The 143,106-nt window shown below is 42.7% G+C and overlaps 36 non-coding genes across 36 annotated transcripts; all 36 read right to left on the bottom strand.

Moving 5' to 3' along the window:
* Nucleotides 1-1,180: 1,180 nt before the first annotated feature.
* Nucleotides 1,181-1,262, bottom strand: TRNAS-AGA (transfer RNA serine (anticodon AGA)). Its single transcript has one exon. It is a non-coding gene; the product is annotated as a tRNA-Ser (tRNA).
* A 2,860-nt stretch (nt 1,263-4,122) lies between these two features.
* Nucleotides 4,123-4,204, bottom strand: TRNAS-AGA (transfer RNA serine (anticodon AGA)). Its single transcript has one exon. It is a non-coding gene; the product is annotated as a tRNA-Ser (tRNA).
* Nucleotides 4,205-5,708: 1,504 nt separating this feature from the next.
* Nucleotides 5,709-5,780, bottom strand: TRNAH-GUG (transfer RNA histidin (anticodon GUG)). The gene has a single exon. It is a non-coding gene; the product is annotated as a tRNA-His (tRNA).
* Nucleotides 5,781-7,068: 1,288 nt separating this feature from the next.
* TRNAS-AGA (transfer RNA serine (anticodon AGA)) lies at nt 7,069-7,150 on the bottom strand. The gene has a single exon. It is a non-coding gene; the product is annotated as a tRNA-Ser (tRNA).
* A 1,499-nt stretch (nt 7,151-8,649) lies between these two features.
* TRNAH-GUG (transfer RNA histidin (anticodon GUG)) lies at nt 8,650-8,721 on the bottom strand. Its single transcript has one exon. It is a non-coding gene; the product is annotated as a tRNA-His (tRNA).
* A 2,759-nt stretch (nt 8,722-11,480) lies between these two features.
* Nucleotides 11,481-11,552, bottom strand: TRNAH-GUG (transfer RNA histidin (anticodon GUG)). Its single transcript has one exon. It is a non-coding gene; the product is annotated as a tRNA-His (tRNA).
* A 4,231-nt stretch (nt 11,553-15,783) lies between these two features.
* On the bottom strand, nt 15,784-15,865 carry TRNAS-AGA (transfer RNA serine (anticodon AGA)). The gene has a single exon. It is a non-coding gene; the product is annotated as a tRNA-Ser (tRNA).
* A 5,802-nt stretch (nt 15,866-21,667) lies between these two features.
* On the bottom strand, nt 21,668-21,749 carry TRNAS-AGA (transfer RNA serine (anticodon AGA)). Its single transcript has one exon. It is a non-coding gene; the product is annotated as a tRNA-Ser (tRNA).
* A 9,324-nt stretch (nt 21,750-31,073) lies between these two features.
* On the bottom strand, nt 31,074-31,155 carry TRNAS-AGA (transfer RNA serine (anticodon AGA)). Its single transcript has one exon. It is a non-coding gene; the product is annotated as a tRNA-Ser (tRNA).
* A 2,860-nt stretch (nt 31,156-34,015) lies between these two features.
* On the bottom strand, nt 34,016-34,097 carry TRNAS-AGA (transfer RNA serine (anticodon AGA)). Its single transcript has one exon. It is a non-coding gene; the product is annotated as a tRNA-Ser (tRNA).
* A 1,499-nt stretch (nt 34,098-35,596) lies between these two features.
* Nucleotides 35,597-35,668, bottom strand: TRNAH-GUG (transfer RNA histidin (anticodon GUG)). The gene has a single exon. It is a non-coding gene; the product is annotated as a tRNA-His (tRNA).
* A 1,288-nt stretch (nt 35,669-36,956) lies between these two features.
* TRNAS-AGA (transfer RNA serine (anticodon AGA)) lies at nt 36,957-37,038 on the bottom strand. The gene has a single exon. It is a non-coding gene; the product is annotated as a tRNA-Ser (tRNA).
* A 2,861-nt stretch (nt 37,039-39,899) lies between these two features.
* Nucleotides 39,900-39,981, bottom strand: TRNAF-AAA (transfer RNA phenylalanine (anticodon AAA)). Its single transcript has one exon. It is a non-coding gene; the product is annotated as a tRNA-Phe (tRNA).
* Nucleotides 39,982-41,479: 1,498 nt separating this feature from the next.
* TRNAH-GUG (transfer RNA histidin (anticodon GUG)) lies at nt 41,480-41,551 on the bottom strand. The gene has a single exon. It is a non-coding gene; the product is annotated as a tRNA-His (tRNA).
* Nucleotides 41,552-42,839: 1,288 nt separating this feature from the next.
* On the bottom strand, nt 42,840-42,921 carry TRNAS-AGA (transfer RNA serine (anticodon AGA)). Its single transcript has one exon. It is a non-coding gene; the product is annotated as a tRNA-Ser (tRNA).
* Nucleotides 42,922-44,420: 1,499 nt separating this feature from the next.
* TRNAH-GUG (transfer RNA histidin (anticodon GUG)) lies at nt 44,421-44,492 on the bottom strand. The gene has a single exon. It is a non-coding gene; the product is annotated as a tRNA-His (tRNA).
* Nucleotides 44,493-47,363: 2,871 nt separating this feature from the next.
* Nucleotides 47,364-47,435, bottom strand: TRNAH-GUG (transfer RNA histidin (anticodon GUG)). Its single transcript has one exon. It is a non-coding gene; the product is annotated as a tRNA-His (tRNA).
* Nucleotides 47,436-54,592: 7,157 nt separating this feature from the next.
* Nucleotides 54,593-54,674, bottom strand: TRNAF-AAA (transfer RNA phenylalanine (anticodon AAA)). The gene has a single exon. It is a non-coding gene; the product is annotated as a tRNA-Phe (tRNA).
* A 1,499-nt stretch (nt 54,675-56,173) lies between these two features.
* Nucleotides 56,174-56,245, bottom strand: TRNAH-GUG (transfer RNA histidin (anticodon GUG)). Its single transcript has one exon. It is a non-coding gene; the product is annotated as a tRNA-His (tRNA).
* A 23,903-nt stretch (nt 56,246-80,148) lies between these two features.
* Nucleotides 80,149-80,231, bottom strand: TRNAY-AUA (transfer RNA tyrosine (anticodon AUA)). The gene has a single exon. It is a non-coding gene; the product is annotated as a tRNA-Tyr (tRNA).
* A 13,263-nt stretch (nt 80,232-93,494) lies between these two features.
* On the bottom strand, nt 93,495-93,566 carry TRNAH-GUG (transfer RNA histidin (anticodon GUG)). Its single transcript has one exon. It is a non-coding gene; the product is annotated as a tRNA-His (tRNA).
* Nucleotides 93,567-94,846: 1,280 nt separating this feature from the next.
* TRNAS-AGA (transfer RNA serine (anticodon AGA)) lies at nt 94,847-94,928 on the bottom strand. Its single transcript has one exon. It is a non-coding gene; the product is annotated as a tRNA-Ser (tRNA).
* A 4,440-nt stretch (nt 94,929-99,368) lies between these two features.
* TRNAH-GUG (transfer RNA histidin (anticodon GUG)) lies at nt 99,369-99,440 on the bottom strand. The gene has a single exon. It is a non-coding gene; the product is annotated as a tRNA-His (tRNA).
* A 4,228-nt stretch (nt 99,441-103,668) lies between these two features.
* Nucleotides 103,669-103,750, bottom strand: TRNAS-AGA (transfer RNA serine (anticodon AGA)). The gene has a single exon. It is a non-coding gene; the product is annotated as a tRNA-Ser (tRNA).
* A 1,499-nt stretch (nt 103,751-105,249) lies between these two features.
* On the bottom strand, nt 105,250-105,321 carry TRNAH-GUG (transfer RNA histidin (anticodon GUG)). Its single transcript has one exon. It is a non-coding gene; the product is annotated as a tRNA-His (tRNA).
* Nucleotides 105,322-106,609: 1,288 nt separating this feature from the next.
* On the bottom strand, nt 106,610-106,691 carry TRNAS-AGA (transfer RNA serine (anticodon AGA)). The gene has a single exon. It is a non-coding gene; the product is annotated as a tRNA-Ser (tRNA).
* A 5,802-nt stretch (nt 106,692-112,493) lies between these two features.
* On the bottom strand, nt 112,494-112,575 carry TRNAS-AGA (transfer RNA serine (anticodon AGA)). Its single transcript has one exon. It is a non-coding gene; the product is annotated as a tRNA-Ser (tRNA).
* Nucleotides 112,576-114,074: 1,499 nt separating this feature from the next.
* On the bottom strand, nt 114,075-114,146 carry TRNAH-GUG (transfer RNA histidin (anticodon GUG)). Its single transcript has one exon. It is a non-coding gene; the product is annotated as a tRNA-His (tRNA).
* A 2,870-nt stretch (nt 114,147-117,016) lies between these two features.
* TRNAH-GUG (transfer RNA histidin (anticodon GUG)) lies at nt 117,017-117,088 on the bottom strand. The gene has a single exon. It is a non-coding gene; the product is annotated as a tRNA-His (tRNA).
* Nucleotides 117,089-121,316: 4,228 nt separating this feature from the next.
* Nucleotides 121,317-121,398, bottom strand: TRNAS-AGA (transfer RNA serine (anticodon AGA)). The gene has a single exon. It is a non-coding gene; the product is annotated as a tRNA-Ser (tRNA).
* A 1,499-nt stretch (nt 121,399-122,897) lies between these two features.
* Nucleotides 122,898-122,969, bottom strand: TRNAH-GUG (transfer RNA histidin (anticodon GUG)). The gene has a single exon. It is a non-coding gene; the product is annotated as a tRNA-His (tRNA).
* A 1,288-nt stretch (nt 122,970-124,257) lies between these two features.
* On the bottom strand, nt 124,258-124,339 carry TRNAS-AGA (transfer RNA serine (anticodon AGA)). Its single transcript has one exon. It is a non-coding gene; the product is annotated as a tRNA-Ser (tRNA).
* Nucleotides 124,340-130,141: 5,802 nt separating this feature from the next.
* Nucleotides 130,142-130,223, bottom strand: TRNAS-AGA (transfer RNA serine (anticodon AGA)). Its single transcript has one exon. It is a non-coding gene; the product is annotated as a tRNA-Ser (tRNA).
* Nucleotides 130,224-131,722: 1,499 nt separating this feature from the next.
* Nucleotides 131,723-131,794, bottom strand: TRNAH-GUG (transfer RNA histidin (anticodon GUG)). The gene has a single exon. It is a non-coding gene; the product is annotated as a tRNA-His (tRNA).
* Nucleotides 131,795-137,608: 5,814 nt separating this feature from the next.
* Nucleotides 137,609-137,680, bottom strand: TRNAH-GUG (transfer RNA histidin (anticodon GUG)). Its single transcript has one exon. It is a non-coding gene; the product is annotated as a tRNA-His (tRNA).
* Nucleotides 137,681-138,968: 1,288 nt separating this feature from the next.
* Nucleotides 138,969-139,050, bottom strand: TRNAS-AGA (transfer RNA serine (anticodon AGA)). Its single transcript has one exon. It is a non-coding gene; the product is annotated as a tRNA-Ser (tRNA).
* Nucleotides 139,051-143,106: the final 4,056 nt, after the last annotated feature.

Here is a 143,106-nt window from a genome sequence, read left to right as displayed (position 1 = left end):
TACAAAGGCTTTATCTCATCAGTGGTTGATAGGCTGAAACCGTTTCCTGGCCGCCTGCTTGTGAACTGGCAGGAGTCAAAGATCACACATACACTGGTTGGCCTGTGATGGGACACCAATGCAGAGAAACACACCTGGTGCAGATATTCTATTCTGTTTATTAGACCTGCATCTCCCCTGTACCTCCTCAAGCCATCTGTATGTGAAGCAAGAAAGAGTTAAGGAACGGTCCATCTACACTTTTATTGGGAGGATGCTGCCGTGAGCTCCTCCCAGCTAATCACACAAACAGACAGTAAAGCAAGATAACTACACAGTTAGGGGGGACTGCATGGTTAGGTTTTTGAGAAATTATTGAAACTGACCTCAGTGACCCATAATGAGAGCTGTGGCTAATGACTGCATGCCTAATTATGATGAAGCAAGCACCATGGCTCGTAGGGGCCCCACAACACACTTTTCTTAGCTCATTGAATTAAAGTATAAACTTCTGCCATGTGTGAGTGGTAAAGGCTTGTTAATTTTGTTGCTTTTCAAATTCACGTCTGACAACAAGACGAAGGAACATTGGGGCATCAGACGCTTTGGAAAGTAGCCACCAACCGCAGAGAAAGAGAGAAAGAGGGAAAAGACAGTATGAGGTGTGGAGAAAACAGCAGCAGGTACAAGGAGCTCAAATGAGATTAATGGCGCCTAAATAGAGCACGTAAAGGAACAGTTACAAATCTAAGAAAAGGGAAAGAAAAGACTAGGAAAAAACACAGAAAGAGCTTGTAGATGAAATTATCTTCCAGGAACAGCAGGTTAAGAGAAATTACACAGGGAGCAGTTAAGCTTGTAACACGGGGGAGAATAGAAAAGAAAATGCAGTTTTATGAAGTGGGTTTGCCTAATCCAGCTAGCACTTTTATTTTATTTCTCTATTTGCTTCTTTTATTGGTAAAGTAAGTTTCAAGTGCATGCACAGGTATGACCGAGAGAGCCAGGGTATAATAATTTGAAGCGTTTGCACCAGCGCTAATGAAGGACGAGATTATAGCAAAGATATGAAAGGGGGAGCGATAATAAATATGTGATATGGCAATAGTGACACCAAAATAAGCCACCTATTTATAAAACTGACATGGAAGAAATACTAAAGGTTAACTTCTGAAATTGTAGCCGATGTTAAAAAGTTTCTCGTTGTCGACAGGATTCGAACCTGTGCGGGGAGACCCCAATGGATTTCTAGTCCATCGCCTTAACCACTCGGCCACAACAACTGACTGTAAGGCGTGTGCACATAATCTGTATGCAAGTTTTCAAGGTGTCCCACAGCAAATTCCTGATATTCTGCAATGCACTTTTTAAAAATAATGTTTTTTTCAGCAGGCACATTCTCTCCTGAAAACAAAAATTGCATGTGTATATCTCTAGTTTGGAATACCATAGGCTTGCATGCATACTCTCATGGGTCACTCAAGTTTTTTGGACCCTATTGCACTCTGTTTTCGTGCTGCTTTTAGTATATGGCCCATATTACAGAAGTCTACCATCTTTGAGTATTTGAGGCTCCTTTGTAAGTGCTTTATATTTTTTCCTTGAAGAGCTATATAATAAAGGGGTCCGGGAAAGATTGCATTTATGGAAGATAAAAGAAGGCCCACTTGTCTCACCAAATGCTGTAGAGAAACCTGATGTTTTACTCATGTTATCCTTAGTTCGTTTTTGTTAGACCTTGCATTCTTAAGGTGGTCCCAACCCCACCTTATTGCTTTTCACCTCTGCATTTTGCTGTATCTTTTTGTTGGCCTTAGGACTCTGATCACTTTATCGCTACTAATCAGTGCTGAAGTGCACGTGCTTCTTCCCTAATCATGTGTATAATTGGAGTATACCTGACTGACAGATTTAATTTACTTGAAAGCCCCTTGTAAAGTGGTATACCATATACCCAGGGACTGATTGTGCCGCCCAAAGAAATAGCATTTCAAACCTGTCTCAAGCCTGCTACTGCAGTGCCTGTGCTGCAGTGTACTGCCACTTTGACTTGGCATTTAAAACTACTTGCCAAGCCTTAAACTCCAATTTTATTACATATCAGTAACCCCTAAGGTAGGCCCTAGGTAGTCCTAGGGGCATCATGCTATGTAAGTAAAAGGTAAGACATGTACTGTGGTAGTTTGTATGTCCTAGTAGTATCAAACAGTCTATTACATTTTTCACTACTGTGAGGTCTGCCCCTCTCATAGGTTAGCATTGGGTATTCCCTTATACTTTTTGGGGGGTAATTCCATATCAGAGAGGAGAAGCTTTATTTATTTATTGATAAATCCTATCTACTGGTGAGGTTGGATTTAATCTTACTATTGTATAAATGCCATTTTTAGAGAGTGAGCATTTCTCTGCACTTACTGCTCTATTTGCATGAAAACCTGTCTTCAATTGACGTCTGGATTGGGCTGCGAGACAGCTACATTTGTGCATTCCCTGTAGACAGCCACAACACAGGTCACTCAACTGCAACTGCATTCATCTGCATTCTGATTGGCCTGGGGGAGAGCTCCGCTCCCCTTACCGCAAATATGTTCAAGAACGATAATTTATATCAGTAAGTACAGTATACCTACATCTTATAATCATGTGTGTTTAAATAATTTGTCGTTAGATCGTTTAAATATTGAAAAGGATCTGTTTTTAATAGACATTTTACAAAAACAACTGGTACATTTGGGAATTCTGTAAAGGAAAAACCCAACTGCTGTGACATTGCCAACCACAATGCCGTGACTCGGATTCGAACCGAGGTTGCTGCGGCCACAATGCAGAGTACTAACCACTATACGATCACGGCGAACTACTTGGGCTCAATAACGTACAGTGACATGAAGAAATTATCATTTGGAACACTCAGGGCTACTCCTGTGATAGGCTGAATGTGTTCATTGCTTCCTCATTCCTTATACAAAGGCTTTATCTCCTCAGTGGTTGATAGGCTGAAACCGTTTCCTGGCCGCCTGCTTGTGAACTGGCAGGAGTCAAAGATCACACATACACTGGTGGGCCTGTGATGGGACACCAATGCAGAGAAACACACCTGGCGCAGATATTCTATTCTGTTTATTAGACCTGCATCTCATCTGTACCTCCTCAAGCCATCTGTATGTGAAGCAAGAAAGAGTTAAGGAACGGTCCATCTACACTTTTATTGGGAGGATGCTGCCGTGAGCTCCTCCCAGCTAATCACACAAACAGCAGTAAAGCAAGATAACTACACAGTTAGGGGGGACCGCATGGTTAGGCTTTTGAGGAATTATTGAAACTGACCTCAGTGACCCATAATCAGAGCTGTGGCTAATGACTGCATGCCTAATTATGATGAAGCAAGCACCATGGCTCGTAGGGGCCCCACAACACACTTTTCTTAGCTCTTTGAATTAAAGTATAAACTTCTGCCATGTGTGAGTGGTAAAGGCTTGTTAATTTTGTTGCTTTTCAAATTCACGTCTGACAACAAGACGAAGGAACATTGGGGCATCAGACGCTTTGGAAAGTAGCCACCAACCGCAGAGAAAGAGAGAAAGAGGGAAAAGACAGTATGAGGTGTGGAGAAAACAGCAGCAGGTACAAGGAGCTCAAATGAGATTAATGGCGCCTAAATAGAGCACGTAAAGGAACAGTTACAAATCTAAGAAAAGGGAAAGAAAAGACTAGGAAAAAACACAGAAAGAGCTTGTAGATGAAATTCTCTTCCAGGAACAGCAGGTTAAGAGAAATTACACAGGGAGCAGTTAAGCTTGTAACACGGGGGAGAATAGAAAAGAAAATGCAGTTTTATGAAGTGTGTTTGCCTAATCCAGCTAGCACTTTTATTTTATTTCTCTATTTGCTTCTTTTATTGGTAAAGTAAGTTTCAAGTGCATGCACAGGTATGACCGAGAGAGCCAGGGTATAATAATTTGAAGCGTTTGCACCAGCGCTAATGAAGGACGAGAGTTATAGCAAAGATATGAAAGGGGGAGCGATAATAAATATGTGATATGGCAATAGTGACACCAAAATAAGCCACCTATTTATAAAACTGACATGGAAGAAATACTAAAGGTTAACTTCTGAAATTGTAGCCGATGTTAAAAAGATTCTCGTTGTCGGCAGGATTCGAACCTGCGCGGGGAGACCCCAATGGATTTCTAGTCCATCGCCTTAACCACTCGGCCACAACAACTGACTGTAAGGCATGTGCACATAATCTGTATGCAAGTTTTCAAGGTGTCCCACAGCAAATTCCTGATATTCTGCAATGCACTTTTTAAAAATAATGTTTTTTTCAGCAGGCACATTCTCTCCTGAAAACAAAAATTGCATGCGTATATCTCTAGTTTGGAATACCATAGGCTTGCATGCATACTCTCGTGGGCCACTCAAGATTTTTTGGACCCTATTGCACTCTGTTTTCGTGCTGCTTTTAGTATATGGCCCATATTACAGAAGTCTACCATCTTTGAGTATTTGAGGCTCCTTTGTAAGTGCTTTATATTTTTTCCTTGAAGAGCTATATAATAAAGGGGTCCGGGAAAGATTGCATTTATGGAAGATAAAAGAAGCCCCACTTGTCTCACCAAATGCTGTAGAGAAACCTGATGTTTTACTTATGTTATCCTTAGTTCGTTTTTGTTAGACCTTGCATTCTTAAGGTGGTCCCAACCCCACCTTATTGCTTTTCACCTCCGCATTTTGCTGTATCTTTTTGTTGGCCTTAGGACTCTGATCACTTTATCGCTACTAATCAGTGCTGAAGCGCACGTGCTTCTTCCCTAATCATGTGTATAATTGGAGTATACCTGACTGACAGATTTAATTTACTTGAAAGCCCCTTGTAAAGTGGTATACCATATACCCAGGGACTGATTGTGCCGCCCAAAGAAATAGCATTTCAAACCTGTCTCAAGCCTGCTACTGCAGTGCCTGTGCTGCAGTGTACTGCCACTTCGACTTGGCATTTAAAACTACTTGCCAAGCCTTAAACTTCAATTTTATTACATATCAGTAACCCCTAAGGTAGGCCCTAGGTAGTCCTAGGGGCATCATGCTATGTAAGTAAAAGGTAAGACATGTACTGTGGTAGTTTGTATGTCCTAGTAGTATCAAACAGTCTATTACATTTTTCACTACTGTGAGGTCTGCCCCTCTCATAGGTTAGCATTGGGTATTGCCTTATACTTTTTGGGGGGTAATTCCATATCAGAGAGGAGAAGCTTTATTTATTTATTTATTGATAAATCCTATCTACTGGTGAGGTTGGATTTAATCTTACTATTGTATAAATGCCATTTTTAGAGAGTGAGCATTTCTCTGCACTTACTGCTCTATTTGCATTGAAACCTGTCTTCAATTGACGTCTGGATTGGGCTGCGAGACAGCTACATATGTGCATTCCCTGTAGACAGCCACAAAACAGGTCACTCAACTGCAACTGCATTCATCTGCATTCTGATTTGCCTGGGGGAGAGCTCCGCTCCCCTTACCGCAAATATGTTCAAGAACGATAATTTATGTCATTAAGTACAGTATACCTACATCTTATAATCATGTGTGTTTAAAGAATTTGTCGTTAGATCGTTTAAATATTGAAAAGGATCTGTTTTTAATAGACATTTTACAAAAACATCTGGTACATTTGGGAATTCTGTAAAGGAAAAACCCAACTGCCGTGACATTGCCAACCACAATGCCGTGACTCGGATTTGAACCGAGGTTGCTGCGGCCACAACGCAGAGTACTAACCACTATACGATCACGGCGAGCTACTTGGGCTCAATAACGTACAGTGACATGAAGAAATTATAATTCGGAACACTCAGGGCTACTCCTGTGATAGGCTGAATGTGTTCATTGCTTCCTCATTCCTTATACAAAGGCTTTATCTCATCAGTGGTTGATAGGCTGAAACCGTTTCCTGGCCGCCTGCTTGTGAACTGGCAGGAGTCAAAGATCACACATACACTGGTGGGCCTGTGATGGGACACCAATGCAGAGGAACACACCTGGTGCAGATATTCTATTCTGTTTATTAGACCTGCATCTCCCCTGTACCTCCTCAAGCCATCTGTATGTGAAGCAAGAAATAGTTAAGGAACGGTCCATCTACACTTTTATTGGGAGGATGCTGCCGTGAGTTCCTCCCAGCTAATCACACAAACAGCAGTAAAGCAAGATAACTACACAGTTAGGGGGGACTGCATGGTTAGGTTTTTGAGGAATTATCGAAACTGACCTCAGTGACCCATAATGAGAGCTGTGGCTAATGACTGCATGCCTAATTATGATGAAGCAATCACCATGGCTCGTAGGGGCCCCACAACACACTTTTCTTAGCTCATTGAATTAAAGTATAAACTTCTGCCATGTGTGAGTGGTAAAGGCTTGTTAATTTTGTTGCTTTTCAAATTCACGTCTGACAACAAGACGAAGGAACATTGGGGCATCAGACGCTTTGGAAAGTAGCCACCAACCGCAGAGAAAGAGAGAAAGAGGGAAAAGACAGTATGAGGTGTGGAGAAAACAGCAGCAGGTACAAGGAGCTCAAATGAGATTAATGGCGCCTAAATAGAGCACGTAAAGGAACAGTTACAAATCTAAGAAAAGGGAAAGAAAAGACTAGGAAAAAACACAGAAAGAGCTTGTAGATGAAATTATCTTCCAGGAACAGCAGGTTAAGAGAAATTACACAGGGAGCAGTTAAGCTTGTAACACGGGGGAGAATAGAAAAGAAAATGCAGTTTTATGAAGTGTGTTTGCCTAATCCAGCTAGCACTTTTATTTTATTTCTCTATTTGCTTCTTTTATTGGTAAAGTAAGTTTCAAGTGCATGCACAGGTATGACCGAGAGAGCCAGGGTATAATAATTTGAAGCGTTTGCACCAGCGCTAATGAAGGACGAGATTATAGCAAAGATATGAAAGGGGGAGCGATAATAAATATGTGATATGGCAATAGTGACACCAAAATAAGCCACCTATTTATAAAACTGACATGGAAGAAATACTAAAGGTTAACTTCTGAAATTGTAGCCGATGTTAAAAAGATTCTCGTTGTCGACAGGATTCGAACCTGTGCGGGAAGACCCCAATGGATTTCTAGTCCATCGCCTTAACCACTCGGCCACAACAACTGACTGTAAGGCGTGTGCACATAATCTGTATGCAAGTTTTTAAGGTGTCCCACAGCAAATTCCTGATATTCTGCAATGCACTTTTTAAAAATAATGTTTTTTTCAGCAGGCACATTCTCTCCTGAAAACAAAAATTGCATGTGTATATCTCTAGTTTAGAATACCATAGGCTTGCATGCATACTCTCATGGGTCACTCAAGTTTTTTGGACCCTATTGCACTCTGTTTTCGTGCTGCTTTTAGTATATGGCCCATATTACAGAAGTCTACCGTCTTTGAGTATTTGAGGCTCCTTTGTAAGTGCTTTATATTTTTTCCTTGAAGAGCTATATAATAAAGGGGTCCGGGAAAGATTGCATTTATGGAAGATAAAAGAAGGCCCACTTGTCTCACCAAATGCTGTAGAGAAACCTGATGTTTTACTCATGTTATCCTTAGTTCGTTTTTGTTAGACCTTGCATTCTTAAGGTGGTCCCAACCCCACCTTATTGCTTTTCACCTCCGCATTTTGCTGTATCTTTTTGTTGGCCTTAGGACTCTGATCACTTTATCGCTATTAATCAGTGCTGAAGGGCACGTGCTTCTTCCCTAATCATGTGTATAATTGGAGTATACCTGACTGACAGATTTAATTTACTTGAAAGCCCCTTGTAAAGTGGTATACCATATACCCAGGGACTGATTGTGCCGCCCAAAGAAATAGCATTTCAAACCTGTCTCAAGCCTGCTACTGCAGTGCCTGTGCTGCAGTGTACTGCCACTTCGACTTGGCATTTAAAACTACTTGCCAAGCCTTAAACTCCAATTTTATTACATATCAGTAACCCCTAAGGTAGGCCCTAAGTAGTCCTAGGGGCATCATGCTATGCAAGTAAAAGGTAAGACATGCACTGTGGTAGTTTGTATGTCCTAGTAGTATCAAACAGTCTATTACATTTTTCACTACTGTGAGGTCTGCCCCTCTCATAGGTTAGCATTGGGTATTCCCTTATACTTTTTGGGGGGTAATTCCATATCAGAGAGGAGAAGCTTTATTTATTTATTGATAAATCCTATCTACTGGTGAGGTTGGATTTAATCTTACTATTGTATAAATGCCATTTTTAGAGAGTGAGCATTTCTCTGCACTTACTGCTCAATTTGCATGAAAACCTGTCTTCAATTGACGTCTGGATTGGGCTGCGATACAGCTACATATGTGCATTCCCTGTAGACAGCCACAACACAGGTCACTGAACTGCAACTGCATTCATCTGCATTCTGATTGGCCTGGGGGAGAGCTCCGCTCCCCTTACCGCAAATATGTTCAAGAACGATAATTTATGTCAGTAAGTACAGTATACCTACATCTTATAATCATGTGTGTTTAAATAATTTGTCGTTAGATCGTTTAAATATTGAAAAGGATCTGTTTTTAATAGACATTTTACAAAAACAACTGGTACATTTGGGAATTCTGTAAAGGAAAATCCCAACTGTCGTGACATTGCCAACCACAATGCCGTGACTCGGATTCGAACCGAGGTTGCTGCGGCCACAACGCAGAGTACTAACCACTATACGATCACGGCGAGCTACTTGGGCTCAATAACGTACAGTGACATGAAGAAATTATAATTCGGAACACTCAGGGCTACTCCTGTGATAGGCTGAATGTGTTCATTGCTTCCTCATTCCTTATACAAAGGCTTTATCTCCTCAGTGGTTGATAGGCTGAAACCGTTTCCTGGCCGCCTGCTTGTGAACTGGCAGGAGTCAAAGATCACACATACACTGGTGGGCCTGTGATGGGACACCAATGCAGAGAAACACACCTGGCGCAGATATTCTATTCTGTTTATTAGACCTGCATCTCCCCTGTACCTCCTCAAGCCATCTGTATGTGAAGCAAGAAAGAGTTAAGGAACGGTCCATCTACACTTTTATTGGGAGGATGCTGCCGTGAGCTCCTCCCAGCTAATCACACAAACAGCAGTAAAGCAAGATAACTACACAGTTAGGGGGGACTACATGGTTAGGTTTTTGAGGAATTATTGAAACTGACCTCAGTGACCCATAATCGGAGCTGTGGCTAATGACTGCATGCCTAATTATGATGAAGCAAGCACCATGGCTCGTAGGGGCCCCACAACACACTTTTCTTAGCTCATTGAATTAAAGTATAAACTTCTGCCATGTGTGAGTGGTAAAGGCTTGTTAATTTTGTTGCTTTTCAAATTCACGTCTGACAACAAGACGAAGGAACATTGGGGCATCAGACGCTTTGGAAAGTAGCCACCAACCGCAGAGAAAGAGAGAAAGAGGGAAAAGACAGTATGAGGTGTGGAGAAAACAGCAGCAGGTACAAGGAGCTCAAATGAGATTAATGGCGCCTAAATAGAGCACGTAAAGGAACAGTTACAAATCTAAGAAAAGGAAAAGAAAAGACTAGGAAAAAACACAGAAAGAGCTTGTAGATGAAATTCTCTTCCAGGAACAGCAGGTTAAGAGAAATTACACAGGGAGCAGTTAAGCTTGTAACACGGGGGAGAATAGAAAAGAAAATGCAGTTTTATGAAGTGTGTTTGCCTAATCCAGCTAGCACTTTTATTTTATTTCTCTATTTGCTACTTTTATTGGTAAAGTAAGTTTCAAGTGCATGCACAGGTATGACCGAGAGAGCCAGGGTATAATAATTTGAAGCGTTTGCACCAGCGCTAATGAAGGACGAGAGTTATAGCAAAGATATGAAAGGGGGAGCGATAATAAATATGTGATATGGCAATAGTGACACCAAAATAAGCCACCTATTTATAAAACTGACATGGAAGAAATACTAAAGGTTAACTTCTGAAATTGTAGGCGATGTTAAAAAGATTCTCATTGTCGGCAGGATTCAAACCTGCACGGGGAGACCCCAATGGATTTCTAGTCCATCGCCTTACCCACTCGACCACAACAACTGACTGTAAGTCTTGTGCACATAATCTGTATGCAAGTTTGCAAGGTGTCCCACAGCAAATTCCTGATATTCTGCAATGCACTTTTTAAAAATAATGTTTTTTTCAGCAGGCACATTCTCTCCTAAAAACAAAAATTGCATGCGTATATCTCTAGTTTGGAATACCATAGGCTTGCATGCATACTCTCATGGGTCACTCAAGTTTTTTGGACCCTATTGCACTCTGTTTTCGTGCTGCTTTTAGTATATGGCCCATATTACAGAAGTCTACCATCTTTGAGTATTTGAGGCTCCTTTGTAAGTGCTTTGTATTTGTATGTTTTCCTTAGTTCGTTTTTGTTAGACCTTGCATTCTTAAGGTGGTCCCAAAACTACCTTATTGCTTTTCACCTCCGCATTTTGCTGTATCTTTTTGTTGGCCTTAGGACTCTGATCACTTTATCGCTACTAATCAGTGCTGAAGTGCACGTGCTTCTTCCCTAATCATGTGTATAATTGGAGTATACCTGACTGACAGATTTAATTTACTTGAAAGCCCCTTGTAAAGTGGTATACCATATACCCAGGGACTGATTGTGCCGCCCAAAGAAATAGCATTTCAAACCTGTCTCAAGCCTGCTACTGCAGTGCCTGTACTGCAGTGTACTGCCACTTCGACTTGGCATTTAAAACTACTTGCCAAGCCTTAAACTCCAATTTTATTACATATCAGTAACCCCTAAAGTAGGCCCTAAGTAGTCCTAGGGGCATCATGCTATGTAAGTAAAAGGTAAGACATGTACTGTGGTAGGTTGTATGTCCTAGTAGTATCAAACAGTCTATTACATTTTTCACTACTGTGAGGTCTGCCCCTCTCATAGTTTAGCATTGGGTATTCCCTTATACTTTTTGGGGGGTAATTCCATATCAGAGAGGAGAAGCTTTATTTATTTACTGATAAATCCTATCTACTGGTGAGGTTGGATTTAATCTTACTATTGTATAAATGCCATTTTTAGAGAGTGAGCATTTCTCTGAACTTACTGCTCTATTTGCATGAAACCCTGTCTTCAATTGACGTCTGGATTGGGCTGCGAGACAGCTACATATGTGCATTCCCTGTAGACAGCCTCAACACAGGTCACTCAACTGCAACTGCATTCATCTGCATTCTGATTGGCCTGGGGGAGAGCTCCGCTCCCCTTACCGCAAATATGTTCAAGAACGATAATTTATGTCAGTAAGTACAGTATACCTACATCTTATAATCATGTGTGTTTAAATAATTTGTCGTTAGATCGTTTAAAGATTGAAATGGATCTGTTTTAATAGACATTTTACAAAAACAACTGGTACATTTGGGAATTCTGTAAAGGAAAAACCCAACTGCCGTGACAATGCCAACCACAATGCCGTGACTCGGATTCGAACCGAGGTTGCTGCAGCCACAACGCAGAGTACTAACCACTATACGATCACGGCAAGCTACTTGGGCTCAATAACGTACAGTGACATGAAGAAATTATAATTCGGAACACTCAGGGCTACTCCTGTGATAGGCTGAATGTGTTCATTGCTTCCTCATTCCTTATACAAAGGCTTTATCTCCTCAGTGGTTGATAGGCTGAAACCGTTTCCGGGCCGCCTGCTTGTGAACTGGCAGGAGTCAAAGATCACACATACACTGGTGGGCCTGTGATGGGACACCAATGCAGAGAAACACACCTGGCGCAGATATTCTATTCTGTTTATTAGACCTGCATCTCCCCTGTACCTCCTCAAGCCATCTGTATGTGAAGCAAGAAAGAGTTAAGGAACGGTCCATCTACACTTTCATTGGGAGGATGCTGCCGTGAGCTCCTCCCAGCTAATCACACAAACAGCAGTAAAGCAAGATAACTACACAGTTAGGGGGGACTGCATGGTTAGGTTTTTGAGGAATTATTGAAACTGACCTCAGTGACCCATAATCAGAGCTGTGGCTAATGACTGAATGCCTAATTATGATGAAGCAAGCACCATGGCTCGTAGGGGCCCCACAACACACTTTTCTTAGCTCATTGAATTAAAGTATAAACTTCTGCCATGTGTGAGTGGTAAAGGCTTGTTAATTTTGTTGCTTTTCAAATTCACGTCTGACAACAAGACGAAGGAACATTGGGGCATCAGACGCTTTGGAAAGTAGCCACCAACCGCAGAGAAAGAGAGAAAGAGGGAAAAGACAGTATGAGGTGTGGAGAAAACAGCAGCAGGTACAAGGAGCTCAAATGAGATTAATGGCGCCTAAATAGAGCATGTAAAGGAACAGTTACAAATCTAAGAAAAGGGAAAGAAAAGACTAGGAAAAAACACAGAAAGAGCTTGTAGATGAAATTCTCTTCCAGGAACAGCAGGTTAAGAGAAATTACACAGGGAGCAGTTAAGCTTGTAACACGGGGGAGAATAGAAAAGAAAATGCAGTTTTATGAAGTGTGTTTGCCTAATCCAGCTAGCACTTTTATTTTATTTCTCTATTTGCTTCTTTTATTGGTAAAGTAAGTTTCAAGTGCATGCACAGGTATGACCGAGAGAGCCAGGGTATAATAATTTGAAGCGTTTGCACCAGCGCTAAAGAAGGACGAGAGTTATAGTAAAGATATGAAAGGGGGAGCGATAATAAATATGTGATATGGCAATAGTGACACCAAAATAAGCCACCTATTTATAAAACTGACATGGAAGAAATACTAAAGGTTAACTTCTGATATTGTAGCCGATGTTAAAAAGATTTGCGTTGTCCGCAGGAGTCGAACCTGAGCAGGGAGACCCCAATGGATTTCTAGTCCATCGCCTTAACCACTCGGCCACAACAACTGACTGTAAGGCGTGTGCACATAATCTGTATGCAAGTTTTCACGGTGTCCCACAGCAAATTCCTGATATTCTGCAATGCACTTTTTAAAAATAATGTTTTTTTCAGCAGGCACATTCTCTCCTAAAAACAAAAATTGCATTGGTATATCTCTAGTTTGGAATACCATAGGCTTGCATGCATACTCTCATGGGTCACTCAAGTTTTTTGGACCCTATTGCACTCTGTTTTCGTGCTGCTTTTAGTATATGGCCCATATTACAGAAGTCAACCATCTTTGAGTATTTGAGGCTCCTTTGTAAGTGCTTTATATTTTTTCCTTGAAGAGCTATATAATAAAGGGGTCCGGGAGAGATTGCATTTATGGAAGATAAAAGAAGGCCCACTTGTCTCACCAAATGCTGTAGAGAAACCTGATGTTTTACTCATGTTATCCTTAGTTCGTTTTTGTTAGACCTTGCATTCTTAAGGTGGTCCCAACCCCACCTTATTGCTTTTCACCTCCGCATTTTGCTGTATCTTTTTGTTGGCCTTAGGACTCTGATCACTTTATCGCTACTAATCAGTGCTGAAGTGCACGTGCTTCTTCCCTAATCATGTGTATAATTGGAGTATACCTGACTGACAGATTTAATTTACTTGAAAGCCCCTTGTAAAGTGGTATACCATATACCCAGGGGCTGATTGTGCCGCCCAAAGAAATAGCATTTCAAACCTGTCTCAAGCCTGCTACTGCAGTGCCTGTGCTGCAGTGTACTGCCACTTCGACTTGACATTTAAAACTACTTGCCAAGCCTTAAACTCCAATTTTATTACATATCAGTAACCCCTAAGGTAGGCCCTAGGTAGTCCTAGGGGCATCATGCTATGTAAGTAAAAGGTAAGACATGTACTGTGGTAGTTTGTATGTCCTAGTAGTATCAAACAGTCTATTACATTTTTCACTACTGTGAGGTCTGCCCCTCTCATAGGTTAGCATTGTGTATTCCCTTATACTTTTTGGGGGGTAATTCCATATCAGAGAGGAGAAGCGTTATTTATTTATTGATAAATCCTATCTACTGGTGAGGTTGGATTTAATCTTACTATTGTATAAATGCCATTTTTAGAGAGTGAGCATTTCTCTGCACTTACTGCTCTATTTGCATGAAAACCTGTCTTCAATTGACGTCTTGATTGGGCTGCGAGACAGCTACATATGTGCATTCCCAGTAGACAGCCACAACACAGGTCACTCAACTGCAACTGCATTCATCTGCATTCTGATTGGCCTGGGGGAGAGCTCCGCTCCCCTTACCGCAAATATGTTCAAGAACGATAATTTATGTCAGTAAGTACAGTATACCTACATCTTATAATCATGTGTGTTTAAATAATTTGTCGTTAGATCGTTTAAATATTGAAAAGGATCTGTTTTTAATAGACATTTTACAAAAACAACTGGTACATTTGGGAATTCTGTAAAGGAAAAACCCAACTGCCGTGACATTGCCAACCACAATGCCGTGACTCGGATTCAAACCGAGGTTGCTGCGGCCACAACGCAGAGTACTAACCACTAAACGATCACGGCGAGCTACTTGGGCTCAATAACGTACAGTGACATGAAGAAATTATAATTCAGAACACTCAGGGCTACTCCTGTGATAGGCTGAATGTGTTCATTGCTTCCTCATTCCTTATACAAAGGCTTTATCTCCTCAGTGGTTGATAGGCTGAAATCGTTTTCTGGCCGCCTGCTTGTGAACTGGCAGGAGTCAAAGATCACACATACACTGGTGGGCCTGTGATGGGACACCAATGCAGAGAAACACACCTGGTGCAGATATTCTATTCTGTTTATTAGACCTGCATCTCCCCTGTACCTCCTCAAGCCATCTGTATGTGAAGCAAGAAAGAGTTAAGGAACGGTCCATCTACACTTTTATTGGGAGGATGCTGCCGTGAGCTCCACTCAGCTAATCACACAAACAGCAGTAAAGCAAGATAACTACACAGTTAGGGGGGACTGCATGGTTAGGTTTTTGAGGAATTATTGAAACTGACCTCAGTGACCCATAATCAGAGCTGTGGCTAATGACTGCATGCCTAATTATGATGAAGCAAGCACCATGGCTCGTAGGGGCCCCACAACACACTTTTCTTTGCTCATTGAATTAAAGTATAAACTTCTGCCATGTGTGAGTGGTAAAGGCTTGTTAATTTTGTTGCTTTTCAAATTCACGTCTGACAACAAGACGAAGGAACATTGGGGCATCAGACGCTTTGGAAAGTAGCCACCAACCGCAGAGAAAGAGAGAAAGAGGGAAAAGACTGTATGAGGTGTGGAGAAAACAGCAGCAGGTACAAGGAGCTCAAATGAGATTAATGGCGCCTAAATAGAGCACGTAAAGGAACAGTTACAAATCTAAGAAAAGGGAAAGAAAAGACTAGGAAAAAACACAGAAAGAGCTTGTAGATTAAATTCTCTTCCAGGAACAGCAGGTTAAGAGAAATTACACAGGGAGCAGTTAAGCTTGTAACACGGGGGAGAATAGAAAAGAAAATGCAGTTTTATGAAGTGTGTTTGCCTAATCCAGCTAGCACTTTTATTTTATTTCTCTATTTGCTTCTTTTATTGGTAAAGTAAGTTTCAAGTGCATGCACAGGTATGACCGAGAGAGCCAGGGTATAATAATTCGAAGCGTTTGCACCAGCGCTAATGAAGGACGAGAGTTATAGCAAAGATATGAAAGGGGGAGCGATAATAAATATGTGATATGGCAATAGTGACACCAAAATAAGCCACCTATTTGTAAAACTGACATGGAAGAAATGCTAAAGGTTAACTTCTGAAATTGTAGCCGATGTTAAAAAGGTTCTCGTTGTCGGCAGGATTCGAACCTGCGCGGGGAGACCCCAATGGATTTCTAGTCCATCGCCTTAACCACTCGGCCACAACAACTGATTATAAGGCGTGTGTACATAATCTGTATGCAAGTTTTCAAGGTGTCCCACAGCAAATTCCTGATATTCTGCAATGCACTTTTTAAAAATAATGTTTTTTTCAGCAGGCACATTCTCTCCTAAAAACAAAAATTGCATGCGTATATCTCTAGTTTGGAATACCATAGGCTTGCATGCATACTCTCATGGGTCACTCAAGTTTTTTGGACCCTATTGCACTCTGTTTTCGTGCTGCTTTTAGTATATGGCCCATATTACAGAAGACTACCATCTTTGAGTATTTGAGGCTCCTTTGTAAGTGCTTTATATTTTTTCCTTGAAGAGCTATATAATAAAGGGGTCTGGGAAAGATTGCATTTATGGAAGATAAAAGAAGGCCCACTTGTCTCACCAAATGCTGTAGAGAAACCTGATGTTTTACTGATGTTATCCTTTGTTCGTTTTTGTTAGACCTTGCATTCTTAAGGTGGTCCCAACCCCACCTTATTGCTTTTCACCTCCGCATTTTGCTGTATCTTTTTGTTGGCCTTAGGACTCTGATCACTTTATCGCTACTAATCAGTGCTGAAGTGCACGTGCTTCTTCCCTAATCATGTGTATAATTGGAGTACACCTGACTGACAGATTTAATTTACTTGAAAGCCCCTTGTAAAGTGGTATACCATATACCCAGGGACTGATTGTGCCGCCCAAAGAAATAGCATTTCAAACCTGTCTCAAGCCTGCTACTGCAGTGCCTGTGCTGCAGTGTACTGCCACTTCGACTTGGCATTTAAAACTACTTGCCAAGCCTTAAACTCCAATTTTATTACATATCAGTAACCCCTAAGGTAGGCCCTAAGTAGTCCTAGGGGCATCATGCTATGTAAGTAAAAGGTAAGACATGTACTGTGGTAGTTTGTATGTCCTAGTAGTATCAAACAGTCTATTACATTTTTCACTACTGTGAGGTCTGCCCCTCTCATAGGTTAGCATTGTGTATTCCCTTATACTTTTTGGGGGGTAATTCCATATCAGAGAGGAGAAGCGTTATTTATTTATTGATAAATCCTATCTACTGGTGAGGTTGGATTTAATCTTACTATTGTATAAATGCCATTTTTAGAGAGTGAGCATTTCTCTGCACTTACTGCTCTATTTGCATGAAAACCTGTCTTCAATTGACGTCTTGATTGGGCTGCGAGACAGCTACATATGTGCATTCCCAGTAGACAGCCACAACACAGGTCACTCAACTGCAACTGCATTCATCTGCATTCTGATTGGCCTGGGGGAGAGCTCCGCTCCCCTTACCGCAAATATGTTCAAGAACGATAATTTATGTCAGTAAGTACAGTATACCTACATCTTATAATCATGTGTGTTTAAATAATTTGTCGTTAGATCGTTTAAATATTGAAAAGGATCTGTTTTTAATAGACATTTTACAAAAACAACTGGTACATTTGGGAATTCTGTAAAGGAAAAACCCAACTGCCGTGACATTGCCAACCACAATGCCGTGACTCAGATTCAAACCGAGGTTGCTGCGGCCACAACGCAGAGTACTAACCACTAAACGATCACGGCGAGCTACTTGGGCTCAATAACGTACAGTGACATGAAGAAATTATAATTCAGAACACTCAGGGCTACTCCTGTGATAGGCTGAATGTGTTCATTGCTTCCTCATTCCTTATACAAAGGCTTTATCTCCTCAGTGGTTGATAGGCTGAAACCGTTTCCTGGCCACCTGCTTGTGAACTGGCAGGAGTCAAAGATCACACATACACTGGTGGGCCTGTGATGGGACACCAATGCAGAGAAACACACCTGGCGCAGATATTCTATTCTGATTATTAGACCTGCATCATAGCCTGTACCTCCTCAAGCCATCTTTATGTGAAGCAAGAAAGAGTTAAGGAACGGTCCATCTACACTTTTATTGGGAGGATGCTGCCGTGAGCTCCTCCCAGCTAATCACACAAACAGCAGTAAAGCAAGATAACTACACAGTTAGGGGGGACTGCATGGTTAGGTTTTTGAGGAATTATTGAAACTGACCTCAGTGACCCATAACCAGAGCTGTGGCTAATAACTGCATGCCTAATTATGATGAAGCAAGCACCATGGCTCGTAGGGGCCCCACAACACACTTTTCTTAGCTCATTGAATTAAAGTATAAACTTCTGCCATGTGTGAGTGGTAAAGGCTTGTTAATTTTGTTGCTTTTCAAATTCACGTCTGATAACAAGACGAAGGAACATTGGGGCATCAGACGCTTTGGAAAGTAGCCACCAACCACAGAGAAAGAGAGAAAGAGGGAAAAGGCAGTATGAGGTGTGGAGAAAACAGCAGCAGGTACAAGGAGCTCAAATGAGATGAATGGCGCCCAAATAGAGCACGTAAAGGAACAGTTACAAATCTAAGAAAAGGGAAAGAAAAGACTAGGAAAAAACACAGAAAGAGCTTGTAGATGAAATTCTCTTCCAGGAACAGCAGGTTAAGAGAAATTACACTGGGAGCAGTTAAGCTTGTAACACGGGGGAGAATAGAAAATAAAATGCAGTTTTATGAAGTGTGTTTGCCTAATCCAGCTAGCACTTTTATTTTATTTCTCTATTTGCTTCTTTTATTGGTAAAGTAAGATTCAAGTGCATGCACAGGTATGACCGAGAGAGCCAGGGTATAATAATTTGAAGCGTTTGCACCAGCGCTAATGAAGGACGAGAGTTATAGCAAAGATATGAAAGGGGGAGCGATAATAAATATGTGATATGGCAATAGTGACACCAAAATAAGCCACCTATTTATAAAACTGACATGGAAGAAATACTAAAGGTTAACTTCTGAAATTGTAGCCGATGTTAAAAAGATTATCGTTGTCGGCAGGATTTGAAACTGCACGGGGAGACCCCAATGGATTTCTAGTCCATCGCCTTAACCACTCGGCCACAACAACTGACTGTAAGGCATGTGCACATAATCTGTATGCAAGTTTTCAAGGTGTCCCACAGCAAATTCCTGATATTCTGCAATGCACTTTTTAAAAATAATGTTTTTTTCAGCAGGCACATTCTCTCCTAAAAACAATAATTGCATGCGTATATCTCTAGTTTGGAATACCATAGGCTTTTATGCATACTCTCATGGGTCACTCAAGTTTTTTGAACCCTATTGCACTCTGTTTTCGTGCTGCTTTTAGTATATGGCCCATATTACAGAAGTCTACCATCTTTGAGTATTTGAGGCTCCTTTGTAAGTGCTTTATATTTTTTCCTTGAAGAGCTATATAATAAAGGGGTCCGGGAAAGATTGCATTTATGGAAGATAAAAGAAGGCCCGCTTGTCTCACCAAATGCTGTAGAGAAACCTGATGTTTTACTCATGTTATCCTTAGTTCGTTTTTGTTCGACCTTGCATTCTTAAGGTGGTCCCAACCCCACCTTATTGCTTTTCACATCCGCATTTTGCTGTATCTTTTTGTTGGCCTTAGGACTCTGATCACTTTATCGCTACTAATCAGTGCTGAAGTGCACGTGCTTTTTCACTAATCATGTGTATAATTGGAGTATAACTGACTGACAGATTTAATTTACTTGAAAGCCCCTTGTAAAGTGGTATACCATATACCCAGGGACTGATTGTGCCGCCCAAAGAAATAGCATTTCAAACCTGTCTCAAGCCTGCTACTGCAGTGCCTGTGCTGCAGTGTACTGCCACATCGACTTGGCATTTAAAACTACTTGTCAAGCCTTAAATTCCAATTTTATTACATATCAGTAACCCCTAAGGTAGGCCCTAGGTAGTCCTAGGGGCATCATGCTATGAAAGTAAAAGGTAAGACATGTACTGTGGTAGTTTGTATGTCCTAGTAGTATCAAACAGTCTATGACATTTTTCATTACTGTGAGGTCTGCCCCTCTCATAGGTTAGCATTGGGTATTCCCTTATACTTTTTGGGGGGTAATTCCATATCAGAGAGGAGAAGCTTTATTTATTTATTGATAAATCCTATCTACTGGTGAGGTTGGATTTAATCTTACTATTGTAAAAATGCCATTTTTAGAGAGTGAGCATTTCTCTGCACTTACTGCTCTATTTGCATGAAAAACTGTCTTCAATTGACGTCTGGATTGGGCTGCGAGACAGCTACATATGTGCATTCCCTGTAGACAGCCACAACACAGGTCACTCAACTGCAACTGCATTCATCTGCATTCTGATTGGCCTGGGGGAGAGCTCCGCTCCCCTTACCGCAAATATGTTCAAGAACGATAATTTATGTCAGTAAGTACAGTATACCTACATCTTATAATCATGTGTGTTTAAATAATTTGTCGTTAGATCGTTTAAATATTGAAAAGGATCTGTTTTTAATAGACATTTTACAAAAACAACTGGTACATTTGGGAATTCTGTATAGGAAAAACCCAACTGCCGTGACATTGCCAACCACAATGCCTTGACTCGGATTCGAAGCGAGGTTGCTGCGGCCACAACGCAGAGTAATAACCACTATACGATCACGGCGAGCTAATTGGGCTCAATAACTTACAGTGACATGAAGAAATTATAATACGGAACACTCAGGGCTACTCCTGTGATAGGCTGAATGTGTTCATGGCTTCCTCATTCCTTATACAAAGGCTTTATCTCCTCAGTGGTTGATAGGCTGAAACCGTTTCCTGGCCGCCTGCTTGTGAACTGGCAGGAGTCAAAGATCACACATACACTGGTGGGCCTGTGATGGGACACCAATGCAGAGAAACACACCTGGCGCAGATATTATATTCTGTTTATTAGACCTGCATCTCCCCTGTACCTCCTCAAGCCATCTGTATGTGAAGCAAGAAAGAGTTAAGGAACGGTCCATCTACACTTTTATTGGGAGGATGCTGCCGTGAGCTCCTCCCAGCTAATCACACAAACAGCAGTAAAGCAAGATAACTACACAGTTAGGGGGGACTGCATGGTTAGGTTTTTGGGGAATTATTGAAACTGACCTCAGTGACCCATAATCAGAGCTGTGGCTAATGACTGCATGCCTAATTATGATGAAGCAAGCACCATGGCTCGTAGGGGCCCCACAACACACTTTTCTTAGCTCATTGAATTAAAGTATAAACTTCTGCCATGTGTGAGTGGTAAAGGCTTGTTAATTTTGTTGCTTTTTAAATTCACGTCTGACAACAAGACGAAGGAACATTGGGGCATCAGACGCTTTGGAAAGTTGCCACCAACCGCAGGGAAAGAGCGAAAGAGGGAAAAGACAGTATGAGGTGTGGAGAAAACAGCAGCAGGTACAAGGAGCTCAAATGAGATTAATGGCGCCTAAATAGAGCACGTAAAGGAACAGTTACAAATCTAAGAAAAGGGAAAGAAAAGACTAGGAAAAAACACAGAAAGAGCTTGTAGATGAAATTCTCTTCCAGGAACAGCAGGTTAAGAGAAATTACACAGGGAGCAGTTAAGCTTGTAACACGGGGGAGAATAGAAAAGAAAATGCAGTTTTATGAAGTGTGTTTGCCTAATCCAGCTAGCACTTTTATTTTATTTCTCTATTTGCTTCTTTTATTGGTAAAGTAAGTTTCAAGTGCATGCACAGGTATGACCGAGAGAGCCAGGGTATAATAATTTGAAGCGTTTGCACCAGCGCTAATGAAGGACGAGAGTTATAGCAAAGATATGAAAGGGGGAGCGATAATAAATATGTGATATGGCAATAGTGACACCAAAATAAGCCACCTATTTATAAAACTGAAATGGAGAAATACTAAAGGTTAACTTCTGAAATTGTAGCCGATGTTAAAAAGACTCTCGTTGTCGGCAGGATTTGAACCTGCGCGGGGAGGCCCCAATGGATTTCTAGTCCATCGCCTTAACCACTCGGCCACAACAACTGACTGTGAGGTTAGCATTGGGTATTCCCTTATATTTTTTGGGGGGTAATTCCATATCAGAGAGGAGAAGCTTTATTTATTTATTGATAAATCCTATCTACTGGTGAGGTTGGATTTAATTTTACTATTGTATAAATGCCATTTTTAGAGAGTGAGCATTTCTCTGCACTTACTGCTTGTTAGACGGGGACCTGGAGGGTCGGCCGAGGACAGGGGGAGAGGCCTCCGGTGAGGGCCGTCTCCAGCGATCGTACAGACAAGTAATTCCCCCCCCCCACAGATGGACACCACACAAAGATTAGGTCAACACTCTTTATATGCGATTCTTGAAGCAAGGATATCAGCGATACAGTGAGATCGGGACACGAGGGTCCTCTCAATTCTAGTCTCTGGAAGGGGAAGGGTAGCGGGACAGTCTTGGTACCGGTCTGGTACGGGTTGGCAAGATGGGTAGCTCACAATCCTCGAGCTCGGAGTTCTGGAAGGTCGGGCCGCGGCAGCGCCAGCAGGCTAGGATGATAAGTCTCACTTGAGAAGGGCCGCGGCAGCGCCAGCCGGCAAAGGCGATGGTTCACACAAGGATGGGCCGCGGCAGCGCCAGCAGGTCCCGACGAAGGTGTAGGTTGCAGAGGGCCGCGGCGACGCCAACAGGCAGGAGCGATGGTTCACGAGGATGGGCCGCGGCAGCGCCAGCGGGTCCCGACGAAGGTGTAGGTTGCAGAGGGCCGCGGCAGCGCCAGCAGGCCGGAGCGATGGTTCACGAGGATGGGCCGCGGCAGCGCCAGCAGGTCCCGACGAAGGTGCAGGTTGCAGAGGGCCGCAGCAGCGCCAGCAGGCAGGAACGATGATTCACAAGGCAGGGCTGCGGCAGCGCCAGCAGTCCGTCAAGGATGAGTTCTTCTAGGTGTCTCTCGACTCCAGGATACAACTGCCTTCCTGCTCTGGAGCTGCCCCAGTTATAGGTCTGACGCCCCTTGATGTCCGGACCCTCGCACTCGGAGGTCGGGAGGTCCGGGATGAGGGAGTCCAGACACCCAGCGGGGGGGTGGAGCCAGCGCCCGGGGAGGCTGGGGGTGATCGGCACCTGGCAGGGGAGAGCCATCGACACTCTCTTCTCCCATTGACCTGCCAAGTGGTCTCTTCACCTCCTGGGTGGATGGTGGTGCCTCGATGTTGGGGCCTGGCCAGGCCCAGGGCTGAGGTCAAGCTGAGGCCATGCGGCCTCGTGGTGCAGTGTCCAAGATGGCGGCTGGGCCGGGGCAATGCTGCTGATGACGGCCCGTCCCGGCCGATGTCGGGGTGTTCGGGGGGGCAGGCGTCCCGTTGGAGTCGGCTGTGGGTTGCTTCTGTGGATTGCCGGGTGGTTCTTCTGGTGGCACCGGTATAGCCGGTGCTCGGGCCTTATCATGCGGTGGAGGGAGCGGCCCCTTCACGAGGCCTGTCCAACATGCGTCCCCCCCAGCTGAAGGCAGGGAGAGTCACCCATCTTCCTGGGTACTCTCCTCGCCGAGGAGGAAGAAGCGTGACAGGCCGTCTGCGTTGGCGTGGTCCTGGCCTGGGCGATGCTCCACAGAGAAGTCCATCCCCTGCAAGGAGATGGACCATCGTAACAGTTTTGGGTCCTCCCCCCGCATCTGCATCAGCCATTGCAGGGGTCGGTGGTCTGTCTGTACCCTGAAGTGGGTACCGAAGAGGTAGGGCCGGAGTTTCTTGAGGGCCCATACCACTGCGAAGGCCTCCCGCTCGATGGTGCTCCAGCGCTGCTCACAAGGCAGCAGGCGTCGGCTGATGAAGGCCACTGGCTGGTCGACTCCCTCGGCGTTGAGTTGAGAGAGTACTGCCCCAATGCCATGATCTGAGGCATCCGTCTGGACGATGAACTCCCAGCTGTAGTCGGGGGCCTGGAGCACAGGAGCGGTGCACATGGCGGCCTTCAACTTCTCGAAGGCCGCTTGACAGTCCGGAGTCCAGTTGACGGTTTTGGGGTTCTTCTTGGATGTGAGTTCTGTGAGGGGCCCCACAATGCTGCCATAATCCTTTACAAACCGCCGGTAGTATCCGGTGAGCCCTAGGAAGGCTCGGACCTCGGGTTGGTTGACAGGGGGTTGCCAGGACTGGATGGCAGCGATCTTGAGCTGAAGGGGGGCCACCAGACCGCTCCCTACTTGGTGTCCGAGATAGGTCACGGACCCTTGGCCAATCTGACATTTGCTGGCCTTGATGGTGAGACTGGCCTGCTGGAGGGCGTGCAGGACTTCTCGGAGGTGGTGGAGGTGGTCCGCCCAGTGACGACTGTATACAGCGATATCGTCCAGGTAGGCAGCGCTGAATTCTTCGAGGCCCGCCAACACCTGGTTCACGAGTCGTTGGAAGGTAGCTGGAGCGTTTTTCATGCCGAATGGCATCACTTTGAAATGGTAGTGGCCATCCGGGGTAGAGAAGGCGGATCGTTCTTGGACTCTGGGGGTAAGGCCGATCTGCCAGTAGCCTGCTGTCAGATCAAAGATGCTCAGATAGCGGGCAGCCCGCATGCGGTCAATGCGGTCAACCAGTTCATCTGCCCGGGGGATGGGGTGAGCGTCGGTTCGGGTGACAGCGTTCAGGCCCCGATAGTCTACACAGAATCGGAGCTCGGGGGCGACGCCCGGGGCGGCAGCCTTGGGGACCAGTACGACTGGGCTGGCCCAGGGGCTGTCAGATGGCTCGATCACTCCTAGGGCCAGCATTTTAGAGACTTCGTCCTGGATGCAGGTGCGCACCCGATCCGGTACTCGGTACGCCCTGTGTCGAATAGGTGGACTATCCCCAGTGTTCACGTCGTGAAGGCACCAGGGGGTGACCCCTGGGGTGAGGGAGAACAGGTTCGCCAATTGCAGCAGGAGAGCCCGACAGTCTTGGCGTTGTTCCGGGGTCAAGGCGTCGGAGAGTCTGACCCCTTCCACTGAGCCATTTTTTTCACGGGTCCCCAGTAGGTCAGGGAGGGGCTCGGAGTCTTCTTCCGTCCCGCTATCTGATGCCATCAGTAGGCTGAGCTCCGAGCATACGAAGTGGGGTTTGAGTCTGTTGGCGTGGAGGACCCGGAGGGGGTTCTGGGGGGACTCCATGTCTATTAGGTAGGTGACAGGGCCCTTGCACTCGATCACCTTGAAGGGTCCTGTCCATTTGTCCTGCAGGGCACAAGGTTCGACTGGAGACATCACCCATACTTGCTGGCCGGGCTCAAACTCAATGGAGGAGGCATGTTGATCGTACCATTTCTTCATGTCCTCCTGACTGGCCTCAAGATTGGCTTTGGCGAGTTCCCTGAATCGCCGGGTCTGGTTGCGGAGGGTCAGGAGATACTTATATACATCCGGAGTGGTCTTCTGGGGGGCCATCTCCCATCCTTCCTTGACCAGGCTGAGGGGGCCCCGGACAGGGTGTCCGTACAGGAGCTCGAAGGGGCTGAAGCCGAGGGATTTCTGAGGAACTTCTCGGTAGGCGAAGAGGAGGCACGGGAGCAGCACGTCCCATTGGCGACGTAGGGGTTCTTCCAGGCCCATGATCATTTCCTTGAGAGTGCGGTTAAACCGCTCGACCAGTCCGTTTCCTTGCAGGTGATAGGGGGTCGTGAACCGGTAGGTAACCCCGCACTGCTGCCAGAGAGACTTCATGTACTTTGAGATAAAGTTTGTGCCCCTGTCGCTGACGACTTCCCGGGGGAAGCCCACTCGAGAGAAGATCCCCATTAGGGCTCGGCCTACCATGGGTGCTATCACGGTCCGAAGAGGAATGGCTCGGGATAGCGGGTGGCGTGGTCCACCAGGACCAGGATGAACCGGTGCCCCTGTGCTGTTCGGGGGTCCAGGGGCCCCACAATGTCTATTCCCACCCGTTCGAACGGGGTGGTGACGATGGGAAATGGTTGCAAGGGTGCTTTGATTTTTCGGCCGCTCTTCCCGCTGGCCTGGCAGGTGGGGCAGGCCCGGCAGTGGTTGGAGACATCATTTCGCATTTTGGGCCAGTAAAAGTGTGTTACCAGGCGATTGTATGTTTTGTCTTGTCCCAGGTGTCCAGCAAGGGGGACATCGTGCGCTAAGTTCAACAGGAAGTCCCTGAAGCGGAGGGGCACCACCAGCACCCGGCTGGCCCCCAGCTCAGCAATTCTTTGCTCGCTGTAGAGCAGGTCATTGTCCCAATAGATCCAGTGTGCCCCTGCGGTGTCTCCTGCGCTCTGGGCGAGGGCTTGCTGTTGGAGTCCCTCTAGGGAGGGACAGGTCTCCTGTTCTTGCCGGAATTGTTCCTGGGTGGGTCCACCCTCTTGATGCCACTGGGCCAGTTCTGGAAGGTCCTGGAGCTGAGCGGGCCCTTCTTCGTTTTGCTCTGGGGGATTGGTACCTAGGGCGTCTCCCTCCGGGACGATCGGGGGAGGAGGTTCTGGCCATTCGGGTTCTTCGGGACTGGGGATGGCGCGGGCGGTCATGGACCGGGTCGTTATGCAGGCCCATTCAGGGAGGCCCAACATCCCCAGGTGCTCTCTTCTTTCAACGGCTGCCCAGGGGGAACTTTCGAGGTCGTTTCCCAGGAGGCAGTCCACTGGGGCATCATCGCGGACAGTCACCTTCAGCATACCGGACACTCCTCCCCACTCGAAGGGGACGCAGGCCATCCGACACAGGCTCTCTGAATTGTCGGCTGATCGGACGGGGCAAAGAACGTTTGGCAAGATCTGCTCTGGGGTTACCAGATGACAGCGGACTGCCGTCACACTGGCCCCGGTGTCGCGCAGGGCTTTGGCCTTGCGCCCATTTATGTTCACCCCCTGGCTGTATTTTCTCGTGTTGGCGGGTAGGGGAGCCCGCGGGATCATGTCTCTTTCCCCTAGGCAAACCAGGGACATGGCGGCGGGTTCCCACTCGGGCTGTTCCTGTTCGTATTCTTCATAATCTTCGGGGGCTTGCTCTTCTCCCAGGGCGGCAGCAGCGACCTGGCGGGGTATAGGACTCTGGTTCTTCGGGCAGTTAGGGTCATTGGCATAGTGGCCGGTCCGCTGGCACCGGTGGCAAGTAACGTTGGCTCGGAACCCTGAACGCAACGGGGGGTTTCCCCTACCGGCCGGGGGCGGGGTGTTGCAGGTGGGAGCCGCCGGGACGGCGTCTCTGCCCCGACCCTGGCCTCCTCCTCCTCGGGGGAGATGGGGACCTTGGTTGGTTCGGTTTGGCTCACTGGCCCGGCTTCGGGCAACTCGAGTGCTTTCCCATCAGTCAGCTTCGGCGGCGAGTTGCCGAGGTTCAGTCAGTTTACTGTCGAGGAGGTGCTGCCTGAGCTCGACGAAGCAATTGTTGGAGAGGTGCTCCCACACAATGAGGTTAAAGAGTTGTTCGCAGGTGGTTACTTGGCTGCCCTTGATCCACCCCTCGAATGCTCTGCTGAAAAAGTTCACGTACTCTACCCAAGTTGTACCCGGGATCCGTTTGCAGTCGCGGAACCGCTGGCGGTACATCTCGGGCGTGAGTCCATATCGAGTGAGGAGGGCGGCCTTCATTTGGTCGTAGGAGGTCATCTGATGGTCCGGGAGTTGCAGCAGGGCGTCGCGCCCTTCGTTGACGAACCTCCCCCATAACCCGGCTCCCCAGTCACTTCGAGAAATCCGGTGGGAGGTCATGGCTATCTCGTAGGCTTTGAACCACTGCTGGATATCGTCGTTCCGATAATATTCTCTGACGACATCCTTGGGGATGTGGACTTTCGGGTCTGTAGTGCCAGGAGTGTTCGGGCGCTCGGGCACCCCGAGATCTTTATTTTGTTTCCGAAGCTCTATTTCTGCGAGATTGCGCTCATGTTCGTATGCCAGTTTTTTCTCTTCTAATTCCCTCTGCCTTTGTTTCTCTTCCCGCTCCTCTCGGAGCCGCAAGTGTTCCAATGTTATCTTTTGTTCCGCCAATTTCAGTTCTCAGTCCAACCGAAGCCGTGCCAGCTCTAATTCATGGAGTCTGCTTTTCTCTCGTTCTCGGATCTCCTCCAGGGAGAGACCCGATCTCCTTCCTTCTGTCGGAGGGGTGTTCGTTTCCGGCGCCTCGAGGTTTTCGTTTTGGGGTACGGCCATACCCGTCTCTGCCCAAGATTCCAGGGCGTGTTTGAAGTCCTCTTTCGTGCTCAGTCCTGTGGTAGCAATATCTAGTTCTATGCAAAATTGCTTTAGCTCTCTGTGGTTGTACTCTTCTAGTTTCTCCATCTGGAATTTCTCTGTGGATCCGCTCTCTTTTGTTGTCATTGTGGTTGAGTCGTGGGGTGAGTTACTCTCTGTACGATTACGCGTTGGTTCGGATCGCGCCGCTGGCCACCAATGTTAGACGGGGACCTGGAGGGTCGGCCGAGGACAGGGGGAGAGGCCTCCGGTGAGGGCCGTCTCCAGCGATCGTACAGACAAGTAACTTCCTCCCCCACAGATGGACACCACACAAGGATGAGGTCAACACTCTTTATATACGACTCTTGAAGGAAGGATATCAGCGATACAGTGAGATCGGGACACGAGGGTCCTCTCAATTCTAGTCTCTGGAAGGGGAAGGGTAGCAGGACAGTCTTGGTACCGGTCTGGTACGGGTTGGCAAGATGGGTAGCTCACAATCCTCGAGCTCGGAGTTCTGGAAGGTCGGGCCGCGGCAGCGCCAGCAGGCTAGGATGATAAGTCTCACTTGAGAAGGGCCGCGGCAGCGCCAGCCGGCAAAGGCGATGGTTCACACAAGGATGGGCCACGGCAGCGCCAGCAGGTCCCGACGAAGGTGTAGGTTGCAGAGGGCCGCGGCGACGCCAGCAGGCAGGAGCGATGGTTCACGAGGATGGGCCGCGGCAGCGCCAGCAGGTCCCGACGAAGGTGTAGGTTGCAGAGGGCCGCGGCAGCGCCAGCAGGCAAGAGTGATGGTTCACGAGGATGGGCCGCGGCAGCGCCAGCAGGTCCCGACGAAGGTGCAGGTTGCAGAGGGCCGTGGCAGCGCCAGCAGGCAGGAACGATGATTCACAAGGCAGGGCTGCGGCAGCGCCAGCAGTCCGTCAAGGATGAGTTCTTCTAGGTGTCTCTCGACTCCAGGATACAACTACCTTCCTGCTCTGGAGCTGCCCCAGTTATAGGTCTGGCGCCCTTTGATGTCCGGACCCTCGCACTTGGAGGTCGGGAGGTCCGGGATGAGGGAGTCCAGACACCCAGCGGGGGGGTGGAGCCAGCACCCGGGGAGGCTGGGGGTGATCGGCACCTGGCGGGGGAGAGCCATCGACACTCTCTTCTCCCATTGACCTGCCAAGTGATCTCTTCACCTCCTGGGTGGGTGGTGGTGCCTCGATGTCGGGGCCTGGCCAGGCCCAGGGCTGAGGTCGAGCTGAGGCCACGCGGCCTCGTGGTGCAGTGTCCAAGATGGCGGCTGGGCCGGGGCAATGCTGCTGACGACGGCCCGGGCCGGCCGATGTCGGGGTGTTCGGGGGGGCAGGCGTCCCGTTGGAGCGGGCTGTGGGTTGCTTCTGTGGATTGCCGGGGTGGTTCTTCTGGTGGCACCGGTAGAGCCGGTGCGCGGGCCTTATCATGCGGGGGAGGGAGAGGCCCCTTCACGAGGCCTGTCCAACACTGCTCTATTTGCATGAAAACCTGTCTTCAATTGACGTCTGGAATGGGCTGCGAGACAGCTACATATGTGCATTCCCTGTAGAAAGCCACAACACAGGTCACTCAACTGCAACTGCATTCATCTGCATTCTGATTGGCATGGGGGAGAGCTCCGCTCCCCCACCGCAAATATGTTCAAGAACGATAATTTATGTCAGTAAGTACAGTATACCTACATCTTATAATCATGTGTGTTTAAATAATTTGTCGTTCGATCATTTAAATATTTAAAAAGATCTGTTTTTAATAGACATTTTACAAAAACAACTGGTACATTTGGGAATTCTGTAAAGGAAAAACCCAACTGCCGTGACACTGCCAACCACAATGCTGTGACTCGGATTCAAAACCAAGGTTGCTGCGGCCACAACGCAGAGTACAAACCACTATACGATCACGGCGAGCTACTTGGGCTCAATAACGTACAGTGACATGGAGAAATTATAATTCTGAACACTCAAAGCTACTCCTGTGATAGGCTGAATGTGTTCATTGCTTTCTCGTTCCTTATACAAAGGCTTTATCTCCTCAGTGGTTGATAGGCTGAAACCGTTTCCTGGCCGCCTGCTTGTGAACCGCCAGGAGTCAAAGATCACACATACACTTGTGGGCCTGTGATGGGACACCAATGCAGAGAAACACACCTGGTGCAGATATTCTATTCTGTCTATTAGACCTGCATCTCCCCAGTACCTCCTCAAGCCATCTGTATGTGAAGCAAGAAAGAGTTAAGGAGCGGTCCATCTACACTTTTATTGGGAGGATGCTGCCGTGAGCTCCTCCCAGCTAATCACACAAACAGCAGTAAAGCAAGATAACTACACAGTTAGGGGGGACTGCATGGTTAGGTTTTTGAGGAATTATTGAAACTGACCTCAGTGACCCATAATCAGAGCTGTGGCTAATGACTGCATGCCTAATTATGATGAAGCAAGCACCATGGCTCGTAGGGGCCCCACAACACACTTTTCTTAGCTCATTGAATTAAAGTATAAACTTCTGCCATGTGTGAGTGGTAAAGGCTTTTTAATTTTGTTGCTTTTCAAATTCACTTCTGACAACAAGACGAAGGAACATTGGGGCATCAGATGCATTGGAAAGTAGCCACCAACCGCAGAGAAAGAGAGAAAGAGGGAAAAGACAGTATGAGGTGTGGAGAAAACAGCAGCAGATACAAGGAGCTCAAATGAGATTAATGGCGCATAAATAGAGCACGTAAAGGAACAGTACAAATCTAAGAAAAGGGAAAAAAAGACTAGGAAAAAACACAGAAAGAGCTTGTAGATGAAATTCTCTTCCAGGGACAGCAGGTTAAGAGAAATTACACAGGGAGCAGTTAAGCTTGTAACACGGGGGAGAATAGAAAAGAAAATGCAGTTTTATGAAGTGTGTTTGCCTAATCCAGCTAGCACTTTTATTTTATTTCTCTATTTGCTTCTTTTATTGGTAAAGTAAGTTTCAAGTGCATGCACAGGTATGACCGAGAGAGCCAGGGTATAATAATTTGAAGCGTTTGCACCAGCGCTAATGAAGGACGAGAGTTATAGCAAAGATATGAAAGGGGGAGCGATAATAAATATGTGATATGGCAATAGTGACACCAAAATAAGCCACCTATTTATAAAACTGACATGGAAGAAATACTAAAGGTTATCTTCTGAAATTGTAGCCGATGTTAAAAAGATTCTCGTTGTTGGCAGGACTCGAACCTGCGCGGGGAGACCCCAATGGATTTCTAGTCCATCGCCTTAACCACTCGGCCACAACAACTGACTGTAAGGTGTGTGCACATAATCTGTATGCAAGTTTTCAAGGTGTCCCACAGCAAATTCCTGATATTCTGCAATGCACCTTTTAAAAATAATGTATTTTTCAGCAGGCACGTTCTCTCCTAAAAACAAAAATTGCATGCGTATATCTCTAGTTTGGAATACCATAGGCTTGCATGCATACTCCCATGGGTCACTCAAGATTTTTGGACCCTATTGCCCTCTGTTTTCGTGCTGCTTTTAGTATATGGCCAATATTACAGAAGTCTACCGTCTTTGAGTATTTGAGGCTCCTTTGTAAGTGCTTTATATTTTTTCCTTGAAGAGCTATATAATAAAGGGGTCCGGGAAAGATTGCATTTATGGAAGATAAAAGAAGGCCCACTTGTCTCACCAAATGCTGTAGAGAAACCTGATGTTTTACTCATGTTATCCTTAGTTCGTTTTTGTTAGACCTTGCATTCTTAAGGTGGTCCCAACCCCACCTTATTGCTTTTCACCTCCGCATTTTGCTGTATCTTTTTGATGGCCTTAGGACTCTGATCACTTTATCGCTACTAATCGATGCTGAAGTGCACGTGCTTCTTCCCTAATCATGTGTATAATTGGAGTATACCTGACTGACAGATTTAATTTACTTGAAAGCCCCTTGTAGAGTGGTATACCATATACCCAGGGACTGATTGTGCCACCCAAAGAAATAGCATTTCAAACCTGTCTCAAGCCTGCTACAGCAGTGCCTGTGCTGCAGTGTACTGCCACTTCGACTTGGCATTTAAAACTACTTGCCAAGCCTTAAACTCCAATTTTATTACATATCAGTAACCCCTAAGGTAGGCCCTAGGTAGTCCTAGGGGCATCATGCTATGTAAGTAAAAGGTAAGACATGTACTGTGGTAGTTTGTATGTCCTAGTAGTATCAAACAGTCTATTACATTTTTCACTACTGTGAGGTCTGCCCCTCTCATAGGTTAGCATTGGGTATTCCCTTATACTTTTTGGGGGGTAATTCCATATCAGAGAGGAGAAGCTTTATTTATGTATTGATAAATCCTATCTACTGGTGAGGTTGGATTTAATCTTACTATTGTATAAATGCCATTTTTAGAGAGTGAGCATTTCTCTGCACTTACTGCTCAATTTGCATGAAAACCTGTCTTCAATTGACGTCTGGATTGGGCTGCGAGACAGCTACATATGTGCATTCCCTGTAGACAGCCACAACACAGGTCACTCAACTGCAACTGCATTCATCTGCATTCTGATTGGCCTGGGGGAGAGCCCCGCTCCCCTTACCGCAAATATGTTCAAGAACGATAATTTATGTCAGTAAGTACAGTATACCTACATCTTATAATCATGTGTGTTTAAATAATTTGTCGTTAGATCGTTTAAATATTGAAAAGGATCTGTATTTAATAGACATTTTACAAAAACAACTGGTACATTTGGGAATTCTGTAAAGGAAAAACCCAACTGCCGTGACATTGCCAACCACAATGCCGTGACTCGGATTAAAACCGAGGTTGCTGCGGCCACAACGCAGAGTACTAACCACTATACGATTACGGCGAGCTACTTGGGCTCAATAACGTACAGTGACATGAAGAAATTATAATTTGGAACACTCAGGGCTACTCCTGTGATAGGCTGAATGTGTTAATTGCTTCCTCATTCCTTATACAAAGGCTTTATCTCCTCAGTGGTTGATAGGCTGAAACCGTTTCCTGGCCGCCTGCTTGTGAACTGGCAGGAGTCAAAGATCACACATACACTGGTGGGCCTGTCATGGGACACCAATGCAGAGAAACACACCTGGCGCAGATATCCTATTCTGTTTATTAGACCTGCATCTCCCCTGTACCTCCTCAAGCAATCTGTATGTGAAGCAAGAAAGAGTTAAGGAACGGTCCATCTACACTTTTATTGGGAGGATGCTGCCGTGAGCTCCTCCCAGCTAATCACAGAAACAGCAGTAAAGCAAAATAACTACACAGTTAGGGGGGACTGCATGGTTAGGTTTTTGAGGAATTATTGAAACTGACCTCAGTGACCCATAATCAGAGCTGTGGCTAATGACTGCATGCCTAATTATGATGAAGCGAGCACCATGGCTCGTAGGGGCCCCGCAACACACTTTTCTTAGCTCATTGAATTAAAGTATAAACTCCGGCCATGTGTGAGTGGTAAAGGCTTGTTAATTTTGTTGCTTTTCAAATTCACGTCTGACAACAAGACGAAGGAACATTGGGGCATCAGACGCTTTGGAAAGTAGCCACCAACCGCAGAGAAAGAGAGAAAGAGGGAAAAGACAGTATGAGGTGTGGAGAAAACAGCAGCCGGTACAAGGAGCGCAAATGAGATTAATGGCACCTAAATAGAGCACGTAAAGGAACAGTTACAAATCTAAGAAAAGGGAAAGAAAAGACTAGGAAAAAATACAGAAAGAGCTTGTAGATGAAATTCTCTTCCAGGAACAGCAGGTTAAGAGAAATTACACATGGAGCAGTTAAGCTTGTAACACGGGGGAGAATAGAAAAGAAAATGCAGTTTTATGAAGTGCGTTTGCCTAATCCAGCTAGCACTTTTATTTTATTTCTCTATTTGCTTCTTTTATTGGTAAAGTAAGTTTCAAGTGCATGCACAGGTATGTCCGAGAGAGCCAGGGTATAATAATTTGAAGCGTTTGCACCAGCGCTAATGAAGGACGAGAGTTATAGCAAAGATATGAAAGGGGGAGCGATAATAAATATGTGATATGGCAATAGTGACACCAAAATAAGCCACCTATTTATACAACTGACATGGAAGAAATACTAAAAGTTATCTTCTGAAATTGTATCCGATGTTAAAAAGATTCTCGTTGTCGGCAGGATTTGAACCTGCGCGGGGAGACCCCAATGGATTTCTAGTCCATCACCTTAACCACTCGGCCACAACAACTAACTGTAAGGCTTGTGCACATAATCTGTATGCAAGTTTTCAAGGTGTCCCACAGCAAATTCCTGATATTCTGCAATGAGCTTTTTAAAAATAATGTATTTTTCAGCAGGCACATTCTCTCCTAAAAACAAAAATTGCATGCGTATATCTCTAGTTTGGAATACCATAGGCTTGCATGCATACTCCCATGGGTCACTCAAGTTTTTTGGACCCTATTGCACTCTGTTTTCGTGCTGCTTTTAGTATATGGCCCATATTACAGAAGTCTACCATCTTTGAGTATTCGAGGCTCCTTTGTAAGTGCTTTATATTTTTTCCTTGAAGAGCTATAAAATAAAGGGGTCCGGGAAAGATTGCATTTATGGAAGATAAAAGATGGCCCACTTGTCTCACCAAATGCTGTAGAGAAACCTGATGTTTTACTCATGTTATCCTTAGTTCGTTTTTGTTAGACCTTGCATTCTTAAGGTGGTCCCAACCCCACCTCATTGCTTTTCACCTCCGCATTTTGCTGTATCTTTTTGTTGGCCTTAGGACTCTGATCACTTTATCGCTACTAATCAGTGCTGAAGTGCACGTGCTTCTTCCTTAATCATGTGTATAATTGGAATATACCTGACTGACAGATTTAATTTACTTGAAAGCCCCTTGTAAAGTGGTATACCATATACCCAGGGACTGATTGTGCCGCCCAAAGAAATAGCATTTCAAACCTGTCTCAAGCCTGCTACTGCAGTGCCTGTGCTGCAGTGTACTGCCACTTCGACTTGGCATTTAAAACTACTTGTCAAGCCTTAAACTCCAATTTTATTACATATCAGTAACCCCTAAGGTAGGTCCTAAGTAGTCCTAGGGGCATCATGCTATGTAAGTAAAAGGTAAGACATGTACTGTGGTAGTTTGTATGTCCTAGTAGTATCAAACAGTCTATTACATTTTTCACTACTGTGAGGTCTGCCCCTCTCATTGGTTAGCATTGGGTATTCCCTTATACTTTTTGGGGGGTAATTCCATATCAGAGAGGAGAAGCTTTATTTATTCATTGATAAATCCTATCTACTGGTGAGGTTGGATTTAATCTTACTATTGTATAAATGCCATTTTTAGAGAGTGAGCATTTCTCTGCACTTACTGCTCTATTTGCATGAAAACCTGTCTTCAATTGACGTCTGGATTGGGCTGCGAGACAGCTACATATGTGCATTCCCTGTAGACAGCCACAACACAGGTCACTCAACTGCAACTGCATTCATCTGCATTCTGATTTGCCTGGGGGAGAGCTCCGCTCCCCTTACTGCAAATATGTTCAAGAACGATAATTTATGTCAGTAAGTACAGTATACCTACATCTTATAATCATGTGTGTTTAAATAATTTGTCGTTAGATCGTTTAAATATTGAAAAGGATCTGTTTTTAATAGACATTTTACAAAAACAACTGGTACATTTGGGAATTCTGTAAAGGAAAAGCCCAACTGCCGTGACATTGCCAACCACAATGCCGTGACTCGGTTTCGAACCAAGGTTGCTGCGGCCACAACGCAGAGTACTAACCACTATACGATCACGGCGAGCTACTTGGGCTCAATAACGTACAGTGACATGAAGAAATTATAATTCAGAACACTCAGGGCTACTCCTGTGATAGGCTGAATGGGTTCATTGCTTCCTCATTCCTTATACAAAGGCTTTATCTCCTCAGTGGTTGATAGGCTGAAACCGTTTCCTGACCGCCTGCTTGTGAACTGGCAGGAGTCAAAGATCACACATACACTGGTGGGCCTGTGATGGGACACCAATGCAGAGAAACACACCTGGCGCAGATATTCTATTCTGTTTATTAGACCTGCATCTCCCCTGTACCTCCCCAAGCCATCTGTATGTGAAGCAAGAAAGAGTTAAGGAACGGTCCATCTACACTTTTATTGGGAGGATGCTGCCGTGAGCTCCTCCCAGCTAATCACACAAACAGCAGTAAAGCAAGATAACTACACAGTTAGGGGGGACTGCATGGTTAGGTTTCTGAGGAATTATTGAAACTGACCTCAGTGACCCATAATCAGAGCTGTGGCTAATGACAGCATGCCTAATCATGATGAAGCAAGCACCATGGCTCGTAGGGGCCCCGCAACACACTTTTCTTAGCTCATTGAATTAAAGTATAAACTCCTGCCATGTGTGAGTGGTAAAGGCTTGTTAATTTTGTTGCTTTTCAAATTCACGTCTGACAACAAGACAAAGGAACATTGGGGCATCAGACGCTTTGGAAATTATTCACCAACCGCAGAGAAAGAGAGAAAGAGGGAAAGGACAGTATGAGGTGTGGAGAAAACAGCAGCAGGTACAAGGAGCTCAAATGAGATTAATGGCGCATAAATAGAGCACGTAAAGGAACAGTTCAAATCTAAGAAAAGGGAAAGAAAAGACTAGGAAAAAACACAGAAAGAGCTTGTAGATGAAATTCTCTTCCAGGGACAGCAGGTTAAGAGAAATTACACAGGGAGCAGTTAAGCTTGTAACACGGGGGAGAATAGAAAAGAAAATGCAGTTTTATGAAGTGTGTTTGCCTAATCCAGCTAGCACTTTTATTTTATTTCTCTATTTGCTTCTTTTATTGGTAAAGTAAGTTTCAAGTGCATGCACAGGTATGACCGAGAGAGCCAGGGTATAATAATTTGAAGCGTTTGCACCAGCGCTAATGAAGGACGAGAGTTATAGCAAAGATATGAAAGGGGGAGCGATAATAAATATGTGATATGGCAATAGTGACACCAAAATAAGCCACCTATTTATAAAACTGACATGGAAGAAATACTAAAGGTTAACTTCTGAAATTGTAGCCGATGTTAAAAAGATTCTCGTTGTCGGCAGGATTCGAACCTGCGCGGGGAGACCCCAATGGATTTCTAGTCCATCGCCTTAACCACTCGGCCACAACAACTGACTGTAAGGTGTGTGCACATAATCTGTATGCAAGTTTTCAAGGTGTCCGACAGCACATTCCTGATATTCTGCAATGCACTTTTTAAAAATAATGTTTTTTTCATTAGGCACATTTTCTCCTAAAAACAAAAATTGCATGCGTATATCTCTAGTTTGGAATACCAAAGTCTTGCATGCATACTCTCATGGGTCACTCAAGTTTTTTGGACCCTATTGCACTCTGTTTTCGTGCTGCTTTTAGTATATGGCCCATATTACAGAAGTCTACCATCTTTGAGTATTTGAGGCTCCTTTGTAAGTGCTTTATATTTTTTCCTTGAAGAGCTATATAATAAAGGGGTCCGGGAAAGATTGCATTTATGGAAGATAAAAGAAGGCCCACTTGTCTCACCAAATGCTGTAGAGAAACCTGATGTTTTACTCATGTTATCCTTAGTTCGTTTTTGTTAGACCTTGCATTCTTAAGGTGGTCCCAACCCCACATTATTGCTTTTCACCTCCGCATTTTGCTGTATCTTTTTGTTGGCCTTAGGACTCTGATCACTTTATCGCTACTAATCAGTGCTGAAGTGCACGTGCTTCTTCCCTAATCATGTGTATAATTGGAGTATACCTGACTGACAGATTTAATTTACTTGAAAGCCCCTTGTAGAGTGGTATACCATATACCCAGGGACTGATTGTGCCGCCCAAAGAAATAGCATTTCAAACCTGTCTCAAGCCTGCTACTGCAGTGCCTGTGCTGCAGTGTACTGCCACTTCGACATGGCATTTAAAACTACTTGCCAAGCCTTAAACTCCAATTTTATTACATATCAGTAACCCCTAAGGTCGGCCCTAGGTAGTCCTAGGGGCATCATGCTATGTAAGTAAAAGGTAAGACATGTACTGTGGTAGTTTGTATGTCCTAGTAGTATCAAACAGTCTATTACATTTTTCACTACTGTGAGGTCTGCCCCTCTCATAGGTTAGCATTGGGTATTCCCTTATACTTTTTGGGGGGGTAATTCCATATCAGAGAGGAGAAGCTTTATTTTTTTATTGATAAATCCTATCTACTGGTGAGGTTGGATTTAATCTTACTATTGTATAAATGCCATTTTTAGAGAGTGAGCATTTCTCTGCACTTACTGCTCTATTTGCATGAAAACCTGTCTTCAATTGACGTCTGGATTGGGCTGCGAGACAGCTACATATGTGCATTCCCTGTAGACAGCCACAACACAGGTCACTCAACTGCAACTGCATTCATCTGCATTCTGATTGGCCTGGGGGAGAGCCCCGCTCCCCTTACCGCAAATATGTTCAAGAACGATAATTTATGTCAGTAAGTACAGTATACCTACATCTTATAATCATGTGTGTTTAAATAATTTGTCGTTAGAGCGTTTAAATATTGAAAAGGATCTGTTTTTAATAGACATTTTACAAAAACAACTGGTACATTTGGGAATTCTGTAAAGGAAAAACCCAACTGCCGTGACATTGCCAACCACAATGCCGTGACTCGGATTAAAACCGAGGTTGCTGCGGCCACAACGCAGAGTACTAACCACTATACGATCACGGCGAGCTACTTGGGCTCAATAACGTACAGTGACATGAAGAAATTATAATTCGGAACACTCAGGGCTACTCCTGTGATAGGCTGAATGTGTTCATTGCTTCCTCATTCCTTATACAAAGGCTTTATCTCCTCAGTGATTGATAGGCTGAAACCGTTTCCTGGCCGCCTGCTTGTGAACTGGCAGGAGTCAAAGATCACACATACACTGGTGGGCCTGTGATGGGACACCAATGCAGAGAAACACACCTGGCGCAGATATTCTATTCTGTTTATTAGACCTGCATCTCCCCTGTACCTCCTCAAGCCATCTGTATGTGAAGCAAGAAAGAGTTAAGGAGCGGTCCATCTTCACTTTTATTGGTAGGATGCTGCCGTGAGCTCCTCCCAGCTAATCACACAAACAGCAGTAAAGCAAGACAACTACACAGTTAGGGGGGATTGCATGGTTAGGTTTTTGAGGAATTATTGAAACTGACCTCAGTGACCCATAATCAGAGCTGTGGCTAATGACTGCATGCCTAATTATGATGAAGCAAGCACCATGGCTCGTAGGGGCCCCGCAACACACTTTTCTTAGCTCATTGAATTAAAGTATAAACTCCGGCCATGTGTGAGTGGTAAAGGCTTGTTAATTTTGTTGCTTTTCAAATTCACGTCTGACAACAAGACGAAGGAACATTGGGGCATCAGACGCTTTGAAAAGTAGCCACCAACCGCAGAGAAAGAGAGAAAGAGGGAAAAGACAGTATGAGGTGTGGAGAAAACAGCAGCAGGTACAAGGAGCTCAAATGAGATTAATGGCGCCTAAATAGAGCACGTAAAGGAACAGTTACAAATCTAAGAAAAGGGAAAGAAAAGACTAGGAAAAAATACAGAAAGAGCTTGTAGATGAAATTCTCTTCCAGGAACAGCAGGTTAAGACAAATTACACAGGGAGCAGTTAAGCTTGTAACACGGGGGAGAATAGAAAAGAAAATGCAGTTTTATGAAGTATGTTTGCCTAATCCAGCTAGCACTTTTATTTTATTTCTCTATTTGCTTCTTTTATTGGTAAAGTAAGCTTCAAGTGCATGCACAGGTATGACCGAGAGAGCCAGGGTATAATAATTTGAAGCGTTTGCACCAGCGCTAATGAAGGACGAGAGTTATTGCAAAGATATGAAATGGGGAGCGATAAAAAATATGTGATATGGCAATAGTGACACCAAAATAAGCCACCTATTTATAAAACTGACATGGAAGAAATACTAAAGGTTATCTTCTGAAATTGTACCCGATGTTAAAAAGATTCTCGTTGTCGGCAGGATTCGAACCTGCGCGGGGAGACCCCAATGGATTTTTAGTCCATCGCCTTAACCACTCGGCCACAACAACTGACTGTAAGGCGTGTGCACATAATCTGTATGCAAGTTTTCAAGGTGTCCCACAGCAAATTCCTGATATTCTGCAATGCACTTTTTAAAAATAATGTATTTTTCAGCAGGCACATTCTCTCCTAAAAACAAAAATTGCATGCGTATATCTCTAGTTTGGAATACCATAGGCTTGCATGCATACTCCCATGGGTCACTCAAGTTTTTTGGACCCTATTGCACTCTGTTTTCATGCTGCTTTTAGTATATGGCCCGTATTACAGAAGTCTACCATCTTTGAGTATTTGAGGCTCCTTTGTAAGTGCTTTATATTTTTTCCTTGAAGAGCTATATAATAAAGGGGTCCGGGAAAGATTGCATTTATGGAAGATAAAAGAAGGCCCACTTGTCTCACCAAATGCTGTAGAGAAACCTGATGTTTTACTCATGTTATCCTTAGTTCGTTTTTGTTAGACCTTGCATTGTTAAGGTGGTCCCAACCCCACCTTATTGCTTTTCACCTCCGCATTTTGCTGTATCTTTTTGTTGGCCTTAGGACTCTGATCACTTTATCGCTACTAATCAGTGCTGAAGTGCATGTGCTTCTTCCCTAATCATGTGTATAATTGGAGTATACCTGACTGACAGATTTAATTTACTTGAAAGCCCCTTGTAGAGTGGTATACCATATACCCAGGGACTGATTGTGCCGCCCAAAGAAATAGCATTTCAAACCTGTCTCAAGCCTGCTACTGCAGTGCCTGTGCTGCAGTTTACTGCCACTTCGACTTGGCATTTAAAACTACTTGCCAAGCCTTAAACTCCAATTTTATTACATATCAGTAACCCCTAAGGTAGGCCCTAAGTAGTCATAGGGGCATCATGCTATGTAAGTAAAAGGTAAGACATGTACTGTGGTAGTTTGTATGTCCTAGTAGTATCAAACAGTCTACTACATTTTTCACTACTGTGAGGTCTGCCCCTCTCATAGGTTAGCATTGGGTATTCCCTTATACTTTTTGGGGGGTAATTCCATATCAGAGAGGAGAAGCTTTATTTATTTATTGATAAATCCTATCTACTGGTGAGGTTGGATTTAATCTTACTGTTGTATAAATACCATTTTTAGAGAGTGAGCATTTCTCTGCACTTACTGCTCTATTTGCATGAAATCCTGTCTTCAATTGACGTCTGGATTGGGCTGCGAGACAGCTACATATGTGCATTCCCTGTAGACAGCCACAACACAGGTCACTCAACTGCAACTGCATTCATCTGCATTCTGATTGGCCTGGGGGAGAGCTCCGCTCCCCTTACCGCAAATATGTTCAAGAACGATAATTTATGTCAGTAAGTACAGTATACCTACATCTTATAATCATGTGTGTTTAAATAATTTGTCGTTAGATCGTTTAAATATTGAAAAGGATCTGTTTTTAATAGACATTTTACAAAAACAACAGGTACATTTGGGAATTCTGTAAAGGAAAACACAACTGCCGTGACATTGCCAACCACAATGCCGTGACTCGGATTCGAACCGAGGTTGCTGCGGCCACAACGCAGAGTACTAACCACTATACGATCACGGCAAGCTACTTGGGCTCAAAAACGTACAGTGACATGAAGAAATTATTATTCGGAACACTCAGGGCTACTCCTGTGATAGGCTGAATGTGTTCATTGCTTCCTCATTCCTTATACAAAGGCTTTATCTCCTCAGTGGTTGATAAGCTGAAACCGTTTCCTGGCCGCCTGCTTGTGAACTGACAGGAGTCAAAGATCACACATACACTGGTGGGCCTGTGATGGGACACCAATGCAGAGAAACACACCTGGCGCAGATATTCTATTCTGTTTATTAGACCTGCATCTCCCCTGTACCTCCTCAAGCCATCTGTATGTGAAGCAAGAAAGAGTTAAGGAAAGGTCCATCTACACTTTTATTGGGAGGATGCTGCCGTGAGCTCCTCCCAGCTAATCACACAAACAGCAGTAAAGCAAGATAACTACACAGTTAGGGGGGACTGCATGGTTAGGTTTTTGAGGAATTATTGAAACTGACCTCAGTGACCCATAATCAGAGCTGTGGCTAATGACTGCATGCCTAATTATGATGAAGCAAGCACCATGGCTTGTAGGGGCCCCACAACACACTTTTCTTAGCTCATTGAATTAAAGTATAAACTTCTGCCATGTGTGAGTGGTAAAGGCTTGTTAATTTTGTTGCTTTTCAGATTCACGTCTGACAACAAGACGAAGGAACTTTGGGGCATCAGACGCTTTGGAAAGTAGCCACCAACCGCAGAGAAAGAGAGAAAGAGGGAAAAGCCAGTATGAGGTGTGGAGAAAACAGCAGCAGGTACAAGGAGCTCAAATGAGATTAATGGCGCCTAAATAGAGCACGTAAAGGAACAGTTACAAATCTAAGAAAAGGGAAAGAAAAGACTAGGAAAAAACACAGAAAGAGCTTGTAGATGAAATTCTCTTCCAGGAACAGCAGGTTAAGAGAAATTACACAGGGAGCAGTTAAGCTTGTAACACGGGGAGAATAGAAAAGAAAATGCAGTTTTATGAAGTGTGTTTGCCTAATCCAGCTAGCACTTTTATTTTATTTCTCTATTTGCTTCTTTTATTGGTAAAGTAAGTTTCTAGTGCATGCACAGGTATGACCGAGAGAGCCAGGGTATAATAATTTGAAGCGTTTGCACCAGCGCTAATGAAGGACGAGAGTTATAGCAAAGATATGAAAGGGGAAGCAATAATAAATATGTGATATGGCAATAGTGACACCAAAATAAGCCACCTACTTATAAAACTGACATGGAAGAAATACTAAAGGTTAACTTCTGAAATTGTAGCCGATGTTAAAAATATTCTCGTTGTTGGCAGGATTCGAACCTGCACGGGGAGACCCCCATGGATTTCTAGTCCATCGCCTTAACCACTCGGCCACAACAACTGACTGTAAGGCGTGTGCACATAATCTGTATGCAAGTTTTCAAGGTGTCCCACAGCAAATTCCTGATATTCTGCAATGCACTTTTTAAAAATAATGTTTTTTTCAGCAGGCACATTCTCTCCTAAAAACAAAAATTGCATGCGTGTATCTCTAGTTTGGAATACCATAGGCTTGCATGCATACTCTCATGGGTCACTCAAGTTTTTTGGACCCTATTGCACTCTGTTTTCGTGCTGCTTTTAGTATATGGCCCATATTACAGAAGTCTACCATCTTTGAGTATTTGAGGCTCCTTTGTAAGTGCTTTATATTTTTTCCTTGAAGAGCTATATAATAAAGGGGTCCGGGAAAGATTGCATTTATGGAAGATAAAAGAAGGCCCACTTGTCTCACCAAATGCTGTAGAGAAACCTGATGTTTTACTCATGTTATCCTTAGTTCGTTTTTGTTAGACCTTGCATTCTTAAGGTGGTCCCAACCCCACCTTATTGCTTTTCACCTCCGCATTTTGCTGTATCTTTTTGTTGGCCTTAGGACTCTGATCACTTTATCGCTACTAATCAGTGCTGAAGTGCACGTGCTTCTTCCCTAATCATGTGTATAATGGGAGTATACCTGACTGACAGATTTAATTTACTTGAAAGCCCCTTGTAAAGTGGTATACCATATACCCAGGGACTGATTGTGCCGCCCAAAGAAATAGCATTTCAAACCTGTCTCAAGCCTGCTACTGCAGTGCCTGTGCTGCAGTGTACTGCCACTTCGACTTGGCATTTAAAACTACTTGCCAAGCCTTAAACTCCAATTTTATTACATATCAGTAACCCCTAAGGTAGGCCCTAGGTAGTCCTAGGGGCATCATGCTATGTAAGTAAAAGGTAAGACATGTACTGTGGTAGTTTGTATGTCCTAGTAGTATCAAACAGTCTATTACATATTTCACTACTGTGAGGTCTGCCCCTCTCATAGGTTAGCATTGGGTATTCCCTTATACTTTTTGTGGGGTAATTCCATATCAGAGAGGAGAAGCTTTATTTATTTATTGATAAATCCTATCTACTGGTGAGGTTGGATTTAATCTTACTATTGTATAAATGCCATTTTTAGAGAGTGAGCATTTCTCTGCACTTACTGCTCTATTTGCATGAAAACCTGTCTTCAATTGACGTCTGGATTGGGCTGCGAGACAGCTACATATGTGCATTCCCTGTAGACAGCCACAACACAGGTCACTCAACTGCAACTGCATTCATCTGCATTCTGATTGGCCTGGGGGAGAGCTCCGCTCCTCTTACCGCAAATATGTTCAAGAACGATAATTTATGTCAGTAAGTACAGTATACCTACATCTTATAATCATGTGTGTTTAAATAATTTGTCGTTAGATCGTTTAAATATTGAAAAGGATCTGTTTTTAATAGACATTTTACAAAATCAACTGGTACATTTGGGAATTCTGTAAAGGAAAAACCCAACTGCCGTGACATTGCCAACCACAATGCCGTGACTCGGATTCGAACCGAGGTTGCTGCGGCCACAACGCAGAGTACTAACCACTATACGATCACGGCGAGCTACTTGGGCTCAATAACTTACAGTGACATGAAGAAATTATAATTCGGAACACTCAGGGCTACTCCTGTGATAGGCTGAATGTGTTCATTGCTTCCTCATTCCTTATACAAAGGCTTTATCTCCTCAGTGGTTGATAGGCTGAAACCGTTTCCTGGCCGCCTGCTTGTGAACTGGCAGGAGTCAAAGATCACACATACACTGGTGGGCCTGTGATGGGACACCAATGCAGAGAAACACACCTGGCGCAGATATTCTATTCTGTTTATTAGACCTGCATCTCCCCTGTACCTCCTCAAGCCATCTGTATGTGAAGCAAGAAAGAGTTAAGGAACGGTCCATCTACACTTTTATTGGGAGGATGCTGCCGTGAGCTCCTCCCAGCTAATCACACAAACAGCAGTAAAGCAAGATAACTACACAGTTAGGGGGGACTGCATGGTTAGGTTTTTGAGGAATTATTGAAACTGACCTCAGTGACCCATAATCAGAGCTGTGGCTAATGACTGCATGCCTAATTATGATGAAGCAAGCACCATGGCTTGTAGGGGCCCCACAACACACTTTTCTTAGCTCATTGAATTAAAGTATAAACTTCTGCCATGTGTGAGTGGTAAAGGCTTGTTAATTTTGTTGCTTTTCAAATTCACGTCTGACAACAAGACAAAGGAACTTTGGGGCATCAGACGCTTTGGAAAGTAGCCACCAACCGCAGAGAAAGAGAGAAAGAGGGAAAAGACAGTATGAGGTGTGGAGAAAACAGCAGCAGGTACAAGGAGCTCAAATGAGATTAATGGCGCCTAAATAGAGCACGTAAAGGAACAGTTACAAATCTAAGAAAAGGGAAAGAAAAGACTAGGAAAAAACACAGAAAGAGCTTGTAGATGAAATTCTCTTCCTGGAACAGCAGGTTAAGAGAAATTACACAGGGATCAGTTAAGCTTGTAACACGGGGGAGAATAGAAAAGAAAATGCCGTTTTATGAAGTGTGTTTGCCTAATCCAGCTAGCACTTTTATTTTATTTCTCTATTAGCTTCTTTTATTGGTAAAGTAAGTTTCAAGTGCATGCACAGGTATGACCGAGAGAGCCAGGGTATAATAATTTGAAGCGTTTGCACCAGCGCTAATGAAGGACGAGAGTTATAGCAAAGATATGAAAGGGGGAGCGATAATAAATATGTGATATGGCAATAGTGACACCAAAATAAGCCACCTATTTATAAAACTGACATGGAAGAAATACTAAAGGTTAACTTCTGAAATTGTAGCCGATGTTAAAAAGATTCTTGTTGTCGGCAGGATTCGAACCTGCGCGTGGAGACCCCAATGGATTTCTAGTCCACCGCCTTAAACACTCGGCCACAACAACTGACTGTAAGGTGTGTGCACATAATCTGTATGCAAGTTTTCAAGGTGTCCCACAGCTAATTCCTGATATTCTGCAATGCACTTTTTAAAAATAATGTTTTTTTTCAGCAGGCACAATCTCTCCTAAAAAAAATAATTGCATGCGTATATCTCTAGTTTGGAATACTATAGGCTTGCATGCATACTCTCATGGGTCACTCAAGTTTTTTGGACCCTATTGCACTCTGTTTTTGTGCTGCTTTTAGTATATGGCCCGTATTACAGAAGTCTACCATCTTTGAGTATTTGAGGCTCCTTTGTAAGTGCTTTATATTTTTTCCTTGAAGAGCTATATAATAAAGGGGTCCGGTAAAGATTGCATTTATGGAAGATAAAAGAAGGCCCACTTGTCTCACCAAATGCTGTAGAGAAACCTGATGTTTTACTCATGTTATCCTTAGTTCGTTTTTGTTAGAACTTGCATTCTTAAGGTGGTCCCAACCCCACCTTATTGCTTTTCACCTCCGCATTTTGCTGTATCCTTTTGTTGGCCTTAGGACTCTGATCACTTTATTGCTACTAATCAGTGCTGAAGTGCACATGCTTCTTCCCTAATCATGTGTATAATTGGAGTATACCTGACTGACAGATTTAATTTACTTGAAAGCCCCTTGTAAAGTGGTATACCATATACCCAGGGACTGATTGTGCCGCCCAAAGAAATAGTATTTCAAACCTGTCTCAAGCCTGCTACTGCAGTGCCTGTGCTGCAGTGTACTGCCACTTCGACTTGGCATTTAAAACTACTTGCCAAGCCTTAAACTCCAATTTTATTACATACCAGTAACCCCTAAGGTAGGCCCTAGGTAGTCCTAGGGGCATCATTCTATGTATGTAAAAGGTAAGACATGTACTGTGGTAGTTTGTATGTCCTAGTAGTATCAAACAGTCTATTACATTTTTCACTACTGTGAGGTCTGCCCCTCTCATAGGTTAGCATTGGGTATACCCTTATACTTTTTGGGGGGTAATTCCATATCAGAGAGGAGAAGCTTTATTTATTTATTGATAAATCCTATCTACTGGTGAGGTTGGATTTAATCTTACTATTGTATAAATGCCATTTTTAGAGAGTGAGCATTTCTCTGCACTTACTGCTCTATTTGCATGAAAACCTGTCTTCAATTGACGTCTGGATTGGGCTGCGAGACAGCTACATATGTGCATTCCCTGTAGACAGCCACAACACAGGTCACTCAACTGCAACTGCATTCATCTGCATTCTGATTGGCCTGGGGGAGAGCTACGCTCCCCTTACCGCAAATATGTTCAAGAACGATAATTTATGTCAGTGAGTACAGTATACCTACATCTTATAATCATGTGTGTTTAAATAATTTGTCATTAGATCGTTTAAATATTGAAAAGGATCTGTTTTTAATAGACATTTTACAAAATCAACTGGTACATTTGGGAATTCTGTAAAGGAAAAACCCAACTGCCGTGACATTGCCAACCACAATGCCGTGACTCGGATTCGAACCGAGGTTGCTGCGGCCACAACGCAGAGTACTAGCCACTATACGATCACGGCGAGCTACTTGAGCTCAATAACGTACAGTGACATGAAGAAATTATAATTCGGAACACTCAGGGCTACTCCTGTGATAGGCTGAATGTGTTCATTGCTTCCTCATTCCTTAAACAAAGGCTTTATCGCCTCAGTGGTTGATAGGCTGAAACCGTTTCCTGGCCGCCTGCTTGTGAACTGGCAGGAGTCAAAGATCACACATACACTGGTGGGCCTGTGATGGGACACCAATGCAGAGAAACTCACCTGGTGCAGATATTCTATTCTGTCTATTAGACCTGCATCTCCCCTGTACCTCCTCAAGCCATCTGTATGTGAAGCAAGAAAGAGTTAAGGAACGGTCCATCTACACTTTTATTGGGAGGATGCTGCCGTGAGCTCCTCCCAGCTAATCACACAAACAGCAGTAAAGCAAGATACCTACAAAGTTAGGGGGGAATGCACGGTTAGGTTTTTGAGGAATTATTGAAACTGACCTCAGTGACCCATAATCAGAGCTGTGGCTAATGACTGCATGCCTAATTATGATGAAGCAAGCACAATGGCTCGTAGGGGCCCCACAACACACATTTCTTAGCTCATTGAATTAAAGTATAAACTTCTGCCATGTGTGAGTGGTAAAGGCTTGTTAATTTTGTTGCTTTTCAAATTCACGTCTGACAACAAGACCAAGGAACTTTGGGGCATCAGACGCTTTGGAAAGTAGCCACCAACCGCAGAGAAAGAGAGAAAGAGGGAAAAGACAGTATGAGGTGTGGAGAAAACTGCAGCAGGTACAAGGAGCTCAAATGAGATTAATGGCGCCTAAATAGAGCACGTAAAGGAACAGTTACAAATCTAAGAAAAGGGAAAGAAAAGACAAGGAAAAAACACAGAAAGAGCTTGTAGATGAAATTCTCTTCCAGGAACAGCAGGTTAAGAGAAATTACACAGGGAGCAGTTAAGCTTGTAACACGGGGGAGAATAGAAAAGAAAATGCCGTTTTATGAAGTGTGTTTGCCTAATCCAGCTAGCACTTTTATTTTATTTCTCTATTTGCTTCTTTTATTGGTAAAGTAAGTTTCAAGTGCATGCACAGGTATGACCGAGAGAGCCAGGGTATAATAATTTGAAGCGTTTGCACCAGCGCTAATGAAGGACGAGAGTTATAGCAAAGATATGAAAGGGGGAGCGATAATAAATATGTGATATGGCAATAGTGACACCAAAATAAGCCACCTATTTATAAAACTGACATGGAAGAAATACTAAAGGTTAACTTCTGAAATTGTAGCCGATGTTAAAAAGATTCTCGTTGTCGGCAGGATTCGAACCTGCGCGGGGAGACCCCAATGGATTTCTAGTCCATCTCCTTAACCACTCGGCCACAACAACTGACTGTAAGGTGTGTGCACATAATCTGTATGCAAGTTTTCAAGGTGTCCCACAGCAAATTCCTGATATTCTGCAATGCACTTTTTAAAAATAATGTTTTTTTTCAGCAGGCACATTCTCTCCTAAAAACAAAAATTGCATGCGTATATCTCTAGTTTGGAATACCATAGGCTTGCATGCATACTCTCATGGGTCACTCAAGTTTTTTGGACCCTATTGCACTCTGTTTTCGTGCTGCTTTTAGTATATGGCCCGTATTACAGAAGTCTACCATCTTTGAGTATTTGAGGCTCCTTTGTAAGTGCTTTATATTTTTTCCTTGAAGAGCATTCTAATAAAGGGGTCCAGGAAAGATTGCATTTATGGAAGATAAAAGAAGGCCCACTTGTCTCACCAAATGCTGTAGAAAAACCTGATGTTTTACTCATGTTATCCTTAGTTCGTTTTTGTTAGACCTTGCATTCTTAAGGTGGTCCCAACCCCACCTTATTGCTTTTCACCTCCGCATTTTGCTGTATCTTTTTGTTGGCCTTGGGACTCTGATCACTTTATCGCTACTAATCAGTGCTGAAGTGCACGTGCTTCTTCCCTAATCATGTGTATAATTGGAGTATACCTGACTGACAGATTTAATTTACTTGAAAGCCCCTTGTAAAGTGGTATACCATATATCCAGGGACTGATTGTGCCACCCAAAGAAACAGCATTTCAAACCTGTCTCAAGCCTGCTACTGCAGTGCCTGTGCTGCAGTGTACTGCCACTTCGACTTGGCATTTAAAACTACTTGCCAAGCCTTAAACTCCAATTTTATTACATATCAGTAACCCCTAAGGTAGGCCCTAAGTAGTCCTAGGGGCATCATGCTATGTAAGTAAAAGGTAAGACATGTACTGTGGTAGTTTGTATGTCCTAGTAGTATCAAACAGTCTATTACATTTTTTCACTACTGTGAGGTCTGCCCCTCTCATTGGTTAGCATTGGGTATTCCCTTATACTTTTTGGGGGGTAATTCCATATCAGAGAGGAGAAGCTTTATTTATTTATTGATAAATCCTATCTACTGGTGAGGTTGGATTTAATCTTACTATTGTATAAATGCCATTTTTAGAGAGTGAGCATTTCTCTGCACTTACTGCTCTATTTGCATGAAAACCTGTCTTCAATTGACGTCTGGATTGGGCTGCGAGACAGCTACATATGTGCATTCCCTGTAGACAGCCACAACACAGGTCACTCAACTGCAACTGCATTCATCTGCATTCTGATTGGCCTGGGGAGGAGCTCTGCTCCCCTTACCCCAAATATGTTCAAGAACGATAATTTATGTCAGTAAGTACAGTATACCTACATCTTATAATCATGTGTGTTTAAATAATTTGTCGTTAGATCGTTTAAATATTGAAAAGGATCTGTTTTTAATAGACATTTTACAAAAACAACTGGTACATTTGGGAATTCTGTAAAGGAAAAACCCAACTGCCGTGACATTGCCAACCACAATGCCGTGACTCGGATTCAAACCGAGGTTGCTGCGGCCACAACGCAGAGTACTAACCACTATACGATCACGGCGAGCTACTTGGGCTCAATAATGTACAGTGACATGAAGAAATTATAATTCGGAACACTCAGGGCTACTCCTGTGATAGGCTGAATGTGTTCATTGCTTCCTCATTCCTTATACAAAGGCTTTATCTCCTCAGTGGTTGATAGGCTGAAACCGTTTCCTGGCCGCCTGCTTGTGAACTGGCAGGAGTCAAAGATCACACATACACTGGTGGGCCTGTGATGGGACACCAATGCAGAGAAACACACCTGGCGCAGATATTCTATTCTGTTTATTAGACCTGCATCTCCCCTGTACCTCCTCAAGCCATCTGTATGTGAAGCAAGAAAGAGTTAAGGAACGGTCCATCTTCACTTTTATTGGGAGGATGCTGCCATGAGCTCCTCCCAGCTAATCACACAAACAGCAGTAAAGCAAGATAACTACACAGTTAGGAGGGACTGCATGGTTAGGTTTTTGAGGAATTATTGAAACTGACCTCAGTGACCCATAATCAGAGCTGTGGCTAATGACTACATGCCTAATTATGATGAAGCAAGCACCATGGCTCGTAGGGGCCCCACAACACACTTTTCTTAGCTCATTGAATTAAAGTATAAACTTCTGCCATGTGTGAGTGGTAGAGGCTTGTTAATTTTGTTGCTTTTCAAATTCACGTCTGACAACAAGACGAAGGAACATTGGGGCATCAGACGCTTTGGAAAGTAGCCACCAACCGCAGAGAAAGAGAGAAAGAGGGAAAAGACAGTATGAGGTGTGGAGAAAACAGTAGCAGGTACAAGGAGCTCAAATGAGATTAATGGCGCCTAAATAGAGCACGTAGAGGAACAGTTACAAATCTAAGAAAGGGAAAGAAAAGACTAGGAAAAAACACAGAAAGAGCTTGTAGATGAAATTCTCTTCCAGGAACAGCAGGTTAAGAGAAATTACACAGGGAGCAGTTAGGCTTGTAACACGGGGAGAATAGAAAAGAAAATGCAGTTTTATGAAGTGTGTTTGCCTAATCCAGCTAGCACTTTTATTTTATTTCTCTAGTTGCTTCTTTTATTGGTAAAGTAAGTTTCAAGTGCATGCACAGGTATGACCGAGAGAGCCAGGGTATAATAATTTAAAGCGTTTGCACCAGCGCTAATGAAGGACGAGAGTTATAGCAAAGATATGAAAGGGGGAGCGATAATAAATATGTGATATGGCAATAGTGACACCAAAATAAGCCACCTATTTATAAAACTGACATGGAAGAAATACTAAAGGTTAACTTCTGAAATTGTAGCCGATGTTAAAAAGATTCTCGTTGTCGGCAGGATTCGAACCTGCGCGGGGAGACCCCAAGGGATTTCTAGTCCATCGCCTTAACCACTCGGCCAAAACAACTGACTGTAAGGCGTGTACACATAATCTGTATGCAAGTTTTCAAGGTGTCCCACAGCACATTCCTGATATTCTGCAATGCACTTTTTAAAAAGTGTTTTTTTCAGCAGGCACATTCTCTCCTAAAAACAAAAATTGCAGGAGTATATCTCTAGTTTGGATTACCATAATCTTGCATGCATACTCTCATGGGTCACTCAAGTTTTTTGGACCCTATTGCACTCTGTTTTCCTGCTGCTTTTAGTATATGGCCCATATTACAAAAGTCTACCATCTTTGAGTATTTGAGGCTCCTTTGTAAGTGCTTTATATTTTTTCCTTGAAGAGCTATATAATAAAGGGGTCCGGGAAAGATTACATTTAGAAGGCCCACTTGTCTCACCAAATGCTGTAGAGAAACCTGATGTTTTACTCATGTTATCCTTAGTTCGTTTTTGTTAGACCTTGCATTCTTAAGGTGGTCCCAACCACACCTTATTGCTTTTCACCTCCGCATTTTGCTGTATCTTTTTGTTGGCCTTAGGACTCTGATCACTTTATCGCTACTAATCAGTGCTGAAGTGCACGTGCTTCTTCCCTAATCATGTGTATAATTGGAGTATACCTGACTGACAGATTTAATTTACTTGAAAGCCCCTTGTAAAGTGGTATACCATATACCCAGGGACTGATTGTGCCGCCCAAAGAAATAGCATTTCAAACCTGTCTCAAGCCTGCTACTGCAGTGCCTGTGCTGCAGTGTACTGCCACTTCGACTTGGCATTTAAAACTACTTGCCAAGCCTTAAACTCCAATTTTATTACATATCAGTAACCCCTAAGGTAGGCCCTAGGTAGTCCTAGGGGCATCATGCTATGTAAGTAAAAGGTAAGACATGTACTGTGGTAGTTTGTATGTCCTAGTAGTATCAAACAGTCTATTACATTTTTCACTACTGTGAGGTCTGCCCCTCTCATAGGTTAGCATTGGGTATTCCCTTATACTTTTTGGGGGGTAATTCCATATCAGAGAGGAGAAGCCTTATTTATTTATTGATAAATCCTATCTACTGGTGAGGTTGGATTTAATCTTACTATTGTATAAATGCCATTTTTAGAGAGTGAGCATTTCTCTGCACTTACTGCTCTATTTGCATGAAAACCTGTCTTTAATTGACGTCTGGATTGGGCTGCGAGACAGCTACATATGTGCATTCCCTGTAGACAGCCACAACACAGGTCACTCAACTGCAACTGCATTCATCTGCATTCTGATTGGCCTGGGGGAGAGCTCCGCTCCCCTTACCGCAAATATGTTCAAGAATGATAATTTATGTCAGTAAGTACAGTATACCTACATCTTATAATCATGTGTGTTTAAATAATTTGACGATAGATCATTTAAATATTGAAAAGGATCTGTTTTTAATAGACATTTTACAAAAACAACTGGTACATTTGGGAATTCTGTAAAGGAAAAACCCAACTGCAGTGACATTGCCAACCACAATGCCGTGACTCGGATTCAAACCAAGGTTGCTGCGGCCACAACGCAGAGTACTAACCGCTATACGATCACGGCGAGCTACTTGGGCTCAATAACATACAGTGACATGAAGAAATTATAATTCAGAACACTCAGGGCTACTTCTGTGATAGGCTGAATGTGTTCATTGCTTCCTCATTCCTTATACAAAGGCTTTATCTCCTCAGTGGTTGATAGGCTGAAACCGTTTCCTGGCCGCCTGCTTGTGAACTGGCAGGAGTGAAAGATCACACATACACTGGTGGGCCTGTGATGGAACACCAATGCAGAGAAACACACCTGGCGCAGATATTCTATTCTGTTTATTAGACCTGCATCTCCCCTGTACCTCCTCAAGCCATCTGTATGTGAAGCAAGAAAGAGTTAAGGAACGGTCCATCTACACTTTTATTGGGAGGATGCTGCCGTGAGCTCCTCCCAGCTAATCACACAAACAGCAGTAAAGCAAGATAACTACACAGTTAGGGGGGACTGCATGGTTAGGTTTTTGAGGAATTATTGAAACTGACCTCAGTGACCCATAATCAGAGCTGTGGCTAATGACTGCATGCCTAATTATGATGAAGCAAGCACCATGGCTCGTAGGGGCCCCACAACACACTTTTCTTAGCTCATTGAATTAAAGTATAAACTTCTGCCATGTGTGAGTGGTAAAGGCTTGTTAATTTTGTTGCTTTTCAAATTCACGTCTGACAACAAGACGAAGGAACATTGGGGCATCAGACGCTTTGGAAAGTAGCCACTAACCACAGAGAAAGAGAGAAAGAGGGAAAAGGCAGTATGAGGTGTGGAGAAAACAGCAGCAGGTACAAGGAGCTCAAATGAGATTAATGGCGCCTGAATAGAGCACGTAAAGGAACAGTTACAAATCTAAGAAAAGGGAAAGAAAAGACTAGGAAAAAACACAGAAAGAGCTTGTAGATGAAATTCTCTTCCAGGAACAGCAGGTTAAGAGAAATTACACAGGGAGCAGTTTAGCTTGTAACACGGGGAGAATAGAAAAGAAAATGCAGTTTTATGAAGTGTGTTTGCCTAATCCAGCTAGCACTTTTATTTTATTTCTCTATTTGCTTCTTTTATTGGTAAAGTAAGTTTCAAGTGCATGCACAGGTATGACCGAGAGAGCCAGGGTATAATAATTTGAAGCGTTTGCACCAGCGCTATGAAGGATGAGAGTTATAGCAAAGATATGAAAGGAGGAGCGATAATAAATATGTGATATGGCAATAGTGACACCAAAATAAGCCACCTATTTATAAAACTGACATGGAAGAAATACTAAAGGTTAACTTCTGAAATTGTAGCCGATGTTAAAAAGATTCTCGTTGTCGGCAGGATTCGAACCTGCGCGGGGAGACCCCAATGGATTTTTAGTCCTTCGCCTTAACCACTCGGCCACAACAACTGACTTTGAGGCGTGTGCACATAATCTGTATGCAAGTTTTCAAGGTGTCCCACAGCAAATTCCTGATATTCTGCAATGCACTTTTTCAAAATAATGTTTTTTTCAGCAGGCACATTCTCTCCTAAAAACAAAAATTGCATGCGTATATCTCTAGTTTGGAATACCATAGGCTTGCATGCATACTCTCATGGGTCACTCAAGTTTTTTGGACCCTATTGCACTCTGTTTTAGTGCTGCTTTTAGTATATGGCCCATATTACAGAAGTCTACCATCTTTGAGGATTTGAGGCTCCTTTGTAAGTGCTTTATATTTTTTCCTTGAAGAGCTATATAATAAAGGGGTCCGGGAAAGATTCAATTTATGGAAGATAAAAGAAGGCCCACTTGTCTCACCAAATGCTGTAGAGAAACCTGATGTTTTACTCATGTTATCCTTAGTTCGTTTTTGTTAGACCTTGCATTTTTAAGGTGGTCCCAACCCCACCTTATTGCTTTTCACCTCCGCATTTTGCTGTATCTTTTTGTTGGCCTTAGGACTCTGATCACTTTATCGCTACTAATCAGTGCTGAAGTGCACGTGCTTCTTCCCTAATCATGTGTATAATTGGAGTATACCTGACTGACAGATTTAATTTACTTGAAAGCCCCTTGTAAAGTGGTATACCATATACCCAGGGACTGATTGTGCCGCCCAAAGAAATAGCATTTCAAACCTGTCTCAAGCCTGCTACTGCAGTGCCTGTGCTGCAGTGTACTGCCACTTCGACTTGGCATTTAAAACTACTTGCCAAGCCTTAAACTCCAATTTTATTACATATCAGTAACCCCTAAGGTAGGCCCTAGGTAGTCCTAGGGGCATCATGCTATGTAAGTAAAAGGTAAGACATGTACTGTGGTAGTTTGTATGTCCTAGTAGTATCAAACAGTCTATTACATTTTTCACTACTGTGAGGTCTGCCCCTCTCATAGGTTAGCATTGGGTATTCCCTTATACTTTTTGGGGGGTAATTCCATATCAGAGAGGAGAAGCTTTATTTATTTATTGATAAATCCTATCTACTGGTGAGGTTGGATTTAATCTTACTATTGTATAAATGCCATTTTTAGAGAGTGAGCATTTCTCTGCACTTACTGCTCTATTTGCATCAAAACCTGTCTTCAATTGACGTCTGGATTGGGCTGCGAGACAGCTACATATGTGCATTCCCTGTAGACAGCCACAACACAGGTTACTCAACTGCAACTGCATTCATCTGCATTCTGATTGGCCTGGGGGAGAGCTCCGCTCCCCTTACCGCAAATATGTTCAAGAACGATAATTTATGTCAGTAAGTACAGTATACCTGCCTCTTATAATCATGTGTGTTTAAATAATTTGTCGTAAGATCGTTTAAATATTGAAAAGGATCTGTTTTTAATAGACATTGTACAAAAACAACTGGTACATTTGGGAATTCTGTAAAGGAAAAACCCAACTGCCGTGACATTGCCAACCACAATGCCGTGACTCGGATTCGAACCGAGGTTGCTGCGGCCACAACGCAGAGTACTAACCACTATACGATCACGGCGAGCTACTTGGGCTCAAAAACGTACAGTGACATGAAGAAATTATGATTCGGAACACTCAGGGCTACTCCTGTGATAGGCTGAATGTGTTCATTGCTTCCTCATTCCTTATACAAAGGCTTTATCTCCTCAGTGGTTGATAGGCTGAAACCGTTTCCTGGCCGCCTGCTTGTGAACTGGCAGGAGTCAAAGATCACACATACACTGGTGGGCCTGTGATGGGACACCAATGCAGAGAAACACACCTGGCGCAGATATTCTATTCTGTTTATTAGACCTGCATCTCCCCTGTACCTCCTCAAGCCATCTGTATGTGAAGCAAGAAAGAGTTAAGGAACGGTCCATCTACACTTTTATTGGGAGGATGCTGCCGTGAGCTCCTCCCAGCTAATCACACAAACAGCAGTAAAGCAAAATAACTACACAGTTAGGGGGGACTGCATGGTTAGGTTTTTGAGGAATTATTGAAACTGACCTCAGTGACCCATAATCAGAGCTGTGGCTAATGACTGCATGCCTAATTATGATGAAGCAAGCACCATGGCTCGTAGGGGCCCCGCAACACACTTTTCTTAGCTCATTGAATTAAAGTATAAACTCCTGCCATGTGTGAGTGGTAAAGGCTTGTTAATTTTGTTACTTTTCAAATTCACGTCTGACAACAAGACGAAGGAACATTGGGGCATCAGACGCTTTGGAAAGTAGCCACCAACCGCAGAGAAAGAGAGAAAGAGGGAAAAGACAGTATGAGGTGTGGAGAAAACAGCAGCAGGTACAAGGAGCTCAAATGAGATTAATGGCGCCTAAATAGAGCCCGTAAAGGAACAGTTACAAATCTAAGAAAAGGGAAAGAAAAGACTAGGAAAAAATACAGAAAGAGCTTGTAGATGAAATTCTCTTCCAGGAACAGCAGGTTAAGAGAAATTACACAGGGAGCAGTTAAGCTTGTAACACGGGGGAGAATAGAAAAGAAAACGCAGTTTTATGAAGTGTGTTTGCCTAATTCAGCGAGCACTTTTATTTTATTTCTCTATTTGCTTCTTTTATTCATAAAGTAAGTTTCAAGTGCATGCACAGGTATGACCGAGAGAGCCAGGGTATAATAATTTGAAGCGTTTGCACCAGCGCTAATGAAGGACGAGAGTTATAGCAAAGATATGAAAGGGGGAGCGATAATAAATATGTGATATGGCAATAGTGACACCAAAATAAGCCACCTATTTATAAAACTGACATGGAAGAAATACTAAAGGTTAACTTCTAAAATTGTAGCCGATGTTAAAAAGATTCTCGTTGTCGGCAGGATTTGAACCTGCGCGGGGAGAACCCAATGGATTTCTAGTCCATCGCCTTAACCACTTGGCCACAACAACTGACTGTAAGGCTTGTGCACATAATCTGTATGCAAGTTTTCAAAGTGTCCCACAGCAAATTCCTGATATTCTGCAATGGACTTTTTAAAAAAAATGTTTTTTTCAGCAGGCACATTCTCTCCTAAAAACAAAAATTGCATGCGTATATCTCTAGTTTGGAATACCATAGGCTTGCATGCATACTCTCATCGGTCACTCAAGTTTTTTGGACCCTATTGCACTCTGTTTTCGTGCTGCTTTTAGTATATGGCCCATATTACAGAAGTCTACCATCTTTGAGTATTTGAGGCTCCTTTGTAAGTGCTTTATATTTTTTCCTTGAAGAGCTATATAATAAAGGGGTCCGGGAAAGATTGCATTTATGGAAGATAAAAGAAGGCCCACTTGTCTCACCAAATGCTGTAGAGAAACCTGATGTTTTACTCACGTTATCCTTAGTTCGTTTTTGTTAGACCTTGCATTCTTAAGGTGGTCCCAACCCCACCTTATTGCTTTTCACCTCCGCATTTTGCTGTATCTTTTTGTTGGCCTTAGTACTCTGATCACTGTATCGCTACTAATCAGTGCTGAAGTGCACGTGCTTCTTCCCTAATCATGTGTATAATTGGAGTATACCTGACTGACAGATTTAATTTACTTGAAAGCCCCTTGTAAAGTGGTATACCATATACCCAGGGACTGATTGTGCCGCCCAAAGAAATAGCATTTCAAACCTGTCTCAAGCCTGCTACTGCAGTGCCTGTGCTGCAGTGTACTGCCACTTCGACTTGGCATTTAAAACTACTTGCCAAGCCTTAAACTCCAATTTTATTACATATCAGTAACCCCTAAGGTAGGCCCTAAGTAGTCCTAGGGGCATCATGCTATGTAAGTAAAAGGTAAGACATGTACTGTTGTAGTTTGTATGTCCTAGTAGTATCAAACAGTCTATTACATTTTTCACTACTGTGAGGTCTGCCCCTCTCATAGGTTAGCATTGGGTATTCACTTATACTTTTTGGGGGGTAATTCCATATCAGAGAGGAGAAGCCTTATTTATTTATTGATAAATCCTATCTACTGGTGAGGTTGGATTTAATCTTACTATTGTATAAATGCCATTTTTAGAGAGTGAGCATTTGTTATGGCAGAGTTTTTGGCTTTATTTAGCAGTGATATAGATCATTAATCTTGCTCGCATCTAGTATAGGTATTCTTAGCCTGTGTTGGCCCTTTTAAGCCCTTTTTCCAGACCTATAAGAGGATAGCTGCTTAATATGCCTTTATTCTTGACTTTCACCTGTCTATTGCCTATTGGCTTTGACATATTAGACATATTGGTATGGTTTATGTAGATATTCTGACAGAGCTAAGGAGCATTTCACCCCTTTCAGGCCTACAGGCCTAGAGCTAGAGGGACTCCATCTTGATGAAGCTGAGAGGCTTTTCAGGGCAAAGGCAAAGTTTATAGTTAAGGCTGTTGTTCGCTTGGAGAGAACCGGTTCAGGCTGGCCCTTATCGAAGGAATGTATTTTTCTCCACTCCGAAGACACAACTTCAGGCTGGCCAGCTGGGAACGTGTCCTTGGTATGGGGAGGTACAAGAATTTGGTGGGCGGCAGGTTACTGGCCGTAGCTTTCCATGAAAGGACAAGCTTCCATATTAGTGAGCTACAGGAGAGGAGGAGTGGTCAGTTCAGTTCAGTTCAGTTTGGGTTCAGTTCAGTCCAGTCCAGCGTGGTGTGCAGTTCAGCGTGGTGCTCAGAACAGCTTGGAGCACAGAACTGCTGGGAGCTCAGAACAGCTTGGAGCTCAGAACAGCTTGCAGAGAGAGAGAGGATGTCTGCTGGAGCTGCAAAATAGAGTGCAGTTCTTGAATGGAGAAAGAAGGCAGACGATTGCTGAAGATGAGGAGAGAGAAAGCAGTGCAGAGAGCATCAAAGAAGGCTGTCAGCTGGAGCAACTGAACCAGAGGCGTGGTGATGTGGTGAAGGAGGGAGAGACAGAGAGAGCCCTAATCCCACCAGAGGCAGAGAGAGAGCCCTAATCCCACCAGAGGCAGAGAGAGAAATCTTCCTTCTAATAGGTGAGGTAGTCTGAATTAGTTACACTTACACTTTATGTCTAATCTTTTCCCTTTCAGCGGAGTGTTCCTGTTATGTTTAATCCTTCTCTTTCAAGCGGTGTGTTCTACCTATAGTCTTTGTCAGATCTGTGTAAAGGTTTATATTGTACTAATAATAAATGACCCCATTAATTAGTGAATTAGTGTGCATGAGTTATTTTATGATAAAGTTATCCTGGCTTCAAGCCAGTTGCTGTTGAGCCACTGATGGATCAAAAAGGGGGGTAGGAGCGCTTAAATCAAGAAATAACTCAGTCACATAGTGTGTATATCTTTATCCCCATACAGTGAGGTTCCTCACTCCTGGTAGGTATTACTGTTTGAACAGATGCTACCCCTGATCAGGTAAGTAATAGTGAGGGAGAGAGGAGACTTGCAACCAAGGGACTAAGTTAGTACACCATCCCATAATATTATTGTAGTAGCAGACCCTTAGTGAAGAGACTTCCCAATATATATATATATATGTATAGGTGTTCATAGGAATGTGGTCGTCGTTGATATGCGGCGTTAATGAGAGCACTGAGTAGAGGCTCAGTGTGTATACCCACTGGATTGTGGCTTGAATAAGTGAGAACACTAGGAGGTTGAACTAGTGTGTAGTTTCGCAGGATTGCGAACAGTTTGGAAAAGGGAGCATTGGGTTCTGCAGGCCCGTGTGTAGACGCACCGGATTGTGTGTCATATCTGCCCTAGGGTAGAACGGTCTGGATCAGGGTGGCCGCGAGACCAACTGATGTGAATAAGTGTGGTGTAGGGTATGGATATCCCTAGTAATCAGTGAGTATTCTTAGTATCCCTATAGATTTAGTGGTGTTCTTAATAATATGAGCTTGTATATTGCGAGTTCCCCATCCTCAGGTAGGTACCAGGTGCCTGGATAGTTGGTCCTGAGGAGGGAAGGTGAGTACGTTCTGGCTGGGTTGGAGGGGCCCCTGGGGGCTGATCCCACCTACTCAGAAAATCCAGCCATAACATCTGGCGTAGTCGTCATCTTACGAAGCCTGTGTGCCTGGCCATGTGCTTAGATTGTTTCCCATGTGTTGTGTGGGAGTGCCCTGAGCGCCAGACATTACATCTGGCGTAGTCGAACAGTTTACGAAACCTGTGTGCCTGGCCATGTGCTTAGATTGTTTCCCATGTGGTGTGTGGGAGTGCCCTGAACGCTGGTTCCATCTGGCGTAATGTTGCAGTTTATGTAGCCTGTTAGACCTATTGGCTTGAACAGTTGCAGCGTGAGGAGATTGCATTACATCATGGCATTTGGTTTATTCAGGGTGGAAGGAATGGTTTTCATTTTGGTGTTTAAACTGTCAGAGTTGAAGGATGGCATTACATGAGGAAGCCAGTTACATCTTTGTGATGGTCCAATTGTATAAATGTGTGTAAAAAATGCTTTTAAATTGCCCATTAAATTGCTTGCTGCATCTGCTTATGCTGTGCAATGTGAAATGTGTTCATTGTTCTATGATTTGTGGAGTTCTTTGAATATAGCTCCTTGTAAATATGACTTGTGAATAGCGCCATATTAATGTGGCTTGTGAGGTGCATGTTCTCATGTTGATTTGCTGTGTTCCTTGTGCATTGCGCCTTGGAAATGTTGTTTGTGAAAAGCTTGTCTTGTAAATATGACTTGTGAATAGCGCCATATTATTGTGGCTTGTGAGGTGCATGTTCTCATGTTGATCTATTGTGTTCCTTGTGCATTGCGCCTTGGAAATGTTGTTTGTGAAAGGCTTGTCTTGTAAATATGCCTTGTGAATAGCGCCATGTGGTCATGGCTTGGACAGGGCATGTTATCATTACGTTTGGCAGGAGAGAGCTGGATCTCTCTCGGGTGCTTGGGGATAACGTTTTTGAAAATATGTGTATGTGTCATCTGTAAACGTGAAGAAATGTGATCATGATTTTCCCATGTATAAATGGACGTTGGGAAATGATTCTGCTTGAGCTGCCAAAGGGTTAATATCTTGAGTTGAGATGGCAGTCTTTATTTTTTACATGCTGTCAACATGCATGGTTATCTGACCTGACTATAAAAGTCAGTGGATTATTTGATGGTTTGATTTTGACTTTTTTGATTCCTTGGTCTACCTATGTGCTTTGTCAGTTTCTTGACGGAAAGGTAACATCTTGTGTTTTGAGAAGGGTTCTGTTCATTTCACATTCCTTTTGAAATGCGTCTACGAATTTTTGTGTGGGTTTGCCTTGGAACTGATGTGGTTATAAATCAACCAGTCGGATTACGGAGGAAGCTGTGTTCTTTTAAAATGAGTGAAATGTTAAAAAGATGGCCCGTTAGAGTGCACGCTACGGAGCTGTTTTCATTAATTATTTCTGTGAGGGGTTTCCATCTAGACAGGAATGTGCTGGTTTGAGAATAATGAATCTTGCCCGACTGTGCATGGTGACATGTGCTTTTAATTAGTGGAAGGCAACCATGTGCCTTTGAAAGAAAAAAATATTAAAATGTAACATTGTTATTTTCCCAAATGTAAATTAAAATGTATGCTTTTATAAATGTGTCAGCAAAACATTAAATTAAATCCAATGTTGAAATGTATCTGCATTTTATGTTGTTTTACAAATTATTTCTCTTTTACAATGGACCATGTTAATTCGTTTTTTTCTCAAATGCAGAATGTATAATCTTGTGTGCAAAAGGTAGTTGCCCCTTTCTAAATAAGTGCCCATGTTTTGAGTGTCTTGCCTTTAGCTGAATTAGTTGGACTAAAGTCTTTTTAAAAACTGGAGCTTTTTTAATTGGCAGTACACTGTAACAGAATTGTTTTTTTTAAATGCTAGCTTCCGTTAGTTAGAAAATAAGGTATGAGAAATTTGTTTTTCGACCTTGGCAGACCAGCTGGTTTGTGCAGACGAGTTTTTTTCCTTCATTCTGCAAGTTTCGATCACGTCCCTGTTCGTTATGATTGGCTACAATCCAATTTTCTTCCGCGGATGGCTTGTTTATTTAAGGGAGGGGCTGGTTTAGAGAGGCTCATCATATTGCAGTTCAAGTAGCTTCATACTGTAGCGTGGCTCCTGCTCTGAAGGGAGGGGCTGGCTTAGTAAGGATTAGGGTATGTTAGGCCCTGCTAAAAGTTATTAAAAGTTAAATTTTGAATGTTTTTAATTAATTAGGATATTTTCTTTTCAATAATGAAAGGCACCCGGGGTGCTTTTTAAATGGAAAATTTTATTTTGCAAGATTAATGATACTTGTTCTCTTGTTCCTAGGATTGCTGAAGTTGTGGTTGTGCGTGGGTCCCTCCCCCCTTCCACTTCTTTTTTTTGTTTTAGCTTTTTACTTCCATGTTTTTATTTTAGTTTATTATTTTTGGATGATGGAACCAGACCAGACCAGACCAGACCGGGTGATGGATGGCCGCATTGGAGGAAGTGTCCGGATACCGAGGATGCAGGGTGGTGGCCTACACTGAAGACTTTTGGACTAAGTTATTTAATTCCCTAGCCTGCATTTTTTTGTTGACATCACTATGAGCAGGCCCCACTTAAAAAACAATAACACCACGAACATGTTTTATTTGTTACAGAATTTTAAAAGGATTTGATGAATAATCCCTTGGACAAGCAGGCCCCACTTTTAAAGCAAAAAATATGTCACCTATTATAGTTTTTCTGTTTTCTTCAAAACAGTTTTTGCGTGATTTCAATGAAGGACTTTTTTTTTTTTGAATGGTGGTGCCCACATGTGTTCTTAATGTTACACCAGCTATCTTGTAGAAATGGGGTTGTTGTTTTTTTTTTTTTACTGTTCTTACATTTTCACCTTGATTGATCAAAGGGTGGTTACCTTAAAATTTGGATTGTTCTGGGTGGTGTGTCTTTTAGTATGATTATGTATTAATGTTTGCCCAAACCTTGACACAGTTTGTCATGTTTATTTCTCAGATTTCACTTTAAATTGACGAATGTCAGCAGGTAGGCCTCATTTAGGCCTGTTGTTATTTTCATCTCACAAACAAGCCCCTACACCAATAGTTTCATGAGTCATCATTAGCTTAAGTTGCCTATAGTACGTAGGGCTCATTTAGGCCCTTTCTTGTTTTCTCACTAGGAGTTGAAACACATTTAGTTCTTAAGTTGACAATAGTAGGTAGGCCTCATTTAGGCTTAAGTTGTCCGAAGTAGGCCCCATTTACGTCCCTTACTGTTTTCATTCAACACATAAGTCTCTACATCACTAGATTTCACCAGTTATCATTAGGAGTTGAGGCACATTTAGTTTGAGGATGCTTTGGTTAGTTTCTGTTGTTATCAGATCCAATCTCAGATATGTTTCAGCATTCAAGTCAAGGGTGCTTTGATTTGTTTTTAGGTTTCTATTGCCTACAATTGAGTTTCAGGTGGAATTTTCTTAAGTTGTCATTCTTTTTAGGGAGTTTTTTAGGTTTTGATTTGTTGATAGATTGTGTTGATGTTTGTTTATCTGGATGTTATTGTTTATTGATGTTCGCAAGATAAGGATCTAAGGGTGGATGGCAGAGTTTTTTGGGCTCTATTTAGCAGTGATATAGATCTTAATCTTGCTCACATCTAGGATAGGTATTTTTAGCCTATGTTGGGTAGATTATGTTGATGTTTGTTTTGATGGTTGTTGTTGTTTATAAGATGCTCGCAAGATAAGGATCTAAGGGTGGAATGTTATGGCAGAGTTTTTGGCTTTATTTAGCAGTGATATAGATCATTAATCTTGCTCGCATCTAGTATAGGTATTCTTAGCCTGTGTTGGCCCTTTTAAGCCCTTTTTCCAGACCTATAAGAGGATAGCTGCTTAATATGCCTTTATTCTTGACTTTCACCTGTCTATTGCCTATTGGCTTTGACATATTAGACATATTGGTATGGTTTATGTAGATATTCTGACAGAGCTAAGGAGCATTTCACCCCTTTCAGGCCTACAGGCCTAGAGCTAGAGGGACTCCATCTTGATGAAGCTGAGAGGCTTTTCAGGGCAAAGGCAAAGTTTATAGTTAAGGCTGTTGTTCGCTTGGAGAGAACCAGTTCAGGCTGGCCCTTATCGAAGGAATGTATTTTTCTCCACTCCGAAGACACAACTTCAGGCTGGCCAGCTGGGAACGTGTCCTTGGTACGGGGAGGTACAAGAATTTGGTGGGCGGCAGGTTACTGGCCGTAGCTTTCCATGAAAGGACAAGCTTCCATATTAGTGAGCTACAGGAGAGGAGGAGTGGTCAGTTCAGTTCAGTTCAGTTTGGGTTCAGTTCAGTCCAGTCCAGCGTGGTGTGCAGTTCAGCGTGGTGCTCAGAACAGCTTGGAGCACAGAACTGCTGGGAGCTCAGAACATCTTGGAGCTCAGAACAGCTTGCAGAGAGAGAGAGGATGTCTGCTGGAGCTGCAAAATAGAGTGCAGTTCTTGAATGGAGAAAGAAGGCAGACGATTGCTGAAGATGAGGAGAGAGAAAGCAGTGCAGAGAGCATCAAAGAAGGCTGTCAGCTGGAGCAACTGAACCAGAGGCGTGGTGATGTGGTGAAGGAGGGAGAGACAGAGAGAGCCCTAATCCCACCAGAGGCAGAGAGAGAGCCCTAAACCCACCAGAGGCAGAGAGAGAAATCTTCCTTCTAATAGGTGAGGTAGTCTGAATTAGTTACACTTACACTTTATGTCTAATCTTTTCCCTTTCAGCGGAGTGTTCCTGTTATGTTTAATCCTTCTCTTTCAAGCGGTGTGTTCTACCTATAGTCTTTGTCAGATCTGTGTAAAGGTTTATATTGTACTAATAATAAATGACCCCATTAATTAGTGAATTAGTGTGCATGAGTTATTTTATGATAAAGTTATCCTGGCTTCAAGCCAGTTGCTGTTGAGCCACTGATGGATCAAAAAGGGGGGTAGGAGCGCTTAAATCAAGAAATAACTCAGTCACATAGTGTGTATATCTTTATCCCCATACAGTGAGGTTACTCACTCCTGGTAGGTATTACTGTTTGAACAGATGCTACCCCTGATCAGGTAAGTAATAGTGAGGGAGAGAGGAGACTTGCAACCAAGGGACTAAGTTAGTACACCATCCCATAATATTATTGTAGTAGCAGACCCTTAGTGAAGAGACTTCCCAATATATATATATATATGTATAGGTGTTCATAGGAATGTGGTCGTCGTTGATATGCGGCGTTAATGAGAGCACTGAGTAGAGGCTCAGTGTGTATACCCACTGGATTGTGGCTTGAATAAGTGAGAACACTAGGAGGTTGAACTAGTGTGTAGTTTCGCAGGATTGCGAACAGTTTGGAAAAGGGAGCATTGGGTTCTGCAGGCCCGTGTGTAGACGCACCGGATTGTGTGTCATATCTGCCCTAGGGTAGAACGGTCTGGGTCAGGGTGGCCGCGAGACCAACTGATGTGAATAAGTGTGATGTAGGGTATGGATATCCCTAGTAATCAGTGAGTATTCTTAGTATCCCTATAGATTTAGTGGTGTTCTTAATATTATGAGCTTGTATATTGCGAGTTCCCCATCCTCAGGTAGGTACCAGGTGCCTGGATAGTTGGTCCTGAGGAGGGAAGGTGAGTACGTTCTGGCTGGGTTGGAGGGGCCCCTGGGGGCTGATCCCACCTACTCAGAAAATCCAGCCATAACAGCATTTCTCTGCACTTACTGCTCTATTTGCATGAAAACCTGTCTTCAATTGACGTCTGGATTGGGCTGTGAGACAGCTACATATGTGCATTCCCTGTAGACAGCCACAACACAGGTCACTCAACTGCAACTGCATTCATCTGCATTCTGATTGGCCTGGGGGAGAGCTTCGCTCCCCTTTCCGCAAATATGTTCAAGAATGATAATTTATGTCAGTAAGTACAGTATACCTACATCTTATAATCATGTGTGTTTAAATAATTTGTCGTTAGATCATTTAAATATTGAAAAGGATCTGTTTTTAATAGACATTTTACAAAAACAACTGGTACATTTGGGAATTCTGTAAAGGAAAAACCCAACTGCAGTGACATTGCCAACCACAATGCCGTGACTCGGATTCGAACCAAGGTTGCTGCGGCCACAATGCAGAGTACTAACCACTATACGATCACGGCGGCTACTTGGGCTCAATAACGTACAGTGACATGAAGAAATTATAATTCAGAAGGAGAAGCAAACAACAGAGCGGGCTGCGGAGTCTGCACACAGGGAGGAAAGACGAGAGCTGGAGCCGGAGAGTTGCACTGACGGAGGACTGCAGAATCACCAGCGCGTCACAGCAGCGCTTCTTCCAACATCTTGCCGCACCCGCTCCGCGGGTGCCGCTTCGCTGTGTGTGGCGGGGCTGAAACAGCGTGGAGAGTAGTCCGGGTTCAGAGAGGCTGACAGGCGGTACTGGGCGTGTGCAACCAGCGGGGCTGCGATCGTGCGGCGACTTCAATACCCAGAAGTCCCTGCAAGACCGTTCCGGTCCGCTCTCCCTGCCGGCCCGCCCCCCGCCCCCCTGAGACCTGAAAAGGGCGTTCCAGCGGCCAAGCGAGTGGGTCATCTTTACCTTTTGCTACAGAGTTGCACTGACGGAGGACTGCAGAATCACCAGCGCGTCACAGCAGCGCTTCTTCCAACATCTTGCCGCACCCGCTCCGCGGGTGCCGCTTCGCTGTGTGTGGCGGGGCTGAAACAGCGTGGAGAGGAGTCCGGGTTCAGAGAGGCTGACAGGCGGTACTGGGCGTGTGCAACCAGCGGGGCTGCGAGAGTGCGGGGACTTCAATACCCAGAAGTCCCTGCAAGACCGTTCCGGTCCGCTCTCCCTGCCGGCCCGCCCCCCTGAGACCTGAAAAGGGCGTTCCAGCGGCCAAGCGAGTGGGTCATCTTTACCTTTTGCTACAGAGTTGCACTGACGGAGGACTGCAGAATCACCAGCGCGTCACAGCAGCGCTTCTTCCAACATCTTGCCGCACCGGCTCCGCGGGTGCCGCTTCGCTGTGTGTGGCGGGGCTGAAACAGCGTGGAGAGGAGTCCGGGTTCAGAGAGGCTGACAGGCGGTACTGGGCGTGTGCAACCAGCGGGGCTGCGAGCGTGCGGGGACTTCAATACCCAGAAGTCCCTGCAAGACCGTTCCGGTCCGCTCTCCCTGCCGGCCCGCCCCCCGCCCCCCTGAGACCTGAAAAGGGCGTTCCAGCGGCCAAGCGAGTGGGTCATCTTTACCTTTTGCTAAAGAGTTGCACTGACGGAGGACTGCAGAATCACCAGCGCGTCACAGCAGCGCTTCTTCCAACATCTTGCCGCACCCGCTCCGCGGATGCCGCTTCGCTGTGTGTGGCGGGGCTGAAACAGCGTGGAGAGGAGTCCGGGTTCAGAGAGGCTGACAGGCGGTACTGGGCGTGTGCAACCAGCGGGGCTGCGAGCGTGCGTGGACTTCAATACCCAGAAGTCCCTGCAAGACCGTTCCGGTCCGCTCTCCCTGCCGGCCTGCCCCCCGCCCCCCTGAGACCTGAAAAGGGCGTTCCAGCGGCCAAGCGAGTGGGTCATCTTTACCTTTTGCTACAGAGTTGCACTGACGGAGGACTGCAGAATCACCAGCGCGTCACAGCAGCGCTTCTTCCAACATCTTGCCGCACCCGCTCCGCGGGTGCCGCTTCGCTGTGTGTGGCGGGGCTGAAACAGCGTGGAGAGGAGTCCGGGTTCAGAGAGGCTGACAGGCGGTACTGGGCGTGTGCAACCAGCGGGGCTGCGAGCGTGCGGGGACTTCAATACCCAGAAGTCCCTGCAAGACCGCTCCGGTCCGCTCTCCCTGCCGGCCCGCCCCCCGCCCTCCACGCCCCTATTTAAGTTCCTTTAACTCCCGCAGCGCGGGACGCAGCGTGGGCGAAGACGGGGCAAAGACTGGGCCGTTTCAGGCCGTTCCAGACCGAATAAGACCGGACCGGGCCATCCTCCTTGGTTGTGGTCCATTCAAATCATAGTACAATTTCCTTTACGTTAGGGCTACATCCCCAACCTAAAATATGTCGGTTCGAGCCACACGAAGCAAAACCACAAAAAGTGGCAAAAAGGTCACTGGGACACTTGATGATTTTATCACGAGGACTAGCCTGTCCATCGACAACGAGATTACTAAGCTCCAGCACAGAGTTTCTTTAGAGCTGGAGTCTGCTAGGAAATTGTCTATAGAACTGGCACTAAAAAAGAAATCTTCCTTGGGCCATATTGCTACCTCCAAAACACCGGAGCGCGTTAATGGCCCTGTCCCCATTATCGCTTTGGCTGAAATACACTCTATTAATGAGGGGGCAGCTTCCATTGATACTACAGAAGTAAGTAGCAAACACCTATCTGATAGCATAGTTCCAGAAAACACCTTACCCTCTGAACTCCCAATTGAGTCTAATCAGGAGGCTAAAATACCGGGGGGAATTGGCCCAAGTGATACTCAAGACAATGCTAAGCCACCACCCAAACGCAAACGCAAAAACCTTTCCGTCTATGCTAGAAAGAAGGCCAAGGTAGCATCAAACCAAACATTTTCGGGGGGTCTTGAACAGCCAACTATTAACACAACTACTGGGACTGATCCTATTCCCTCTAATAACCAATGTAGTACGGACAATACAGAGTTTCCTAACTTGGCACAAAGCATGGATACACCAATAGAAGAGGGCGAGAATATCTCTACATCTAGATATTCTACACAAGGGGACAGGGAAGAATTTTTGAAAATAGTGTGGGAAACGCTTAAAGTTTTGCTGAGGCCGTTAGAAGTTAGGTTAGCTGGTATAGAAAATCAATTACTTGAAGTAGAGAAGAGGGTTATAACATTAGCAAGCATAAGCCTTAATGGCAATGAGGCGCCCATACATGTTCAAACTTTGCCATCGGCTGTTACCCCAAATGCCAACCCATTTAGTGTTCTAAAACAAAAAGAAGGGGTAGCAAAAAATAAAAATTCTAGCTTGAAAGTTACCACCCAAACTGCACCAACTTCTATACTTTTGAAGGGGCCACCGGCAAATGCAACCACACTCCAGCATCCTGGGGCTGCTCAAAGTAACAAATTGCAGCCAGTAAATGCTTCCACCACTAATTCTATGCCCACTAATTCCTTTGCCTCCCAGAAGCCTGTGGAGACAACTAGACCCCATCAGGGCCCCACTAGATCCATGCATGACAGGTCCCAAGCGCATAGAACTGACCCACATAACCACCAGATAGCTCATCCAAGAAATAACTTCAGGGGAGGATATATTGATTTGCCACCAGATGCTAGCCCATTTGTCATTGTCCTTACTGGTGTCCCAGAATTACAAAATCATAATGAAGAGAACTTTGCTTCACTAAAAAACAAGGTGATTTATTGGTTAAACACAAATAAACCGATTCCAAATCACATGAGAAGCAAAATTCTGATGGTACGTAGGGTGCCATGGGTTGGCCAAATGACAAAGTCAGTACCGGGTGATTGCATAGTTGTCTCCTTTGAAGAACCACATAGTGCGGAACAAATCTGTGCCTGGAAATCGTATGGAGATACATTCCCTATTACAGCTAGACCCCTTTCCTTTTTTTACCCTCCTCCTATAATTCCAAAGTATGGCCCAGCCTGGAACACTCCTAACTTGTTTCATGGCTACGCACCAAATACAGCCAGACAAGCTGAGCTCAACGCATGGTCTGGGGTCCCAACCTTCAACAGGTTCAGCTGTTTGGACACAGTGGACTGACTCAAAACCATGCCTAATTGTATCCCTATGCTATATGACCTGTTCTGCACATTGGGAGTGGGGATAGATCCCCAAAGATCAGGAATAACTATTTCACATAACCTAAATAGCTCTGAAGGTAATTCAGTATGTACCAGCATGCTGAAAGAACGTCACAGTGAAACTCTTAATAGTACAATAGGGGCAGAGGTATGTTATGTTATGTTATGTTATTTGTACACTTCTATAGCGCACGGCCACTCCACTGGAGTATCCCGGCGCTTTGACGAAGACTCCCAACCGAAGATGGGGAAAAAAAAAAACATAACACCAAAAGAGCATACAGACATAAAAACAGCCTCAAAGATTACGGGAAGAGCCAAGTCTTAAGGGCCTTGCGGAAAGACAGAAGACTGGAAGTCTGTCTTAAAGAGATTGGAAGATCATTCCATGCATGAGGGGCTAAGTGCCGAAAAGACCGTCCTCCTACTCTTGCCCGTTTGATAGTGGGAACACTCATTTTTGATAAGGACGAGGATCTAAGAGATCTGAGAGGGGTATACCAAGACAGTCGCTTGGAGATATATTTGGGGCCTATGCCATGCAGGGCCTTGAAAGTCGTGGTCAGTGTTTTAAATAAAATCCTTTTTGCAACTGGTAGCCAATGCAATGTGGCAAGAAGATCCGTAGCTCTGGCTTTCCTTGGAAGGCCAAAAATGGCTCGGGCTGCAGAATTCTGGGCGATTTGCAAACGCCTGACCAGATATTTGGGAAGTCCCAAAAACAGAATGTTTGCATAATCCAGCCTGGAACAAATCAGTGCCTGGACAATAATTTGTCTGTGCTGGATAGAGACTAGGGGGAGAAATTTGCGAAGCATCCGCAGGATGCCGAAACATTTCCCAGTGAGAGATGAGATATGTGGTCCGAAAGATAGCTTGTTGTCAATCACCACTCCCAGATTTTTGGCTTTCGCAGACGAGCTAGTGGGAGGAGACATGTCTTTCGGCCACCAAGTTTTCCAGTCGGGTTCAGATGTACAGCCAAAGAAGAGCAACTCCGACTTGTCGGCGTTGCACTTCAGCCCATGGCATCCAAACCACTCAAAAATAGCACTCAAACATCCGTTGACCTGGACACCATCAAACTGACCATCCCTGTTACTTACAAAGAGGAGCTGGGTGTCATCAGCATAGCTGACAATCCGGGCGCCAAAAGACTCCGCCGTCACCGCCAGGGGGGCCATAAAGATGTTAAACAGGAGGGGGCTTAAGATGGAACCTTGCGGGACCCCCACTTCAAGCGGTGACATTTCAGCAGAGAAAGGTGGCGCCCAGATTGTCTGCCGGCGGTCGGCTAGGAAGGACTTGAGCCAGTTCCACACCGTTCCCCGCAGACCAAAGTCCCAAAGTCTGGAAAGAAGAAGTACGTGGGGAACGGTGTCGAACGCCGCCGACAGATCCAGCATAATCAGTACCACTTTTTTACCAGCATCCAACTCCTCCCTGATGGCATCTGTGACTTCAAGGAGCGCGGTCTCCGTGCTAAAATTTGCACGGAAGCCGGATTGAGTACCATGCAACAGACCCCTTTCTTCGATAAAATCGGAAATAGATCTGTGAGCAAACCTTTCTGTCACTTTCGCCAGAGCAGGGAGTAAGGAGATGGGTCTGTAGTTTGCATGAACTGCAGGGTCGAGCGCCGTTTTTTTTATAAGTGGTAAGATCATGGCACTCTTCCAAGCTTTGGGAACTATCCCAGAAGAGAGTGACAGATTCAAGATGGGGTTTATCAAGTCATTAAGAACAGGTGCCATGTTTGCTAGACACTTTGCAGGTATCCAATACTGAGAACCAAACAAATAGTTTACATTTAAATATCGTTGCTCCCTTGTCGGCCCCAGTAGTGCCTACTGTTAACTGTAATTACTCCGATAAAGCACTAATTCCTAAACTGACGTTTTTATCTTGGAATATTGCTGGGGTTGGAAAAAATTTGAAGGACCCTGATTGGGCGGATTATATTGATTCTGGTGAAATCTGCCTCCTGCAGGAAACATGGGCTATGGATACCCCACATAGGATGGGTTTTAAAACCTTTGACAAAGTGGCAACGCAATCAGTGAGGGGAAGACCAGCTGGGGGTCTAATTATTTGGATTAAAATTACATTATCTGTAAAGGCCGAAAGTATAGACATAGGAACTCCTGATATCTTAGCCTTAAAGATCACTACTGCAATGGGGCATCAATATTACATTATTAATATTTACAATAGACCTATAGGTCGTTCCAGAGCTTCACCCACGCTGGAAATTTTGGATTCCTTTCTAAAAACAGTAGTTGGTGATGTCCCAGTAATTTTGGGGGGGGACCTAAATTGTAATTTCGAGCCGATACTTGGCATTACTGAAGCCCTCGAGGATGAAGACTATGCCTATAATATCCCCCAGCTCGAGACTGTCAAACACGTTAAGTGCACTACCCTAGCAGTCCAACTTCTAAGGATAACAGTCGACCACGGTATGCGAGCCTGCAATGGTCGCTTTCCTTCTGACCTATCCAAACAGCCAACCTTTGTAAAGTCTGAAAGTAGGCTTGATTTTATTGTTGTATCATTGAGCATCTGGCACTTTATGGTGGACTTTAGAGTATTTAACAGGGTTGAGAGTGATCATTTTCCCCTGGAACTCCATATTGAAGCACACATGTTCAGTGATTCTATGCCCAATGAAGCTGCAGATGCACTATGTGAAAATGTACACATCAATAACAACAGACGTGCTCTAAAATGGCCGCACCTGCTATCAGATGGCAAAACCCTTGCAGCCGTTTATTCTCTCTTTGATTCGATCTTTGGCCCCATAGCTGGCTATCCTCTCCTAATTGAGAACTATGCGCATTTTGCTGAATTGCACAAAATCTTCTTTGACAAGCTCAAGATTCACATGTCTAAAATGCCAAAGAAGCATCAGCAAAATATAAGGATGGGTTGCCATGGGAAGCTTTGGTTTGATCGTTCGTGTAAGATGGCCAAAAGGAAACTTCTGACTGCAATCAAAGAGGGTTCTAAATTGGATGTCAAACTTGCAAGGGAAGAATACAAGCACGTCGTAAAGGATTCCAAAAAAGCCTGGGAAGAGCTTCTGTGGGCAGATATGTTGGCTGCTGCCAAAATAAACGATAATGTTGGCTTTTGGAGGTTGGTTGCCAATGGGGGGCATGCAGGAAGAGCAGTTAAGGATACTTTCTTGGATGAATTAACATGGGTAAACCACTTCACATCCCTGTATAAACAATATGACAGTGCTGCTGTTGAGGATTCATGGTCACCCCCAGCTCCTGAATGCCTTGATTTCACATTGGAAGAAACAATGAAGGCAATTAACGAACTAAAAAGCAGTAAAGCCCCTAGTCCGGATAAAATACCTGGTGACCTTTATAAACATGCAATCGAAGTTTGGGCTCCTTATATTAATTGTTTATTTAATGTTTTATCTGTTGATTGTTCGTTTCCTGAAAGCTGGCGTGCAGCAGAAGTGGTACTAATTTTTAAAAAGGGTAGCAAGTCTGATCCCTCTAATTATAGGCCCATTAGCTTAATGGACACCCTGCAGAAACTCTATGCCAAGCATCTGTTATTTAGAATGAATGATTGGCTGGAGGAGTCACAGATTTTTACTAAATTTCAGGCAGGCTTTAGGTCTAAGACCAGTACATTAGACCAGGTCTTCAGATTCTGTTGTATATACTGGAAGTATGTACATATTAGGAAAGGTCATTTGTATGTAGCATTTGTCGACCTTAGAGCTGCATTTGATCTTGTTCCTAGAAATCTGCTCTGGGGTTCCTTGAAAAAAGCCGGGATGCCAGGGTGTCTGTTAAGCCAAATAATTGAGTTACATGCTAGAAACCATGCCAACATTAGATGGGGACCAAATGGCGAATTGTATCGCGACATTCCAATCGAGCGCGGCGTTCGTCAGGGTTGTGTCCTGGCCCCCACTCTATTTTCTATATTTGTTAATGATATTCCTGAACATCTAAATGCCTGTATCAACGATTCACCCCAGCTAAATGGAGAGAGAGTACCTGCGTTGCTCTTCGCAGATGATACCATCCTTATATCTCAGACCAAGAGGGGCCTCCAGATACTCTTAAACTCATTTAGTGGCTATTGTGAAAAAAAAGGCCTGGAAATAAACACTAGCAAAACTAAATGTATGGCATTAAACCCTAGCAGACCAGATAGAGGGATCTAAATGGACAAACTCTGGGAGTCGTTGACAACTTTTCTTACTTGGGGGTGGCAATCGACTCAAAGTTAACATGGAAGGCCCAAATTGAGAAGAGTAGGGTGGTATATGCTCAAAATGCCAAACCTATAATGAGTAAATTGAATGCTAGTATGAGTAAGAGTGCAACACCTGCTCTTGAACTCTTTAAATTTAAAATCCAATCTGCCTCTCTATACGGGGCTGAAATCTGGGGTCCCTGGGCCAAAGAGTGCTTCCAAGGATTGGATAACAAATTTATGGGATCTGTTGTAAGGGTTCCTACTAGCACCCCCCTAATCCCTCTCCAACTAGACCTAAATTTTAAACGCACTGATCACTTTACAATTTTAAGACCCTTGATGTTCTGGATCAGAGTTTGGTCCACCCCAGAATTGTTGGACTATAGGAATAGTCTTCAAGAGGTATTAAACCTCGACACTTTTAACTCCATTCTATGATTTGGGCATATACAAAAATGGTTTAAACTGTTGGGGTTGTACTCTTTTTGGGAACACCCTGAGAACCTGCCACCATCTGCAAAAACCATGGTGAAGAGAGTTTTTTGGTCCTACATGAATAACAAGGTTGTACACGAGAGCAGAACTGGGACCCTAACTAAAGAATTCCTATTGTTTAAAGATGAACCTTGTTTTGAAACATTTCTGGATGAGGTTGAGCCTCCTGTGGCCAAGACCCTCTATCTGAAATTCAGATACGGGAATCTTATGTTATCTTCCAATCTAGAACGATGGTCAAAGAAAAATAAGGCATGTACAATTGATAATAACAGAACATGTCCTATGTGCTCTGCCTCCTGTTTGGAGAATGAAATTCACATGCTTTTTGTATGCAATGCTTACATAAAAGCACGGAAAAAATGGCTAAAACCTATGTGTGCTCTCCTAGGAACTAGAAGTTGTCATACTGCATATAGGATTGTTAAAACGAATACTGCCCAGTTCATTGTGTTTAGTATTGGCAGATTTTTAACATCAGTTTTCTTCAGTCGCAAAAAATTGGGTCAAATGCTTTGAGTAAATGTGTCAGATTCTCCAAGGAGGTATACCCTGTTGTGCACTTCTGTTGCTAAATTGAATCACGCTAAAATGAACTTTTTTACTGTTAAAACGTTTATAAGGAGATTGTTGATTGGTGACCCTTCTTAGTAAAAACGCTTATGTACGTTTCTTTTTTATGAATTGAAAACTGGAATCTAATTCGTACTGTTTTATGTATGTATATATATGTGTCTTTTATGGCTATTTTGCCGAAATAAAGATTTTAAATAAATAAATAAATAAAATAATTCAGAACACTCGGGGCTACTCCTGTGATAGGCTGAATGTGTTCATTGCTTCCTCATTCCTTATACAAAGGCTTTATCTCCTCAGTGGTTGATAGGCTGAAACCGTTTCCTGGCCGCCTGCTTGTGAACTGGCAGGAGTCGAAGATCACACATACACTGGTGGGCCTGTGATGGGACACCAATGCAGAGAAACACACCTGGCGCAGATATTCTATTCTGTTTATTAGACCTGCATCTCCCCTGTACCTCCTCAAGCCATCTGTATGCGAAGCAAGAAAGAGTTAAGGAACGGTCCATCTACACTTTTATTGAGAGGATGCTGCCGTGAGCTCCTCCCAGCTAATCACACAAACAGCAGTAAAGCAAAATAACTACACAGTTAGGGGGGACTGCATGGTTAGGTTTTTGAGGAATTATTGAAACTGACCTCAGTGACCCATAATCAGATCTGTGGCTAATGACTGCATGCCTAATTATGATGAAGCAAGCACCATGGCTCGTAGGGGCCCCACAACACACTTTTCTTAGCTCATTGAATTAAAGTATAAACTCCTGCCATGTGTGAGTGGTAAAGGCTTGTTAATTTTGTTACTTTTCAAATTCACGTCTGACAACAAGACGAAGGAACATTGGGGCATCAGACGCTTTGGAAAGTAGCCACCAACCGCAGAGAAAGAGAGAAAGAGGGAAAAGACAGTATGAGGTGTGGAGAAAACAGCAGCAGGTACAAGGAGCTCAAATGAGATTAATGGCGCCTAAATAGAGCCCGTAAAGGAACAGTTACAAATCTAAGAAAAGGGAAAGAAAAGACTAGGAAAAAATACAGAAAGAGCTTGTAGATGAAATTCTCTTCCAGGAACAGCAGGTTAAGAGAAATTACACAGGGAGCAGTTAAGCTTGTAACACGGGGGAGAACAGAAAAGAAAACGCAGTTTTATGAAGTGTGTTTGCCTAATTCAGCAAGCACTTTTATTTTATTTCTCTATTTGCTTCTTTTATTCATAAAGTAAGTTTCAAGTGCATGCACAGGTATGACCGAGAGAGCCAGGGTATAATAATTTGAAGCGTTTGCACCAGTGCTAATGAAGGACGAGAGTTATAGCAAAGATATGAAAGGGGGAGCGATAATAAATATGTGATATGGCAATAGTGACACCAAAATAAGCCACCTATTTATAAAACTGACATGGAAGAAATACTAAAGATTAACTTCTGAAATTGTAGCCGATGTTAAAAAGATTCTCGTTGTCGGCAGGATTCGAACCTGCGCTGGGAGACCCCAATGGATTTCTAGTCCATCGCCTTAACCACTTGGCCACAACTGACTGTAAGGCTTGTGCACATAATCTGTATGCAAGTTTTCAAAGTGTCCCATAGCAAATTCCTGATATTCTGCAATGGACTTTTTTAAAAAAAAGTTTTTTTCAGCAGGCACATTCTCTCCTAAAAACAAAAATTGCATGCGTATATCTCTAGTTTGGAATACCATAGGCTTGCATGCATACTCTCATCGGTCACTCAAGTTTTTTGGACCCTATTGCACTCTGTTTTCGTGCTGCTTTTAGTATATGGCCCATATTACAGAAGTCTACCATCTTTGAGTATTTGAGGCTCCTTTGTAAGTGCTTTATATTTTTTCCTTGAAGAGCTATATAATAAAGGGGTCCGGGAAAGATTGCATTTATGGAAGATAAAAGAAGGCCCACTTGTCTCACCAAATGCTGTAGAGAAACCTGATGTTTTACTCACGTTATCCTTAGTTCGTTTTTGTTAGACCTTGCATTCTTAAGGTGGTCCCAACCCCACCTTATTGCTTTTCACCTCCGCATTTTGCTGTATCTTTTTGTTGGCCTTAGGACTCTGATCACTGTATCGCTACTAATCAGTGCTGAAGTGCACGTGCTTCTTCCCTAATCATGTGTATAATTGGAGTATACCTGACTGACAGATTTAATTTACTTGAAAGCCCCTTGTAAAGTGGTATACCATATACCCAGGGACTGATTGTGCCGCCCAAAGAAATAGCATTTCAAACCTGTCTCAAGCCTGCTACTGCAGTGCCTGTGCTGCAGTGTACTGCCACTTCGACTTGGCATTTAAAACTACTTGCCAAGCCTTAAACTCCAATTTTATTACTTATCAGTAACCCCTAAGGTAGGCCCTAAGTAGTCCTAGGGGCATCATGCTATGTAAGTAAAAGGTAAGACATGTACTGTTGTAGTTTGTATGTCCTAGTAGTATCAAACAGTCTATTACATTTTTCACTACTGTGAGGTCTGCCCCTCTCATAGGTTAGCATTGGGTATTCCCTTATACTTTTTGGGGGGTAATTCCATATCAGAGAGGAGAAGCCTTATTTATTTATTGATAAATCCTATCTACTGGTGAGGTTGGATTTAATCTTACTATTGTATAAATGCCATTTTTAGAGAGTGAGCATTTCTCTGCACTTACTGCTCTATTTGCATGAAAACCTGTCTTCAATTGACATCTGGATTGGGCTGCGAGACAGCTACATATGTGCATTCCCTGTAGATAGCCACAAAACAGGTCACTCAACTGCAACTGCATTCATCTGCATTCTGATTGGCCTGGGGGAGAGCTCCGCTCCCCTTACCGCAAATATGTTCAAGAATGATAATTTATGTCAGTAAGTACAGTATACCTACATCTTATAATCATGTGTGTTTAAATAATTTGTCGTTAGATCATTTAACTATTGAAAAGGATCTGTTTTTAATAGACATTTTACAAAAACAACTGGTACATTTGGGAATTCTGTAAAGGAAAAACCCAACTGCAGTGACATTGCCAACCACAATGCCGTGACTCGGATTAAAACCAAGGTTGCTGCGGCCACAACGCAGAGTACTAACCGCTATACGATCACGGCGAGCTACTTGGGCTCAATAACGCACAGTGACATGAAGAAATTATAATTCAGAACACTCAGGGCTACTGCTGTGATAGGCTGAATGTGTTCATTGCTTCCTCATTCCTTATACAAAGGCTTTATCTCCTCAGTGGTTGATAGGCTGAAACCGTTTCCTGGCCGCCTGCTTGTGAACTGGCAGGAGTCAAAGAACACACATACACTGGTGGGCCTGTGATGGGACACCAATGCAGAGAAACACACCTGGCGCAGATATTCTATTCTGTTTATTAGACCTGCATCTCCCCTGTACCTCCTCAAGCCATCTGTATGTGAAGCAAGAAAGAGTTAAGGAACGGTCCATCTACACTTTTATTGGGAGGATGCTGCCGTGAGCTCCTCCCAGCTAATCACACAAACAGCAGTAAAGCAAGATAACTACACAGTTAGGGGGGACTGCATGGTTAGGTTTTTGAGGAATTATTGAAACTGACCTCAGTGACCCATAATCAGAGCTGTGGCTAATGACTGCATGCCTAATTATGATGAAGCAAGCACCATGGCTCGTAGGGGCCCCACAACACACTTTTCTTAGCTCATTGAATTAAAGTATAAACTTCTGCCATGTGTGAGTGGTAAAGGCTTGTTAATTTTGTTGCTTTTCAAATTCACGTCTGACAACAAGACGAAGGAACATTGGGGCATCAGACGCTTTGGAAAGTAGCCACCAACCGCAGAGAAAGAGAGAAAGAGGGAAAAGGCAGTATGAGGTGTGGAGAAAACAGCAGCAGGTACAAGGAGCTCAAATGAGATTAATGGCGCCTGAATAGAGCACGTAAAGGAACAGTTACAAATCTAAGAAAAGGGAAAGAAAAGACTAGGAAAAAACACAGAAAGAGCTAGTAGATGAAATTCTCTTCCAGGAACAGCAGGTTAAGAGAAATTACACAGGGAGCAGTTTAGCTTGTAACACGGGGGAGAATAGAAAAGAAAATGCAGTTTTATGAAGTGTGCTTGCCTAATCCAGCTAGCACTTTTATTTTATTTCTCTATTTGCTTCTTTTATTGGTAAAGTAAGTTTCAAGTGCATGCACAGGTATGACCGAGAGAGCCAGGGTATTATAATTTGAAGCGTTTGCACCAGCGCTAATGAAGGATGAGAGTTATAGCAAAGATATGAAAGGAGGAGCGATAATAAATATGTGATATGGCAATAGTGACACCAAAATAAGCCACCTATTTATAAAACTGACATGGAAGAAATACTAAAGGTTAACTTCTGAAATTGTAGCCGATGTTAAAAAGATTCTCGTTGTCAGCAGGATTCGAACCTGCGCGGGGAGACCCCAATGGATTTTATAGTCCATCGCCTTAACCACTCGGCCACAACAACTGACTTTGAGGCATGTGCACATAATCTGTATGCAAGTTTTCAAGGTGTCCCACAGCAAATTCCTGATATTCTGCAATGCACTTTTTCAAAATAATGTTTTTTTCAGCAGGCACATTCTCTCCTAAAAACAAAAATTGCATGCGTATATCTCTAGTTTGGAATACCATAGGCTTGCATGCATACTCTCATGGGTCACTCAAGTTTTTTGGACCCTATTGCACTCTGTTTTCGTGCTGCTTTTAGTATATGGCCCATATTACAGAAGTCTACCATCTTTGAGTATTTGAGGCTCCTTTGTAAGTGCTTTATATTTTTTCCTTGAAGAGCTATATAATAAAGGGGTCCGGGAAAGATTGCATTTATGGAAGATAAAAGAAGGCCCACTTGTCTCACCAAATGCTGTAGAGAAACCTGATGTTTTACTCATGTTATCCTTAGTTCGTTTTTGTTAGACCTTGCATTCTTAAGGTGGTCCCAACCCCACCTTATTGCTTTTCACCTCCGCATTTTGCTGTATCTTTTTGTTGGCCTTAGGACTCTGATCACTTTATCGCTACTAATCAGTGCTGAAGTGCACGTGCTTCTTCCCTAATCATGTGTATAATTGGAGTATACCTGACTGACATATTTAATTTACTTGAAAGCCCCTTGTAAAGTGGTATACCATATACCCAGGGACTGATTGTGCCGCCCAAAGAAATAGCATTTCTAACCAGTCTCAAGCCTGCTACTGCAGTGCCTGTGCTGCAGTGTACTGCCACTTCGACTTGGCATTTAAAACTACTTGCCAAGCCTTAAACTCCAATTTTATTACATATCAGTAACCCCTAAGGTAGGCCCTAGGTAGTCCTAGGGGCATCATGCTATGTAAGTAAAAGGTAAGACATGTACTGTGGTAGTTTGTATGTCCTAGTAGTATCAAACAGTCTATTACATTTTTCACTACTGTGAGGTCTGCCCCTCTCATAGGTTAGCATTGAGTATTCCCTTATACTTTTTTGGGGGTAATTCCATATCAGAGAGGAGAAGCTTTATTTATTTATTGATAAATCCTATCTACTGGTGAGGTTGGATTTAATCTTACTATTGTATAAATGCCATTTTTAGAGAGTGAGCATTTCTCTGCACTTACTGCTCTATTTGCATCAAAACCTGTCTTCAATTGACGTCTGGATTGGGCTGCGAGACAGCTACATATGTGCATTCCCTGTAGACAGCCACAACACAGGTCACTCAACTGCAACTGCATTCATCTGCATTCTGATTGGCCTGGGGGAGAGCTCCGCTCCCCTTACCGCAAATATGTTCAAGAACGATAATTTATGTCAGTAAGTACAGTATACCTGCCTCTTATAATCATGTGTGTTTAAATAATTTGTCGTTAGATCGTTTAAATATTGAAAAGGATCTGTTTTTAATAGACATTGTACAAAAACAACTGGTACATTTGGGAATTCTGTAAAGGAAAAACCCAACTGCCGTGACATTGCCAACCACAATGCCGTGACTCGGATTCGACCCGAGGTTGCTGCGGCCACAACGCAGAGTACTAACCGCAATACGATCACGGCGAGCTACTTGAGCTCAATAACATACAGTGACATGAAGAAATTATAATTCGGAACACTCAGGGCTACTCCTGTGATAGGCTGAATGTGTTCATTGCTTCCTCATTCCTTATACAAAGGCTTTATCTCCTCAGTGGTTGATAGGCTGAAACCGTTTCCTGGCCGCCTGCATGTGAACTGGCAGGAGTCAAAGATCACTCATACACTGGTGGGCCTGTGATGGGACACCAATGCAGAGAAACACACCTGGCGCAGATATTCTATTCTGTTTATTAGACCTGCATCTCCCCTGTACCTCCTCAAGCCATCTGTATGTGAAGCAAGAAAGAGTTAAGGAACGGTCCATCTACACTTTTATTGGGAGGATGCTGCCGTGAGCTCCTCCCAGCTAATCACACAAACAGCAGTAAAGCAAGATAACTACACAGTTAGGGGGGACTGCATGGTAAGGTTTTTGAGGGATTATTGAAACTGACCTCAGTGACCCATAATCAGAGCTGTGGCTAATGACTGCATGCCTAATTATGATGAAGCAAGCACCATGGCTCGTAGGGGCCCCACAACACACTTTTCTTAGCTCATTGAATTAAAGTATAAACTTCTGCCATGTGTGAGTGGTAAAAGCTTGTTAATTTTGTTGCTTTTCAAATTCACGTCTGACGACAAGATGAAGGAACATTGGGGCATCAGACGCTTCGGAAAGTAGCCACCAACCGCAGAGAAAGAGAGAAAGAGGGAAAAGACAGTATGAGGTGTGGAGAAAACTGCAGCAGGTACATGGAGCTCAAATGAGATTAATGGCGCCTAAATAGAGCACGTAAAGGAACAGTTACAAATCTAAGAAAAGGGAAAGAAAAGACTAGGAAAAAACACAGAAAGAGCTTGTAAATGAAATTCTCTTCTAGGAACAGCAGGTTAAGAGAAATTACACAGGGAGCAGTTAAGCTTGTAACACGGGGGAGAATCGAAAAGAAAATGCAGTTTTATGAAGTGTGTTTGCCTAATCCAGCTAGCACTTTTATTTTATTTCTCTATTTGCTTCTTTTATTGGTAAAGTAAGTTTCAAGTGCATGCACAGGTATGACCGAGAGAGCCAGGGTATAATAATTTGAAGCGTTTGCACCAGCGCTAATGAAGGACGAGAGTTATAGCAAAGATATGAAAGGGGGAGCGATAATAAATATGTGATATGGCAATAGTGACACCAAAATAAGCCACCTATTTATAAAACTGACATGGAAGAAATACTAAAGGTTATCTTCTGAAATTGTAGCCGATGTTAAAAAGATTCTCGTTGTCGGCAGGATTCATACCTACGCGGGGAGACCCCAATGGATTTCTAGTCCATCGCCTTAACCACTCGGCCACAACAACTGACTGTAAAGCATTTGCACATAATCTGTATGCAAGTTTTTAAGGTGTCCCACAGCAAATTCCTGATATTCTGCAATGCACTTTTTAAAAATAATGTTTTTTTCAGCAGGCACATTTTCTCCTAAAAACAAAAATTGCATGCGTATATCTCTAGTTTGGAATACCATAGGCTTGCATGCATACTCTCATGGGTCACTCAAGTTTTTTGTACCCTATTGCACTCTGTTTTCGTGCTGCTTTTAGTCTATGGCCCGTATTACAGAAGTCTACCATCTTTGAGTATTTGAGGCTCCTTTGTAAGTGGTTTATATTTTTTCCTTGAAGAGCTATATAATTAAGGGGTCCGGGAAAGATTGCATTTATGGAAGATAAAAGAAGGCCCACTTGTCTCACCAAATGCTGTAGAGAAACCTGATGTTTTACTCATGTTATCCTTAGTTCGTTTTTGTTAGACCTTGCATTCTTAAGGTGGTCCCAACCCCACCTTATTGCTTTTCACCTCCGCATTTTGCTGTATCTTTTTGTTGGCCTTAGGACTCTGATCACTTTATCTCTACTAATCAGTGCTGAAGTGCACGTGCTTCTTCCCTAATCATGTGTATAATTGGAGTATACCTGACTGACAGATTTAATTTACTTGAAAGCCCCTTGTAAAGTGGTATACCATATACCCAGGGACTGATTGTGCCGCCCAAAGAAATAGCATTTCAAACCTGTCTCAAGCCTGCTACTGCAGTGCCTGTGCTGCAGTGTACTGCCACTTCGACTTGGCATTTAAAACTACTTGCCAAGCCTTAAACTCCAATTTTATTACATATCAGTAACCCCTAAGGTAGGCCCTAAGTAGTCCTAGGGGCATCATGCTATGTAAGTAAAAGGTAAGACATTTACTGTGGTAGTTTGTATGTCCTAGTAGTATCAAACAGTCTATTACATTTTTAACTACTGTGAGATCTGCCCCTCTCATTGGTTAGCATTGGGTATTCCCTTATACTTTTTGGGGGGTAATTCCATATCAGAGAGGAGAAGCTTTATTTATTTATTGATAAATCCTATCTACTGGTGAGGTTGGATTTAATCTTACTATTGTATAAATGCCATTTTTAGAGAGTGAGCATTTCTCTGCACTTACTGCTACATTTGCATGAAAACCTGTTTTCAATTGACGTCTGGATTGGGCTGCGAGACAGCTACATATGTGCATTCCCTGTAGACAGCCACAACACAGGTCACTCAACTGCAACTGCATTCATCTGCATTCTGATTGGCCTGGGGGAGAGCTCCGCTCCCCTTACCGCAAATATGTTCAAGAACGATAATTTATGTCAGTAAGTACAGTATACCTACATCTTATAATCATGTGTGTTTAAATAATTTGTCGTTAGATTGTTTAAATATTGAAAAGGATCTGTTTTTAATAGACATTTTACAAAAACAACTGGTACACTTGGGAATTCTGTAAAGGAAAAACCAAACTGCCGTGACATTGCCAACCACAATGCCGTGACTCGGATTCGAACCGAGGTTGCTGCGGCCACAACGCAGAGTACTAACCACTATCTGATCACAGCGAGCTACTTGGGCTCAATAACATACAGTGACATGAAGAAATTATAATTCGGAACACTCAGGGCTACTCCTGTGATAGGCTGAATGTGTTCATTGCTTCCTCATTCCTTATACAAAGGCTTTATCTCCTCAGTGGTTGATAGGCTGAAACCGTTTCCTGGCCGCCTGATTGTGAACTGGCAGGAGTCAAAGATCACACATACACTGGTGGGCCTGTGATGGGACACCAATGCAGAGAAACACACCTGGCGCAGATATTCTATTCTGTTTATTAGACCTGCATCTCCCCTGTACCTCCTCAAGCCATCTGTATGTGAAGCAAGAAAGAGTTAAGGAACGGTCCATCTACACTTTTATTGGGAGGATGCTGCCGTGAGCTCCTCCCAGCTAATCACACAAACAGCAGTAAAGCAAGATAACTACACAGTTAGGGGGGACTGCATGGTTAGGTTTTTGAGGAATTATTGAAACTGACCTCAGTGACCCATAATCAGAGCTGTGGCTAATGACTGCATGCCTAATTATGATGAAGCAAGAACCATGGCTCGTAGGGGCCCCACAACACACTTTTCTAAGCTCATTGAATGAAAGTATAAACTCCTGCCATGTGTGAGTGGTAAAGGCTTGTTAATTTTGTTGCTTTTCAAATTCACGTCTGACAACAAGACGAAGGAACATTGGGGCATCAGACGCTTTGGAAAGTAGCCACCAACTGCAGAGAAAGAGAGAAAGAGGGAAAAGACAGTATGAGGTGTGGAGAAAACAGCAGCAGGTACAAGGAGCTCAAATGAGATTAATGGCGCATAAATAGAGCACGTAAAGGAACAGTTCAAATCTAAGAAGGGAAAGAAAAGACTAGGAAAAAACACAGAAAGAGCTTGTAGATGAAATTCTCTTCCAGGGACAGCAGGTTAAGAGAAATTACACAGGGAGCAGTTAAGCTTGTAACACGGGGGAGAATAGAAAAGAAAATGCAGTTTTATGAAGTGTGTTTGCCTAATCCAGCTAGCACTTTTATTTTATTTCTCTATTTGCTTCTTTTATTGGTAAAGTAAGTTTCACGTGCATGCACAGGTATGACCGAGAGAGCCAGGGTATAATAATTTGAAGCGTTTGCACCAGCGCTAATGAAGGACGAGAGTTATAGCAAAGATATGAAAGGGGGAGCGATAATAAATATGTGATATGGCAATAGTGACACCAAAATAAGCCACCTATTTATAAAACTGACATGGAAGAAATACTAAAGGTTAACTTCTGAAATTGTAGCCGATGTTAAAAAGATTCTCGTTGTCGGCAGGATTCGAACCTGCGCGGGTAGACCCCAATGGTTTTCTAGTCCATCGCCTTAACCACTCGGACACAACAAATGACTGCAAGGGGTGTGCACATAATCTGTATGCAAGTTTTCAAGGTGTCCCACAGCACATTCCTGATATTCTGCAATGCACTTTTTAAAAATAATGTTTTTTTCAGGAGGCACATTCTCACCTAAAAACAAAAATTGCATGCGTATATCTCTAGTTTGGAATACCATAGGCTTGCATGCATACTCTCATGGGTCACTCAAGTTTTTTGGACCCTATTGCACTCTGTTTTCGTGCTGCTTTTAGTATATGGCCCATATTACAGAAGTCTACCATCTTTGAGTATTTGAGGCTCCTTTGTAAGTGCTTTATATTTTTTCCTTGAAGAGCTATATAATAAAGGGGTCCGGGAAGGATTGCATTTATGGAAGATAAAAGAAGGCCCACTTGTCTCACCAAATGCTGTAGAGAAACCTGATGTTTTACTCATGTTATCCTTAGTTCGTTTTTGTTAGACCTTGCATTCTTAAGGTGGTCCCAACCCCACCTTATTGCTTTTCACCTCCGCATTTTGCTGTATCTTTTTGTTGGCCTTAGGACTCTGATCACTTTATCGCTACTAATCAGTGCTGAAGTGCACGTGCTTCTTCCCTAATCATGTGTATAATTGGAGTATACCTGACTGACAGATTTAATTTACTTGAAAGCCCCTTGTAAAGTGGTATACCATATACCCAGGGACTGATTGTGCCGCCCAAAGAAATAGCATTTCAAACCTGTCTCAAGCCTGCCACTGCAGTGCCTGTGCTGCAGTGTACTGCCACTTCGACTTGGCATTTAAAACTACTTGCCAAGCCTTAAACTCCAATTTTATTACATATCAGTAACCCCTAAGGTAGGCACTAAGTAGTCCTAGGGGCATCATGCTATGTAAGTAAAAGGTAAGACATGTACTGTGGTAGTTTGTATGTCCTAGTAGTATCAAACAGTCTATTACATTTTTCACTACTGTGAGGTCTGCCCCTCTCATTGGTTAGCATTCGGTATTCCCTTATACTTTTTGGGGGGTAATTCCATATCAGAGAGGAGAAGCTTTATTTATTTATTGATAAATCCTATCTACTGGTGAGGTTGGATCTAATCTTACTATTGTATAAATGCCATTTTTAGAGAGTGAGCATTTCTCTGCACTTACTGCTCTATTTGCATGAAAACCTGTCTTCAATTGACGTCTGGATTGGGCTGCGAGACAGCTACATATGTGCATTCCCTGTAGACAGCCACAACACAGGTCACTCAACTGCAACTGCATTCATCTGCATTCTGATTGGCCTGGGGGAGAGCTCCGCTCCCCTTACCGCAAATATGTTCAAGAACGATAATTTATGTCAGTAAGTACAGTATACCTACATCTTATAATCATGTGTGTTTAAATAATTTGTCGTTAGATCGTTTAAATATTGAAAAGGATCTGTTTTTAATAGACATTTTACAAAAACAACTGGTACATTTGGGAATTCTGTAAAGGAAAAACCCAACTGCCGTGACATTGCCAACCACAATGCCGTGACTCGGATTCGAACCGAGGTTGCTGCGGCCACAATGCAGAGTACTAACCACTATACGATCACGGCGAGCTACTTGGGCTCAATAACGTACAGTGACATGAAGAAATTATAATTCGGAACACTCAGGGCTACTCCTGTGATAGGCTGAATGTGTTCATTGCTTCCTCATTCCTTATACAAAGGCGTTATCTCCTCAGTGGTTGATAGGCTGAAACCGTTTCCTGGCCGACTGCTTGTGAACTGGCAGGAGTCAAAGATCACACATACACTGGTGGGCCTGTGATGGGACACCAATGCAGAGAAACACACCTGGCGCAGATATCCTATTCTGTTTATTAGACCTGCATCTCCCTGTACCTCCTCAAGCCATCTGTATGTGAAGCAAGAAAGAGTTAAGGAACGGTCCATCTACAATTTTATTGGGAGGATGCTGCCGTGAGCTCCTCCCAGCTAATCACACAAACAGCAGTAAAGCAAGATAACTACACAGTTAGGGGGGACTGCATGGTTAGGTTTTTGAGGAATTATTGAAACTGACCTCAGTGACCCATAATCAGAGCTGTGGCTAATGACTGCATGCCTAATTATGATGAAGCAAGCACCATGGCTCGTAGGGGCCCCGCAACACACTTTTCTTAGCTCATTGAATTAAAGTATAAACTCCGGCCATGTGTGAGTTGTAAAGGCTTGTTAATTTTGTTGCTTTTCAAATTCACGTCTGACAACAAGACGAAGGAACATTGGGGCATCAGACGCTTTGGAAAGTAGCCACCAACCGCTGTGAAAGAGAGAAAGAGGGAAAAGACAGTATGAGGTGTGGAGAAAACAGCAGCAGGTACAAGGAGCTCAAATGAGATTAATGGCGCCTAAATAGAGCATGTAAAGGAACAGTTACAAATCTAAGAAAAGAGAAAGAAAAGACTAGGAAAAAACACAGAAAGAGCTTGTAGATGAAATTCTCTTCCAGGGACAGCAGGTTAAGAGAAATTACACAGGGAGCAGTTAAGCTTGTAACACGGGGGAGAATAGAAAAGAAAATGCAGTTTTATGAAGTGTGTTTGCCTAATCCAGCTAGCACTTTTATTTTATTTCTCTATTTGCTTCTTTTATTGGTAAAGTAAGTTTCAAGTGCATGCACAGGTATGACCGAGAGAGCCAGGGTATAATAATTTGAAGCGTTTGCACCAGCGCTAATGAAGGACGAGAGTTATAGCAAAGATATGAAAGGGGGAGCGATAATAAATATGTGATATGGCAATAGTGACACCAAAATAAGCCACCTATTTATAAAACTGACATGGAAGAAATACTAAAGGTTAACTTCTGAAATTGTAGCCGATGTAAAAAAGATTCTCGTTGTGGGCAGGATTCGAACCTGCGCGGGGAGACCGCAATGGATTTCTAGTCCATCGCCTTAACCACTCGGCCACAACAACTGACTGTAAGGAGTGTGCACATATTCTGTATGCAAGTTTTCAAGGTGTCCCACAGCACATTCCTGATATTCTGCAATGCACTTTTTAAAAATAATGTTTTTTTCAGCAGGCACATTTTCTCCTAAAAACAAAAATTGCATGCGTATATCTCTAGTTTGGAATACCATAGGCTTGCATGCATACTCTCATGGGCCACTCAAGTTTTTTGGACCCTATTGCACTCTGTTTTCGTGCTGCTTTTAGTATATGGCCCATATTACAGAAGTCTACCATCTTTGAGTATTTGAGGCTCCTTTGTAAGTGCTTTATATTTTTTCCTTGAAGAGCTATATAATAAAGGGGTTCGGGAAAGATTGCATTTATGGAAGATAAAAGAAGGCCCACTTGTCTCACCAAATGCTGTAGAGAAACCTGATGTTTTACTCATGTTATCCTTAGTTCGTTTTTGTTAGACCTTGCATTCTTAAGGTGGTCCCAACCCCACCTTATTGCTTTTCACCTCCGCATTTTGCTGTATCTTTTTGTTGGCCTTAGGACTCTGATCACTTTATCGCTACTAATCAGTGCTGAAGTGCACGTGCTTCTTCCCTAATCATGTGTATAATTGGAGTATACCTGACTGACAGATTTAATTTACTTGAAAGCCCCTTGTAGAGTGGTGTACCATATACCCAGGGACTGATTGTGCCACCCAAAGAAATAGCATTTCAAACCTGTCTCAAGCCTGCTACTGCAGTGCCTGTGCTGCAGTGTACTGCCACTTCGACTTGACATTTAAAACTACTTGCCAAGCCTTAAACTCCAATTTTATTGCATATCAGTAACCCCTAAGGTAGGCCCTAAGTAGTCCTAGGGGCATCATTCTATGTAAGTAAAAGGTAAGACATGTACTGTGGTAGTTTGTATGTCCTAGTAGTATCAAACAGTCTATTACATTTTTCACTACTGTGAGGTCTGCCCCTCTCATAGGTTAGCATTGGGTATTCCCTTATACTTTTTGGGGGGTAATTCCATATCAGAGAGGAGAAGCTTTATTTATTTATTAATAAATCCTATCTACTGGTGAGGTTGGATTTAATCTTACTATTGTATAAATGCCATTTTTAGAGAGTGAGCATTTCTCTGCACTTACTGCTCTATTTGCATGAAAACCTGTCTTCAATTGACGTCTGGATTGGGCTGCGAGACAGCTACATATGTGCATTCCCTGTAGACAGCCACAACACAGGTCACTCAACTGCAACTGCATTCATCTGCATTCTGATTGGCCTGGGGGAGAGCCCCGCTCCCCTTACCGCAAATATGTTCAAGAACGATAATTTATGTCAGTAAGTACAGTATACCTACATCTTATAATCATGTGTGTTTAAATAATTTGTCGTTAGATCGTTTAAATATTGAAAAGGATCTGTTTTTAATAGACATTTTACAAAAACAACTGGTACATTTGGGAATTCTGTAAAGGAAAAACCCAACTGTCGTGACATTGCCAACCACAATGCCGTGACTCGGATTAAAACCGAGGTTGCTGCGGCCACAACGCAGAGTACTAACCACTATACGATCACGGCGAGCTACTTGGGCTCAATAACGTACAGTGACATGAAGAAATTATAATTCGGAACACTCAGGGCTACTCCTGTGATAGGCTGAATGTGTTCATTGCTTCCTCATTCCTTATACAAAGGCTTTATCTCCTCAGTGGTTGATAGGCTGAAACCGTTTCCTGGCCGACTGCTTGTGAACTGGCAGGAGTCAAAGATCACACATACACTGGTGGGCCTGTGATGGGACACCAATGCAGAGAAACACACCTGGTGCAGATATTCTATTCTGTTTATTAGACCTGCATCTCCCCTGTACCTCCTCAAGCCATCTGTATGTGAAGCAAGAAAGAGTTAAGGAACGGTCCATCTACACTTTTATTGGGAGGATGCTGCCGTGAGCTCCTCCCAGCTAATCACACAAACAGCAGTAAAGCAAAATAACTACACAGTTAGGGGGGACTGCATGGTTAGGTTTTTGAGGAATTATTGAAACTGACCTCAGTGACCCATAAACAGAGCTGTGGCTAATGACTGCATGCCTAATTATGAATAAGCAAGCACCCTGGCTCGTAGGGGCCCCGCAACACACTTTTCTTTGCTCATTGAATTAAAGTATAAACTCCGGCCATGTGTGAGTGGTAAAGGCTTGTTAATTTTGTTGCTCTTCAAATTCACGTCTGACAACAAGACGAAGGAACATTGGGGCATCAGACGCTTTGGAAAGTAGCCACCAACCGCAGAGAAAGAGAGAAAGAGGGAAAAGACAGTATGAGGTGTGGAGAAAACAGCAGCAGGTACAAGGAGCTCAAATGAGATTAATGGCGCCTAAATAGAGCACGTAAAGGAACAGTTACAAATCTAAGAAAAGGGAAAGAAAAGACTAGGAAAAAATACAGAAAGAGCATGTAGATGAAATTCTCTTCCAGGAACAGCAGGTTAAGAGAAATTACACAGGGAGCAGTTAAGCTTGTAACACGGGGGAGAATAGAAAAGAAAATGCAGTTTTATGAAGTGTGTTTGCCTAATCCAGCTAGCACTTTTATCTTATTTCTCTATTTGCTTCTTTTATTGGTAAAGTAAGTTTCAAGTGCATGCACAGGTATGACCGAGAGAGCCAGGGTATAATAATTTGAAGCGTTTGCACCAGCGCTAATGAAGGACAAGAGTTATAGCAAAGATATGAAATGGGGAGCGATAATAAATATGTGATATGGCAATAGTGACACCAAAATAAGCCACCTATTTATAAAACTGACATGGAAGAAATACTAAAGGTTATCTTCTGAAATTGTAGCCGATGTTAAAAAGATTATCGTTGTCGGCAGGATTTGAACATGCACGGGGAGACCCCAATGGATTTCTAGTCCATCGCCTTAACCACTCGACCACAACAACTGACTGTAAGGCGGGTGCACATAATCTGTATGCAAGTTTTCAAGGTGTCCCACAGCACATTCCTGATATTCTGCAATGCACTTTTTAAAAATAATGTTTTTTTCAGCAGGCACTTTCTTTCCTAAAAACAAAAATTGCATGTGTATATCTCTAGTTTGGAATACCATAGCCTTGCATGCATACTCTCATGGGTCACTCAAGTATTTTGGACCCTATTGCTCTCTGTTTTCGTGCTGCTTTTAGTATATGGCCCATATTACAGAAGTCTACCATCTTTGAGTATTTGAGGCTCCTTTGTAAGTGCTTTATATTTTTTCCTTGAAGAGCTATATAATAAAGGGGTCCGGGAAAGATTTCATTTATGGAAGATAAAAGAAGGCCCACTTGTCTCACCAAATGCTGTAGAGAAACCTGATGTTTTACTCATGTTATCCTTAGTTCGTTTTTGTTAGACCTTGCATTCTTAAGGTGGTCCCAACCCCACCTTATTGATTTTCACCTCCGCATTTTGCTGTATCTTTTTGTTGGCCTTAGGACTCTGATCACTTTATCGCTACTAATCAGTGCTGAAGTGCACGTGCTTCTTCCTTAATCATGTGTATAATTGGAGTATACCTGACTGACAGATTTAATTTACTTGAAAGCCCCTTGTAAAGTGGTATACCATATACCCAGGGACTGATTGTGCCGCCCAAAGAAATAGCATTTCAAACCTGTCTCAAGCCTGCTACTGCAGTGCCTGTGCTGCAGTGTACTGCCACTTCAACTTGACATTTAAAACTACTTGCCAAGCCTTAAACTCCAATTTTATTACATATCAGTAACCCCTAAGGTAGGCCCTAAGTAGTCCTAGGGGCTTCATGCTATGTAAGTAAAAGGTAAGACATGTACTGTGGTAGTTTGTATGTCCTAGTAGTATCAAACAGTCTATTACATTTTTCACTACTGTGAGGTCTGCCCCTCTCATTGGTTAGCATTGGGTATTCCCTTATACTTTTTGGGGGGTAATTCCATATCAGAGAGGAGAAGCTTTATTTATTTATTGATAAATCCTATCTACTGGTGAGGTTGGATTTAATCTTACTATTGTATAAATGCCATTTTTAGAGAGTGAGCATTTCTCTGCACTTACTCCTCTATTTGCATGAAAACCTGTCTTCAATTGACGTCTGGATTGGGCTGCGAGACAGCTACATATGTGCATTCCCTGTAGACAGCGACAACACAGGTCACTCAACTGCAACTGCATTCATCTGCATTCTGATTGGCCTGGGGGAGAGCTCCGCTCCCCTTACCGCAAATATGTTCAAGAACGATAATTTATGTCAGTAAGTACAGTATACCTACATCTTATAATCATGTGTGTTTAAATAATTTGTCGTTAGATCGTTTAAATATTGAAAAGGATCTGTTTTTAATAGACATTTTACAAAAACAACTGGTACATTTGGGAATTCTGTAAAGGAAAAACCCAACTGCCGTGACATTGCCAACCACAATGCCGTGACTCGGATTCGAACCGAGGTTGCTGCGGCCACAACGCAGAGTACTAACCACTATACGATCACGGCGAGCAACTTGGGCTCAATAACGTACAGTGACATGAAGAAATTATAATTTGGAACACTCAGGGCTACTCCTGTGATAGGCTGAATGTGTTCATTGCTTCCTCATTCCTTATACAAAGGCTTTATCTCCTCAGTGGTTGATAGGCTGAAACCGTTTCCTGGCCGCCTGCTTGTGAACTGGCAGGAGTCAAAGATCACACATACACTGGTGGGCCTGTGATGGTACACCAATGCAGATAAACACACCTGGCGTAGATATTCTATTCTGTTTATTAGACCTGCATCTCCCCTGTACCTCCTCAAGCCATCTGTATGTGAAGCAAGAAAGAGTTAAGGAACGGTCCATCTACACTTTTATTGGGAGGATGATGCCGTGAGCTCCTCCCAGCTAATCACACAAACAGCAGTAAAGCAAGATAACTACACAGTTAGGGGAGACTGCATGGTTAGGTTTTTGAGGAATTATTGAAACTGACCTCAGTGACCCATAATCAGAGCTGTGGCTAATGACAGCATGCCTAATTATGATGAAGCAAGCACCATGGCTCGTAGGGGCCCCGCAACACACTTTTCTTAGCTCATTGAATTAAAGTATAAACTCCGGCCATGTGTGAGTGGTAAAGGCTTGTTAATTTTGTTGCTTTTCAAATTCACGTCTGACAACAAGACGAAGGAACATTGGGGCATCAGACACTTTGGAAAGTAGCCACCAACCGCAGAGAAAGAGGGAAAAGACAGTATGCGGTGTGGAGAAAACAGCAGCAGGTACAAGGAGCTCAAATGAGATTAATGGCGCATAAATAGAGCACGTAAAGGAACAGTTCAAATCTAAGAAAAGGGAAAGAAAAGACTAGGAAAAAACACAGAAAGAGCTTGTAGATGAAATTCTCTTCCAGGGACAGCAGGTTAAGAGAAATTACACAGGGAGCAGTTAAGCTTGTAACACGGGGGAGAATAGAAAAGAAAATGCAGTTTTATGAAGTGTGTTTGCCTAATCCAGCTAGCACTTTTATTTTATTTCTCTATTTGCTTCTTTTATTGCTAAAGTAAGTTTCAAGTGCATGCACAGGTATGACCGAGAGAGCCAGGGTATAATAATTTGAAGCGTTTGCACCAGCGCTAATGAAGGACAAGAGTTATAGCAAAGATATGAAAGGGGGAGCGATAATAAATATGTGATATGGCAATAGTGACACCAAAATAAGCCACCTATTTATAAAACTGACATGGAAGAAATACTAAAGGTTAACTTCTGAAATTGTAGCCGATGTTAAAAAGATTCTCGTTGTCGGCAGGATTCGAACCTGCGCGGGGAGACCCCAATGGATTTCTAGTCCATCGCCTTAACCACTCGGCTACAACAACTGACTGTAAGGCGTGTGCACATAATCCGTATGCAAGTTTTCAAGGTGTCCCACAGCACATTCCTGATATTCTGCAATGCACTTTTTAAAAATAATGTTTTTTTCAGCAGGCACATTCTCTCCTAAAAACAAAAATGCATGTGTATATCTCTAGTTTGGAATACCATAGCCTTGCATGCATACTCTCATGGGTCACTCAAGTATTTTGGACCCTATTGCTCTCTGTTTTCGTGCTGCTTTTAGTATATGGCCCATATTACAGAAGTCTACCATCTTTGAGTATTTGAGGCTCCTTTGTAAGTGCTTTATATTTTTTCCTTGAAGAGCTATATAATAAAGGGGTCCGGGAAAGATTTCATTTATGGAAGATAAAAGAAGGCCCACTTGTCTCACCAAATGCTGTAGAGAAACCTGATGTTTTACTCATGTTATCCTTAGTTCGTTTTTGTTAGACCTTGCATTCTTAAGGTGGTCCCAACCCCACCTTATTGCTTTTCACCTCCGCATTTTGCTGTATCTTTTTGTTGGCCTTAGGACTCTGATCACTTTATCGCTACTAATCAGTGCTGAAGTGCACGTGCTTCTTCCCTAATCATGTGTATAATTGGAGTATACCTGACTGACAGATTTAATTTACTTGAAAGCCCCTTTTAGAGTGGTATACCATATACCCAGGGACTGATTGTGCCGCCCAAAGAAATAGCATTTCAAACCTGTCTCAAGCCTGCTACTGCAGTGCCTGTGCTGCAGTGTACTGCCACTTCGACTTGGCATTTAAAACTACTTGCCAAGCCTTAAACTCCAATTTTATTACATATCAGTAACCCCTAAGGTAGGTCCTAGGTAGTCCTAGGGGCATCATGCTATGTAAGTAAAAGGTAAGACATGTACTGTAGTAGTTTGTATGTCCTAGTAGTATCAAACAGTCTATTACATTTTTCACTACTGTGAGGTCTGCCCCTCTCATAGGTTAGCATTGGGTATTCCCTTATACTTTTTGGGGGGTAATTCCATATCAGAGAGGAGAAGCTTTATTTATTTATTAATAAATCCTATCTACTGGTGAGGTTGGATTTAATCTTACTATTGTATAAATGCCATTTTTAGAGAGTGAGCATTTCTCTGCACTTACTGCTCTATTTGCATGAAAACCTGTCTTCAATTGACGTCTGGATTGGGCTGCGAGACAGCTACATATGTGCATTCCCTGTAGACAGCCACAACACAGGTCACTCAACTGCAACTGCATTCATCTGCATTCTGATTGGCCTGGGGGAGAGCCCCGCTCCCCTTACCGCAAATATGTTCAAGAACGATAATTTATGTCAGTAAGTACAGTATACCTACATCTTATAATCATGTGTGTTTAAATAATTTGTCGTTAGATCGTTTAAATATTGAAAAGGATCGGTTTTTAATAGACATTTTACAAAAACAACTGGTACATTTGGGAATTCTGTAAAGGAAAAACCCAACTGCCGTGACATTGCCAACCACAATGCCGTGACTCGGATTAAAACCGAGGTTGCTGCGGCCACAACGCAGAGTACTAACCACTATACGATCACGGCGAGCTACTTGGGCTCAATAACGTACAGTGACATGAAGAAATTATAATTCGGAACACTCAGGGCTACTCCTGTGATAGGCTGAATGTGTTCATTGCTTCCTCATTCCTTATACAAAGGCTTTATCTCCTCAGTGGTTGATAGGCTGAAACCGTTTCCTGGCCGACTGCTTGTGAACTGGCAGGAGTCAAAGATCACACATACACTGGTGGGCCTGTGATGGGACACCAATGCAGAGAAACACACCTGGTGCAGATATTCTATTCTGTTTATTAGACCTGCATCTCCCCTGTACCTCCTCAAGCCATCTGTATGTGAAGCAAGAAAGAGTTAAGGAACGGTCCATCTACACTTTTATTGGGAGGATGCTGCCGTGAGTTCCTCCCAGCTAATCACACAAACAGCAGTAAAGCAAAATAACTACACAGTTAGGGGGGACTGCATGGTTAGGTTTTTGAGGAATTATTGAAACTGACCTCAGTGACCCATAAACAGAGCTGTGGCTAATGACTGCATGCCTAATTATGAATAAGCAAGCACCCTGGCTCGTAGGGGCCCCGCAACACACTTTTCTTTGCTCATTGAATTAAAGTATAAACTCCGGCCATGTGTGAGTGGTAAAGGCTTGTTAATTTTGTTGCTCTTCAAATTCACGTCTGACAACAAGACGAAGGAACATTGGAGCATCAGACGCTTTGGAAAGTAGCCACCAACCGCAGAGAAAGAGAGAAAGAGGGAAAAGACAGTATGAGGTGTGGAGAAAACAGCAGCAGGTACAAGGAGCTCAAATGAGATTAATGGCGCCTAAATAGAGCACGTAAAGGAACAGTTACAAATCTAAGAAAAGGGAAAGAAAAGACTAGGAAAAAATACAGAAAGAGCATGTAGATGAAATTCTCTTCCAGGAACAGCAGGTTAAGAGAAATTACACAGGGAGCAGTTAAGCTTGTAACACGGGGGAGAATAGAAAAGAAAATGCAGTTTTATGAAGTGTGTTTGCCTAATCCAGCTAGCACTTTTATCTTATTTCTCTATTTGCTTCTTTTATTGGTAAAGTAAGTTTCAAGTGCATGCACAGGTATGACCGAGAGAGCCAGGGTATAATAATGTGAAGCGTTTGCACCAGCGCTAATGAAGGACGAGAGTTATAGCAAAGATATGAAATGGGGAGCGATAATAAATATGTGATATGGCAATAGTGACACCAAAATAAGCCACCTATTTATAAAACTGACATGGAAGAAATACTAAAGGTTATCTTCTGAAATTGTAGCCGATGTTAAAAAGATTATCGTTGTCGGCAGGATTTGAACATGCACGGGGAGACCCCAATGGATTTCTAGTCCATCGCCTTAACCACTCGACCACAACAACTGACTGTAAGGCGTGTGCACATAATCTGTATGCAAGTTTTCAAGGTGTCCCACAGCACATTCCTGATATTCTGCAATGCACTTTTTAAAAATAATGTTTTTTTCAGCAGGCACTTTCTTTCCTAAAAACAAAAATTGCATGTGTATATCTCTAGTTTGGAATACCATAGCCTTGCATGCATACTCTCATGGGTCACTCAAGTATTTTGGACCCTATTGCTCTCTGTTTTCGTGCTGCTTTTAGTATATGGCCCATATTACAGAAGTCTACCATCTTTGAGTATTTGAGGCTCCTTTGTAAGTGCTTTATATTTTTTCCTTGAAGAGCTATATAATAAAGGGGTCCGGGAAAGATTTCATTTATGGAAGATAAAAGAAGGCCCACTTGTCTCACCAAATGCTGTAGAGAAACCTGATGTTTTACTCATGTTATCCTTAGTTCGTTTTTGTTAGACCTTGCATTCTTAAGGTGGTCCCAACCCCACCTTATTGATTTTCACCTCCGCATTTTGCAGTATCTTTTTGTTGGCCTTAGGACTCTGATCACTTTATTGCTACTATTCAGTGCTGAAGTGCACGTGCTTCTTCCCTAATCATGTGTATAATTGGAGTATACCTGACTGACAGATTTAATTTACTTGAAAGCCCCTTGTAAAGTGGTATACCATATACCCAGGGACTGATTGTGCCGCCCAAAGAAATAGCATTTCAAACCTGTCTCAAGCCTGCTACTGCAGTGCCTGTGCTGCAGTGTACTGCCACTTCGACTTGGCATTTAAAACTACTTGCCAAGCCTTAAACTCCAATTTTATTACATATCAGTAACCCCTAAGGTAGGCCCTAAGTAGTCCTAGGGGCATCATGCTATGTAAGTAAAAGGTAAGACATGTACTGTTGTAGTTTGTATGTCCTAGTAGTATCAAACAGTCTATTACATTTTTCACTACTGTGAGGTCTGCCCCTCTCATAGGTTAGCATTGGGTATTCCCTTATACTTTTTGGGGGGTAATTCCATATCAGAGAGGAGAAGCTTTATTTATTTATTGATAAATCCTATCTACTGGTGAGGTTGGATTTAATCTTACTATTGTATAAATGCCATTTTTAGAGAGTGAGCATTTCTCTGCACTTACTGCTACATTTGCATGAAAACCTGTCTTCAATTGACGTCTGGATTGGGCTGCGAGACAGCTACATATGTGCATTCCCTGTAGACAGCCACAACACAGGTCACTCAACTGCAACTGCATTCATCTGCATTCTGATTGGCCTGGGGGAGAGCTCCGCTCCCCTTACCGCAAATATGTTCAAGAACGATAATTTATGTCAGTAAGTACAGTATACCTACATCTTATAATCATGTGTGTTTAAATAATTTGTTGTTAGATCGTTTAAATATTGAAAAGGATCTGTTTTTAATAGACATTTTACAAAAACAACTGGTACACTTGGGAATTCTGTAAAGGAAAAACCAAACTGCCGTGACATTGCCAACCACAATGCCGTGACTCGGATTCGAACCGAGGTTGCTGCGGCCACAACGCAGAGTACTAACCACTATACGATCACGGCGAGCTACTTGGGCTCAATAACGTACAGTGACATGAAGAAATTATAATTTGGAACACTCAGGGCTACTCCTGTGATAGGCTGAATGTGTTCATTGCTTCCTCATTCCTTATACAAAGGCTTTATCTCCTCAGTGGTTGATAGGCTGAAACCGTTTCCTGGCCGCCTGATTGTGAACTGGCAGGAGTCAAAGATCACACATACACTGGTGGGCCTGTGATGGGACACCAATGCAGAGAAACACACCTGGCGCAGATATTCTATTCTGTTTATTAGACCTGCATCTCCCCTGTACCTCCTCAAGCCATCTGTATGTGAAGCAAGAAAGAGTTAAGGAACGGTCCATCTACACTTTTATTGGGAGGATGCTGCCGTGAGCTCCTCCCAGCTAATCACACAAACAGCAGTAAAGCAAGATAACTACACAGTTAGGGGGGACTGCATGGTTAGGTTTTTGAGGAATTATTGAAACTGACCTCAGTGACCCATAATCAGAGCTGTGGCTAATGACTGCATGCCTAATTATGATGAAGCAAGAACCATGGCTCGTAGGGGCCCCACAACACACTTTTCTAAGCTCATTGAATTAAAGTATAAACTCCTGCCATGTGTGAGTGGTAAAGGCTTGTTAATTTTGTTGCTTTTCAAATTCACGTCTGACAACAAGACGAAGGAACATTGGGGCATCAGACGCTTTGGAAAGTAGCCACCAACTGCAGAGAAAGAGAGAAAGAGGGAAAAGACAGTATGAGGTGTGGAGAAAACAGCAGCAGGTACAAGGAGCTCAAATGAGATTAATGGCGCATAAATAGAGCACGTAAAGGAACAGTTCAAATCTAAGAAGGGAAAGAAAAGACTAGGAAAAAACACAGAAAGAGCTTGTAGATGAAATTCTCTTCCAGGGACAGCAGGTTAAGAGAAATTACACAGGGAGCAGTTAAGCTTGTAACACGGGGGAGAATAGAAAAGAAAATGCAGTTTTATGAAGTGTGTTTGCCTAATCCAGCTAGCACTTTTATTTTATTTCTCTATTTGCTTCTTTTATTGGTAAAGTAAGTTTCACGTGCATGCACAGGTATGACCGAGAGAGCCAGGGTATGATAATTTGAAGCGTTTGCACCAGCGCTAATGAAGGACGAGAGTTATAGCAAAGATATGAAAGGGGGAGCGATAATAAATATGTGATATGGCAATAGTGACACCAAAATAAGCCACCTATTTATAAAACTGACATGGAAGAAATACTAAAGGTTAACTTCTGAAATTGTAGCCGATGTTAAAAAGATTCTCGTTGTCGGCAGGATTCGAACCTGCGCGGGTAGACCCCAATGTTTTTCTAGTCCATCGCCTTAACCACTCGGACACAACAACTGACTGCAAGGGGTGTGCACATAATCTGTATGCAAGTTTTCAAGGTGTCCCACAGCAAATTCCTGATATTCTGCAATGCACTTTTTAAAAATAATGTTTTTTTCAGGAGGCACATTCTCACCTAAAAACAAAAATTGCATGCGTATATCTCTAGTTTGGAATACCATAGGCTTGCATGCATACTCTCATGGGTCACTCAAGTTTTTTGGACCCTATTGCACTCTGTTTTCGTGCTGCTTTTAGTATATGGCCCATATTACAGAAGTCTACCATCTTTGAGTATTTGAGGCTCCTTTGTAAGTGCTTTATATTGTTTCCTTGAAGAGCTATATAATAAAGGGGTCCGGGAAAGATTGCATTTATGGAAGATAAAAGAAGGCCCACTTGTCTCACCAAATGCTGTAGAGAAACCTGATGTTTTACTCATGTTATCCTTAGTTCGTTTTTGTTAGACCTTGCATTCTTAAGGTGGTCCCAACCCCACCTTATTGCTTTTCACCTCCGCATTTTGCTGTATCTTTTTGTTGGCCTTAGGACTCTGATCACTTTATCGCTACTAATCAGTGCTGAAGTGCACGTGCTTCTTCCCTAATCATGTGTATAATTGGAGTATACCTGACTGACAGATTTAATTTACTTGAAAGCCCCTTGTAAAGTGGTATACCATATACCCAGGGACTGATTGTGCCGCCCAAAGAAATAGCATTTCAAACCTGTCTCAAGCCTGCCACTGCAGTGCCTGTGCTGCAGTGTACTGCCACTTCGACTTGGCATTTAAAACTACTTGCCAAGCCTTAAACTCCAATTTTATTACATATCAGTAACCCCTAAGGTAGGCACTAAGTAGTCCTAGGGGCATCATGCTATGTAAGTAAAAGGTAAGACATGTACTGTGGTAGTTTGTATGTCCTAGTAGTATCAAACAGTCTATTACATTTTTCACTACTGTGAGGTCTGCCCCTCTCATTGGTTAGCATTCGGTATTCCCTTATACTTTTTGGGGGGTAATTCCATATCAGAGAGGAGAAGCTTTATTTATTTATTGATAAATCCTATCTACTGGTGAGGTTGGATCTAATCTTACTATTGTATAAATGCCATTTTTAGAGAGTGAGCATTTCTCTGCACTTACTGCTCTATTTGCATGAAAACCTGTCTTCAATTGACGTCTGGATTGGGCTGCGAGACAGCTACATATGTGCATTCCCTGTAGACAGCCACAACACAGGTCACTCAACTGCAACTGCATTCATCTGCATTCTGATTGGCCTGGGGTAGAGCCCCGCTCCCCTTACCGCAAATATGTTCAAGAACGATAATTTATGTCAGTAAGTACAGTATACCTACATCTTATAATCATGTGTGTTTAAATAATTTGTCGTTAGATCGTTTAAATATTGAAAAGGATCTGTTTTTAATAGACATTTTACAAAAACAACTGGTACATTTGGGAATTCTGTAAAGGAAAAACCCAACTGTCGTGACATTGCCAACCACAATGCCGTGACTCGGATTAAAACCGAGGTTGCTGCGGCCACAACGCAGAGTACTAACCACTATACGATCACGGCGAGCTACTTGGGCTCAATAACGTACAGTGACATGAAGAAATTATAATTCGGAACACTCAGGGCTACTCCTGTGATAGGCTAAATGTGTTCATTGCTTCCTCATTCCTTATACAAAGGCTTTATCTCCTCAGTGGTTGATAGGCTGAAACCGTTTCCTGGCCGACTGCTTGTGAACTGGCAGGAGTCAAAGATCACACATACACTGGTGGGCCTGTGATGGGACACCAATGCAGAGAAACACACCTGGTGCAGATATTCTATTCTGTTTATTAGACCTGCATCTCCCCTGTACCTCCTCAAGCCATCTGTATGTGAAGCAAGAAAGAGTTAAGGAACGGTCCATCTACACTTTTATTGGGAGGATGCTGCCGTGAGCTCCTCCCAGCTAATCACACAAACAGCAGTAAAGCAAAATAACTACACAGTTAGGGGGGACTGCATGGTTAGGTTTTTGAGGAATTATTGAAACTGACCTCAGTGACCCATAATCAGAGCTGTGGCTAATGACTGCATGCCTAATTATGATGAAGCAAGCACCATGGCTCGTAGGGGCCCCGCAACACACTTTTCTTTGCTCATTGAATTAAAGTATAAACTCCGGCCATGTGTGAGTGGTAAAGGCTTGTTAATTTTGTTGCTCTTCAAATTCACGTCTGACAACAAGACGAAGGAACATTGGGGCATCAGACGCTTTGGAAAGTAGCCACCAACCACAGAGAAAGAGAGAAAGAGGGAAAAGACAGTATGAGGTGTGGAGAAAACAGCAGCAGGTACAAGGAGCTCAAATGAGATTAATGGCGCCTAAATAGAGCACGTAAAGGAACAGTTACAAATCTAAGAAAAGGGAAAGAAAAGACTAGGAAAAAATACAGAAAGAGCATGTAGATGAAATTCTCTTCCAGGAACAGCAGGTTAAGAGAAATTACACAGGGAGCAGTTAAGCTTGTAACACGGGGGAGAATAGAAAAGAAAATGCAGTTTTATGAAGTGTGTTTGCCTAATCCAGCTAGCACTTTTATTTTATTTCTCTATTTGCTTCTTTTATTGGTAAAGTAAGTTTCAAGTGCATGCACAGGTATGACCGAGAGAGCCAGGGTATAATAATTTGAAGCGTTTGCACCAGCGCTAATGAAGGACGAGAGTTATAGCAAAGATATGAAATGGGGAGCGATAATAAATATGTGATATGGCAATAGTGACACCAAAATAAGCCACCTATTTATAAAACTGACATGGAAGAAATACTAAAGGTTATCTTCTGAAATTGTAGCCGATGTTAAAAGGATTATCGTTGTCGGCAGGATTTGAACCTGCACGGGGAGACCCCAATGGATTTCTAGTCCATCGCCTTAACCACTCGGCCACAACAACTGACTGTAAGGCGTTTGCACATAATCTGTATGCAAGTTTTCAAGGTGTCCCACAGCAAATTCCTGATATTCTGCAATGCACTTTTTAAAAATAATGTATTTTTCAGCAGGCACATTCTCTCCTAAAAACAAAAATTGCATGCGTATATCTCTAGTTTGGAATACCATAGGCTTGCATGCATACTCTCATGGGTCACTCACGTTTTTTGGACCCTATTGCACTCTGTTTTCGTGCTGCTTTTAGTATATGGCCCAAATTACAGAAGTCTACCATCTTTGAGTATTTGAGGCTCCTTTGTAAGTGCTTTATATTTTTTCCTTGAAGAGCTATATAATAAAGGGGTCCGGGAAAGATTGCATTTATGGAAGATAAAAGAAGGCCCACTTGTCTCACCAAATGCTGTAGAGAAACCTGATGTTTTACTCATGTTATCCTTAGTTCGTTTTTGTTAGACCTTGCATTCTTAAGGTGGTCCCAACCCCACCTTATTGCTTTTCACCTCCGCATTTTGCTGTATCTTTTTGTTGGCCTTAGGACTCTGATCACTTTATCGCTACTAATCAGTGCTGAAGTGCACGTGCTTCTTCCTTAATCATGTGTATAATTGGAGTATACCCGACTGACAGATTTAATTTACTTGAAAGCCCCTTGTAAAGTGGTATACCATATACCCAGGGACTGATTGTGCCGCCCAAAGAAATAGCATTTCAAACCTGTCTCAAGCCTGCTACTGCAGTGCCTGTGCTGCAGTGTACTGCCACTTCGACTTGGCATTTAAAACTACTTGTCAAGCCTTAAATTCCAATTTTTTTACATATCAGTAACCCCTAAGGTAGGCCCTAAGTAGTCCTAGGGGCTTCATGCTATGTAAGTAAAAGGTAAGACATGTACTGTGGTAGTTTGTATGTCCTAGTAGTATCAAACAGTCTATTACATTTTTCACTACTGTGAGGTCTGCCCCTCTCATTGGTTAGCATTGGGTATTCCCTTATACTTTTTGGGGGGTAATTCCATATCAGAGAGGAGAAGCTTTATTTATTTATTGATAAATCCTATCTACTGGTGAGGTTGGATTTAATCTTACTATTGTATAAATGCCATTTTTAGAGAGTGAGCATTTCTCTGCACTTACTGCTCTATTTGCATGAAAACCTGTCTTCAATTGACGTCTGGATTGGGCTGCGAGACAGCTACATATGTGCATTCCCTGTAGACAGCGTCAACACAGGTCACTCAACTGCAACTGCATTCATCTGCATTCTGATTGGCCTGGGGGAGAGCTCCGCTCCCCTTACCGCAAATATGTTCAAGAACGATAATTTATGTCAGTAAGTACAGTATACCTACATCTTATAATCATGTGTGTTTAAATAATTTGTCGTTAGATCGTTTAAATATTGAAAAGGATCTGTTTTTAATAGACATTTTACAAAAACAACTGGTACATTTGGGAATTCTGTAAAGGAAAAACCCAACTGCCGTGACATTGCCAACCACAATGCCGTGACTCGGATTCGAACCGAGGTTGCTGCGGCCACAACGCAGAGTACTAACCACTATACGATCACGGCGAGCAACTTGGGCTCAATAACGTACAGTGACATGAAGAAATTATAATTCGGAACACTCAGGGCTACTCCTGTGATAGGCTGAATGTGTTCATTGCTTCCTCATTCCTTATACAAAGGCTTTATCTCCTCAGTGGTTGATAGGCTGAAACCGTTTCCTGGCCGCCTGCTTGTGAACTGGCAGGAGTCAAAGATCACACATACACTGGTGGGCCTGTGATGGTACACCAATGCAGATAAACACACCTGGCGTAGATATTCTATTCTGTTTATTAGACCTGCATCTCCCCTGTACCTCCTCAAGCCATCTGTATGTGAAGCAAGAAAGAGTTAAGGAACGGTCCATCTACACTTTTATTGGGAGGATGATGCCGTGAGCTCCTCCCAGCTAATCACACAAACAGCAGTAAAGCAAGATAACTACACAGTTAGGGGAGACTGCATGGTTAGGTTTTTGAGGAATTATTGAAACTGACCTCAGTGACCCATAATCAGAGCTGTGGCTAATGACAGCATGCCTAATTCTGATGAAGCAAGCACCATGGCTCGTAGGGGCCCCGCAACACACTTTTCTTAGCTCATTGAATTAAAGTATAAACTCCTGCCATGTGTGAGTGGTAAAGGCTTGTTAATTTTGTTGTTTTTCAAATTCACGTCTGAAAACAAGACGAAGGAACATTGGGGCATCAGACACTTTGGAAAGTAGCCACCAACCGCAGAGAAAGAGAGAAAGAGGGAAAAGACAGTATGAGGTGTGGAGAAAACAGCAGCAGGTACAAGGAGCTCAAATTAGATTAATGGCGCATAAATAGAGCACGTAAAGGAACAGTTCAAATCTAAGAAAAGGGAAAGAAAAGACTAGGAAAAAACACAGAAAGAGCTTGTAGATGAAATTCTCTTCCAGGGACAGCAGGTTCAGAGAAATTACACAGGGAGCAGTTAAGCTTGTAACACGGGGGAGAATAGAAAAGAAAATGCAGTTTTATGAAGTGTGTTTGCCTAATCCAGCTAGCACTTTTATTTTATTTCTCTATTTGCTTCTTTTATTGGTAAAGTAAGTTTCAAGTGCATGCACAGGTATGACCGAGAGAGCCAGGGTATAATAATTTGAAGCGTTTGCACCAGCGCTAATGAAGGACGAGAGTTATAGCAAAGATATGAAAGGGGGAGCGATAATAAATATGTGATATGGCAATAGTGACACCAAAATAAGCCACCTATTTATAAAACTGACATGGAAGAAATACTAAAGGTTAACTTCTGAAATTGTAGCCGATGTTAAAAAGATTCTCGTTGTCGGCAGGATTCGAACCTGCGCGGGGAGACCCCAATGGATTTCTAGTCCATCGCCTTAACCACTCGGCTACAACAACTGACTGTAAGGCGTGTGCACATAATCTGTATGCAAGTTTTCAAGGTGTCCCACAGCACATTCCTGATATTCTGCAATGCACTTTTTAAAAATAATGTTTTTTTCAGCAGGCACATTCTCTCCTAAAAACAAAAATGCATGTGTATATCTCTAGTTTGGAATACCATAGCCTTGCATGCATACTCTCATGGGTCACTCAAGTATTTTGGACCCTATTGCTCTCTGTTTTCGTGCTGCTTTTAGTATATGGCCCATATTACAGAAGTCTACCATCTTTGAGTATTTGAGGCTCCTTTGTAAGTGCTTTATAATTTTTTCCTTGAAGAGCTATATAATAAAGGGGTCCGGGAAAGATTTCATTTATGGAAGATAAAAGAAGGCCCACTTGTCTCACCAAATGCTGTAGAGAAACCTGATGTTTTACTCATGTTATCCTTAGTTCGTTTTTGTTAGACCTTGCATTCTTAAGGTGGTCCCAACCCCACCTTATTGCTTTTCACCTCCGCATTTTGCTGTATCTTTTTGTTGGCCTTAGGACTCTGATCACTTTATCGCTACTAATCAGTGCTGAAGTGCACGTGCTTCTTCCCTAATCATGTGTATAATTGGAGTATACCTGACTGACAGATTTAATTTACTTGAAAGCCCCTTTTAGAGTGGTATACCATATACCCAGGGACTGATTGTGCCGCCCAAAGAAATAGCATTTCAAACCTGTCTCAAGCCTGCTACTGCAGTGCCTGTGCTGCAGTGTACTGCCACTTCGACTTGGCATTTAAAACTACTTGCCAAGCCTTAAACTCCAATTTTATTACATATCAGTAACCCCTAAGGTAGGCCCTAGGTAGTCCTAGGGGCATCATGCTATGTAAGTAAAAGGTAAGACATGTACTGTAGTAGTTTGTATGTCCTAGTAGTATCAAACAGTCTATTACATTTTTCACTACTGTGAGGTCTGCCCCTCTCATAGGTTAGCATTGGGTATTCCCTTATACTTTTTGGGGGGTAATTCCATATCAGAGAGGATAAGCTTTATTTATTTATTAATAAATCCTATCTACTGGTGAGGTTGGATTTAATCTTACTATTGTATAAATGCCATTTTTAGAGAGTGAGCATTTCTCTGCACTTACTGCTCTATTTGCATGAAAACCTGTCTTCAATTGACGTCTGGATTGGGCTGCGAGACAGCTACATATGTGCATTCCCTGTAGACAGCCACAACACAGGTCACTCAACTGCAACTGCATTCATCTGCATTCTGATTGGCCTGGGGGAGAGCCCCGCTCCCCTTACCGCAAATATGTTCAAGAACGATAATTTATGTCAGTAAGTACAGTATACCTACATCTTATAATCATGTGTGTTTAAATAATTTGTCGTTAGATCGTTTAAATATTGAAAAGGATCGGTTTTTAATAGACATTTTACAAAAACAACTGGTACATTTGGGAATTCTGTAAAGGAAAAACCCAACTGCCGTGACATTGCCAACCACAATGCCGTGACTCGGATTAAAACCGAGGTTGCTGCGGCCACAACGCAGAGTACTAACCACTATACGATCACGGCGAGCTACTTGGGCTCAATAACGTACAGTGACATGAAGAAATTATAATTCGGAACACTCAGGGCTACTCCTGTGATAGGCTGAATGTGTTCATTGCTTCCTCATTCCTTATAAAAAGGCTTTATCTCCTCAGTGGTTGATAGGCTGAAACCGTTTCCTGGCCGACTGCTTGTGAACTGGCAGGAGTCAAAGATCACACATACACTGGTGGGCCTGTGATGGGACACCAATGCAGAGAAACACACCTGGTGCAGATATTCTATTCTGTTTATTAGACCTGCATATCCCCTGTACCTCCTCAAGCCATCTGTATGTGAAGCAAGAAAGAGTTAAGGAACGGTCCATCTACACTTTTATTGGGAGGATGCTGCCGTGAGTTCCTCCCAGCTAATCACACAAACAGCAGTAAAGCAAAATAACTACACAGTTAGGGGGGACTGCATGGTTAGGTTTTTGAGGAATTATTGAAACTGACCTCAGTGACCCATAATCAGAGCTGTGGCTAATGACTGCATGCCTAATTATGATGAAGCAAGCACCATAGCTCGTAGGGGCCCCACAACACACTTTTCTTAGCTCATTGAATTAAAGTATAAACTTCTGCCATGTGTGAGTGGTAAAGGCTTGTTAATTTTGTTGCTTTTCAAATTCACGTCTGACAACAAGACGAAGGAACATTGGGGCATCAGACGCTTTGGAAAGTAGCCACCAACCGCAGAGAAAGAGAGAAAGAGGGAAAAGACAGTATGAGGTGTGGAGAAAACAGCAGCAGGTACAAGGAGCTCAAATGAGATTAATGGCGCCTAAATAGAGCACGTAAAGGAACAGTTACAAATCTAAGAAAAGGGAAAGAAAAGACTAGGAAAAAACACAGAAAGAGCTTGTAGATGAAATTCTCTTCCAGGAACAGCAGGTTAAGAGAAATTACACAGGGAGCAGTTAAGCTTGTAACACGGGGGAGAATAGAAAAGAAAATGCAGTTTTATGAAGTGTGTTTGCCTAATCCAGCTAGCACTTTTATTTTATTTCTCTATTTGCTTCTTTTATTGGTAAAGTAAGTTTCAAGTGCATGCACAGGTATGACCGAGAGAGCCAGGGTATAATAATTTGAAGCGTTTGCACCAGCGCTAATGAAGGACGAGAGTTATAGCAAAGATATGAAAGGGGGAGCGATAATAAATATGTGATATGGCAATAGTGACACCAAAATAAGCCACCTATTTATAAAACTGACATGGAAGAAATACTAAAGGTTAACTTCTGAAATTGTAGCCGATGTTAAAAAGATTCTCGTTGTCGGCAGGATTCAAACCTGCGCAGGGAGACCCCAATGGATTTCTAGTCCATCGCCTTAACCACTCGGCCACAACAACTGACTGCAAGGTGTGTGCACATAATCTGTATGCAAGTTTTCAAGGTGTCCCACAGCAAATTCCTGATATTCTGCAATGCACTTTTTAAAAATAAGGTTTTTTTCAGCAGGCACATTCTCTCCTAAAAACAAAAATTGCATGCATATATCTCTAGTTTGGAATACCATAGGCTTGCATGCATACTCTCATGGGTCACTCAAGTTTTTTGGACCCTATTGCTCTCTGTTTTCGTGCTGCTTTTAGTATATGGCCCATATTACAGAAGTCTACCATCTTTGAGTATTTGAGGCTCCTTTGTAAGTGCTTTATATTTTTTCCTTGAAGAGCTATATAATAAAGGGGTCCGGGAAAGATTTCATTTATGGAAGATAAAAGAAGGCCCACTTGTCTCACCAAATGCTGTAGAGAAACCTGATGTTTTACTCATGTTATCCTTAGTTCGTTTTTGTTAGACCTTGCATTCTTAAGGTGGTCCCAACCCCACCTTATTGATTTTCACCTCCGCATTTTGCTGTATCTTTTTGTTGGCCTTAGGACTCTGATCACTTTATCACTACTAATCAGTGCTGAAGTGCACGTGCTTCTTCCCTAATCATGTGTATAATTGGAGTATACCTGACTGACAGATTTAATTTACTTGAAAGCCCCTTTTAGAGTGGTATACCATATACCCAGGGACTGATTGTGCCGCCCAAAGAAATAGCATTTCAAACCTGTCTCAAGCCTGCTACTGCAGTGCCTGTGCTGCAGTGTACTGCCACTTCGACTTGGCATTTAAAACTACTTGCCAAGCCTTAAACTCCAATTTTATTACTTATCAGTAACCCCTAAGGTAGGCCCTAGGTAGTCCTAGGGGCATCATGCTATGTAAGTAAAAGGTAAGACATGTACTGTGGTAGTTTGTATGTCCTAGTAGTATCAAACAGTCTATTACATTTTTCACTACTGTGAGGTCTGCCCCTCTCATAGGTTAGCATTGGGTATTCCCTTATACTTTTTGGGGGGTAATTCCATATCAGAGAGGAGAAGCTTTATTTATTTATTAATAAATCCTATCTACTGGTGAGGTTGGATTTAATCTTACTATTGTATGAATGCCATTTTTAGAGAGTGAGCATTTCTCTGCACTTACTGCTCTATTTGCATGAAAACCTGTCTTCAATTGACGTCTGGATTGAGCTGCGAGACAGCTACATATGTGCATTCCCTATAGACAGCCACAACACAGGTCACTCAACTGCAACTGCATTCATCTGCATTCTGATTGGCCTGGGGGAGAGCCCCGCTCCCCTTACCGCAAATATGTTCAAGAACGATAATTTATGTCAGTAAGTACAGTATACCTACATCTTATAATCATGTGTGTTTAAATAATTTGTCGTTAGATCGTTTAAATATTGAAAAGGATCGGTTTTTAATAGACATTTTACAAAAACAACTGGTACATTTGGGAATTCTGTAAAGGAAAAACCCAACTGCCGTGACATTGCCAACCACAATGCCGTGACTCGGATTAAAACCGAGGTTGCTGCGGCCACAACGCAGAGTACTAACCACTATACGATCACGGCGAGCTACTTGGGCTCAATAACGTACAGTGACATGAAGAAATTATAATTCGGAACACTCAGGGCTACTCCTGTGATAGGCTGAATGTGTTCATTGCTTCCTCATTCCTTATACAAAGGCTTTATCTCCTCAGTGGTTGATAGGCTGAAACCGTTTCCTGGCCGACTGCTTGTGAACTGGCAGGAGTCAAAGATCACACATACACTGGTGGGCCTGTGATGGGACACCAATGCAGAGAAACACACCTGGTGCAGATATTCTATTCTGTTTATTAGACCTGCATCTCCCCTGTACCTCCTCAAGCCATCTGTATGTGAAGCAAGAAAGAGTTAAGGAACGGTCCATCTACACTTTTATTGGGAGGATGCTGCCGTGAGCTCCTCCCAGCTAATCACACAAACAGCAGTAAAGCAAAATAACTACACAGTTAGGGGGGACTGCATGGTTAGATTTTTGAGGAATTATTGAAACTGACCTCAGTGACCCATAATCAGAGCTGTGGCTAATGACTGCATGCCTAATTATGAATAAGCAAGCACCCTGGCTCGTAGGGGCCCCGCAACACACTTTTCTTTGCTCATTGAATTAAAGTATAAACTCCGGCCATGTGTGAGTGGTAAAGGCTTGTTAATTTTGTTGCTCTTCAAATTCACGTCTGACAACAAGACGAAGGAACATTGGGGCATCAGACGCTTTGGAAAGTAGCCACCAACCGCAGAGAAAGAGAGAAAGAGGGAAAAGACAGTATGAGGTGTGGAGAAAACAGCAGCAGGTACAAGGAGCTCAAATGAGATTAATGGCGCCTAAATAGAGCACGTAAAGGAACAGTTACAAATCTAAGAAAAGGGAAAGAAAAGACTAGGAAAAAATACAGAAAGAGCATGTAGATGAAATTCTCTTCCAGGAACAGCAGGTTAAGAGAAATTACACAGGGAGCAGTTAAGCTTGTAACACGGGGGAGAATAGAAAAGAAAATGCAGTTTTATGAAGTGTGTTTGCCTAATCCAGCTAGCACTTTTATCTTATTTCTCTATTTGCTTCTTTTATTGGTAAAGTAAGTTTCAAGTGCATGCACAGGTATGACCGAGAGAGCCAGGGTATAATAATTTGAAGCGTTTGCACCAGCGCTAATGAAGGACGAGAGTTATAGCAAAGATATGAAATGGGGAGCGATAATAAATATGTGATATGGCAATAGTGACACCAAAATAAGCCACCTATTTATAAAACTGACATGGAAGAAATACTAAAGGTTATCTTCTGAAATTGTAGCCGATGTTAAAAAGATTATCGTTGTCGGCAGGATTTGAACCTGCACGGGGAGACCCCAATGGATTTCTAGTCCATCGCCTTAACCACTCGACCACAACAACTGACTGTAAGGCGTGTGCACATAATCTGTATGCAAGTTTTCAAGGTGTCCCACAGCAAATTCCTGATATTCTGCAATGCACTTTTTAAAAATAATGTATTTTTCAGCAGGCACATTCTCTCCTAAAAACAAAAATTGCATGCGTATATCTCTAGTTTGGAATACCATAGGCTTGCATGCATACTCTCATGGGTCACTCACGTTTTTTGGACCCTATTGCACTCTGTTTTCGTGCTGCTTTTAGTATATGGCCCATATTACAGAAGTCTACCATCTTTGAGTATTTGAGGCTCCTTTGTAAGTGCTTTATATTTTTTCCTTGAAGAGCTATATAATAAAGGGGTCCGGGAAAGATTGCATTTATGGAAGATAAAAGAAGGCCCACTTGTCTCACCTAATGCTGTAGAGAAACCTGATGTTTTACTCATGTTATCCTTAGTTCGTTTTTGTTAGACCTTGCATTCTTAAGGTGGTCCCAACCCCACCTTATTGCTTTTCACCTCCGCATTTTGCTGTATCTTTTTGTTGGCCTTAGGACTCTGATCACTTTATCGCTACTAATCAGTGCTGAAGTGCACGTGCTTCTTCCTTAATCATGTGTATAATTGGAGTATACCTGACTGACAGATTTAATTTACTTGAAAGCCCCTTGTAAAGTGGTATACCATATACCCAGGGACTGATTGTGCCGCCCAAAGAAATAGCATTTCAAACCTGTCTCAAGCCTGCTACTGCAGTGCCTGTGCTGCAGTGTACTGCCACTTCGACTTGGCATTTAAAACTACTTGCCAAGCCTTAAACTCCAATTGTATTACATATCAGTAACCCCTAAGGTAGGCCCTAGGTAGTCCTAGGGGCATCATGCTATGTAAGTAAAAGGTAAGACATGTACTGTGGTAGTTTGTATGTCCTAGTAGTATCAAACAGTCTATTACATTTTTCACTACTGTGAGGTCTGCCCCTCTCATTGGTTAGCATTGGGTATTCCCTTATACTTTTTGGGGGGTAATTCCATATCAGAGAGGAGAAGCTTTATTTATTTATTGATAAATCCTATCTACTGGTGAGGTTGGATTTAATCTTACTATTGTATAAATGCCATTTTTAGAGAGTGAGCCTTTCTCTGCACTTACTGCTCTATTTGCATGAAAACCTGTCTTCAATTGATGTCTGGATTGGGCTGCGAGACAGCTACATATGTGCATTCCCTGTAGACAGCCACAACACAGGTCACTCAACTGCAACTGCATTCATCTGCATTCTGATTGGCCTGGGGGAGAGCTCCGCTCCCCTTACCGCAAATATGTTCAAGAACGATAATTTATGTCAGTAAGTACAGTATACCTACATCTTATAATCATGTGTGTTTAAATAATTTGTCGTTAGATCGTTTAAATATTGAAAAGGATCTGTTTTTAATAGACATTTTACAAAAACAACTGGTACATTTGGGAATTCTGTAAAGGAAAAACCCAACTGCCGTGACATTGCCAACCACAATGCCGTGACTCGGATTCGAACCGAGGTTGCTGCGGCCACAACGCAGAGTACTAACCACTATACGATCACGGCGAGCTACTTGGGCTCAATAACGTACAGTGACATGAAGAAATTATAATTCGGAACACTCAGGGCTACTCCTGTGATAGGCTGAATGTGTTCATTGCTTCCTCATTCCTTATACAAAGGCTTTATCTCCTCAGTGGTTGATAGGCTGAAACCGTTTCCTGGCCGACTGCTTGTGAACTGGCAGGAGTCAAAGATCACACATACACTGGTGGGCCTGTGATGGGACACCAATGCAGAGAAACACACCTGGTGCAGATATTCTATTCTGTTTATTAGACCTGCATCTCCCCTGTACCTCCTCAAGCCATCTGTATGTGAAGCAAGAAAGAGTTAAGGAACGGTCCATCTACACTTTTATTGGGAGGATGCTGCCGTGAGTTCCTCCCAGCTAATCACACAAACAGCAGTAAAGCAAAATAACTACACAGTTAGGGGGGACTGCATGGTTAGGTTTTTGAGGAATTATTGAAACTGACCTCAGTGACCCATAAACAGAGCTGTGGCTAATGACTGCATGCCTAATTATGAATAAGCAAGCACCCTGGCTCGTAGGGGCCCCGCAACACACTTTTCTTTGCTCATTGAATTAAAGTATAAACTCCGGCCATGTGTGAGTGGTAAAGGCTTGTTAATTTTGTTGCTCTTCAAATTCACGTCTGACAACAAGACGAAGGAACATTGGAGCATCAGACGCTTTGGAAAGTAGCCACCAACCGCAGAGAAAGAGAGAAAGAGGGAAAAGACAGTATGAGGTGTGGAGAAAACAGCAGCAGGTACAAGGAGCTCAAATGAGATTAATGGCGCCTAAATAGAGCACGTAAAGGAACAGTTACAAATCTAAGAAAAGGGAAAGAAAAGACTAGGAAAAAATACAGAAAGAGCATGTAGATGAAATTCTCTTCCAGGAACAGCAGGTTAAGAGAAATTACACAGGGAGCAGTTAAGCTTGTAACACGGGGGAGAATAGAAAAGAAAATGCAGTTTTATGAAGTGTGTTTGCCTAATCCAGCTAGCACTTTAATCTTATTTCTCTATTTGCTTCTTTTATTGGTAAAGTAAGTTTCAAGTGCATGCACAGGTATGACCGAGAGAGCCAGGGTATAATAATGTGAAGCGTTTGCACCAGCGCTAATGAAGGACGAGAGTTATAGCAAAGATATGAAATGGGGAGCGATAATAAATATGTGATATGGCAATAGTGACACCAAAATAAGCCACCTATTTATAAAACTGACATGGAAGAAATACTAAAGGTTATCTTCTGAAATTGTAGCCGATGTTAAAAAGATTATCGTTGTCGGCAGGATTTGAACATGCACGGGGAGACCCCAATGGATTTCTAGTCCATCGCCTTAACCACTCGACCACAACAACTGACTGTAAGGCGTGTGCACATAATCTGTATGCAAGTTTTCAAGGTGTCCCACAGCACATTCCTGATATTCTGCAATGCACTTTTTAAAAATAATGTTTTTTTCAGCAGGCACTTTCTTTCCTAAAAACAAAAATTGCATGTGTATATCTCTAGTTTGGAATACCATAGCCTTGCATGCATACTCTCATGGGTCACTCAAGTATTTTGGACCCTATTGCTCTCTGTTTTCGTGCTGCTTTTAGTATATGGCCCATATTACAGAAGTCTACCATCTTTGAGTATTTGAGGCTCCTTTGTAAGTGCTTTATATTTTTTCCTTGAAGAGCTATATAATAAAGGGGTCCGGGAAAGATTTCATTTATGGAAGATAAAAGAAGGCCCACTTGTCTCACCAAATGCTGTAGAGAAACCTGATGTTTTACTCATGTTATCCTTAGTTCGTTTTTGTTAGACCTTGCATTCTTAAGGTGGTCCCAACCCCACCTTATTGATTTTCACCTCCGCATTTTGCAGTATCTTTTTGTTGGCCTTAGGACTCTGATCACTTTATTGCTACTATTCAGTGCTGAAGTGCACGTGCTTCTTCCCTAATCATGTGTATAATTGGAGTATACCTGACTGACAGATTTAATTTACTTGAAAGCCCCTTGTAAAGTGGTATACCATATACCCAGGGACTGATTGTGCCGCCCAAAGAAATAGCATTTCAAACCTGTCTCAAGCCTGCTACTGCAGTGCCTGTGCTGCAGTGTACTGCCACTTCGACTTGGCATTTAAAACTACTTGCCAAGCCTTAAACTCCAATTTTATTACATATCAGTAACCCCTAAGGTAGGCCCTAAGTAGTCCTAGGGGCATCATGCTATGTAAGTAAAAGGTAAGACATGTACTGTTGTAGTTTGTATGTCCTAGTAGTATCAAACAGTCTATTACATTTTTCACTACTGTGAGGTCTGCCCCTCTCATAGGTTAGCATTGGGTATTCCCTTATACTTTTTGGGGGGTAATTCCATATCAGAGAGGAGAAGCTTTATTTATTTATTGATAAATCCTATCTACTGGTGAGGTTGGATTTAATCTTACTATTGTATAAATGCCATTTTTAGAGAGTGAGCATTTCTCTGCACTTACTGCTACATTTGCATGAAAACCTGTCTTCAATTGACGTCTGGATTGGGCTGCGAGACAGCTACATATGTGCATTCCCTGTAGACAGCCACAACACAGGTCACTCAACTGCAACTGCATTCATCTGCATTCTGATTGGCCTGGGGGAGAGCTCCGCTCCCCTTACCGCAAATATGTTCAAGAACGATAATTTATGTCAGTAAGTACAGTATACCTACATCTTATAATCATGTGTGTTTAAATAATTTGTTGTTAGATCGTTTAAATATTGAAAAGGATCTGTTTTTAATAGACATTTTACAAAAACAACTGGTACACTTGGGAATTCTGTAAAGGAAAAACCAAACTGCCGTGACATTGCCAACCACAATGCCGTGACTCGGATTCGAACCGAGGTTGCTGCGGCCACAACGCAGAGTACTAACCACTATACGATCACGGCGAGCTACTTGGGCTCAATAACGTACAGTGACATGAAGAAATTATAATTTGGAACACTCAGGGCTACTCCTGTGATAGGCTGAATGTGTTCATTGCTTCCTCATTCCTTATACAAAGGCTTTATCTCCTCAGTGGTTGATAGGCTGAAACCGTTTCCTGGCCGCCTGATTGTGAACTGGCAGGAGTCAAAGATCACACATACACTGGTGGGCCTGTGATGGGACACCAATGCAGAGAAACACACCTGGCGCAGATATTCTATTCTGTTTATTAGACCTGCATCTCCCCTGTACCTCCTCAAGCCATCTGTATGTGAAGCAAGAAAGAGTTAAGGAACGGTCCATCTACACTTTTATTGGGAGGATGCTGCCGTGAGCTCCTCCCAGCTAATCACACAAACAGCAGTAAAGCAAGATAACTACACAGTTAGGGGGGACTGCATGGTTAGGTTTTTGAGGAATTATTGAAACTGACCTCAGTGACCCATAATCAGAGCTGTGGCTAATGACTGCATGCCTAATTATGATGAAGCAAGAACCATGGCTCGTAGGGGCCCCACAACACACTTTTCTAAGCTCATTGAATTAAAGTATAAACTCCTGCCATGTGTGAGTGGTAAAGGCTTGTTAATTTTGTTGCTTTTCAAATTCACGTCTGACAACAAGACGAAGGAACATTGGGGCATCAGACGCTTTGGAAAGTAGCCACCAACTGCAGAGAAAGAGAGAAAGAGGGAAAAGACAGTATGAGGTGTGGAGAAAACAGCAGCAGGTACAAGGAGCTCAAATGAGATTAATGGCGCATAAATAGAGCACGTAAAGGAACAGTTCAAATCTAAGAAGGGAAAGAAAAGACTAGGAAAAAACACAGAAAGAGCTTGTAGATGAAATTCTCTTCCAGGGACAGCAGGTTAAGAGAAATTACACAGGGAGCAGTTAAGCTTGTAACACGGGGGAGAATAGAAAAGAAAATGCAGTTTTATGAAGTGTGTTTGCCTAATCCAGCTAGCACTTTTATTTTATTTCTCTATTTGCTTCTTTTATTGGTAAAGTAAGTTTCACGTGCATGCACAGGTATGACCGAGAGAGCCAGGGTATGATAATTTGAAGCGTTTGCACCAGCGCTAATGAAGGACGAGAGTTATAGCAAAGATATGAAAGGGGGAGCGATAATAAATATGTGATATGGCAATAGTGACACCAAAATAAGCCACCTATTTATAAAACTGACATGGAAGAAATACTAAAGGTTAACTTCTGAAATTGTAGCCGATGTTAAAAAGATTCTCGTTGTCGGCAGGATTCGAACCTGCGCGGGTAGACCCCAATGTTTTTCTAGTCCATCGCCTTAACCACTCGGACACAACAACTGACTGCAAGGGGTGTGCACATAATCTGTATGCAAGTTTTCAAGGTGTCCCACAGCAAATTCCTGATATTCTGCAATGCACTTTTTAAAAATAATGTTTTTTTCAGGAGGCACATTCTCACCTAAAAACAAAAATTGCATGCGTATATCTCTAGTTTGGAATACCATAGGCTTGCATGCATACTCTCATGGGTCACTCAAGTTTTTTGGACCCTATTGCACTCTGTTTTCGTGCTGCTTTTAGTATATGGCCCATATTACAGAAGTCTACCATCTTTGAGTATTTGAGGCTCCTTTGTAAGTGCTTTATATTGTTTCCTTGAAGAGCTATATAATAAAGGGGTCCGGGAAAGATTGCATTTATGGAAGATAAAAGAAGGCCCACTTGTCTCACCAAATGCTGTAGAGAAACCTGATGTTTTACTCATGTTATCCTTAGTTCGTTTTTGTTAGACCTTGCATTCTTAAGGTGGTCCCAACCCCACCTTATTGCTTTTCACCTCCGCATTTTGCTGTATCTTTTTGTTGGCCTTAGGACTCTGATCACTTTATCGCTACTAATCAGTGCTGAAGTGCACGTGCTTCTTCCCTAATCATGTGTATAATTGGAGTATACCTGACTGACAGATTTAATTTACTTGAAAGCCCCTTGTAAAGTGGTATACCATATACCCAGGGACTGATTGTGCCGCCCAAAGAAATAGCATTTCAAACCTGTCTCAAGCCTGCCACTGCAGTGCCTGTGCTGCAGTGTACTGCCACTTCGACTTGGCATTTAAAACTACTTGCCAAGCCTTAAACTCCAATTTTATTACATATCAGTAACCCCTAAGGTAGGCACTAAGTAGTCCTAGGGGCATCATGCTATGTAAGTAAAAGGTAAGACATGTACTGTGGTAGTTTGTATGTCCTAGTAGTATCAAACAGTCTATTACATTTTTCACTACTGTGAGGTCTGCCCCTCTCATTGGTTAGCATTCGGTATTCCCTTATACTTTTTGGGGGGTAATTCCATATCAGAGAGGAGAAGCTTTATTTATTTATTGATAAATCCTATCTACTGGTGAGGTTGGATCTAATCTTACTATTGTATAAATGCCATTTTTAGAGAGTGAGCATTTCTCTGCACTTACTGCTCTATTTGCATGAAAACCTGTCTTCAATTGACGTCTGGATTGGGCTGCGAGACAGCTACATATGTGCATTCCCTGTAGACAGCCACAACACAGGTCACTCAACTGCAACTGCATTCATCTGCATTCTGATTGGCCTGGGGTAGAGCCCCGCTCCCCTTACCGCAAATATGTTCAAGAACGATAATTTATGTCAGTAAGTACAGTATACCTACATCTTATAATCATGTGTGTTTAAATAATTTGTCGTTAGATCGTTTAAATATTGAAAAGGATCTGTTTTTAATAGACATTTTACAAAAACAACTGGTACATTTGGGAATTCTGTAAAGGAAAAACCCAACTGTCGTGACATTGCCAACCACAATGCCGTGACTCGGATTAAAACCGAGGTTGCTGCGGCCACAACGCAGAGTACTAACCACTATACGATCACGGCGAGCTACTTGGGCTCAATAACGTACAGTGACATGAAGAAATTATAATTCGGAACACTCAGGGCTACTCCTGTGATAGGCTAAATGTGTTCATTGCTTCCTCATTCCTTATACAAAGGCTTTATCTCCTCAGTGGTTGATAGGCTGAAACCGTTTCCTGGCCGACTGCTTGTGAACTGGCAGGAGTCAAAGATCACACATACACTGGTGGGCCTGTGATGGGACACCAATGCAGAGAAACACACCTGGTGCAGATATTCTATTCTGTTTATTAGACCTGCATCTCCCCTGTACCTCCTCAAGCCATCTGTATGTGAAGCAAGAAAGAGTTAAGGAACGGTCCATCTACACTTTTATTGGGAGGATGCTGCCGTGAGCTCCTCCCAGCTAATCACACAAACAGCAGTAAAGCAAAATAACTACACAGTTAGGGGGGACTGCATGGTTAGGTTTTTGAGGAATTATTGAAACTGACCTCAGTGACCCATAATCAGAGCTGTGGCTAATGACTGCATGCCTAATTATGATGAAGCAAGCACCATGGCTCGTAGGGGCCCCGCAACACACTTTTCTTTGCTCATTGAATTAAAGTATAAACTCCGGCCATGTGTGAGTGGTAAAGGCTTGTTAATTTTGTTGCTCTTCAAATTCACGTCTGACAACAAGACGAAGGAACATTGGGGCATCAGACGCTTTGGAAAGTAGCCACCAACCACAGAGAAAGAGAGAAAGAGGGAAAAGACAGTATGAGGTGTGGAGAAAACAGCAGCAGGTACAAGGAGCTCAAATGAGATTAATGGCGCCTAAATAGAGCACGTAAAGGAACAGTTACAAATCTAAGAAAAGGGAAAGAAAAGACTAGGAAAAAATACAGAAAGAGCATGTAGATGAAATTCTCTTCCAGGAACAGCAGGTTAAGAGAAATTACACAGGGAGCAGTTAAGCTTGTAACACGGGGGAGAATAGAAAAGAAAATGCAGTTTTATGAAGTGTGTTTGCCTAATCCAGCTAGCACTTTTATTTTATTTCTCTATTTGCTTCTTTTATTGGTAAAGTAAGTTTCAAGTGCATGCACAGGTATGACCGAGAGAGCCAGGGTATAATAATTTGAAGCGTTTGCACCAGCGCTAATGAAGGACGAGAGTTATAGCAAAGATATGAAATGGGGAGCGATAATAAATATGTGATATGGCAATAGTGACACCAAAATAAGCCACCTATTTATAAAACTGACATGGAAGAAATACTAAAGGTTATCTTCTGAAATTGTAGCCGATGTTAAAAGGATTATCGTTGTCGGCAGGATTTGAACCTGCACGGGGAGACCCCAATGGATTTCTAGTCCATCGCCTTAACCACTCGGCCACAACAACTGACTGTAAGGCGTTTGCACATAATCTGTATGCAAGTTTTCAAGGTGTCCCACAGCAAATTCCTGATATTCTGCAATGCACTTTTTAAAAATAATGTATTTTTCAGCAGGCACATTCTCTCCTAAAAACAAAAATTGCATGCGTATATCTCTAGTTTGGAATACCATAGGCTTGCATGCATACTCTCATGGGTCACTCACGTTTTTTGGACCCTATTGCACTCTGTTTTCGTGCTGCTTTTAGTATATGGCCCAAATTACAGAAGTCTACCATCTTTGAGTATTTGAGGCTCCTTTGTAAGTGCTTTATATTTTTTCCTTGAAGAGCTATATAATAAAGGGGTCCGGGAAAGATTGCATTTATGGAAGATAAAAGAAGGCCCACTTGTCTCACCAAATGCTGTAGAGAAACCTGATGTTTTACTCATGTTATCCTTAGTTCGTTTTTGTTAGACCTTGCATTCTTAAGGTGGTCCCAACCCCACCTTATTGCTTTTCACCTCCGCATTTTGCTGTATCTTTTTGTTGGCCTTAGGACTCTGATCACTTTATCGCTACTAATCAGTGCTGAAGTGCACGTGCTTCTTCCTTAATCATGTGTATAATTGGAGTATACCCGACTGACAGATTTAATTTACTTGAAAGCCCCTTGTAAAGTGGTATACCATATACCCAGGGACTGATTGTGCCGCCCAAAGAAATAGCATTTCAAACCTGTCTCAAGCCTGCTACTGCAGTGCCTGTGCTGCAGTGTACTGCCACTTCGACTTGGCATTTAAAACTACTTGTCAAGCCTTAAATTCCAATTTTTTTACATATCAGTAACCCCTAAGGTAGGCCCTAAGTAGTCCTAGGGGCTTCATGCTATGTAAGTAAAAGGTAAGACATGTACTGTGGTAGTTTGTATGTCCTAGTAGTATCAAACAGTCTATTACATTTTTCACTACTGTGAGGTCTGCCCCTCTCATTGGTTAGCATTGGGTATTCCCTTATACTTTTTGGGGGGTAATTCCATATCAGAGAGGAGAAGCTTTATTTATTTATTGATAAATCCTATCTACTGGTGAGGTTGGATTTAATCTTACTATTGTATAAATGCCATTTTTAGAGAGTGAGCATTTCTCTGCACTTACTGCTCTATTTGCATGAAAACCTGTCTTCAATTGACGTCTGGATTGGGCTGCGAGACAGCTACATATGTGCATTCCCTGTAGACAGCGTCAACACAGGTCACTCAACTGCAACTGCATTCATCTGCATTCTGATTGGCCTGGGGGAGAGCTCCGCTCCCCTTACCGCAAATATGTTCAAGAACGATAATTTATGTCAGTAAGTACAGTATACCTACATCTTATAATCATGTGTGTTTAAATAATTTGTCGTTAGATCGTTTAAATATTGAAAAGGATCTGTTTTTAATAGACATTTTACAAAAACAACTGGTACATTTGGGAATTCTGTAAAGGAAAAACCCAACTGCCGTGACATTGCCAACCACAATGCCGTGACTCGGATTCGAACCGAGGTTGCTGCGGCCACAACGCAGAGTACTAACCACTATACGATCACGGCGAGCAACTTGGGCTCAATAACGTACAGTGACATGAAGAAATTATAATTCGGAACACTCAGGGCTACTCCTGTGATAGGCTGAATGTGTTCATTGCTTCCTCATTCCTTATACAAAGGCTTTATCTCCTCAGTGGTTGATAGGCTGAAACCGTTTCCTGGCCGCCTGCTTGTGAACTGGCAGGAGTCAAAGATCACACATACACTGGTGGGCCTGTGATGGTACACCAATGCAGATAAACACACCTGGCGTAGATATTCTATTCTGTTTATTAGACCTGCATCTCCCCTGTACCTCCTCAAGCCATCTGTATGTGAAGCAAGAAAGAGTTAAGGAACGGTCCATCTACACTTTTATTGGGAGGATGATGCCGTGAGCTCCTCCCAGCTAATCACACAAACAGCAGTAAAGCAAGATAACTACACAGTTAGGGGAGACTGCATGGTTAGGTTTTTGAGGAATTATTGAAACTGACCTCAGTGACCCATAATCAGAGCTGTGGCTAATGACAGCATGCCTAATTCTGATGAAGCAAGCACCATGGCTCGTAGGGGCCCCGCAACACACTTTTCTTAGCTCATTGAATTAAAGTATAAACTCCTGCCATGTGTGAGTGGTAAAGGCTTGTTAATTTTGTTGTTTTTCAAATTCACGTCTGAAAACAAGACGAAGGAACATTGGGGCATCAGACACTTTGGAAAGTAGCCACCAACCGCAGAGAAAGAGAGAAAGAGGGAAAAGACAGTATGAGGTGTGGAGAAAACAGCAGCAGGTACAAGGAGCTCAAATTAGATTAATGGCGCATAAATAGAGCACGTAAAGGAACAGTTCAAATCTAAGAAAAGGGAAAGAAAAGACTAGGAAAAAACACAGAAAGAGCTTGTAGATGAAATTCTCTTCCAGGGACAGCAGGTTCAGAGAAATTACACAGGGAGCAGTTAAGCTTGTAACACGGGGGAGAATAGAAAAGAAAATGCAGTTTTATGAAGTGTGTTTGCCTAATCCAGCTAGCACTTTTATTTTATTTCTCTATTTGCTTCTTTTATTGGTAAAGTAAGTTTCAAGTGCATGCACAGGTATGACCGAGAGAGCCAGGGTATAATAATTTGAAGCGTTTGCACCAGCGCTAATGAAGGACGAGAGTTATAGCAAAGATATGAAAGGGGGAGCGATAATAAATATGTGATATGGCAATAGTGACACCAAAATAAGCCACCTATTTATAAAACTGACATGGAAGAAATACTAAAGGTTAACTTCTGAAATTGTAGCCGATGTTAAAAAGATTCTCGTTGTCGGCAGGATTCGAACCTGCGCGGGGAGACCCCAATGGATTTCTAGTCCATCGCCTTAACCACTCGGCTACAACAACTGACTGTAAGGCGTGTGCACATAATCTGTATGCAAGTTTTCAAGGTGTCCCACAGCACATTCCTGATATTCTGCAATGCACTTTTTAAAAATAATGTTTTTTTCAGCAGGCACATTCTCTCCTAAAAACAAAAATGCATGTGTATATCTCTAGTTTGGAATACCATAGCCTTGCATGCATACTCTCATGGGTCACTCAAGTATTTTGGACCCTATTGCTCTCTGTTTTCGTGCTGCTTTTAGTATATGGCCCATATTACAGAAGTCTACCATCTTTGAGTATTTGAGGCTCCTTTGTAAGTGCTTTATAATTTTTTCCTTGAAGAGCTATATAATAAAGGGGTCCGGGAAAGATTTCATTTATGGAAGATAAAAGAAGGCCCACTTGTCTCACCAAATGCTGTAGAGAAACCTGATGTTTTACTCATGTTATCCTTAGTTCGTTTTTGTTAGACCTTGCATTCTTAAGGTGGTCCCAACCCCACCTTATTGCTTTTCACCTCCGCATTTTGCTGTATCTTTTTGTTGGCCTTAGGACTCTGATCACTTTATCGCTACTAATCAGTGCTGAAGTGCACGTGCTTCTTCCCTAATCATGTGTATAATTGGAGTATACCTGACTGACAGATTTAATTTACTTGAAAGCCCCTTTTAGAGTGGTATACCATATACCCAGGGACTGATTGTGCCGCCCAAAGAAATAGCATTTCAAACCTGTCTCAAGCCTGCTACTGCAGTGCCTGTGCTGCAGTGTACTGCCACTTCGACTTGGCATTTAAAACTACTTGCCAAGCCTTAAACTCCAATTTTATTACATATCAGTAACCCCTAAGGTAGGCCCTAGGTAGTCCTAGGGGCATCATGCTATGTAAGTAAAAGGTAAGACATGTACTGTAGTAGTTTGTATGTCCTAGTAGTATCAAACAGTCTATTACATTTTTCACTACTGTGAGGTCTGCCCCTCTCATAGGTTAGCATTGGGTATTCCCTTATACTTTTTGGGGGGTAATTCCATATCAGAGAGGATAAGCTTTATTTATTTATTAATAAATCCTATCTACTGGTGAGGTTGGATTTAATCTTACTATTGTATAAATGCCATTTTTAGAGAGTGAGCATTTCTCTGCACTTACTGCTCTATTTGCATGAAAACCTGTCTTCAATTGACGTCTGGATTGGGCTGCGAGACAGCTACATATGTGCATTCCCTGTAGACAGCCACAACACAGGTCACTCAACTGCAACTGCATTCATCTGCATTCTGATTGGCCTGGGGGAGAGCCCCGCTCCCCTTACCGCAAATATGTTCAAGAACGATAATTTATGTCAGTAAGTACAGTATACCTACATCTTATAATCATGTGTGTTTAAATAATTTGTCGTTAGATCGTTTAAATATTGAAAAGGATCGGTTTTTAATAGACATTTTACAAAAACAACTGGTACATTTGGGAATTCTGTAAAGGAAAAACCCAACTGCCGTGACATTGCCAACCACAATGCCGTGACTCGGATTAAAACCGAGGTTGCTGCGGCCACAACGCAGAGTACTAACCACTATACGATCACGGCGAGCTACTTGGGCTCAATAACGTACAGTGACATGAAGAAATTATAATTCGGAACACTCAGGGCTACTCCTGTGATAGGCTGAATGTGTTCATTGCTTCCTCATTCCTTATAAAAAGGCTTTATCTCCTCAGTGGTTGATAGGCTGAAACCGTTTCCTGGCCGACTGCTTGTGAACTGGCAGGAGTCAAAGATCACACATACACTGGTGGGCCTGTGATGGGACACCAATGCAGAGAAACACACCTGGTGCAGATATTCTATTCTGTTTATTAGACCTGCATATCCCCTGTACCTCCTCAAGCCATCTGTATGTGAAGCAAGAAAGAGTTAAGGAACGGTCCATCTACACTTTTATTGGGAGGATGCTGCCGTGAGTTCCTCCCAGCTAATCACACAAACAGCAGTAAAGCAAAATAACTACACAGTTAGGGGGGACTGCATGGTTAGGTTTTTGAGGAATTATTGAAACTGACCTCAGTGACCCATAATCAGAGCTGTGGCTAATGACTGCATGCCTAATTATGATGAAGCAAGCACCATAGCTCGTAGGGGCCCCACAACACACTTTTCTTAGCTCATTGAATTAAAGTATAAACTTCTGCCATGTGTGAGTGGTAAAGGCTTGTTAATTTTGTTGCTTTTCAAATTCACGTCTGACAACAAGACGAAGGAACATTGGGGCATCAGACGCTTTGGAAAGTAGCCACCAACCGCAGAGAAAGAGAGAAAGAGGGAAAAGACAGTATGAGGTGTGGAGAAAACAGCAGCAGGTACAAGGAGCTCAAATGAGATTAATGGCGCCTAAATAGAGCACGTAAAGGAACAGTTACAAATCTAAGAAAAGGGAAAGAAAAGACTAGGAAAAAACACAGAAAGAGCTTGTAGATGAAATTCTCTTCCAGGAACAGCAGGTTAAGAGAAATTACACAGGGAGCAGTTAAGCTTGTAACACGGGGGAGAATAGAAAAGAAAATGCAGTTTTATGAAGTGTGTTTGCCTAATCCAGCTAGCACTTTTATTTTATTTCTCTATTTGCTTCTTTTATTGGTAAAGTAAGTTTCAAGTGCATGCACAGGTATGACCGAGAGAGCCAGGGTATAATAATTTGAAGCGTTTGCACCAGCGCTAATGAAGGACGAGAGTTATAGCAAAGATATGAAAGGGGGAGCGATAATAAATATGTGATATGGCAATAGTGACACCAAAATAAGCCACCTATTTATAAAACTGACATGGAAGAAATACTAAAGGTTAACTTCTGAAATTGTAGCCGATGTTAAAAAGATTCTCGTTGTCGGCAGGATTCAAACCTGCGCAGGGAGACCCCAATGGATTTCTAGTCCATCGCCTTAACCACTCGGCCACAACAACTGACTGCAAGGTGTGTGCACATAATCTGTATGCAAGTTTTCAAGGTGTCCCACAGCAAATTCCTGATATTCTGCAATGCACTTTTTAAAAATAAGGTTTTTTTCAGCAGGCACATTCTCTCCTAAAAACAAAAATTGCATGCATATATCTCTAGTTTGGAATACCATAGGCTTGCATGCATACTCTCATGGGTCACTCAAGTTTTTTGGACCCTATTGCTCTCTGTTTTCGTGCTGCTTTTAGTATATGGCCCATATTACAGAAGTCTACCATCTTTGAGTATTTGAGGCTCCTTTGTAAGTGCTTTATATTTTTTCCTTGAAGAGCTATATAATAAAGGGGTCCGGGAAAGATTTCATTTATGGAAGATAAAAGAAGGCCCACTTGTCTCACCAAATGCTGTAGAGAAACCTGATGTTTTACTCATGTTATCCTTAGTTCGTTTTTGTTAGACCTTGCATTCTTAAGGTGGTCCCAACCCCACCTTATTGATTTTCACCTCCGCATTTTGCTGTATCTTTTTGTTGGCCTTAGGACTCTGATCACTTTATCACTACTAATCAGTGCTGAAGTGCACGTGCTTCTTCCCTAATCATGTGTATAATTGGAGTATACCTGACTGACAGATTTAATTTACTTGAAAGCCCCTTTTAGAGTGGTATACCATATACCCAGGGACTGATTGTGCCGCCCAAAGAAATAGCATTTCAAACCTGTCTCAAGCCTGCTACTGCAGTGCCTGTGCTGCAGTGTACTGCCACTTCGACTTGGCATTTAAAACTACTTGCCAAGCCTTAAACTCCAATTTTATTACTTATCAGTAACCCCTAAGGTAGGCCCTAGGTAGTCCTAGGGGCATCATGCTATGTAAGTAAAAGGTAAGACATGTACTGTGGTAGTTTGTATGTCCTAGTAGTATCAAACAGTCTATTACATTTTTCACTACTGTGAGGTCTGCCCCTCTCATAGGTTAGCATTGGGTATTCCCTTATACTTTTTGGGGGGTAATTCCATATCAGAGAGGAGAAGCTTTATTTATTTATTAATAAATCCTATCTACTGGTGAGGTTGGATTTAATCTTACTATTGTATGAATGCCATTTTTAGAGAGTGAGCATTTCTCTGCACTTACTGCTCTATTTGCATGAAAACCTGTCTTCAATTGACGTCTGGATTGAGCTGCGAGACAGCTACATATGTGCATTCCCTATAGACAGCCACAACACAGGTCACTCAACTGCAACTGCATTCATCTGCATTCTGATTGGCCTGGGGGAGAGCCCCGCTCCCCTTACCGCAAATATGTTCAAGAACGATAATTTATGTCAGTAAGTACAGTATACCTACATCTTATAATCATGTGTGTTTAAATAATTTGTCGTTAGATCGTTTAAATATTGAAAAGGATCGGTTTTTAATAGACATTTTACAAAAACAACTGGTACATTTGGGAATTCTGTAAAGGAAAAACCCAACTGCCGTGACATTGCCAACCACAATGCCGTGACTCGGATTAAAACCGAGGTTGCTGCGGCCACAACGCAGAGTACTAACCACTATACGATCACGGCGAGCTACTTGGGCTCAATAACGTACAGTGACATGAAGAAATTATAATTCGGAACACTCAGGGCTACTCCTGTGATAGGCTGAATGTGTTCATTGCTTCCTCATTCCTTATACAAAGGCTTTATCTCCTCAGTGGTTGATAGGCTGAAACCGTTTCCTGGCCGACTGCTTGTGAACTGGCAGGAGTCAAAGATCACACATACACTGGTGGGCCTGTGATGGGACACCAATGCAGAGAAACACACCTGGTGCAGATATTCTATTCTGTTTATTAGACCTGCATCTCCCCTGTACCTCCTCAAGCCATCTGTATGTGAAGCAAGAAAGAGTTAAGGAACGGTCCATCTACACTTTTATTGGGAGGATGCTGCCGTGAGCTCCTCCCAGCTAATCACACAAACAGCAGTAAAGCAAAATAACTACACAGTTAGGGGGGACTGCATGGTTAGGTTTTTGAGGAATTATTGAAACTGACCTCAGTGACCCATAATCAGAGCTGTGGCTAATGACTGCATGCCTAATTATGAATAAGCAAGCACCCTGGCTCGTAGGGGCCCCGCAACACACTTTTCTTTGCTCATTGAATTAAAGTATAAACTCCGGCCATGTGTGAGTGGTAAAGGCTTGTTAATTTTGTTGCTCTTCAAATTCACGTCTGACAACAAGACGAAGGAACATTGGGGCATCAGACGCTTTGGAAAGTAGCCACCAACCGCAGAGAAAGAGAGAAAGAGGGAAAAGACAGTATGAGGTGTGGAGAAAACAGCAGCAGGTACAAGGAGCTCAAATGAGATTAATGGCGCCTAAATAGAGCACGTAAAGGAACAGTTACAAATCTAAGAAAAGGGAAAGAAAAGACTAGGAAAAAATACAGAAAGAGCATGTAGATGAAATTCTCTTCCAGGAACAGCAGGTTAAGAGAAATTACACAGGGAGCAGTTAAGCTTGTAACACGGGGGAGAATAGAAAAGAAAATGCAGTTTTATGAAGTGTGTTTGCCTAATCCAGCTAGCACTTTTATCTTATTTCTCTATTTGCTTCTTTTATTGGTAAAGTAAGTTTCAAGTGCATGCACAGGTATGACCGAGAGAGCCAGGGTATAATAATTTGAAGCGTTTGCACCAGCGCTAATGAAGGACGAGAGTTATAGCAAAGATATGAAATGGGGAGCGATAATAAATATGTGATATGGCAATAGTGACACCAAAATAAGCCACCTATTTATAAAACTGACATGGAAGAAATACTAAAGGTTATCTTCTGAAATTGTAGCCGATGTTAAAAAGATTATCGTTGTCGGCAGGATTTGAACCTGCACGGGGAGACCCCAATGGATTTCTAGTCCATCGCCTTAACCACTCGACCACAACAACTGACTGTAAGGCGTGTGCACATAATCTGTATGCAAGTTTTCAAGGTGTCCCACAGCAAATTCCTGATATTCTGCAATGCACTTTTTAAAAATAATGTATTTTTCAGCAGGCACATTCTCTCCTAAAAACAAAAATTGCATGCGTATATCTCTAGTTTGGAATACCATAGGCTTGCATGCATACTCTCATGGGTCACTCACGTTTTTTGGACCCTATTGCACTCTGTTTTCGTGCTGCTTTTAGTATATGGCCCATATTACAGAAGTCTACCATCTTTGAGTATTTGAGGCTCCTTTGTAAGTGCTTTATATTTTTTCCTTGAAGAGCTATATAATAAAGGGGTCCGGGAAAGATTGCATTTATGGAAGATAAAAGAAGGCCCACTTGTCTCACCTAATGCTGTAGAGAAACCTGATGTTTTACTCATGTTATCCTTAGTTCGTTTTTGTTAGACCTTGCATTCTTAAGGTGGTCCCAACCCCACCTTATTGCTTTTCACCTCCGCATTTTGCTGTATCTTTTTGTTGGCCTTAGGACTCTGATCACTTTATCGCTACTAATCAGTGCTGAAGTGCACGTGCTTCTTCCTTAATCATGTGTATAATTGGAGTATACCTGACTGACAGATTTAATTTACTTGAAAGCCCCTTGTAAAGTGGTATACCATATACCCAGGGACTGATTGTGCCGCCCAAAGAAATAGCATTTCAAACCTGTCTCAAGCCTGCTACTGCAGTGCCTGTGCTGCAGTGTACTGCCACTTCGACTTGGCATTTAAAACTACTTGCCAAGCCTTAAACTCCAATTGTATTACATATCAGTAACCCCTAAGGTAGGCCCTAGGTAGTCCTAGGGGCATCATGCTATGTAAGTAAAAGGTAAGACATGTACTGTGGTAGTTTGTATGTCCTAGTAGTATCAAACAGTCTATTACATTTTTCACTACTGTGAGGTCTGCCCCTCTCATTGGTTAGCATTGGGTATTCCCTTATACTTTTTGGGGGGTAATTCCATATCAGAGAGGAGAAGCTTTATTTATTTATTGATAAATCCTATCTACTGGTGAGGTTGGATTTAATCTTACTATTGTATAAATGCCATTTTTAGAGAGTGAGCCTTTCTCTGCACTTACTGCTCTATTTGCATGAAAACCTGTCTTCAATTGATGTCTGGATTGGGCTGCGAGACAGCTACATATGTGCATTCCCTGTAGACAGCCACAACACAGGTCACTCAACTGCAACTGCATTCATCTGCATTCTGATTGGCCTGGGGGAGAGCTCCGCTCCCCTTACCGCAAATATGTTCAAGAACGATAATTTATGTCAGTAAGTACAGTATACCTACATCTTATAATCATGTGTGTTTAAATAATTTGTCGTTAGATCGTTTAAATATTGAAAAGGATCTGTTTTTAATAGACATTTTACAAAAACAACTGGTACATTTGGGAATTCTGTAAAGGAAAAACCCAACTGCCGTGACATTGCCAACCACAATGCCGTGACTCGGATTCGAACCGAGGTTGCTGCGGCCACAACGCAGAGTACTAACCACTATACGATCACGGCGAGCAACTTGGGCTCAATAACATACAGTGACATGAAGAAATTATAATTCGGAACACTCAGGGCTACTCCTGTGATAGGCTGAATGTGTTCATTGCTTCCGCATTCCTTATACAAAGGCTTTATCTCCTCAGTGGTTGATAGGCTGAAACCGTTTCCTGGCCGCCTGCTTGTGAACTGGCAGGAGTCAAAGATCACACATACACTGGTGGGCCTGTGATGAGACACCAATGCAGATAAACACACCTGGCGCAGATATTCTATTCTGTTTATTAGACCTGCATCTCCCCTGTACCTCATCAAGCCATCTGTATGTGAAGCAAGAAAGAGTTAAGGAACGGTCCATCTACACTTTTATTGGGAGGATGCTGCCGTGAGCTCCTCCCAGCTAATCACACAAACAGCAGTAAAGCAAGATAACTACACAGTTAGGGGAGACTGCATGGTTAGGTTTTTGAGGAATTATTGAAACTGACCTCAGTGACCCATAATCAGAGCTGTGGCTAATGACAGCATGCCTAATTATGATGAAGCAAGCACCATGGCTCGTAGGGGCCCGCAACACACTTTTCTTAGCTCATTGAATTAAAGTATAAACTCCTGCCATGTGTGAGTGGTAAAGGTTTGTTAATTTTGTTGCTTTTCAAATTCACGTCTGACAACAAGACGAAGGAACATTGGGGAATCAGACACTTTGGAAAGTAGCCACCAACCGCAGAGAAAGAGAGAAAGAGGGAAAAGACAGTATGCGGTGTGGAGAAAACAGCAGCAGGTACAAGGAGCTCAAATGAGATTAATGGCGCATAAATAGAGCACGTAAAGGAACAGTTCAAATCTAAGAAAAGGGAAAGAAAAGACTAGGAAAAAACACAGAAAGAGCTTGTAGATGAAATTCTCTTCCAGGGACAGCAGGTTAAGAGAAATTACACAGGGAGCAGTTAAGCTTGTAACACGGGGGAGAATAGAAAAGAAAATGCAGTTTTATGAAGTGTGTTTGCCTAATCCAGCTAGCACTTTTATTTTATTTCTCTATTTGCTTCTTTTATTGGTAAAGTAAGTTTCAAGTGCATGCACAGGTATGACCGAGAGAGCCAGGGTATAATAATTTGAAGCGTTTGCACCAGCGCTAATGAAGGACGAGAGTTATAGCAAAGATATGAAAGGGGGAGCGATAATAAATATGTGATATGGCAATAGTGACACCAAAATAAGCCACCTATTTATAAAACTGACATGGAAGAAATACTAAAGGTTAACTTCTGAAATTGTAGCCGATGTTAAAAAGATTCTCGTTGTCGGCAGGATTCGAACCTGCGCAGGGAGAACCCAATGGTTTTCTAGTCCATTGCCTTAACCACTCGGCCACAACAACTGACTGTAAGGCGTGTGCACATAATCTGTATGCAAGTTTTCAAGGTGTCTCACAGCACATTCCTGATATTCTGCAATGCACTTTTTAAAAATAATGTTTTTTTCAGGAGGCACATTCTCTCCTAAAAACAAAAATTGCATGTGTATATCTCTAGTTTGGAATACCATAGCCTTGCATGCATACTCTCATGGGTCACTCAAGTATTTTGGACCCTATTGCTCTCTGTTTTCGTGCTGCTTTTAGTATATGGCCCATATTACAGAAGTCTACCATCTTTGAGTATTTGAGGCTCCTTTGTAAGTGCTTTATATTTTTTCCTTGAAGAGCTATATAATAAAGGGGTCCGGGAAAGATTTCATTTATGGAAGATAAAAGAAGGCCCACTTGTCTCACCAAATGCTGTAGAGAAACCTGATGTTTTACTCATGTTATCCTTAGTTCGTTTTTGTTAGACCTTGCATTCTTAAGGTGGTCCCAACCCCACCTTATTGCTTTTCACCTCCGCATTTTGCTGTATCTTTTTGTTGGCCTTAGGACTCTGATCACTTTATCGCTACTAATCAGTGCTGAAGTGCACGTGCTTCTTCCCTAATCATGTGTATAATTGGAGTATACCTGACTGACAGATTTAATTTACTTGAAAGCCCCTTTTAGAGTGGTATACCATATACCCAGGGACTGATTGTGCCGCCCAAAGAAATAGCATTTCAAACCTGTCTCAAGCCTGCTACTGCAGTGCCTGTGCTGCAGTGTACTGCCACTTCGACTTGGCATTTAAAACTACTTGCCAAGCCTTAAACTCCAATTTTATTACATATCAGTAACCCCTAAGGTAGGCCCTAGGTAGTCCTAGGGGCATCATGCTATGTAAGTAAAAGGTAAGACATGTACTGTGGTAGTTTGTATGTCCTAGTAGTATCAAACAGTCTATTACATTTTTCACTACTGTGAGGTCTGCCCTTCTCATAGGTTAGCATTGGGTATTCCCTTATACTTTTTGGGGGGTAATTCCATGTCAGAGAGGAGAAGCTTTATTTATTTATTTATTAATAAATCCTATCTACTGGTGAGGTTGGAATTAATCTTACTATTGTATAAATGCCATTTTTAGAGAGTGAGCATTTCTCTGCACTTACTGCTCTATTTGCATGAAAACCTGTCTTCAATTGACGTCTGGATTGGGCTGCGAGACAGCTACATATGTGCATTCCCTGTAGACAGCCACAACACAGGTCACTCAACTGCAACTGCATTCATCTGCATTCTGATTGGCCTGGGGGAGAGCCCCGCTCCCCTTACCGCAAATATGTTCAAGAACGATAATTTATGTCAGTAAGTACAGTATACCTACATCTTATAATCATGTGTGTTTAAATAATTTGTCGTTAGATCGTTTAAATATTGAAAAGGATCTGTTTTTAATAGACATTTTACAAAAACAACTGGTACATTTGGGAATTCTGTAAAGGAAAAACCCAACTGCAGTGACATTGCCAACCACTATGCCGTGACTCGGATTAAAACCGAGGTTGCTGCGGCCACAACGCAGAGTACTAACCACTATACGATCACGGAGAGCTACTTGGGCTCAATAACGTACAGTGACATGAAGAAATTATAATTCGGAACACTCAGGGCTACTCCTGTGATAGGCTGAATGTGTTCATTGCTTCCTCATTCCTTATACAAAGGCTTTATCTCCTCAGTGGTTGATAGGCTGAAACCGTTTCCTGGCCGACTGCTTGCGAACTGGCAGGAGTCAAAGATCACACATACACTGGTGGGCCTGTGATGGGACACCAATGCAGAGAAACACACCTGGTGCAGATATTCTATTCTGTTTATTAGACCTGCATCTCCCCTGTACCTCCTCAATCCATCTGTATGTGAAGCAAGAAAGAGTTAAGGAACGGTCCATCTACACTTTTATTGGGAGGATGCTGCCGTGAGCTCCTCCCAGCTAATCACACAAACAGCAGTAAAGCAAAATAACTACACAGTTAGGGGGGACTGCATGGTTAGGTTTTTGAGGAATTATTGAAACTGACCTCAGTGACCCATAATCAGAGCTGTGGCTAATGACTGCATGCCTAATTATGAATAAGCAAGCACCCTGGCTCGTAGGGGCCCCGCAACACACTTTTCTTTGCTCATTGAATTAAAGTATAAACTCCGGCCATGTGTGAGTGGTAAAGGCTTGTTAATTTTGTTGCTCTTCAAATTCACGTCTGACAACAAGACGAAGGAACATTGGGGCATCAGACGCTTTGGAAAGTAGCCACCAACCGCAGAGAAAGAGAGAAAGAGGGAAAAGACAGTATGAGGTGTGGAGAAAACAGCAGCAGGTACAAGGAGCTCAAATGAGATTAATGGCGCCTAAATAGAGCACGTAAAGGAACAGTTACAAATCTAAGAAAAGGGAAAGAAAAGACTAGGAAAAAATACAGAAAGAGCATGTAGATGAAATTCTCTTCCAGGAACAGCAGGTTAAGAGAAATTACACAGGGAGCAGTTAAGCTTGTAACACGGGGGAGAATAGAAAAGAAAATGCAGTTTTATGAAGTGTGTTTGCCTAATCCAGCTAGCACTTTTATCTTATTTCTCTATTTGCTTCTTTTATTGGTAAAGTAAGTTTCAAGTGCATGCACAGGTATGACCGAGAGAGCCAGGGTATAATAATTTGAAGCGTTTGCACCAGCGCTAATGAAGGACGAGAGTTATAGCAAAGATATGAAAGGGGGAGCGATAATAAATATGTGATATGGCAATAGTGACACCAAAATAAGCCACCTATTTATAAAACTGACATGGAAGAAATACTAAAGGTTATCTTCTGAAATTGTAGCCGAGGTTAAAAGGGTTATCGTTGTCGGCAGGATTTGAACCTGCACGGGGAGACCCCAATGGAGTTCTAGTCCATCGCCTTAACCACTCGACCACAACAACTGACTGTAAGGCGTGTGCACATAATCTGTATGCAAGTTTTCAAGGTGTCCCACAGCAAATTCCTGATATTCTGCAATGCACTTTTTAAAAATAATGTATTTTTCAGCAGGCACATTCTCTCCTAAAAACAAAAATTGCATGCGTATATCTCTAGTTTGGAATACCATAGGCTTGCATGCATACTCTCATGGGTCACTCACGTTTTTTGGACCCTATTGCACTCTGTTTTCGTGCTGCTTTTAGTATATGGCCCATATTACAGAAGTCTACCATCTTTGAGTATTTGAGGCTCCTTTGTAAGTGCTTTATATTTTTTCCTTGAAGAGCTATATAATAAAGGGGTCCGGGAAAGATTGCATTTATGGAAGATAAAAGAAGGCCCACTTGTCTCACCAAATGCTGTAGAGAAACCTGATGTTTTACTCATGTTATCCTTAGTTCGTTTTTGTTAGACCTTGCATTCTTAAGGTGGTCCCAACCCCACCTTATTGCTTTTCACCTCCGCATTTTGCTGTATCTTTTTGTTGGCCTTAGGACTCTGATCACTTTATCGCTACTAATCAGTGCTGAAGTGCACGTGCTTCTTCCTTAATCATGTGTATAATTGGAGTATACCTGACTGACAGATTTAATTTACTTGAAAGCCCCTTGTAAAGTGGTATACCATATACCCAGGGACTGATTGTGCCGCCCAAAGAAATAGCATTTCAAACCTGTCTCAAGCCTGCTACTGCAGTGCCTGTGCTGCAGTGTACTGCCACTTCGACTTGGCATTTAAAACTACTTGCCAAGCCTTAAACTCCAATTTTATTACATATCAGTAACCCCTAAGGTAGGCCCTAGGTAGTCCGAGGGGCATCATGCTATGTAAGTAAAAGGTAAGACATGTACTGTGGTAGTTTGTATGTCCTAGTAGTATCAAACAGTCTATTACATTTTTCACTACTGTGAGGTCTGCCCCTCTCATTGGTTAGCATTGGGTATTCCCTTATACTTTTTGGGGGGTAATTCCATATCAGAGAGGAGAAGCTTTATTTATTTATTGATAAATCCTATCTACTGGTGAGGTTGGATTTAATCTTACTATTGTATAAATGCCATTTTTAGAGAGTGAGCATTTCTCTGCACTTACTGCTCTATTTGCATGAAAACCTGTCTTCAATTGACGTCTGGATTGGGCTGCGAGACAGCTACATATGTGCATTCCCTGTAGACAGCCACAACACAGGTCACTCAACTGCAACTGCATTCATCTGCATTCTGATTGGCCTGGGGGAGAGCTCCGCTCCCCTTACCGCAATTATGTTCAAGAACGATAATTTATGTCAGTAAGTACAGTATACCTACATCTTATAATCATGTGTGTTTAAATAATTTGTCGTTAGATCGTTTAAATATTGAAAAGGATCTGTTTTTAATAGACATTTTACAAAAACAACTGGTACATTTGGGAATTCTGTAAAGGAAAAACCCAACTGCCGTGACATTGCCAACCACAATGCCGTGACTCGGATTCGAACCGAGGTTGCTGCGGCCACAACGCAGAGTACTAACCACTATACGATCACGGCGAGCAACTTGGGCTCAATAACGTACAGTGACATGAAGAAATTATAATTCGGAACACTCAGGGCTACTCCTGTGATAGGCTGAATGTGTTCATTGCTTCCTCATTCCTTATACAAAGGCTTTATCTCCTCAGTGGTTGATAGGCTGAAACCGTTTCCTGGCCGCCTGCTTGTGAACTGGCAGGAGTCAAAGATCACACATACACTGGTGGGCCTGTGATGGGACACCAATGCAGATAAACACACCTGGCGCAGATATTCTATTCTGTTTATTAGACCTGCATCTCCCCTGTACCTCCTCAAGCCATCTGTATGTGAAGCAAGAAAGAGTTAAGGAACGGTCCATCTACACTTTTATTGGGAGGATGCTACCGTGAGCTCCTCCCAGCTAATCACACAAACAGCAGTAAAGCAAGATAACTACACAGTTAGGGGAGACTGCATGGTTAGGTTTTTGAGGAATTATTGAAACTGACCTCAGTGACCCATAATCAGAGCTGTGGCTAATGACAGCATGCCTAATTATGATGAAGCAAGCACCATGGCTCGTAGGGGCCCCGCAACACACTTTTCTTAGCTCATTGAATTAAAGTATAAACTCCTGCCATGTGTGAGTGGTAAAGGCTTGTTAATTTTGTTGCTTTTCAAATTCACGTCTGACAACAAGACGAAGGAACATTGGGGCATCAGACACTTTGGAAAGTAGCCACCAATCGCAGAGAAAGAGAGAAAGAGGGAAAAGACAGTATGCGGTGTGGAGAAAACAGCAGCAGGTACAAGGAGCTCAAATGAGATTAATGGCGCATAAATAGAGCACGTAAAGGAACAGTTCAAATCTAAGAAAAGGGAAATAAAAGACTAGGAAAAAACACAGAAAGAGCTTGTAGATGAAATTCTCTTCCAGGGACAGCAGGTTAAGAGAAATTACACAGGGAGCAGTTAAGCTTGTAACACGGGGGAGAATAGAAAAGAAAATGCAGTTTTATGAAGTGTGTTTGCCTAATCCAGCTAGCACTTTTATTTTATTTCTCTATTTGCTTCTTTTATTGGTAAAGTAAGTTTCAAGTGCATGCACAGGTATGACCGAGAGAGCCAGGGTATAATAATTTGAAGCGTTTGCACCAGCGCTAATGAAGGACGAGAGTTATAGCAAAGATATGAAAGGGGGAGCGATAATAAATATGTGATATGGCAATAGTGACACCAAAATAAGCCACCTATTTATAAAACTGACATGGAAGAAATACTAAAGGTTAACTTCTGAAATTGTAGCCGATGTTAAAAAGATTCTCATTGTCGGCAGGAATCGAACCTGCGCGGGGAGACCCCAATGGATTTCTAGTCCATCGCCTTAACCACTCGGCCACAACAACTGACTGTAAGGCGTTTGCACATAATCTGTATGCAAGTTTTCAAGGTGTCCCACAGCACATTCCTGATATTCTGCAATGCACTTTTTAAAAATGATGTTTTTTTCAGCAGGCACATTCTCTCGTAAAAACAAAAATTGCATGTGTATATCTCTAGTTTGGAATACCATAGCCTTGCATGCATACTCTCATGGGTCACTCAAGTATTTTGGACCCTATTGCTCTCTGTTTTCGTGCTGCTTTTAGTATATGGCCCATATTACAGAAGTCTACCATCTTTGAGTATTTGAGGCTCCTTTGTAAGTGCTTTATATTTTTTCCTTGAAGAGCTATATAATAAAGGGGTCCGGGAAAGATTGCATTTATGGAAGATAAAAGAAGGCCCACTTGTCTCACCAAATGCTGTAGAGAAACCTGATGTTTTACTCATGTTATCCTTAGTTCGTTTTTGTTAGACCTTGCATTCTTAAGGTGGTCCCAACCCCACCTTATTGCTTTTCACCTCCGCATTTTGCTGTATCTTTTTGTTGGCCTTAGGACTCTGATCACTTTATCGCTACTAATCAGTGCTGAAGTGCACGTGCTTCTTCCCTAATCATGTGTATAATTGGAGTATACCTGACTGACAGATTTAATTTACTTGAAAGCCCCTTTTAGAGTGGTATACCATATACCCAGGGACTGATTGTGCCGCCCAAAGAAATAGCATTTCAAACCTGTCTCAAGCCTGCTACTGCAGTGCCTGTGCTGCAGTGTACTGCCACTTCGACTTGGCATTTAAAACTACTTGCCAAGCCTTAAACTCCAATTTTATTACATATCAGTAAGCCCTAAGGTAGGCCCTAGGTAGTCCTAGCGGCATCATGCTATGTAAGTAAAAGGTAAGACATGTACTGTGGTAGTTTGTATGTCCTAGTAGTATCAAACAGTCTATTACATTTTTCACTACTGTGAGGTCTGCCCCTCTCATAGGTTAGCATTGGGTATTCCCTTATACTTTTTGGAGGGTAATTCCATATCAGAGAGGAGAAGCTTTATTTATTTATTGATAAATCCTATCTACTGGTGAGGTTGGATTTAATCTTACTATTGTATAAATGCCATTTTTAGAGAGTGAGCATTTCTCTGCACTTACTGCTCTATTTGCATGAAAACCTGTCTTCAATTGACGTCTGGATTGGGCTGCGAGACAGCTACATATGTGCATTCCCTGTAGACAGCCACAACACAGGTCACTCAACTGCAACTGCATTCATCTGCATTCTGATTGGCCTGGGGGAGAGCTCCGCTCCCCTTACCGCAAATATGTTCAAGAACGATAATTTATGTCAGTAAGTACAGTATACCTACATCTTATAATCATGTGTGTTTAAATAATTTGTCGTTGGATCGTTTAAATATTGAAAAGGATCTGTTTTTAATAGACATTTTACAAAAACCACTGGTACATTTGGGAATTCTGTAAAGGAAAAACCCAACTGCCGTGACATTGCCAACCACAATGCCGTGACTCGGATTCGAACCGAGGTTGCTGCGGCCACAACGCAGAGTACTAACCTCTATACGATCACGGCGAGCTACTTGAGCTCAATAACGTAGAGTGACATGAAGAAATTATAATTCGGAACACTCAGGGCTACTCCTGTGATAGGCTGAATGTGTTCATTGCTTCCTCATTCCTTATACAAAGGCTTTATCTCCTCAGTGGTTGATAGGCTGAAACCGTTTCCTGGCCGCCTGCTTGTGAACTGGCAGGAGTCAAAGATCACACATACACTGGTGGGCCTGTGATGGGACACCAATGCAGAGAAACACACCTGGCGCAGATATCCTATTCTGTTTATTAGACCTGCATCTCCCCTGTACCTCCTCAAGCCATCTGTATGTGAAGCAAGAAAGAGTTAAGGAACGGTCCATCTACACTTTTATTGGGAGGATGCTGCCATGAGCTCCTCCCAGCTAATCACACAAACAGCATTAAAGCAAAATACCTACACAGTTAAGGGGGGACTGCATGGTTAGGTTTTTGAGGAATTATTGAAACTGACCTCAGTGACCCATAATCAGAGCTGTGGCTAATGACTGCATGCCTAATTATGATAAAGCAAGCACCATGGCTCGTAGGGGCCCCGCAACACACTTTTCTTAGCTCATTGAATTAAAGTATAAACTCCGGCCATGTGTGAGTTGTAAAGGCTTGTTAATTTTGTTGCTTTTCAAATTCACGTCTGACAACAAGATGAAGGAACATTGGGGCATCAGACGCTTTGGAAAGTAGCCACCAACCGCAGAGAAAGAGAGAAAGAGGGAAAAGACAGTATGAGGTGTGGAGAAAACAGCAGCATGTACAAGGAGCTCAAATGAGATTAATGGCGCCTAAATAGAGCACGTAAAGGAACAGTTACAAATCTAAGAAAAGGGAAAGAAAAGACTAGGAAAAAATACAGAAAGAGCTTGTAGATGAAAATCTCTTCCAGGAACAGCATGTTAAGAGAAATTACACAGGGAGCAGTTAAGCTTGTAACACGGGGGAGAATAGAAAAGAAAATGCAGTTTTATGAAGTGTGTTTGCCTAATCCAGCTAGCACTTTTATTTTATTTCTCTATTTGCTTCTTTTATTGGTAAAGTAAGTTTCAAGTGCATGCACAGGTATGACAGAGAGAGCCAGGGTATAATAATTTGAAGCGTTTGCACCAGCGCTAATGAAGGACGAGAGTTATAGCAAAGATATGAAAGGGGGAGCGATAATAAATATGTGATATGGCAATAGTGACACCAAAATAAGCCACCTATTTATAAAACTGACATGGAAGAAATACTAAAGGTTATCTTCTGAAATTGTAGCCAATGTTAAAAAGATTCTCGTTGTCGGAAGGATTCAAACCTGCGCTGGGAGACCCCAATGGATTTCTAGTCCATCGCCTTAACCACTCGGCCACAACAACTGACTGTAAGGCGTGTGCACATAATCTGTATGCAAGTTTTCAAGGTTTCCCACAGCAAATTTCTGATATTCTGCAATGCACTTTTTAAAAATAATGTATTTTTCAGCAGGCACATTCTCTCCTAAAAACAAAAATTGCATGCGTATATCTCTAGTTTGGAATACCATAGGCTTGCATGCATACTCCCATGGGTCACTCAAGTTTTTTGGACCCTATTGCACTCTGTTTTCGTGCTGCTTTTAGTATATCGCCCATCTTACAGAAGTCTACCATCTTTGAGTATTTGAGGCTCCTTTGTAAGTGCTTTATATTTTTTCCTTGAAGAGCTATATAATAAAGGGGTCCGGGAAAGATTGCATTTATGGAAGATAAAAGAAGGCCCACTTGTCTCACCAAATGCTGTAGAGAAACCTGATGTTTTACTCATGTTATCCTTAGTTCGTTTTTGTTAGACCTTGCATTCTTAAGGTGGTCCCAACCCCACCTTATTGCTTTTCACCTCCGCATTTTGCTGTATCTTTTTGTTGGCCTTAGGACTCTGATCACTTTATCGCTACTAATCAGTGCTGAAGTGCACATGCTTCTTCCTTAATCATGTGTATAATTGGAGTATACCTGACTGACAGATTTAATTTACTTGAAAGCCCCTTGTAAAGTGGTATACCATATACCCAGGGACTGATTGTGCCGCCCAAAGAAATAGCATTTCAAACCTGTCTCAAGCCTGCTACTGCAGTGCCTGTGCTGCAGTGTACTGCCACTTCGACTTGGCATTTAAAACTACTTGCCAAGCCTTAAACTCCAATTTTATTACATATCAGTAACCCCTAAGGTAGGCCCTAAGTAGTCCTAGGGGCTTCATGCTATGTAAGTAAAAGGTAAGTTATGTACTGTGGTAGTTTGTATGTCCTAGTAGTATCAAACAGTCTATTACATTTTTCACTACTGTGAGGTCTGCCCCTCTCATTGGTTAGCATTGGGTATTCCCTTATACTTTTTGGGGGGTAATTCCACATCAGAGAGGAGAAGCTTTATTTATTTATTGATAAATCCTATCTACTGGTGAGGTTGGATTTAATCTTACTATTGTATAAATGCCATTTTTAGAGAGTG

The sequence above is a fragment of the Lissotriton vulgaris genome, unplaced genomic scaffold, assembly GCF_964263255.1.
Source record: "Lissotriton vulgaris unplaced genomic scaffold, aLisVul1.2 SCAFFOLD_301, whole genome shotgun sequence".
Lineage (NCBI taxonomy): Eukaryota > Metazoa > Chordata > Amphibia > Caudata > Salamandridae > Lissotriton > Lissotriton vulgaris.
This window is presented reverse-complemented; position numbering and strand designations above follow the sequence as displayed.